This window comes from Anabas testudineus, chromosome 1, assembly GCF_900324465.2.
Source record: "Anabas testudineus chromosome 1, fAnaTes1.2, whole genome shotgun sequence".
NCBI lineage: Eukaryota > Metazoa > Chordata > Actinopteri > Anabantiformes > Anabantidae > Anabas > Anabas testudineus.
The window spans coordinates 2,628,423-2,767,855 of record NC_046610.1 but is presented as its reverse complement, the minus strand read 5'-3'; the positions used below and the strand labels follow the sequence as shown (position 1 = coordinate 2,767,855).

Sequence of the window (139,433 nt, the reverse complement as noted above, 5' to 3'; positions counted from 1 at the left end):
GTGTCAAGTGATTCTGTATTAAACTGAAATACATTCAGATCATCAGCCTGGATTCCAGAGATATCATCTATTCATAATTTATTATGAAGAGATCACATGGCACACACAGGAGGACATGTTAAACATGCATTTTTTAAATAAACCAAAACAAACATCAGTTTTTAATTACTTTACTTTTAAGATAAAGAAAATATTACATAACAAAAATGGAACTTAGTTTCTTAGTTTTAGCAGGAAGCCGATATTTTAATTGGGAATGAACTTTAATACCATGAACACACATGCACTCTGCTTTAATGCTGCAGACCCAACGATGAAGAAAACATTTCTTTCTTCTGGACAAATATCCTGCTCAGTTTTCCTCTATTGTATCAACGTTCTGATATAGTGTCCCTAAACCCCATGAGTGAGCTGATCCTTTAAAATCCCTTTTTAAAACACAAACGAACAACAGGCCGGACTCTGCAGCTCCGCTCTCAGTTCCTGAAGCTGCTGGAGAAATGTGTCCCTCCATGTGTAGATGTTGCATGACAGTGTGTAAAGGGTGTGTTGTACAATACATGTGAACCTGTATGAGTGTGTCTCAGGTGTTGTGGGGTCAAGTTTCCCCTGAACAGAACCTGATGCTGTAACCCAGTCCAGTGAATCTACTAATGAGCCCGTTGGACATGTAATTAGCTTCAGAGACGTGTAATGAGGCTGACGGTCCTCCATCTGACACTTCATTAATGTGTGTGTCTGTGTCAGATCCATTGTTGGTGTTTAACACTAGTGACACCGCAGAAAGATACTTTTCACAGTTTGTGCTGTATTTTGTTTCATAAACAAATTATTCTTAACAGAGCATTTAGTTTGACTCTTATGTATATATTTTAGAAAAACGTTGAGTTGTGTAATAAACTGCAGCTTCTTCTTTTTAATGATGACAAGACTGTTTCATATGTTCATGAACCAGATGATCAAATAGTTAGAGTGGCTGAAAGGCAGTGATGGTTTCCATATAGCTTATTTTAACATTTTTTATTAAACATTGTTCATGAAGGTTTGTTGTTTACCTCTTAGTTCTTCTCGGTTTAGATATTTTACTTTTTATCTCACTTGTAACTCACTTTGAATAAAAGCATCCAACAAATGACAAAATGTAAATGTCTGTAATTTGGAGCCACAGAAAAAGTTCTAAACACATTTTTATGGAGTTATTTAATGTGTTTTATGGGCTAAACTGGAAACGTTATCATTTGAAATGAAATCCGTACTACTATAGTACATACTGCTTTATGTGTGAGTCTGGGTGTACTTTGAAAATCTGTGATTTTTCATGTAAATCTGGAAATAATCAGTAAGTTTGAGGTTTTGGAGACACAGCTGCTGATGACTTGGTGAAAGCCACCATAGGGTCGTCTGATTGTGAGTTTCAAATGATAAAAACTCAATGAAATCTGAGCTTTTGAACAAAAAGTTCAAAAAAGATGTGCTTAGATTCTGACCAAAACAGTCCAGAATCCTGCCCTAAATATTTCTTCTTTATTTCACGTCAGCTCTTTTGTCTCTGAATCCTCAAACTTTGTGATTATTTCCAGGTTCCACAGTTTTTCAGCGTGGTCTCAGCGTTTTGAACCTCGTGGTCTGTGTCTTCACCAGGCAGCAGTCTGTGGTTGTGTGAACCTGCACTGGATGGAGCAGCTAATTTAACCGTGGATTCGTTCTGCAGGAGGTAAGGTGGCTGCTACTGCACACACACGTTCTCTGTCCACACCCTTAAATAGTATTTGGCCTAATAGAGAAAGAATGACACAAACACACACGCTGCTCAGCAATGCAGCGGTGCTCACGTCATGTACAGGCCTGTCCTCGCTGCTCTGTGTGTTCGTATGTGTGTTGGCCAACAGATCACAGAGCTGGAAACATGGCAGCGTTCTCTCTCAGTGCATCTGAGCGGTGACAGGAATGTCAGGAAGTGTCTGCCGTGTTCTGACACTCTGATGTGACGGTATGTAACGCCTGGAGTCACATTTCGTTCTGCCACGCCACCATGCAGAACCATGCTCCTGTGGTAGTTTGCCAGTCATCAATCTGCAGGATGACAACAACCGATATTTCTTTTTTCCAGGGGCAGGGATGGATCAGGGCGTCTGCTGAAGTCTTCTTGAATCACACTGCTGACAAACACCACTCTGAGCTGCAGTGTAGCCACAACAAAAACAGATTGACCTTTACTGTCTTACCAAACTCTTTTCTGTGGGTTTGAACATTTGAAATTAAAATACAGAACAAGCGCCTAGTAGATTCACTGAACCTGTCCTCATCAAGGCTGCACGTTTGGGTGAGTCACTTTTAGCATGCTCAAAAACAAAGGAACAGCTGGGACTGTGTTTTTAGGACTTTTCTGGTCAAGTTATTAAAATTGTTGTTTGTACAAATGTTTAAAATCCTAAAACATCTTAAATGAATTTATTAATATTGATGAAGCTTTTCTTTTTAATTTAATGTAATAATACAGTTTGTACTAACTTCTAATTCACGTGTTCAGTTTTCCGACCACTCAACAAAATGCAAACATGAGTTGAAATGATGATTTAATGAATTCACTGCTGAAACTTTACTCAACTCGTTTAATTAAGTTTTAAAGAAGCAAAACTAGCAGACTTCCCAGCATGCATTGTTTGAGAGTTAAACCTGTTCAGACTCGTCTTTTAGCTCAACGAAAACATTCATGGTGGAAACTTTAATAATATAATAGTATAATAGTTTCTTTCTCTTCATAACAATAAAAATGATTCAAACCATTAGAGGTTAGTGATAAATTCAGTCCCGACTCCTGAAGCAGCAGATTTGTGTAAAGTAAAAAACATAAAATGAAAGAAAGTGTTTTTAGAATGACTGTTCTTATGAATAAATAGTTGAATAAACTTAAAATCAACAACTTTATTTAATTAATTTAACTTAACTCAGTTAATTTTACATGGTGATGTTGAATCAACAGCCTAAATTCAGTTAACTTGTATTTTGATGGCTGAATAATTGTGTTTCTGTAGGTTTACTGTTCCCTAGTTTCACTGTTTACCAAACTTGATTTACAGGTAAACAGAATTGTAATTTTGAAGTATTAGTTTTTAGAGAAGCCTCAGCAGTTTTAGCATCTGTAATTCTCCGTCTGCTTTTCTGATAAAACACAGGAAGTAATGTTTATGTATTTCCAGAGTGAACTTAAAGTAACCAGCTCCTGTCACTGAAATAATGGACGTGTTATATCTGGACACTTTATTGTCTCCTGCAGGTGATTTGCTTATTTCTATGTAGGTGTAGGTTTTTAATCCATCGACCTGAGAAAATCAAAGTGTCTAAAAAGTGGAACAAACACACACAAGCTGCTAAAACTGTCCTTGATCACTCACTGAACCGTTCTCCACTTCTGCACTGCTGCTCTCTACTCGACCTTGACCTCTGATTTCCATGTGGAGAATCCCCTCGTTATAAATCCAGCAAATATCAGGCTCATTCTGAACATGCTCTCCTCCATCGTCTGAGTCACTCTTCATCCCGGATCCGTCCCGGCTCCTCCTCCATCGACTCTCTGCTGGAGGACAAGAATGTCTCCACACTTCCTGGTCCTTCCTGGACCGGGCTTCAGTCTGTCTTTGGGCACCTGGAGGCTCAGCTGTTGCAGGATGTAAGAAACCGCAGGGCTCCCAAAAGACCAAGCAGACACGCAGAGCCAGCAGGTGCAGCGCGTAGGGCTGCAGTGTTGATAGCAGTCGAGGTATTTGTGCTGCTGCTCATGAGATCAGGGAATTTCACCTCCTCCATCAGATGCTGGAGTTTGTGCATGGAGTGAATTTTATGATATGAACAAATTATTCTTCAATAATATTGTTACACTGATATAATGAATAAATTATTTAGGTAATTACATTATATTTCTATTAGAAAAACAGGAACCCCCCACACTGAGTCAGCACATGATCAATCAATGATTAAAATATACTGTGATTTATATTCTGTTTAATAAATCACTTAAAGGTTAAGACCAGTGTGTTCCTCAGAATTAGCTCAATTTAAGCTGTCGTCCCCGGATCTGTTGTGTGTTACAGTTCTGTATGTGACGTCATCTAGTTCAAATCTTTCTAGAACTGAAGTGAAGGCTGAAGAGATCTCTGTTCACCGCGGATAGGTGGATATATAGAAAGCTCAAACAGCAGCAGATTTCCACTTGTGGTTTCAGATCTGGCTTTTGATGGACAGAAAGTGCATTTATTCCTCCACAAGTTGAGTTGAGCTTTCATTTCCTAACTATTCTCCCAACAAAACGAAACTGGGGTTACTTTAATCCTTAATCCTCGATTCGTCGTTTCTGTCAGTGGGGATCTTAATGGGAAATCCATGGCGAACAGAGCACAAAGAAACAAACTCAGCTGCAAACGTTATTTATTCACTTATTGTTGTGCGATAAGCAGAAGAGCAGCTATGAAATCTGGGCCTGCTGAAGATTGTTTTGGGACATGAAAAGATAAACAGCAGTGATCCGTGGCGTGCTCCACGGCTGCTGCGTCTGCCTGAAAACATTTGATTTGTGTATTTATGTGGTAATGCCATGTTTAGCTTGACACTTGTGGAAATTTGGTACATTTAAGCTAATAGTTGATAAACACAATATTATACATGATCCCTTATAAATAAATGAAAAAGTACACAAATAAAAGTCATCCAGCAAAAATGGATTGACTCAGGTTTGTTATGAGAGATCAGCAGGTACGACTTAAAAAGTTTAAAGCTGCACTTACTCAACATTTACTATTAACAATAGATTAAATTGCTCTGAGTAACGTGAAAGGAAACGCTTGTAGGGACAAATCCAGAGAGAATTATCACTAACTCTGCAGTTTTCTTGGCTCTTAGATGTGTTTTAGCATCTGTCAGCGTATTGTTTTGATTTTCTGACGTGCAGATGCACTGTTTTGGTTCACTGTAAAGCTCTTATCAGCGTTTAATCAAGCTGCATTGGGGAGCTTTCTACACTATCTGCTCAGCACCAAACAGGAGACACGTTATGCCACTGAATGTAGACACACAAATGCAGCTTTAAAGGTGAATTTCACCAGTTTTAAACAAGTTTGGAAATGTAAAAACTTAGAGTGGAGTTATAAGACCAACTCTGTGCAGCCGTTCTCCTTGTTGTCTCATTGTGGAAAAGTGAAAAACATTTCTAACGAACAGTTTTGGGTTGTAATTGCAAATACGTAGAGACAAAAAAGCTGCTGCAAGAACATTTAGCTGCCAGCACAACAAAATACTCATTTTTAGAAAAAACTTTCCATTTCTGTATTTATTTATTTATCCTGTATAATATTACATCATTTATCCCCTTTCTGTGTATGCTGGTTACTCCAGAGATTTATTTCTTTTTCGACACATTGTAAAGACGTGCTAATGCTAATGCCACTCCTTTTCCTTTTTTCTGATTTCTTTATTCCAGATATGAATCCATCTCCTTCTTCTCGACTTGTCCAAACAGGTGGCGTCCGTTTTAAACCTCCTTAAGGTCCCGTCTTATTACTGCCTCGTTCGTATGAATGAAACCAGAATGTGGAGCGCCCCCGTGACCAGAACTGAAAGGTCAGGGAGGGGTCGCCGCTCTCACCAGCACAGAGATGGGAAACTATTATTGGAGCTATTGTGGAGTGGCTATAATTCATGTGGAAGGAAGTTGTCTTGTTGTGTATATATGTGTGTGTGACTATCTGCATGTTCTAATGATTGTAAGTTTACACAAATCTATCTATAGACTACATGTTTTTCTTGATTTATTAAGCTGCAGTGGCACTTTAAAACTCCCATGTATCCTCTCTGCTGCCGGCTGAAATACACAGAATAATGAGCTGAGACAAGAAATGATGATTGATCATTTACATTTCCTTTTTTAGGCTCGTTTACTAGATGAATTCACAGGGTTAGAAGCTTTAAATCTTTGTTATTTAATGAGAAAAACAATGATTCAACAAAAACGCGATGAATCAGCATGTAGAAAATAATAATACAGTTTTGATGTAAGTATGTTTACATGTGTGCATGGAAGTGTGTGTCCCTGTGCTCTGATGCAGCCTTGTGACCTTCCAGGCAGTAAACATTTTTCAGTGGGATGAACTCAGGCTGTTGCTCTCTCTCCCTGTGGCGTCGCCGTCAAAATGACAATCTGTTATTGGGAGAGGCTGCGTGGCTCCTCCATCACACGCCAACACTGTAAATAAAAAGCTTCCACAGCTGAGCTTCGGGCCTGAATGTTCTGGTTTTTGGACAAGAAATGCCTTTCTCTGAAATGTTTGGGGACACATAAAAAATAAATGGGCAATTTGGGGCCAACATGTCTCCAGCGAACACTCACATACGCACAGTTGCAGCCTCGTCAGTGGACGCAAGGCTGCAGGCTTCAAAGCCTCTGAGGCAAAACTAGACATTCACCTTCAACTACTGTGGTAAAAACTGACACCTAGAAAACCAGTTTGTGGTTCCCATTTACGAAGGTTTCTACCCACATATATATTGTCTGACAGTATCCCATTCATATCACCCTCATATCAGCTCATTCCAGCTCCTTGTTGAAGTGATGTGATGTTCACACTGAAGTATTTAAACCCAAGACTCACTTTTTATCTCTGCACTATTCCATCAAATGAAAATATTCCAGACTTCTTGTGCATCTCTTCACCCTTTTAGTTGGCTTAAATTCTTATATTATCACAACTGCTTCATTCATCTTTCAAAATAACATTATTCAATGACTTATTTTAATCTCTTCTGTTATTCAAAGTTTTATGCAGGTGATGCATGTCTCGACTTCTCTCTATTTGCTTCCAGCATTTGTTTAATGCGTGTTCTTCAGATAAAAACGTACTTCGTTTGAATCAACAGTACTTATTATATAATAAGAAATATGTTAAATCAATTAAATAGGATGCTGAGATCATTTGCCTTTAAGCTACCTGTGTCCTTTTGTGGCACAATAGATTTTCCAAAGCAGTTCCCTGTTGAATAGTGAGACTAATTCATTTGTTTCTGCTGTGAACTGAAGATGTTTGGATATAAGATCAAAAGGTGAATGTGAGGTGAAACTTAATTTTTGTTTCCTGGCATTTGCTCCTACATACATTAAACAACACAGAACGTAACAGCTGTTGTAGAGTTGTAAAAGTGTCTGAACAGTTTGATTTATCAAATTTTTTATTTTATACCACAAATTCAAACTGCACAGGAAAAAACTAAAGCTAAAACCAAGAGTAGTTCTAAAAAGCTAGTTATTATTTAACAATGAGTCTCACAGAACACCTACTACGTGTTGATTTGCACACTTCTTCATCTTCAATCTTCAATATGTGGTAGGAGAAAAGCATCATCTTCTGAGTTATCCACACCAAGTCAAGGGCGCACATGCACATCACCAAACACACACACACACACATATTCTTTCCAGTTCCCATCAGCTGCTGGCGAGGCCGTGTCATTTCCCTTAGGAAAGTGGCCCTGAAGACCCAAAAATAGGAGCTGACTGTTCTCAGGGTTAGGCCATCTTGGAGCTCAGTAACCTTGACAGCAGCCGCCTGGCATGGCAACAATAAGTCCATCAGTCAGACAGACAGTTCAGGGATTCTAGCGAAGCATGACTGTACGGTTACTGTTTCCATTTACTACATATTACAAGATAAGACAAGATAAACTCATGTTATCTCGTCTCATATTACATTATGGCCTGTTATACTCTTAATATATCGTCCCTCACGTCTCTTCTCAGTTTAGACTCAGATTAGTCTTATGTGTTGTAAAGTCGAACCTTTAAGGTGCTGAATGAGTTTATTGTTACAGTATTGAGAGGAAAGAAAAGGAGACGAGTCAGCGTTAGACCCTGTACCAAGCTGTCAGAACTGTAGTCCTGCAGAGTGTTGATGCTGCCCTCTGCAGAGAGACTCAGTATGGCCTGTTAGTGATAAATGAAAAGAATGAAATGTGCCTGAGGTCCTGACAGACTGATTGATTTCTTGAAGGAAATCTTTAAATTTCACTTACCAAACCGTCCGTACTGGTTAAGGGATTCCAACTGGCAACCTTTAAATGAAATTAAGTCCCTTCCACCCCGTCCACCCACCCAACGACTTCAAGCTCATTTCTTATCCACTCCTGGCCTGAGGCCTGATGACAGGGCAGACCTCTGGTTAAACAAACAGCAGACACGCTTCTGCTAAAGGCTGTCAATCAACAGTCCCCTCCCACTTTGACCCCTGACCCCTCCTGCCACCTCTTCCACCTCCACCACCTCCTCCACACAGACCCAGGTCCTGTTTGTTGATGTGTATGCAGCGACACGGATCACTTCCTGTCAGAGATCGCCCAGACTCAACACAGACAAGAAGCCAGAGAGGGAGTGTGTGTGTGCTGAGACATAAAGTACACACACACACACACACACACACACACGCACGCACGACACAACCAACATTTTCTGTAAGGTCTTGATCCCAGCTTAGCAGTGTAAATTACTGTGCTGACAAGTTGTTGTGTGCAGAGTAGGAAATGAGACCTACAGCTCGCTGACAAACCACACCCCATTAACTGTCAATGGAAGACCACATCCTCAGAGACAGAGACAGTCCAGGAGGTGATGACCAATGAGGCTTCCAGGGACACTCAGGGGCCCGGTGGAGACTGAGACGTTCCCTTCTAAAACATGTCAGGAGCTGCTCTCTGTTTTCTACTGATGTGTCATTTGGTACAATTAGTGGTTCACTTTAGGCAGAAGTCAGTGGAGCGATAAGTCATTTAAAAATTGGTCTATTGTGAGTAAGAAACACGGGTCTCATGTTTTCCCACAAACTTTGAACATGCAAACACTGTTTATTTTCATTTTCACACACTCATTGTGTGTGTGCTGAGGTTATAATCCTACATATCTCACTTCTGTAATTAGTTTTTTAGACTACGATTACCTTCTGTCAAACACGTACTGTGCGTCTTTCTGAGCAGCGTTCAACATATTGTTCCAGTCGTAGCATTACAACTAGTCTCAGCTGAAACAGATTCACTTCCTCTCCGTGCTGATCTGTTCCCTCATCTTTCCTCGTCGTGCAGAATCAGAGTATACGTGTGTTTTTTAAGCATTTCACTGTGAATTTACTCACCTGTGCTGCATGTCGACGTGTACGTTTCTTTATGTGTGTGTGTCAGAGCTTGTTAGAGTGTGTATTTCTGAAGATGAGCAGGCAGAATCTCCCACTAAGCAGCTGTCAGAACAGCACTGGCTATTGTCTTCCCTGGGGGGTGGGGGGGTCAGCCTGTCAACTCGTCCGACTGACGACTCTGCTCTCTCAGCCTCGCCTCAGCTGGCCTGGGGCTGGTTAATGTGTGTGTTTTTGTGTGTTCTGCCCTGGCAAAGCTGATAATTACTGACTTGACAATGAAACTCCATGACCTCCTCCCCTCAGACACTCACTGACACCCCTGTGCCCATACCTCTGCTAGCAGGCTCTGAGCAGCCCCCGCAGAGCAGGTTCACAGCTTAATACAGATGTGCAGAGGCTGACGCACATGAAAGAACATATTACATCCCTCCTTTATGTTTCCACAGCCACGCTGAGGGTTTTCCCATTCCTCAGATGTTTCACATGTAACATAACTAGGAATGAAAACATCTGAGGGACATGGTGTGTGTGTGTGTGTGTGTGTGTGTGTGTGTGTGTGTGTGTGTGTGTGTGTGTGTTGTGAGGTGGGAACAGTATGAAAGTCAACATGCAGGTGTTTTACCCACCATGTGCCCTTGTTACACACACACACCACCTGCTGCAGTGCACAAGTCCTTGGTGCAGGATAACGGGTGTTGACTGAAAACGTGCAGCCATCAGAGCTTTTGTGGTTCCAGCTAGTAGAAATCCGACCGGCTGTCTTTCACGAATGATTCAAGGAATTCCCTAATTTGTGTGAATTATTGGTTTTTCAACTACTTCGACGTCCACAAAGAGCAAAGTCAAGTGTTTTATATCTAATTGTTCACCTGTTCAACCACTTACAGCTGAAGGAATAAAGGATGCAGTTAATGATGTGGTGACTGGCTGTGACAACAGCAAATACGGAGCTTAGATAGTAGCACGGAAAATTTTATAGCATTAGCATGGATAATTTTTCTTTCCTACTTTTGTTTGCAGTGCAGTACTAGAGGTTTTACCAAGGATCTTTCACTTAGTTAAAAGTACCACAGTAGAACATTATTATGACACAGTAGTAGTACACAGTATAATGTAAATTACTTATTTTTATGGATGCATTAAAGTGAAGCTAATTTAAATAACTTTATGTTTCTTATTTCCCTCAGGATAACAGATGATGTCATTCTTTATTATACTTTTTATGGTTAATATGAATTACTGAATTTACTACAGCACATAACTGTACTAGAACGTAAAGTACAATATTTCCCTCTGGAATCTAAAATGGAAATGTGAGTACTTCAAAACTGTACTTTAACACAGTACATTTTACCACTGTCCCCAACATTTATCGATACTCTTGCTGCTGTGTGGAGCAGAGAAGGTTCATGCACGTTAAACCAAACTGTTTACATGGCTGTGTACTTTCAGGGCTAAGAGAAAAAATGGAATTGGGGTGAACCCGTCATTTGAATTTTTCTCATTCAAGCACATGCACAGTTTGTTTTCCAATGTTTGTGATTGTTCTCGGTGCATGTAAAGCACGGGCGACTCTACCAGCAGGTGACGTGTAAATGCACTAAGGCATTATTGAGATTCCAAATGGTCAAATCCAGGTTTGGTCCTGCGGGCCGTTCCACTCTGTCACTCACTGGCCACTAAAACATGTCTCTTTTTCAACCCTTCTAAAAAAATGTCTGAAAAGCCTGTGTCAGCCTGGTAGCCTGCAGTCAGCAGGAGAGCAGGAGCCGAGGCCACAAAACGTCCATCATGTCGACAAATTGACTCAATCAGCTTCATCCAGGAGCATTAGCCCCTCGCCCCTTTGAAATTCAACACTGTTGACGGTTCACAGGAGTGTTTCTGGAGAGGGAAAGGAAAAACGGAAAAAGTGGAGGAGAGGTGGAGGCCTCATCATCTCTGGCAATGACAGAGTGAGAGGGGAGTAGTGTGATGTGTGAAGTGTGTCTTTATGCACTCTTGTGAAAGCCACTTTCAAATCTAGACATTAACAAAATATGGGTTAGAATAAGTATCTACGTATGCCTGTGGGATTGTGAGGGGCGGGGTTACAACTTTTAAATAATAGGAAATTAATGTTATGTGTCTGTGCGCTTGTGTTAAAGTGACTAAGAGTCACACTTCACTGACACAAAAACATGCTACTTTAACTACAGGAGGGCTGGAAGTGGATGCTATACAGAAGTGAAGCTGAGGCTGTTCATCAAACACTTCAGATCAAACACAGGAGCGAGAGAGAGGCAGAAAGAAAGAAAGAGGAGGAAGAGGAGAAGAGAAAAACACACCTGGAGTTTAGTTCTTAGTTTTGTAACATTAGCGAAAAGGAGGAGAAGCACAAACCACCTACTGAGTGGACACTGTAGGTGGTTTTACATGGTTTATGGAGGGATTATCCAAAGTATTCGAGTACATTCATTCATTTAAGTCATTAATTTTTCATTTCTGTGTCTTTACGTCTTTATTCACTTACTGTTCAGCAACAGTCATCAGTTCATGAAACATGAATCAGCAACGTAGGAGCTGGTGAAATTCTCTGTATCTTGACCGGTTTTAACAATTTATCTTTATCATACAGTTTCAGCTGTAACTAACAAACATTTTTCATTGTTGATTAATCTTCAGTGGTTTGACTGTTAAAAAATCCTGACTAGTGAAAGATGTGCAGTTCTCTCAGCACTGTGCACATTCTTCATAGTCACACTGACCTCTTCTGGCTGAACACAGGTTCTGCTGTTGCACATTTGGCTCCTTTACTCTGCACTCTGATGGTTCTGATAACACACTCACCTTATCTGAACCACTCACTGCTTATCACCCAGTGTTTACATAAAACACAGACTGCATCCATAAGAGACAGACGGGTATCTGATTAATATGATGTGTGATGTGCTGTGTTTGCTCTGTGTGTAGATTTTCTTTGTAGGCACGTGTTATAAGCAGAAAATGCAACAGTGAACTACCAAAATACACACATGCAAGGACGTAAATATGCAAGAAACAGTACATGGGCTAAATTATACATTATACAAAATTATTTTTTAGTTTTTTAGTGGTTGAAATTTGAAGTACACTTGTATATTTGCTAATTTGTCAACTTATTTGTAAGAAATTGACATTTTTTTAAACTCAATTGATAAATATTTACTTGGACAGATTTTATAATATGATATCTTATTAATCCTAATCACATCTGTAAGTTACACTAATATAAATAAATGTTATATATGAAAACACAAGGGCATAATGGATGATAACTATTTTTACGTGTAATACTTTAAGTACATTGCGCTGAAAAATACTTTTGTACTTTTACTTAAAAACTTTAAATGTAGTAATTTTACATTTAAAGGAGCAATTTTAGTAATTTTAGTTTATTAAAAGATTTAATATTTCTTCCACCACTGATTATAGAATGTTATTCAAATGTGACATAGATTTATTAAAAATATTAAAAATAAAATGACTAAAAAGTAGAAAAATGATAAAACATATTAAATAAAATGAACAAATGTAAAATAAAATAAGAATAAGAAAGGTTTCCATTACTGTGCTCTCATTGGTTAGCTCCAATGGGCACGTCACAGTTACGCGTCTTCCTATTGGCTGCCGCTGAACCGGCGGGGTGAAGGTGAACCCGGCCCGGCTCTGTGTCTCTGTCCGACTCCTCCTGCACCGCACCGGGATCATCAGCGTTCCCTGAAGCCATGTCCGTATTCAGCGATGTCCCGCAGGCTCCTCCCGTAGCGGTCTTCAAACTGACCGCTGACTTTAAAGAGGACAACCACCCGAATAAAGTGAATCTGGGAGTCGGAGGTAAGAAATCGTAGTTAGCTACGATGCTAATGCTAAAACTAAGTTAGCCTAGTCGACCGTGTGTCCAACCAGCAAACTGTCCTAACGCCGGCTGTGTTTGTCGGCCTCGTTTGGACAGCTAGCCGTGTGAGCAGGGCTGCTGGTGTGTTATGCTATCAAACATTAGCAACTCCTTGACAGCTCATTGATTTGACCTTCGCTACAAGCTAGCTAGCTGTGAGGCTAACGATGTAGCGCACACATGAGCTTCCCTTCATGTTGACAGCTAGCTTACTTAAGTCAGTTTAATTAATAACATGACATTATACAAACTAACTTATATGTGATACAGGATTAAATTACATTTGGGAGGAGTTTCTTGTTTCCCCTCCGTCGCCATCCACCCATGAACGCATCACTCTGTATTTAACCAGTCATAACATAAAGGAACATAAAGACCTGGACTTTCTGGTTTAGTAACTTCATGCATGTCTTTAATTTGTCAAATCATTGTATAGTAGTATTTGATACTATTGTGGAGTTTGTGAGAAATAAGTTGCAACACCTTAGTACTTACAGGTAGAACTACAGCTCTGTACTCTTCTTGGTGTTATTGACTGTGTATGTCTCTTGTGTATCTCAAAAACACACTTTTTTCTACTGTTGGAGGTCTCTCTGTCCAGCAGCACTGTTGTTAGGATGGTACCTATTCAGATGCATCTTTATTTTGTTTGCACAAAAAATAGCTAATCTTTAAATCTAATTGTCACCCATGAAACTTTGTAGTTATGTATAATTGGTTATTTCCTCATTCTCACTATATCTAATAAACTCAAATTAGCAAACAGGCAGTCACTGACCCCAGAACATGTCTCACTACATAAATTCAGCCTTTAAGTTCAGATATAGACAACATCCGAATAACCACACTAATCAAGAGGTCAATAGTATGTTTTAAATGGTTAATCAATTGCAAAGACCTGTCTGTGTCATTTGTTTTCACCTACAAAGTGATTAAAGTTCACCTTATATCATGATCTTACTTGCACTCACACATTAGCTGCAGTTTTGCAGATCAATGCCAAAACATATCTGTGTGCACTAAACCAGTTTGGTCCGGAAATAATCAGTAGTCGAGGAAACACGTTCCAGACATATGATCGGTTGTAGTTAAGTTAAGAATTGACTTGTACATAAATGCAGTACATGGAACAGCATATATGTTAAAGTTGTGCTCATATGAGGAACTGAAACATCAGTGTAATTTTCATGGCCTGCTAAAATATTGTGAAATAGACCAAGTATATTTCCATGTGATCTACTGATCCAGAACCTACAAGCCTACTGGTTTTGACCTTTTACGTGTGTGTTTGACCCTTAGTAAACATCTACAGCTGTGGGGAAGACCTTCTATTGGATATGGCTCTGCACAGGCCTCCATGCAGTGTGAGGAGAGCATGAGTTCTTATGGAGTCAGATATGTTGAGCACATACTTAATTTAGTCTGGTTGTTGAGGGTGATCTTCACAGTGTGTGTGACATTATGGTTTTAATCCTCACACTCTTACTCGATGTCTTTAGGTTCAGTAAAGATCCTTTTCTAACTAGAAGGTAGCCGCAATCTGTGGTAGTAGTAATTTTGTTGTTGAGGTATTGTGTTACTATCTGTTCCTCCAGCCTACCGTACGGATGACTGCCAGCCCTGGGTGCTGCCAGTGGTGAAGAAGGTGGAGCGGCTGATTGTGGAGGATGACAGCCTGAACCATGAGTACCTGCCCATCCTCGGTCTCCCTGAGTTCCGCTCTGCCTCCTCCAAGGTCGCTTTGGGAGACGACAGCCTCGCCATCAAGGAGAAAAGGGTGAGAGATTAAACACTGGGTCTGGTGGACGCACTGATGTAGAGTTATGTGTTTATTGACAGAACTCTGGACAGTACTAAACTGTTGGTCTGAGGCGGTGTACAGAATAAATACTTACATTTTAAAATCCTTTAAAATCAAGGCAGTGTGCTTGTTTCTGTCAGATGAGAAAATTGTTATAGGTTTTGTCTGTGTGCTCAGTGCAGAACAGTATGGTACATTTAGAAGTTTATACTAACTTAGAAATAAAACTAAATGAACGGTCATTGATCAATCTAATTAACTCAGACTATTTAAGCTTCATATTAACTACAGATGCACATTGGAACATATTTAGTTTGCACAAAACAAGAACTGTGATTGTTGCTCCTGGTGAGAGTGTCTTTGGGAATAGATCTCTTCTTCTCTTGCCACAGTCTATAATCAGGTTGGTGATTTTCAGAGGTTTGTTTTTACATGTTCTGACCAGATTGTCATTATTTCTTTCTTTCTCCCTGCTTGCTGTTGTTTCTCTCAGGTTGGAGGGGTCCAGGCTCTAGGTGGGACCGGTGCGTTGAGGATTGGGGCAGAGTTCCTGCGGCGCTGGTACAATGGCACCAACAACAAAGCTACACCTGTCTATGTCTCTGCGCCCACCTGGGGTTAGTAGGCAGAGTGAATCACCTTACTGATGTGTTGTCGTATCTGTCAACATAGTGACTGGACAAGTTTGTCAAGTGTTGTCTGTTTTAGGAAGAAAAGGTGGGAGTAATAATGATAACATGTGTTTTATGTTCTTCTTCATCCCAGAGAACCACAATGGTGTGTTCACTGATGCTGGCTTCACAGATATCCGGCCCTACCACTACTGGGATGCTGCTAAGCGGGGCCTGGACCTCACTGGGCTCCTGGATGACCTGGAGGTGAGGAAGGGCTGAATAAAATCTCTGTTTAAAGTGCAGTTACAATACAATTAATGAGTTATTAGGGGAGCTTCACTGTTGTGCTGACTACTTGCAGACTAAATCTCCTGCAAGGGTAGGATTCAGATTTTCTCTTATACTTTATGAGACTTTAATTAAACCTTTGGGAAACAGGTGCTGCTGTTTGCACGAGTCCAACTGGCAAAAGAAGAGTTGGAAATCATGAACCAGCAAATGCAAAAAGGAAAACTAGATTGTTAATAGATTATTTTGGGATCATGCTCACGTATATTTTAATGCTAATCTGTCATCAGAAAGCTCCAGAACACTCCATCTTTGTCCTCCATGCCTGTGCACACAACCCCACCGGCACTGACCCGACACAGGAGGAGTGGAAAAAGATTGCAGAGGTCATGAAGGTAAAACAATGCATGTTGTTTGCTGAAGCTATGTTTCTCTTCTCTAATTAAATTACTTAGTTTTAGTATTTTTCTTCTATGTCACTGTGCAGTGTCAGATTCTCATTTTCATATATTATTTCCATATTTTACTATAATAATTTTAATTGTTAATGTTCTTTAATTATCTGTCTGTGTTTCTAGAGGAGGAAGCTGTTCGTGTTCTTTGACTCAGCCTATCAGGGCTTCGCCTCTGGCAGTCTGGATAAAGACGCCTGGGCCATCCGCTTCTTTGTCTCTGAGGGATTTGAGCTCTTCATAGCTCAGTCCTTCTCCAAAAACTTTGGCCTGTACAGTAAGTACACATAATACACATTTCTGCAGTCCTATGAAGCTTTAGAAACAGAACGGGAACAAAGACATCATTCACATTCATCATATAATTTAATGGAATTTCCACTTTCTGCTGCTCTTCCACTAGATGAGAGAGTGGGCAACCTGACGATCGTTGCCAAAGACAGTGAGAACCTGTCCCGCACTCTGTCTCAGATGGAGAAGATTGTCAGGACGACCTGGTCCAACCCACCATCTCAGGGAGCACGCATCGTCAGCAAGACCCTCAACAGCCCCGAGCTGTTTGCTGAATGGTATGCTCCTCAGAGCGCTTCTAACACCAGCTAGTTAGCATCAGATAACTTTGCTACTAGAGGTTTAACTGATTTGTTACTCATACACACATTAACATGCCGCATGATAAAAATTAACAGTCTTCCTGATGTTTCCTGACTTAAGAATTGTCCAGTTTTATTTTCAGTACTTGCTCATATCGCTGTTTCTGTTTTTGCTTGATCTTTCTTCTGTACCTGTCTCTCTCTTCCCCACTGTAGGAAGGGTAATGTGAAGACCATGGCGGACCGGGTTCTGTTGATGAGAGACGAGCTGAAGACAAAGTTGCAGGCCCTGGGAACCCCAGGGACCTGGGACCACATCACCCAGCAGATTGGCATGTTCAGCTTCACTGGTCTCAATCGTGAGTACAGAACACACACACGTTCACACACATCTAGCTCTAGTTATGCTGCACTGTGACAACTGGATAACTATTGTAGAACATTGACATAAGACAGGTTTGTACGTCATGAGTACACTGTTATTGTTGTATAATTTAGTTGCCAGAAATAACACAACCTGAACCTAAAAGAATCTCAAAGTTCACCTTTAGCTTCTTCCAGGGCATTAAGACTTAACAACGCTGAAACTGCAAGAGCAAATCGCGTCTTTCCTCTTGATGTTCACTGTGTAATGTGTTTTACAGCTAAACAGGTGGAGTACCTGATCAAGGAGAAGCATGTGTACCTGATGGCCAGCGGTCGCATCAACATGTGCGGTCTGACCACCAAGAACATCGACTATGTCGCTCAGTCCATCCACGACGCCGTCACCACGGTCCAGTAGAGGCGGCCTCTGTTTCCGCCCACTTTCTGCCTCCTGAAATCCACAGGAAGTATTTTCATGTCTGTGCTCCTTCACCTGCTTATCCTCTCCTCTGATTGGTTAAACTGCAGGAGGGATTTTGCAGTAGAACCAATAGGAGGATGAAACAATTCAGTTCTCGCACAAATTAAAAACCTTTGGGAGGTGCAATTATATTAGGAAAACACTTGAATGCACACAGCCAAGTATCGCTTTTAAGATAGCTCTGCGTACCAAAATATGTAGGAGACACTGAAAATATATCTACTCATAGTTAATTCATTTGTAGATTACGTGCCTTTGTGCTTTCCCAATCATTTCAGGTCACAAAGTTTAGCCTGAATGTTTGTTCAGAACACCGGCCAGAAAGATGTTAATGAAATTACTGTGCTTCCTTTCCACTTATAGCACTTACAGGGAGTTTATGGGATGTGTCTGTAATACTGAACAAATTGCAGTAAAGTAAGCTGATGTAAATAGATGAAATTGATGATAGAAATCCTAAAAGCACTGAACTCCTGCTTTACTTTAGCTCTGAATTTGTGGCAAATCGGGTAGAAAAAATCACATTTTCCCGTTACAGTACAATAATTAACTGATACTGTAACCTGTCTTACTTCAGTCTGTCACTAACCAACAACACGTAAACTGCTCATGTGTTCAGGTTTAATTTTACTGTAGATAAGTTGTTGAATAATCTAAAACACACTCCCAGGACATTGAGTTTTTATTTTACTGTAGTTGAGCTGTTGAAGGCAGCTAAAACGCACAACTCATCCCAAGACATTTCATATTTTAGCTCTGATTAAGGTTGAAAGGTCACTTAAAGGTAATGCATGTGTCTGATGTTGTAGTTGTTGCCTTGTCAGACCTGTGCAGCTACCTAGAAAACCCTCGTGCTAGTTGAAGTTCACAAAGCGACTGTGTATGCCAACAGTGAACAAAAATCGCACTCTCCTCTGTTCGCTGTTTTCTTTTACCCTGCTCTTTGCTTATTGTGTTACAGAATCTTTGAGTGAAGTTGGTTGTTGTAAAATCAGACCTCAGAGCCTGACACCTGTGAGCCACACAGACACACTCCTATTTTGCTGTATGTGGTGTTTGTAATGTTGTAAACGCAACATACTAAAATAAATGATAAACAACAAGAACCAACTTCTGCTCTGTGCTTAATTTGTTTTTACCCATGACGCCACAGTTTCTAAAGCATTTGCCAGTTTAAAGGTACGAGAGAAAACAGGTCAAGTATTTCTTTCTATGCAAAATGCAGCAAACCTGCAATAAAAAAAAACACAAGTATATTATAGATGAAAACTACGACCACTGCCACCGAGCACTGAAATGAAATAGAAATGATAAAACTGATCTCAGACTCTTTACAAAGATGTCCTGATACATAAAGATCAGTTTCCTTCGACGGATGCTGTTGATCGGCTACAGCCGGTGCATCATTGCAGCAAAGTGACTCAGCAGGTCTGATGTACTGTGTATGTTGCTCCCCCTCCTCCCTCCCTCTCTGCCTCTTACATTAGCCACTGAGCAGAGTTAGACAGCACCCCTCCCACCCCTTTATCCTCCATCGTCCACTAATTTTTATTTTATTATATACTATTTATTTATTTATATATATGTGAAGCGGCTGAGAGGCGTTGACACACTGTCAATGAAACAAATTGCACTTTAATTGAGGTTACCCACCAAAATAAAAGTTTATAAGTAATACATCCAGTCATTTTATACGTTAAGATAAATCACATTAAGGAAAACGCACAAAACTACTTTTATATTGGTCAGACTTGAAACTTTAGACCTCTGCATTTCCCTCATCCTTCCCTTCTTCCCTCCCCTTTTCCTCCTCCTGCTCCCGTGTGCTGCAATGGCACAAATTAGATCCTGCAAGCACAGTCAGTCAGAAAGAACCACGCCCATCCATCCTGTTCTCTCAGCACCACACGGACAAACACAGAACTGTGCAGGTTTAGGGAATCGCTCAGAACATCATGTACTGTACAGACTAGGGCAAAGCTGAAGGAGTCGCCTACAGGCAGACTCAAGAGATTTAAGTTCAGTGATGTGAAAGAACAATATGTTTATCAGCAAGTATCAAAAATAAGAATGCAGCATCTTTTAGCTAGTTACAAAAGATGTATTATTCAAAGTAAATAGGAACTGCAGCTGTCAGATAATACAAGGAAACATGTTTCTCAATAGAAAATTTCCAGTTTTACAAGGTCGAATCATACAGTGAGGCACAAAATCTCTAAAAGACAAGACTCAGATCCAGCCAGTAGCCAGTCCTGTATTTAAAAAGTAAGATGTCATTAATGTTAAGACTTCAAACTTTAATTTCCATGTAGGGATCTCAGTAATATGAAACTCCTATAACCCACATTTTTCCTGTTATTCTGTCTAAATATAAGAAAGTATCTCACAGAAATGAATTTCTATGAGACACTTTTGTGTTGGTTCCATTTCCACTCTGACTTTAGGTGGGTTTTAATTTGAAAAATGAGGCAGCAATGCTTTTCATCATTTTCATTTTCACCTCAATTAAAGAGAAGTCAGATTTCTTTGTTAATGAAATAGATTTAATAAAACGGCTCAGCTCAAGTGAGGATTATTTAAAGAGGTTCGCTGGTCACAGTGTGATGAATAGAACTGAATACAAATGAAAGCCTGGCCCCTGATTTCTAAAGATCCATATGCAGACAGAGCGCTCCAGCTTGTCTTTTATCTATGTCTGAGCCACTGTCTGATACTCTCCTCACATCTAAACGAACCAAAGTGGGGGAAAAGATGAAATATGTATGAAGAGCTGAAAACCAATTGGAAATGAAATAAGATGGGCTATCAGCCATAAGCTGTGATAATGCAGAGCAAATATTTGCAAACCGAAGTGCTTAGGATGCATTTAATATCTGTTGATCAAAACCACCTGCAGAGATGATGAGACATAACAAGAACATGAAAGAATAGTTGACATTGAGTCGTGAGGTAGATGACAGGATTAGCCTAACTTAGCAAAATGTCTAAAATAGCTACGTGTAAATAAAACTAATGAGAAAATAGAGATTTGTAGTTAGTTCTTTTAACCTCTTGTAAACATCTCCTAATTATTATTGTTAAACATACTTGGATCTGCTTTATCTCATTGATTGTGTTTACCACTAGGGGGCAGCGTAAAAGAAAATCTGTATTTTTATCTTTAAAGTTCAACAGTTTTGCGTTTATACATCCAGCAGATATGAATCATTTATTTGGAGCTGTGTTTCTAGTCATCTGGAATATATTAGTCCAGTAGATGCTCTCTTGAAGTTAATCACCTCATGGCTGAGTCTTATCAATTTTCTTACCTAACAATGAGCAAGAAAGAGAATAAGAGAACCTCGGAGAAAAGTCGAACTGTTCCTTTAATGCATCGGCTTTTCACATACGTCAGTGGAAATAAACTTTTTATTTTTCAAATTCAGCAAGGAAACACAAACAATCTCAGGTCAACATATCCTCATAAAGGTAAGAATCTGTTGTGTTGTGTATGCAGACACCTGGAGGGTGCATCATGGTCGCGTCATGTTTGGTTGTTGGAGTAGGAGTGAGAACAAACTCTGAAGTTGAGGTTATGGTGCACCTCATTTTGTTACAGTGCATCCTTAGCCTTTTCTAATTCTTATTGTTGGATGTCAAAGTATTTAGTATTTGTGTTGATGTGGTTCTGACGCTTCTCCTTCCTTTTCGAGCAGACAGCAGCAACGACCCTCTGGGATTAATAAACCTGTGTGAATCTTGGGGACCTGACTTTGTGGATAGAGACACAGTCATATTGTGCAGTAAAATGTCTTAATGCTACAGCCTCTCATGCTCACTGTAGTAATAAGGTTTACTTTACTGGAGCTAAGGGACCTAAACCAGCTAAAACATAGGTCGACATACTTTCGACCATATTACTTGGATGAGTGTTTGTCAATCTGCAATAATAAATAAAGAAAAAAAAAAAAAACAGGCATCCAGATACAACCCAGATATAAAAAGGTTGTTTGTAGATAAATAAATTGTTTCTATACCAACAGGTTATAATTAAGTAGCTCTGCTTAGTAAGTAACAAGCATGAAATGTTTCAAATCAAAAGCTGGAACACAAAGTTTATTTCTTTACTGTCTTGTTGAGATTTCGTCTGTGCATTTTTGGAGCAGTATGTACAAAACAGCATTGTCTTTGGTGTCTTCCATTCATCACCTGTGCACCATTATTCCTTCTTGCTCCATTGGAGAAGTGCTCACATGTGAAAAGTGTATTTATAAAAAGTTATATATTTTTCTACAAACCTTTTACATTCGCAGTCATTCCTTTATGTGCATCAGCATGAAGGACTTGTGCCGATGAGAAGCTGAAGTTTAATGCATATTGCCAAAGCTGCTTCCAGCCATACTGTGATAAAATGGTGTCTCCGTCTCCACGGACGTGTTCAGTACATTCCTGGTGATGGGCCCTCGGTGTATTCTCCTACATCGAGGGCGTGTAGAGAGTGTTCTCAGATAAAACTCTGATAGCCGTACTTCACGAACCACATCGTCTTTGCAAACAGCTTAGAGAACCATCACATGATGGAGTGTTCAGGTTCGTTTCACACGTTCTGCTAGGTTTTAACCAGCGGCTGCTCTGAAATGTCCTCTGGTGTCTTTTCTCCTTCACGAGATTTTTTCCTCTTCTTGTGGCCTGAGGAGACACGTTAATATTTGTTATTTCACCTTTCACATGGGTCTTATTCCTGTTTCTGTAAAAGAGAAGCGTCTTTGGAAAGATTTAGGTGGCTCACAATCCATGCTCCATCCAGAATGAAGCATGAACATTATAGTAAGTTAGTGCTGAAAATATAAATTTTAGATTATTACAAGGTTAATATAAATGTTTAATTCAATGTAAATTATTTTCATACCAAACTGAAGTTCTACTAAAATAGTGTTTTTTGTGTCTAGTTTTTCTCTATATAACTAACGGCTTATGTGCTTTGCTTTGCAAATTGGTCAGCAGTAATACAAAGATCTATAGAGAAAGAAAAACAATGAAATGGTCCCTTAAGAACCAACACGTGAATACAAAGTAGGAAAGTTCGAAATCCTGATGTATGTTTAAGTAGGAGGCAGATTCAGGACGGGAGGCTGTGATTGTGTAGCGTGTATGAGGTTGTGTTTGCATGTGAATCAATGCCAAGGAGGAAGAGAAGAGCATAGAAGTTGGTGAATAAGTACACTGTGTGTGTGTGTGTGTGTGTGCGTGTGTGTGTGTGTGTGTGTGTGTGTGTGCGTGTGTGCGTGTGTGTGTGAGACTGACTGAGTTTGAGCAGGAGTTTCTTGCCCAGTGTGTCCTCTGAGCTGCTTAGCGACAGGCTGCTGATGAAAGGAGACGTGTCCGTTTCTATGGGAACAGAGGCCATGTCTGAAAGAGAGAGAGACAGAGAGAGAGAGAGACAGAGAGAGAGAGAGAGACAGTCATGACACTGTTAATGATGAACAGCTTTGGTCTTTGCTGCAGGACAGATTAAAGTCCTTGACTTTCAGGTGCGTTGTTGAACTGAACGTGTTTCCAACCAACCCTCTGCTGTTTGAGGAAAATTGTTTGATGTGCAAATACAAATGACTTTATCACTCTCACTTGGAGGATTTAAGAACATCTTACATGTAGATGAGCTGTGAGGATCCTATGTGACCGATTAGATTCTAATGTTTTTAAATCTGTTATCATAGTTAGACGTCATACCTGTGTGTGCATCAGCCTCACACCTGTCCTCTCTGATGTAGGGGATCTCATCCATCCGGAGAAACACTGAGTCGCTGGGACTCTTCTGGCCGTCAGACTTACTCCCTGAAGCACAAAAAGAAATATTCAGCCCGTCATTTCTCTGTCTGTCTGTTTGTCTCTCTCTCAGTAAACAGTTTGAGGTGCTGTAACTCAGGTCATTCAGCTCTTTTCACTCTGAGCACTGTGGACTAACAGATTCAGCATGTGTGTCTGCTGCTGTGATCTGTGAACCTGCTTCATTTCCTGTCTCACTCTCTTTATCTGTCTCTGGAGTCGTGGACACTCACGGACGATGCGGTTCTTCTCGTTCAGCAGTGAGGTGCTGTGCGGCACGCTGGACTGTTGTCCTCGGGTTCTTGCTGAGCTCGGCCGGCTTGGCTCCCTGGGCGGAGGCATGAGGGTGGTGGTGGTGGTGGTGTGGTCTGGGGGCATGAGCGTGGCGCCGTGCTCCGCTGTTTGGGGCTCTGGGGTCGGGGTGTTGCCTTCTGTTAAGCGGGCGTCTGCGTCAGGTGTCTGAGGAGAGCTGTCCATCCTGGTGGCTGTCACAGCGTTCTGATAGTGGCTGCGGCTGATCTGACAAGAGCAGAGGAAGAAGAAGAAAGAACTACTCAGAACTCGTTAAAGCCTAATTAACTATATTTACATGAAGTCTAGTTGCAGTATCTTAGCTGTATACCTTGATGATCTGTAGGTGCGTGAGCTGTCTCACAGAGTAATCTGGTAAATACACGTTCCCCCCACCGTTCAGCTGGCTCATGCTCCCTCCATACAGCATGGACTCCGAGCGGTCCAAACCACTGCTGCGAGAGGGGGATCTATGGACTGCAGAGGAGAGGTGCATGTTATGCACGTTTGTAATGACAGGCAGGATTTGGTATTGTCAGTCAAATCATCAGTGCGCTCAGGAATGCTGTTTCATTTTGCCGTTCTCAGTGTGCGATCGACTCGGCAGTAGTGTCTGAAAGCTTTCATTCATTTGAGTCACTTCACCTAATGAATGCTGCATTCTTGCTGCAAGAGCTTGGCAGTTCAATGACTTAGGAGTGTGTATTCAGAGCGCTTTAAATGCAATGAAAGATTTCTGGAGAGTCTGATTTCTCCGGTTTCCACTCTTAAAGTGCAAACCAGAGAACAAACGCTGCGTTCATGGCTCCAGCAAAATTATTCACTCATAAAAAGCAACTTACTTGACAACCTGTAGACTCAAGATTTAGCTTTATATCTCATGCAACTGTACAGTAAACATCTCGGGAGTGTGTATACTGTAACTAAAAGCACATTAGAATCATCATGGTTAGTGTGTATAATAGTTTTAGTCTTTACATCAGTCCTTGAGACTCTGGGGTATGAAATTAGAACATTTTTGAGACACATACACCTTACATTTATATTTCACATAGAAATACAGGCTGTGTGTTTTGTACCTGTTGGCATGATGGCAGGTACTCCAAAGTAAGAAAAAGCTCCATTCTCAAACTTCAGCGCCTCTTTACCAAACTCCACCTCAACTCGACCCTGAAGAAACATTTCAGACAAACACAGACACCACCACGTTAGTCAACCAGCCTCAGCAAACATATTCTAATCATGTCTAATAGTTGGTCTGGTAGCAGAGAGACCTGTAGCACCAGGATGAAGTAGTCCACCGGTTTGTTGCGTTGGAACAGGAAGTGCTGTGACGCTCGCTTGTTCTTCTCGTCAAACTTGAGTTCCTGCACGACGCTGGGGTGTTTGATGAGCCTCAGCAAGATCTTCTCTGATATATGAGCTGGTTTGAAAGGCTCCACCTCTGATGCAGGAAAGGACACAATTACGGAGGGATATTTGTAGTACCTGTTTTTCCTAAAATGAGAACGAGACCTGTTCTCCTCTGAATACTCAAAAACAAAATGAGGCCTTAAAAAGGTCAAAACAGAAACCTTCAACCAAATGTTAATGATAAACAGGAAACAGAAACAGCCTGAGGGGTTGTGAGAATACTTCAGTAATAATGAATACACAAATAATCCTAAGTTAAACCCAAAACTAAAACCACATATCCTACTTTTAATTAACCCGTTTAAGCAGTAAACACATCAGTTCATGTTCCTCTCACCTCTTCCTCCCTGTGAGGATGTTCGTTCTGTCAAGGACACAGACACAACACAGACGTACAGAGCAGCGAGCTGATTGGCTGTTACCTGTGGACAGGAAGCGGTGTGTTGCCAAGAGAAGCTGAGGAGAAATCTTCACTTTCATCTCGTTTTCTGACAGTTTGAAGATGGAGAAGTCCTGCTGCTTCCGTTCGTGGTGAGAAACACGGCGCTTTGTGCGATTATCAGCTGACAGACCAGACAAAACGACAGAGTTTAGAATCTATGTCACATTAATCTTTAACGTGTGTGTTTGTGTGGAAACATACTGTAGAGGTCGGTCTCATCCAAGATCTCGGACTTTATTATTTCCTCAATGACGTCCTCCAGGGTGACGATGCCCATCACCTCATAGAACGGGTCGCCTTCGCCCTCGTTGTTCACTCGCTGCACGATGGCAAGGTGGGACTTTCCTGCATGAGAGAATCACATCAGCATCACTTTTAATCCAAAATGCATCGTTTAGATTGATTTAGCAGCAGATACAGAGCTAAAGCATGAAAACGCTGGTTAACAGAGTTTGTTGCATGTTACTTTAACTGGAAACATGATGATCTTGAGCTCTATGAGGTTTGTAGACATGTTTATATTTTAGTTTTGTGTAAATCTGTTTGTCCTCACATGCTCGTGTGCATGACTCACACTGAGTGGGAGTGAAGCTTTCCGAGCTGAGCTGAATGCAGCAAGTGTAAAAGCAGCTGGGATTCGATACAAAACACACACGGTCTCTGGATGCAAAACACAATCCATCATATAAATACACTGAGCTGACACATCCGGAGCGTGCGTTTCTTCTGCTGCTGTGTTTACCTCCAGCATGATGGGTGTGTGTTGTTGGAGGTAGAATCTGAAGGTGTTGCCAAAGGTAAATGGAATAATTAATAATCTGTGTACTGTGGAATGAGAAACTCATTCAGGAGCAGATTATACAGATTAAAATGCATCAAAGCAGACGGACAGGTCTGGAAACAAAGCAGAAGCAACAAGAAGACAACAGGTTGCATGTGTCTTACTGGCTAAGTGATGAGACGCTGCACTGCAGAGAGAAGCAGTTGTGTGTCAGTCAGAAACTGTGAACACGTGCTCACACACACACACACACACACACACACACAGAAAACAGAGTGAATCCTTGTTTGTCGCTCTTCCTTAGCGCTCTGGCTCCAAATCAACTTCCACACTGAGATTCTCTTTTTGCTTCTACATTCACTGCCTGCCAAATACTACCACACACACACACACACACACACACACACACACACACACACACACACACACACACACACACATGATTCTGGCAACATTACATTCAGCTAAGTAGGTCAGCCTTACATACAGAATGGACCAAATGAGGGAGCGTTTGCAGCCGGTGTGCTGGATGTTGTTCCTCTCACTGTTCTGTCATAATAAGTTTATTACATTATTATTTTCACATCATTAGTTTGCTGTTCAGAATCATCACCTTCAGTTTGCAAATGAAATGTCTACAGTGACAATAAACCACAGCTGAAATAAAGATGTAAATGTAAATGTAAATGTAAATGTAAATGTTGTATCTACAGTATACCACTAAACGTGGATGATACACTATCCCACTCTTGGATTACGCCGGCTGCTCGGTGTACGAACGTGGTGACTATCATGTGTCTCTATGGAGTTGTGTGCAGCCCTGAAATGACACCACCAGTGAGTGGCTGATATTAAACACATGCAGGAGCCAGGACACGGTCCAGTTTGTCCTGTTCTTCTCTAAGTATTGCTATTGATTGTTTGGGCATCCTTTTGTCCTTCACAGGACCCGACCTTTTGCCCAACCCTATGTGAACTGCTGCTGAACTACTGTAGTGCTCCAGCCACGCCTTAAACAACACGAGGGCCCAGGAACAGGCACTTATAGCTCTACTGCAGCCATGAAGTAGCCAGAAACAGCACAACAAGTGGCATAAACTGTTTAACTGTTACCAAAACGTTTATATAAAAGTTGTAGAGACATTTTAGCCCACACTGAATCTGTCCCTCTTAGACCATTCACTCCATCTTTCAGGCCAAATGAGAGATGATGTTTGAAACAATTTAAGCATTTGAAAGAAGATTTTCATGTGAGTTACGGTCATAAATATACTCGATGTACAAATGAAGAATTACAAAGGCAGTTAGACTATTTTATATGACACTTCTCTCAGAACAGTAAAACCTTTGTTCTTACTGTGACTAGTTTCAGAAACCACCTCTTTCAGGCACCAGGACCTGTGAATGTGTTGATTTTCAGACAACTAAAAGACAGTTTAAAAGTTCAAAAGTTCACTGTGTGACTCTGTCAGTACAGATCCAGCCACACACAGGCTGTAGATTTAGATAAATAATAAAGTAACTGTGACTGCTCACTGAAGATGCTTTGCATTACTTCAGGGTGGATATGCATGACAGCATATTCCACTGTACACGTTTGCAGGAAAAGAGCTGATGATCTGAAATATCTAAAAACTCACATGAGTACTGAAAGCAGATGGCAGGGAGACAAACTGTGGGAGGACTGCACAATGAATATTTTATACTCTGCCTCCTGTGAGGCCGTAGAGTAATAAGGACAGAGAGAGAGGCTGGATAGAGAGGGGGAATAGAAAATGTAGTGGGCTGGATGTATTTTGCAGTAAATGGACAGTTGTATATCATATAAACCCATGTACAGTAATGGAAGTATTGATTAAATAAAGTGCGATGTATTGAATCCAGATTTGCCCCTTTTTTTGAGTAATAACAGCTCCACATTAATAAATGACACATTAAAGTCACACTGCTTGTTATCTTTGTTCAAACCTACTGCTGATCGTGTGTGTTCTCGCTCGTTCGTCTCTCTGGACGAGGATGCAGATTCTAGTCCAGGATTTAACCGTTCAGCTTCCCATCTGTCTAAACAAGACTCTCCTGGCACCGAGCAGGTTCCCTGTAGCAGCAGGCTGCTGCCGTTGTTCACAGTGGGGAAGGTGTTACTTGGCTCATTTCAGTTGTGCCAGACACACTAGTTAGCATTCAGGCCAAAGGATCCCTCTATAGCCTCAGCGCACCAGCACTCTTCTGCACCTCTGCAGTGTCTTTAAATCTAGTGGAAGCAGGGTTTTACTAACAATTGGCGAGTAAAGATGTGTTTTTCTTCCAGTTATCGGCTTCTGTCCAACACTCCTTTTACAGTATCTTCTACTACAGCTAATGATCTCTCTCAATATGCACCAATCTGATCCATTTGTTTCCATTAATCCAACAGTTTCTGTTGAAACAATGTGGTGTTTTAAGCAGATGTAACAAGGTTTAACCATCATTTCTAAAAGTCATTTTAGCCTGCACATGAATAAAAGTTGAGGCTGTAGCTCTCAGTTCACGTTGCAGCAGATGTTCCAGTATGAACAGTGATGCTTTCTAAGAGTTGTTTCCTCTTCGTAGTTCAGTCGCCAGCTCACATCGGAAGATGTATTTACAGAACAGAGGTATAGTTACGTCTGGCTCTGACCTTATTCCTCTAGACAGCAAACACTTACTGTACGCTCAGAGACTGGGGAGTGATAACAGCAAATAAAATATCATCAAGAGACCAGTCAAACCTGCATGTATTGGTACCGTAGGTATATGTAGGTATATGGCATAGGTTGCATGTAGAATGCAGCTGACCACCTTACAGCCCCGGATGCAGAGCTCCATTGATTTTTCTGACCTATTAGTGGCTCTGTCATTCGTCAGTGTCTTTACCATGTTGCAGAACCACACAGAGTCGAACTCACACTAGGTGTGATGTGTTGTAATGTGAAGACTCAGTCTGCATTTGTAACTGGAGCCTCCTCAGTCTGTGAGGGACTCAAATAAATGAGAAACTCTTCTGCTGCAGAGCCTGAGACACTGAGAGAATGAGGGAGAGAGCTGGTTTATAATACCATGATCTGTGTAGATCATCTCAAGCAGATTTAACATCTCTGATGCATGAACTCACATTTAACAGTCAGCAACACCCGGCTGGATAATAGGTGTAGGCGAAGGAGAGCAAATCCACCTCAGCTTTGAGCACTTAAACCATCAATAGTTGTTAAATTACCTTTAAAATATGAATTACTTCCTTAATAAAATCAGCACAAATGTAAATACATGGTCAAGGTGTCCTTCTCTGTTTACCTCCGCCTCTTCCTGTTACCACAAACCCAACACAAACTGCTGACTATGCAGGAAGGCTGCATAGCAGGGAGGACTGTGATTGGCCGGTGAGCACCCACCCATTTTCAACACTACACCACTGAAAGTCTTTCACGCTTTTATCTTTTTAGGTGCAGGGAAGGATGGTGCAGCCTGTAATTAACAATATGATGCTGTGAGATGCTGCTTGTTCAGGATCAGCTCAGCTGCCTGGTTCGATCTGTTCAGTCAAACCTGCAACTTTACAGTCAGAACACCTTCTGCTCTTTATAATTATTCAAATATAAAGAGTTCAGAAATAAAAATGTGAGACAGCAGCTGAGAAAATTACACAAAGATTTAAGATTAAACAAGAACTGTCAGAACAACAAGTGATGCACAGACTGGTTGTCTGTCATCGCAGTACCAGATCCAAATACTGAGAGACTGTGAGAAGTGAGGAAATGAAGAGTAAAGCAGAGTTGTTGTCGTTCCTGTGTCTCACTTCTACTTAATAGTAGGAAACTGTTACAGCAGGTGATTTCTCTGTATGTTCTACACGTGTGGCTGCATTTACACACATGAACCTTTGACACTGAGCTTCACTGGCCCCATAAATACCTCCTGCTGAAATGTTCTCCACTATATCTGTCCCAGTGTCCTCCAGTGTCCCCCTTCCCGCGCCCTCCTCACCTTTCTTGAACTCCTCCAGCATGGCGTCCAGTTTTGTGTCGTTGAACACGCAGTGCAGAGGGTGCTTGTAGAACTGGGTGATGGTCTTCAGCGGGGTGCAGTCGTCTGGGTCCACGAACGCCAGGTCCTTGACGAACAGGATGTCCACAATGTTGGACCTCTCGTTCTCAAACACCGGTATCCTCGTGTATCCGCTCTGCATAATCTCCGACATGGTGTTGAAGTCCAGCACCACATCCGAGGCCAACATGAAGCAGTCAGTCAGCGGCGTCAGGACGTCCTCCACGGTTTTGGTGCGCAGCTCCAGAGCTCCCTGGATTATGTTGAGCTCCTCTTTGACCAGGTCGTGATACGGGTCGGTAACGCGCAGCATCTCCAAAAGTTTCTCTCTGGTGTAAAAGTTGGAGATCTCCTGGTTCAGGATGAGGTCCAGCAGTTTACTGATGGGGTACGAGATGGGGAAGGAGAGCACCATCAGCAGCCGCGTCACCCAGATGGTTTTGGAGGCGATGGCCAGACCGTGCCGCGAGGCCACCGAATGCGGAAGAATCTCCCCGATGAAAAAGATGCCGAAGGCGCAGATGACCGTGGAGAGCCAGGTCATGCCCAGGATCTGACACATCCACACGGCGAGGGAGGCGTTGATGATCGCGTTTCCCAGGAGCAAAGTGCAGAGGACGTAGTTTCCGTGCCGACGCACAGACTCGATTTTCCGCGCGTAGTTTTGCTCCTTGTCGGTGCCGCTGTTCTGGAGAACCTGCAGCTCCACCGGGTCCAGCGCCAGCAGGCTGAGGTTCAGTCCGCTGAACAGAGCAGAGAGCCCCAGCAGTAGGACTGAGACCAGGACCTGCAGCCACAGCTCCGGGACGGCAGAGCGCTCCACCACAGCCACCCAGAAATCCCGCGTCCGGTAATGTTCCCACTTGGATCCGTCGAAGGCGCACATGGAGTAGTATTTGATCTTCTCTCCCCTCCGCAGGTCCTTGGCCAGCAGCTCTACGAGCACCGAGTTCTGGCTGGAAGCAGACTTGAAAGACCCCAAAACCTCGATGTCGGACGTCCTGGCGTTCTTGTCCATGCACATGTTCCGTTTCGGGTGAACTTGTCCCTCTCGCCCGGGAGTGGGCTCCTCGATGAAGGCGATCCAGGGCGCGGCGTTGTTGGCACGAGTCCCCGCCGTGCGGTTGAGCCTCTGCGGGGATGTGGAGTAGTAAACCCGCAACATGAAACGGGTCCCCTCGGTGGCTTTCAGCACCCCGTCCTCCACGGACAGCTCCGCCCCGGTCTCCTCCGGCCGAAAGCCGAGCAAGCCGAGCGCTGGGTCGGGGAGCAAGGAGCAGAGAGACAGGGAGAGCAGCAGCAGGCGGGACGGAGACAGCGGGGCCCCGCGGGAGACCACGGCTCCGCTTCGGGACCGCGCGGCCGCATCCTCTGCAGCCATGATGCGGTGTGAGATGCTCAGTCAGTCCAGGGCCCCGGGGTCACGTGGTGCTGCGTGGTTCCGGTCCATGTGAGTAAAGGAGGGAGCGGAGAAGCGGCGGTGATTAAGATGTTGTGCTGCACAGAGAGAGATGCGCCCTCCGCTGTGGTGTGACGTAACTTTCTAATAATAGCCTCAAGCTCACTACAGGAAAACGACAGTAACGGACCTCGAGACTGAGAAAATCCAGGAGTTTAACGTTTGATGATGTGCTCAAGATTATTTGAGGAGTCTTTGTCAGTATCTGCGGCCACAGAGAACCTGTATTTAAAAACCAAGTTCCAAACCTCACCCAACACGTTCCCACTAAACCTGTGTCCAAATCAGTTCCAGAGTTTCAGTTTTGCGATTTTAATTTAATTTTATAAGTGCTTTAATTAAATTAATCATTAAATGAACTCACAGTAAACACATTTGACCACTTAGGTTCATTTACAGGTGGAGAAAAAACTTGATTAATCCCAGAGGGAAGTTGTTTTTGCCTCATTACAGTTGTTCTCAACACAGAAAGAAAGAAAAGGAACCACGACCAGGAAAGATCCACAGCAACACAAATACACAATCACATCATTACAGAGAACTCAGTATATGTACAGAATATGTAAGTCAATAATTACACTCCAGGTGGAATGAAACTGTCAGTTCCCCCTCCCCTTACAGAGGGGGGAGGAATTGTACAGATTGATGGTCACAGGTAGAAAGGATCTCCTGTGGTTCTCTGTGGAACATTTAATGTTAATAAGTCTCTGGATGAACGTGCTCCTCTGTCCAGCCGACACACTGTGCAGTGGGTGGGAGGGATTGTCCAGGACTGAGAGGAGTTTGGACAGCATCCTCCCCTCAGCCACAACATGTAGAGGGTCCAGCTCCACCCCCAGAACAGAGCCAGCCCTCCTAATCAGCTTGTTAGTGTCTGACACCTTCATGTTGCTGCCCCAGCAGACCACAGCATAGAAGATGACACTGGAACCACAGACTCTTAGAACATCCGCAGCATGGTGCTGCAGACGTTGAAGGACCTGAGTCTCCTCAGGAAGTACATCCGGCTCTGAGCCTTCCTGTACAGTACTGAGTTCTTAGTTCAGTCCAGTTTGTTGTCCATGTACACTCGGATACAACCTCCTCCTCCCCCTGTATAGAGAGAGGGATGACAGGACTCCCAGATTTCCTGACGTCCATCACCAGCTCCTTTGTTTTATTGATGTTCAGTTGATGATGGCTGACTCCACAAAACTGCCAGTTCAGTCTTCATTGTGACAAAAGCTTCAGTTAAATGACAACAATCAGCCAAACCAACATGGTCTGAACAGAAGAGGAACAGTGTGTTAGTCTGTGTGAGTCTGACCTTGAATTTCAAACAGGACCAAGTGAGTTGATCGTCCTCAGAGTCCTCTTTAAAACATTAAACAGCACTGAAGGATTTAGTGGTTTGCTCTTCTCTTTTACTCATTTTCTCGTTACTTGTTTGGTTAGTTTTTTTACTTCATATATGTTGTTTATGTAGTACAAAGAAATTTACCAAAAGTAGGCAGACGAGTGGATCCTCACATGTGACGGCTGAACATCTCATCACAGAACAATGATTCACTGATACCAGGCTCCACTCTTCTGTTATCATGACTGAATTCTAATTCATCCATCAACGTGTTCATCAGTCTAAAGCAGCATCACGTCAGATGAATGTAGTGAAGTAAATAAGTAAATATTTTGATCTGAAATTAGTAAAATATATCATAAAATGAAAGTACACAAGTAAAGTAAAAGGCCTTGTAATTTTACTTCAGTGTACCTCTACACTGTAGTCCTGCTGGTTACTATAAACAGATTTTGATAATGCTGATGTTGTAGAACTTATGTTTTAATGGAGAACAGAGAACAAACATCTGCATTTTAACTAATAATCTAATGATATCACTCATCACAGGGGGACGAGCTCCGTCTGCAGCGTCCTCTGCTGTGAGTGAAGAGGAGTGAACGGACTTACAGCACCAGTGAGTGCTGTAATCTTTCTCACCCACAGCAGAGGACGCTGTCTTTAAAAAGCAGAGTGCACAGAATCATACTAACAAACAGTAGAATTACTTCATTCTGTACTTTTATGTTTTATTTATCTGAATCTACAAAGTTACGCACGTTTCAACAAATATAAAGAAGCAAAAAGCCCATTTTAGTATGTCGATTACTAGCATTAGTAAAATAATTTATAATAATTTAAATAAGATCGTGTTGTAAAGAGTGCGGAATAATTGACAGACTGTTTTTAAGGTATCACACCAGAACTGAAGCACAGGACCAGGATCGACTCCAAACCGTCTGTGTGCGTTAAAAGCTGCACATGTTGGTTGGTGCGCTCCTGCTCCGGGGCGGAGCTCTGGATCTGTTGCAGCCCAGTTTGCTAACTTCGCACTGAGATATGTTTCTGTGCCAGTGAAACCAAAGTTTATTTTATTTTATCGTAATCGTTCGAGTTCGTGCCACGTTTAAAAAACAAAACATGCGCGTTTTTACGCACCGAGCAAAATAAAACGTGAAGAGACTGAGAAGAAAGAAATAATTCAGCGAGTCGTTATTGTCGAAGGGAAGAGTCAAAAAACAGTTGGGACACTTCCACAGGGACTCAGAACTCACAAATTTGGGTCAATATTTACAAAAGCGGGTTAATAATTCACTGTCGTTTGCAGCAGCTGCACAGACTCGCAGCACACAGGCAGCGAGCAGCTCCGGCCACGCTGTCCGCTCCACAATGCTGTCCGCCCGGCTTTGTGTGAGAGGTCTGAGTCCCCTGTGCAGAGGAGGTCGCCCCGCAGTATGGAAGCGACACCACAGCCATGCAACAGCTCCCAGCGTGGACATCAGCGGGATTTATCCGCCTATTGCTACTCCGTTCACCGCTAAAGAGGACGTGGACTACAAGAAGCTGGAAGAAAACGTGCAGAAATATGGCAAGATACCGTTTAAAGGTCAGATCCAAGATGCACAGAAGGAACATTAACGAACAAAGCAGAGATTTTGAGAGGTGTTTAACAGAGAGTGAAAGGTGCAAGGGTCATCTCCTAGAGGGAGAGCATGCAGCCAGTGGAGCCTCATCAGCAGAAATCAGGTGCATGGCTGAGGCAGGAAGGCACCTGTAAGAAAAACTGTATAATACTGTATAATATTTAAAAGTAGTTATAGTTAGGAGACAGGAAATAAACAAATTTAATGTCATTTAATGGTTGTCAGTTATGAGGAATTGCTTACAAGACAAAATTCAGCATGGAAGAAACACCTGGTTCTGCAGGTGACTGTCGCCCTCTGGTGTTTTTCTTTGACTATTAACACGAACTCACATTTCTTTGAACTGCACCACTAATACTGGTGTCAGTGCCACTGTCAGTATTAGCAGAGAAAGCAGATTTAAAGTATTAGCTGTTACACTTTTATCAGTATCAGTGCTGCTGAGACAACTATAATATCTTATAACTTGTACTACTTTGTGCACTTATACCACTTCCTTTACCTTTAGTCCTTTAATACTTAGGGATATATTCTATTCATAAATATGATCAAACACATGAGCTGAATCTTCCAGTTTGTATACACAGTATTTCATCTATTAAGACTGGGTGTCCTTGTACATAAAACTGATTTTGTTTTTTATTTTTATTGCTCTTTTCTTCCTGTGTGATTTCTGGTACTACTATTGTTACTTTTAACGCACTGACTACGACCATAACCACTTTTGCTATGTATTATTATTTGTTTTGCTTGTATTACCTCACCTGTTACCATTTTGACACTATTTCCACTACTGTTATATTTCTAGTGGTATTACTGTTTTTACAATAACTTCTTATTTTACCACTTATAACATAATTGTACTAAAAACAAACAAACATATAATTTCCACTTTTTTTGTTCATTAGCTAAATATTTACTTGATCTTTAGAAAACTCTTGCAACTACTTCAGTGTTTTAGTCCTATTGTCTTATGAAATGTCAAAATCGAGTGTGAGTTGGTGTTTTTCTTATGATTGTAAACTGTAAATGTTTGGATTTGTTTGGACTCTTGTTTGAAGCTTCTGATGATTTGAAAGGTCACAGACTTTCTACAATGATGCACATTGATTCAGTTTGAATTAGTTTTTTGAGGATGCTCAGCTGTAGACAAACATAATAAAATGGAAAAATGAGACAATAATATGTTTTATTCTGCAGGGTTGGTGGTTCAAGGCTCAAACGGCGAGTATCCGTACCTGACGGAGGAGGAGCAGGTGGAGGTGGTGAAGACTGTGAGACGATCACTGCCAGCGGACAAACTGCTGATTGCTGGATCGGGCTGTGAATGTAGGTCTCAGCATGTGTCTGTGTTTATTCTCTGTTAATAGAGACTTCAGCATCTGAAAACTTCAGCAGTCATTGATAAAGTAGTAGCTTCACAGTAAAGTAATCAGCTGGATTAAGGTGCATAGTCAATTACAATCTATGACTTTTCAATCCAACTCGTTAGTTGCTTTCACAGGATGATTCAGGTCTTTATCCAGTGTGAAGCAGGATTTCACTGAATCTGAGCAGAGAATTTATCCCTCACACTTCACAATTCATTCTTAAACTTTGATCAGCTGTCAGGTCATCAATAAACACCAATGAGTCTGTTTACAGGCCCATAGCATCACACTGCCTCCACCATGTTTTGGATCATGAGCTGTTCATTTCCTTCTCCCTATTTTTCTCTTCCCGTCATAAAGTTAATCTTGTCTAAGAAATCTTAATCCAGACCTGGTCAGACTAAGTCCAACCTGCTCCTTCTGTTGTTGAGTGTTGTGGTTTTCCAGGCCTTTTGCTGTTGCTGAGCTGCTGGTTCCAAACTGTTTTATTCTATCTCTCTGATGAATTTATTTAGTTTATTCTGACGATGGCATCCTTCACTTGCACTGGCACTTAATGTTGAGAGTGTCATTGAACAGCTGCTGTTCAGAACCTCCTCTACACTTAGACATACTGAGTGAACAGGCCCCCTGGTCATCAGTTGTTCAGTTGATTTTGAGCCTCTGAAAATGGGGGTTTGTATGAAAACTGCTTTAATTTCTAAATAGTTCAATGAATCCTTTTGTTAAACCTCCTAAATGAAAGCTGAATGTCTACATTTGAATCACATTTAATTAAATCTACTGTAGCAGGAAAACATAGACATTACATCACTGTTCCAATACTTGTGGACCTGATTTTAGTCATCCAAACATGTGTTTCCACTAAAGCACTGAACTGAGGCTCTGACCCTCGTCTTTCAGACTGGACTGTGTAAATCAGACTTTGGTGTGAGGAGAGCTGGGAGCACAAATTGACGGCACATATGTTTCCTAAATTTTAGCAACTTGGATTTGAAGCGCATTAGTAGACACTGGTGGTGTTATTAATTTTTATGGGCTGATAATTGAAGTCAAGTGGAGTCTGTAACAGTTTATGAGCTGTTCAGTTCTGCAGCTCATAATTAACATTCAGAGAGAGTAGAGGTTACATTAACTCACTCCAATTGCTCTTCCTCTATTCACCTGTTTAAAAAACATCTTACTTCATAGACATTTATTCAGCACAGATTCCAGGGCCCCTATTCATTACATTAACTGTCATCCAGGGTCATTTCTTCAAGCATTTATTTCATTTTTATTTCATTTTCACATTTCTGCCCTTTCTGTACCTGTGCTTTTAAATGTTCTGTGTATGAAAACTGAGGCCAAGGTTGTTGTGTTCAGTTTCTAAAGTAGTAGAAAGGAGACCTACTTACCAGAGATGGAGTATAAATTGAGTATTGTACGAGAGGACACACATGAATGTGTGTACATACATACACAAGGTGAATTTTAAAAATCAGATTCTGTAAAATACATCCATCAGTGCATCCAGTCCTTTATTCCTTTGTCTTGATCAATACGGTTTTGGACAAATGTGAAGTGAGGATGAAACTTCAGTGTGTGTTTGTTAGTAGAGTGTTTTTCTTGGCTCTCCCTCCTCAGCCACCAGAGACACGGTGCAGCTCACGGAGAAGATGGCGGCAGCCGGAGCCGACGCAGTCCTCGTGATAACGCCCTGCTTCTACAAGGGCAAGATGGACAGCCGTGCTCTGATCCAGCACTTCACGAAGGTCCGCTGACAGACAACTGAGGGTCCCTAATTCCATAGGAAATGGTTAAAGATCTCCTCCAGATATGTTTTAAGACAAATGCTGTGCAATAGTAGTTGATCTTACATATGATTCAGTTTAGTTTGTAATTTGTCTGCTTATTATCCTTCAAAGAAAAATCCAGAAATATCTATTTGCTAATATTGTTTTATTCTCAAGTTTTAAGGTTTAAGTTTTTTATTGTACACCTTTTAATTAAATAGTTTCAGTAAAAACAGGCAACATGTGCCGTCACTACATTTTAATCCTACAAACTAAAAAACAGAATCAATTCGTTTATTGAAAACTGTTAAATCAAGTTATACATGTAAAGGTTTAATGTAAGAAGATCGTGTTTTTCTACCTGAAACAGACTTAACACTGTTCACTTTACCTCTCACACACAGTGGAGCTGCCACATGACACTGAATAAGTAAAGTATTTATAGGACATGTAAAATTATATTTTGAAACTACAGGGAAGATTGTATAATTAAACCTGAATGTTATCGTGAATGTGGGAGCGATTAGTGGAAGGAGAAGGTTAGCTCACAGTTTTGTATTCGAGCTCTCATCTCCCTGTGTCCGGCTGCAGGTGGCCGACAGCAGCCCGGTGCCTGTGGTTTTGTACAGCGTGCCGGCCAACACGGGACTGGATCTGCCGCTGGATGCTGTCGTGCATTTGTCTCAGCATCCAAACATTGTGGGCTGTAAAGAAAGTGGAGGAGATGTAAGAAACAAGTTTTTCCTTTTCATTGTAATCAGCGAGTAAGTTTATAACGTTCGGATCCTGGATTTGATTCATGTACTGTTTGTGTTTAAAGTTGAAGTTTAATCATTCATTAAATTCAGATGCTGGTTCAGACCTCCAGTCTGGTCCAGTTGAGTCCAGTACAGTTCTCAGTCTCCTCAGGCAGGACCTTAATGTGAGAAGTGGAAACTGTGAGTTATTTTTGAGGCACATTTAAAGATCTGTTTATCTTTATCACTAAATGGAGAAAACAATGCAGACTCTGTCCTGAGGGTGGCGCCATAGGAAAGGCCATTATTAACTAACACTGTATAAAGAGGGTTGTTATAGACCCTGTCACAAAATCTGGCAGCTGAGCTGAATCTGCTTCTGGCAACAAATTGCTGCACAGCCACCGTCGCTGGTTTTAATATCAGCTAAATTATCAATAAATAATCAGTGTTAATTAAAAGAAACTGTATAATGTTTATTTACAATAAGTTTTCACTTGTTGACAAACAGAAAAGTGTGAAACTCAGTAGAGGAAACAGCTCGAACCAATATTTGTTCAATAGAAATGTATAAAATGACAAAGTAGAAGCGTTCTTACACATGACAGGAGACGCTCATAACCAACCTAGATTAGCAGAGTGTGTGTGTGTGTGTGTGTGTGTGTGTGTGTGTGTGTGTGTGTGTGTGTGTGTGTATGATCTCCATCATCATAAGTATGTTTGAATGCAGAATGTACTGTACAGTATTAGATATTAATAGATTAATATGTTACAGCACCAGTCGGGTTGCTAACATCACCATTAAACAGTGATGATGTTGGCCACATGATCAGTGAAGTTGTCCGGATTCTTCCACAGGACAGTGAAAGCAACAAGCGAGCACTGATTCCATCTATTAACGCTGCTCAGTCAGTCAAAGAAACACCGTGCTGCTGTGTTTAGTGGATTTTTACCTGCTGTAGAGAAAAGTGTGGCGACAGTTTAAGAACCTAAAATTAAAGTGTAAGAGTTTTATCCAGCAGGCTTGACTGCAGGGTTACTTGTTTGGGGGGGCGAAGAGTTTCCACTTGTCAAGCTCTTAATACCTTTTCATCTGTGTGGGAAGTGTTTGTGAGAAGTTGCAAATGGATTTCTGATTTGGGAAATAACATGTTTGTCCACTTGTTGGGAGACAGAAGCGTGGGTGTAGTTCAAGCACAGAGTGGCCCCGCTCAACCGTAGGCGTTAAGAGGCCCAATACAGAAAAACCGAGGAAGGAGGGGGGGTGGGCCGATTTGAGGAAGGCAGACAAGTTGTAGAAAAATGACTGAGGCTGTGAGAGGCAAACGCAGATCTCCCCACATTGGACAGCTCCTGCTATTTGGCAGATTGCTTTGTCAATAACACATTTTTGGCATGGAGGGAATTGAATTTGATATATGTTGAATAGATGTGTTCTCCCCACACTCACTGCACATCCAGTCTCCTGATTGATATCACGCTATCAAGTGGCCGTCATCAGTGATTATCATGCTCATAACTGCAGAAGGGGCAGGCTGCACCTACAACAGGCCACATGGTGCATATACTGTATATATAGTAGATATGATACAGATATAATGGAGCTCAGAATGGAAATGATCAAATGAGCTTCACCACAACATGTTTCCGTCACTGGTGATGTGTGATTGATCGTCCTGACAGAGGATTCAGTGGACTATCCCTTTAAAACTGAGCTTGTTAGTGACTCAAACTGCTGCAACATCCTTAGATTCTGTCAGCTGCTTTTGAAACAAACAAACAAACAAACACTACGGAGCCGATCCATTGGTGGTTGCTCGAGTTTCTATTTTGGGCGCTGCAGTTTGATTGGTTTGTTTTTGTTTTTGTTGTGTCTGTGCAGCAGGATCAGTAGAGACCGGACATTTGTGAATAAATGAGTAAAAGAAACAGAGGAAAACCAGGTTTTCAACACCCATGAGGCTCAGCTGGCACATGCAGTCACACTGCAGGCTTGACTCCTGCTTGAGACATTTGTCGTGCACCTATTTTCACTAAATGTCTCCAATATTAAGTCTCTGAAGAGAACGTGCTTGTGAAGGCCCCTCTGCTCGTCTGTAGATCCTTCAGTGTTCTTGTCATGTAGTTAAGATATCTGCTGCTTTAACAACTCTCCCCTGAACGATCATTAAAATTTCATTTCATCTCACCACATCTCCTCTAATCTAATCTATCCTCCGGCTCACGCTGTTGTGCACACATACATCAGGTGCGTGTGAGTTTGTGCATCATGTGTCAGACGTGCGAATGCAGACAGAGATCTGGTGAAGCGCCACCTTTGCACAGCGACTCAACTCAACCTGTCTGATCAATCCAAACAATTATCTCTGCCGTCTCTAATTGGAATAATTACACCTGCTTTTTTTAGTTGTGTCTTAAGAGCTCACACCTGCAAAAGTAGTCATGAACACTTTAATAAAATGTGATGCAGACACACAAACACTGCTAATTTTTTTTGTCAGTTGTTACAGAAACTCAATGTTAATTAAAATGACAAGCGTAATGAATTTAAAGAAGGTGCCTCGGTGTTCTTAGCTTGTTCTGCCGCTAATAACAATTCCGCTTTAGCATGTTTTCCTTTATAATTTACATATACAACATTTTATTAGGTACATCTGTACAATCTGATGCAGGACTGTTCAGCCCTGGTCTCATCACCGCACTTACACTTTAGGCTCTGGCTGAACCTGATCCAGGTAACATGTAGTAGATACTGAAGCACACGTAAAAACAGGATAATTGTCAGGTAAGTTTTGGAGTTGGATCTTTATTTCAATGTTTGCTGCGCAGATTTATGGATCGATGTGGATTATTGTTTATTTGTGATGTCATTAAAAATCATCACATCTGTGAATTAGATCTAAAATTACGTGTTTCATGCCTCATGTCTGTGTTTTCATAGACTTATGACTCTACACTGTTTGATCAGGCAGTACTTTCACACTCCGTCCAGTTTAAAAACCTCTGCTCTGAGTGCAGGATGCACATAAAAACACATAAAAGAGATGATCCAGGCCTCCTTTAAATGCTCCTAACTCCACAGTGGTTTGTCAAAACACTTTTTTAGTTGAACCAGGTTAAACTGGGATGAACCCTGTGCACTTGGCGCTCTGCCTCCATCACTGGACTAAATGACAAGGCTGTGTTTTCTCATTCCTGCTGTTGTTCTCAATACCTGCCTCTCTGAGACTCAAAAAATTAAAGCACATGAGTGATTTCTGTCACCTGGACAGACAGTCGCCCTGCTGCAGTGCTGTTTTTCCCCCACTGGGGAGCTCTATTTAAATAGCCAGCACTCTCAGGCTTTCAGGAGACCAGCAGGAGCTCCTCGAACCTGATTGACTGACTGATCAATTACAGTCCTGCATGTTTGAAATGACTGAAATGAGAAAACTGATTGACAACCGATGGTTAAAAATAGACCCTCCACAGTAAAGTGATGGAGGCTGAGACCAGAGGCTGCAGGTTTTCCCTGCGGATTTTTCAGCCTCGTGTGCGGAGCGTTTGTCGAGTCGTCTCATGCTCCTTTTCAACGTGTCAGGTTTATTTGGATTTGCCGCTTCGTTTCCCGATTGACAAAAGCGAGTTAAAAGAGAGACAACAAAATAGGAAGCTTATCAATTATTCATGAGCCTCTCCCATCCTCCTCCTCCTCTATTGAAGATTCCTCTTTTTGTCTCACTTGGGACTTGTCTGTTTTTCTCGCTTTGTCTTCCTCCTCCTCCTCCTGTTCGGGATGTTGAACGGTTCCCTCCCTCCAAAACGAGCCGATGCTCATCTCAATTTGAGGGACTTGTTTACCTTGTGAGCTGTTGGGTTTGTCATCGTCTCTTGTGACAGTGTCCCCTGAGATAATAAAAACTACAGCAGATATTAGACCTGACAGCAGGGAGGAGTGATGACATGAAAAGAATTCAGTTATTTTACCTTCTTCTCTCTTTCTTTGTCTCTGTTTCGCCTCTCGATCAGATCACACGGATCGGCCTGATTGTTCACAAAACCAAAACGCAGGATTTCCAGGTGTTGGCAGGCTCAGCGGGGTTTCTCATGGCCGCCTATTGTGTTGGTAAGAAGCCTAAAACAGTACTAACACTAGCGTTGTTCCTCACAGGGAGAGGTTGGTTGCCTTCATATGCCCCAGGCTGCAGTCTCCCCTACTGTTTGTTTTCTTTTTATCCAAAACCAAAGTGAAGAAATTGTCTTTTTGAACATCATTCGTTTCAGGTCCCTGCTGCACAATTATGAGTGTAAAGAAAGGTGAAGACGCTACATGAATCCAGTTTAATCTAGTGTTTTCTTTTCACTATCACACATCAACTTTCTCCTCCTTCTTCCCATAAGCCCTTGAATTCTGGGATCACTTCCTGTTGTTTCAGATTTCGTTGTCACTTTAGAAGATTCTGCAACATGTCACATTAACCCTGAGTTTGATTTGCACAGGCTAGAAGTTCGAAGCCATACATCCGCATTTAATCCCCTCTAAAGGGACGGAAAGGCAAAGCGTAGACATTTGTTTTAGGCTCCTGATACCTGACATAGAACTGTAGATGAGCTAAATGACAGAACCACACTACAGTCATAGTCTTTAATACTCAATGAAAAGACTCGAGGATTCTGCTGTTTACATAGATAGATGGTTTTAAAAGTAATAAAGTAGAGGTTCTGTGCCAAAGTAAGAAAACTTTCAGAAAACTTCGAACTGAGAACTAGTCAATAAAATGGCATCGAGGATGAGATCAATATGCTGCAGCTGCAGGTTGTTATAAGTGGATTTACAGAACAACAGTATCTCTATCTTTACAAACACGACGACAGCTTAAATAATGGCAGGAAACAAAATGTCAGTCGCTGCCATTTTAGAGCTGATTCGGTTTAATTTTGTGTTTCTGGAGAAAACGTCCTGTTGCCCTAATCTGTTTTTTTTTTTTTTTTCATGTTAAAATTAAAACTATCCTGTTTTAGCTTCACCACCGTGCACGGCTCCTTCGCTCGTCTCCTTCAATCCTTCAGATACAGTAAATCATAAAACCTCAGCGATCTGTCTCCGCGGCGTGATGAAGCGACACCCTCTCGCTGTGCTGACCACGTACGCTCTACTGTAAACTCGGATTACACATCACCACGATGCTCAGGAAGCTAATGAGTCATGTTCTCCTACTTCCAGCCTTTTTAAACCCACTGTCTCTCTCACACACTCCCACAGCTCTCTGATCTTTGCTCCCTGACATGTTCTCATCTCCATAACTGAAATATGGGAGTAATTGGCTGTGCCTGTGTGTGACTGACTGACACAGCTAATGCAGCGCAAGGTGGTGCTCAGTGATTGATATGATAATGTGTGCACGCTGTGAGTGTGTGTTCGAGTTTTGATGTCCAAATTCATGCTCTCAACGCCCCCCACATTGATGCTGAAGGGTCCACCTGTCAGTCAAACACTCATAGAGCCTCATGACAAAAAGCTTTGATGGAAAACTTGCCCACATGAGCTCCTGCACTTGGAGAAGTTTTGAATTCTGCAGACTTTAAGTGGTTTGCTGTAATTTTATTTAGTGGAAAGATCCAATTTTTTAGCATATATCTCTTCTCACATGAGTCCTATTTCTGTGACAGAAATATGGCAAAACCCGAGGTGCTAAATCAGACTTTGTCACAGTGAATTTTTTAGCATGTTTACTGTGAGCTATACTGCCAACGTGAATTTAGTTAAGGAGAGTTGCTGTAAAACCAGAATGTCTGGGTAAGAAACCATACAACACAAGCTCAATACGTCTTCTTCTAGTTCTTTCCGAGACCGTCTCTTAGATCAAAACTGGATTTTCATGAGCAAGAAAGAAACTAAAAGCTGGAAACCATAAGATGCGTTTTATGAGAAGTAAATTCAAATGACAGTAAAGATAAAATTCCAGTTGTGATAAATTTGCACAAACACTCAAATAAAAGTCTAAAAGAATAATTCAGTCGATGTAGGTGAGAAAGAATGAGGTTAAATTCTTAAATTTGATGCTCTTCATAACAAAGTCTGATCCAGATTCATTTCAATGATATAAATCATGGCACAGTTCTCCTAATTAATAAAAATAAAGGTTTCATAGAGTCTTTGTGTGGAACTAAATCAGCACAGCTGTAGTTTAACTACTTTATATTGACAGGTGATTAATCCACAACAATACACGATCATTTATTAACTGATTTATATTTAAATATAAGAATTTTCATCTACAAAAAATAAGTACTGTAGTACCGTTAGTTGAACTTTATTTATCTGACAAAAAATACAAAGAGCAGATTTTCAGTCTTTTCACTCATCTGCTTAGTTTTTAATTTATTTATTAATTTCAGCATTTTTAGTTTTAAAAACCTTTGTCAATAACCGATTAATAATTCAATGATTTTTTTTGTAATTCTTATGAATTTATTTCTTTAGACTCACAGATTTAAAGAATTTATCTATTCTAATTCATTTATTTCGTAGGAATGGTCCATTTCTATCTTTAAAACTTTCTCACTGTGCTTTTTTCCTGGACATTTGCTGCCATATTTTGCCGTCTATTCCGTCTATTTCAGTCCAACCTTTAATGTCTCTGTTCACGAGCTGTCACTCACAGTGCAGCGAGGAGACGGGGCTGCACGCCTGTCGATCAGCAGCTATAGGTAAGGTGCTGTCAGCTGTAGATCTGAGCTTTGACAGGCCACAGAAATATAAATACAACGGAAAATCTGCCCATCAGCAGCCGCCGACTCGTCTGTCCACAACAACAACTCCAAGGCCGTGGACAGAGGCTCGCTCAGCTCACTCTCCGCTTTTCTCTCCCACCAGACGCAGACAATGAGATGTCACGATGAAAGGCCGTGATATCTTGTTGCCTGGGAAAACGCATTTGTATCTCGCTCTGTAAATAAAACAATGATGTGTCGGGAAAGAAAAGAAACAGGATGGAAGGCTGGATCAGTTTTATCACTGTGTGTTGACAGAAAATCATTTACGTCTCTGTGCTGACAGCAAAATGTAAAACCAGGAAGGATGATGGATGGCTTTGTTTAAGAAGAATAAATGTTCAGCTTAAAAACAGACAGGAAACACAGCTCACTTCTTCCTGTTGTGTTTGATCTCCTGTAGTTTGAACTCTGAATTCTGTGTGTGCGTGCTGTCAGGTGAAAACTGCAGCAGAAGGAGCTGCAGGGTTACTGTAAACGGGTCTCTGTCGGTTCAGGGAATTCTCCGACCTCTTGGGTCAAGCTCAAGTGCTTCTTGTACTTTGCTGTGAGGCATGCTAATGTTTTAGTGCACTGTGAATGATGAGTGGATGGAGCATTCATACACTACATCCTGCACTGAGCGTGTGCACACGGTAAACCTGTTTCAACCTCCAATAGGAAACAATTTTAAAATGATTTATGGAATTTAATTTCTTGATTTCTTGATATTAGTATTTATGTAGTTTGTTCTGCACCTTATTGAACAATCCTGTACATGTCTCTAGGTGCGGTTGGCGGTGTGTGCGCGCTCGCTAACGTGCTGGGCAGGGAGCTGTGTGAGTTGGAGCGTCTGTGTTTGTCCGGTTCCTGGGAGGAAGCCAGAGTCCTGCAGCAGCGTCTGATCGAGCCCAACACCGCCGTGAGTACCATCTGCTGCACCGTGGACGCTTCTGTCCGTATCTCAGACTAACTCCCACAAATAGTGACAGACTGAAGGTTTGCTCACATTTCTCAGAGGCAGAACAGATGCTGGCAAAATCTCAATGGTTGCATTAAATGTCAGCAAGCAAATGAAAAACCACAATAGTTTTAGTTAATCTGCTTTTTTTGTGTTCAAGTAGGGTTTAAAAATGAAGAGCTTAAAAAATGATGAAAGCCGTTGTGGTGTAGTGAATAAGTGGGTTTACTCTGAGGAAAAATGAAGTTGTACAGCACATCGAACTAAAATCCACACCAAGAGAGATGTTGAAGTTTGTTCTTCATGACTCCACTGAACTGTGTGCTGTCTGAGTCGGAGTCTGAGCGAGTGTGTGAGGAGTCAGCTCTGAATTATCAGCTTCAGGCTACAAATATTATCTGTTAAGGTGTGTTAAATGTTACTGCCCCAGCAGCATCAATGTACCACACAACCTCCTCCACATGCTGCATCAGGAAAACTCAACTTCGCTCTTGTATCAAGTGACCGGATGAAGCTCAGCAGCAGAAATCGATCACAAATACTAAACGTGTCTGACTTGAAGTGTGTTATTGATAAAACCTTGAAGTTTTTCTCTTTCGGGGGGGCGGGAGTGTATGGAGGCTCACTGATGCTCTGCGTTGCTAGGTGACCCGGAAGCTGGGAGTGCCCGCCCTCAAGGAGGCGATGGAGTGGTTTGGTTTCCATGGCGGCGCCTGTCGATCACCTCTTCAGCCGCTCACAGAGGCTGAAATCCAGCAACTGAGGAGAGACTTTTCGTCCAATGGTTGGCTGTGAGGTGGCACAGAGAGCAGAGACAGTGTGCTAAAGGCTAATAAATCTGTTGCTGCCCATAGGAACATTAAAAACAGAATCCAATACTTTTTATTCAGTATGAACATTCACATACTATATTAAGTATGTGTAGTAAATTGAAGAGTGGCTTCTCTGTAGTGAGTCAGTTACTAATGATAAATACAGTTTTTTAGAACCTGTAAACCTGATTTTATCAACAACAGTTAAGAACTTGTGCAAAGTACTGCACAGTATTTGTTAAATGGTCACATTGGATTAATGTTGTAATAAACATTTGTGAAATGATGAATTCAGAATTAAATCTAAAACAATGTTTCTGGCTGATGCTCAATCACAAACGTACACCTCCAGCGAGGACACACACTGACGTTAGCATGAAGTCATGTTTCTGTCCACCGGATGAATTTTAGCCTGAGATTGACGCTCCTCTAAGTTGAGTCCTTCACTGAACCACAGCTGCCTGCTGCTGCAGGACATGAGGACGATGAGAGCTGCACAGGGATAAACACAGTTTGTGTAACAGTAAAATCCCAATGGGCTATGACTAACTGACTAACAAACCAACTTTCTAAACTAATAACACATGTTTCACGCAGATATTGTTCCACCTGTTTGGCTCGACACTGTGCTTAATACTGGTTATAGAACTGCAAGGCAATTCAAAAACTTTCAAAGACCCAGAGATTATGAACTTTTCCATTTGAAAGACATTTTAGCCAGCACCTTAGAGCAGACATTAACTGGCGAATATCTAGTTTATATCTTTTATAATCTTGTATATTTGTGTTTGTATTTATCTTTTGGTAGTGAAGGAAGAGTTTCATTGTGCAGGGAAACATGTTTTCCTCACATGACAATAAACGCTTTGAATCTTTTAACTTTACAAACTTTTCCAACTTTGCATTAGGTTTCTGTTCAAGGATTTCTTTCTGTTTTGTCGTTCTATCATTTGGTAAAACTCTTTCAATTTTTGCCCAAAGAACTAAAAGAAAAACATTTTTTAAATACGTCTTTCTGAATCCTTCCTGCACTGGATGTCTTGAAGGCTGCTAAACTTTTGATTCCCTTTAGAGACACAGACATAGGAGAAGAATATTTTGTGGTATCCTTGAATCAAAGTTGGAAGCTTCCTAACTTTTATTTTCACAGCCACACGCATTGTGTATTGAAGCAACATCAAAATATCAGTCGGCCCCACTGAGAATCATCATTTGAAACGTTTTGCTCCTTAAAACCTTGAATTCAAAGCTAAACACTAACGTGATTTTGAGCCTTTTTCCTTCCTCATTAAGTTGCAGTTTCTTTAAGTGGCCACATGGAGGCGACACGCCCCACCGTGCTGCTCCTGCACCACCTGCTCTGCCTCAAGGGCATCCCTTTGATCTCAATTAGCAGGATCTTGGACCCGCGGGGGCGAGTGGTGCCAACGTTCCCGGTGGGCACGCAGAAGGGGGCGGTCAGCATGTATCTCACTCCTGCTCGTGCGGTGAGTGAGTGACGAGTCAGCAGAAGCTGCCCTCAGCGCTGCAGCGTCACAGGGAGGGGGGTGAGGATGACATGGAAAGGACATCAATTTGGAAAGCTCACACACACACACACACACACACACACACACACACGTTTCCCCCCTTGCTGTCTTTACCCTCTCACTTCCTCTGCACTTCATCATCCCTCTACACCTGACACGTTGTCGTTCGTCTCCTCCTTCCACTCCTCCTCTCCTTCCTTTCCTCATCCGTCTTTGCTCTTCCTCCTTTCCTCTGGATCCTGCTCCTCCAGGCGATGCAGTGACCCCTCTGTGTACTGTAGTATCCACAGAGCACTCGCTTTTTCTCTCGCTCCCATTCTGGCACTGCCCCAGATTAAAACCAAGCTCAGAAGATTCCCACATTCCTCCCCCTTCCCCTCCTTTTTGCCTTCCCATCCCTTCCCTCCCCCCATCCTTTTCTCTTTCCTTCCCTGCGTTTAGCTGCTGCCACCCTCCTTTTCTCTGAGAGTACGTCCACACTGAGCTGGTGGAATTTGAGAATCCATCTGTTTTGAACTTGAAAACTCAGGTTTCCAATAATGTTGAACCTCCTCCGATTCAGAGCCAGATACTTCCTGGCAGTGAGAATTTATTTAGCCTCTGCGCCAGGCTGTGAAGACAAAATACAGCTGATCACATAAGAGTATGTGATTATTAGAACAGTTTGTGATTGTTGAACATATCAAGGGAACACTGTTTGTTTTGCTAAAATCCAAAACCGAGAACACGGTATCTGTGAACGCGGAGCAGGAGGGAACCGAGCAGGGGTTTAAGGGATAAGTGTGGTGATATTGTACATTACATTACTGCCAACAAATCCTGTAAACAAGATCAAAACCAACAACAAATACACTGTGAACACAACATATTCTATTTCTCTCAACTGTTGTACAAAAGCTGCTGAAAACACTGTTGCACCGTGCAGCTTGTTCTCTCCCAGGCTCCATCCTGCTGCCCCAAATACTCACTGGAGCACCAAATGTGAATTAATCCACCATTGAAAATATTCCCCAACAAATGCACTCTTCACTACTGTTTACATTTACTAAAAACCACAGCGCACATCTGTTTTAGGAAATTACTGAGCCTGAAACTGTTGTTCATGACCCACTTTCAAATACGGGAATAAATGGGCTTGGGCTGAGTGGCACAGGCAGATTAGGAAGGTTTATAGCAATATAGTCGAATTCTGATCAGATATTCTACAGTTTAAGAGTTGTAATGTGAATCTAGTAAGATCTTTAATAAAATAATGGAACAACACCCCCTCTTTTTCTCTCGGGTTCCTTCAGCCACTTCCAGTCCAGCTTACCACTGTCTCCATCGCTGAGCTGCACAGGGATGAAAGAGGGAAGTGAGGAAGTGAAGCATGAGAGGGAAGAATCATGTACAAGATGGAAAAAGATCAAAGATGGCAGGGCCTGTGTGCAGATCAAGGAGAAAGTAAAAACCATTTTCAACAAAATCCGATTGAGTAGTGATGGCGGAGGGAGGCAGATAAAGAGAGAAACCACAAACAGCACGTTTTACAAACGAACATCACCAGCTGATGGATTTGAAGTAGCATGTTTGGGCCCATTCATGAGGCCCTGAGATTTCAGTCTCGATGGATCGTGGCAGCTGGATGCTAGTCCAATCAGAGAGCGACGGGGAAGCAGTCGGTGACGAAGGTGGAGATAACCTGATTAACAACTAGTTAAAACAGGGCGTTGTAGATCTAAAATTAAGCTTAATTGAGCAGCTGCATGACCTATTTCTCGCCTCAAATGGAGACGACGCTCAGCAGAGGAACAAAAAGACAAAAAGGACTTACTAGACAAAAACAAAAAAAACTGTCCTTGTTACTGCAGAGTCAAATTATTACGATTAAAAATGTACTGAAGAAATAATAATAATATTATGTGTCGAGCATCAAAACCTCCCGGCCTGTAGATAACATCTGTAAGACGGAGAGCATCGATATGAAACATTAACAGAAATGAATCAATGAACCTGCAACAAACAGGTGCTGAACTCTAACTGCACGATCACAGCAGAGTGAGGACGGTTCAGTGTGATTGGAGGGTTTACACGTGCTTTGGCCCATTATGTTTGTTCAGACTGTGTCTCTACTTCTGTTCGATAGATGTCCATCAAACCTACTGCTACTTGTTACTACAGTATATGTAGAAATAGAAAAGCTACTTGCTGAGACCCTCTCCCAACCTCAGCTGTGCAGATCATTTCCTCTTTAAAGCTAAATAAGTTAGGTGACTCCTGAATGTACATGTGCATGTGGCTAACATCAGCAACTCAACTATGAATGGAATAAATGGAAATAAGACCACTTTGAAATTACTGAGAGATCCTAATATCCTCAGCCCCAAGTGCACCAAGCTCATAGTAACCCACCATCCTACCGAAAGAAAATATCACAATATGGAGCTTTTAAAATGTATTATTACTCAGATTCTGTAATTAATGAAATAGGTCTTATCACTGTAGCGTGCTTCTGCATGATGAGCTACTACCCAACGGGGGTTAACATACTGTAGTTAACATGTATGTTGTTTAGGTGGGGAGAATTAGGAATTAGGTTTACAGATGCCAAAACACATCGTAGTGGTTTGTAACACTCACAGATGAGATTGACGGCAGCAGTTTCATCTAATGATCCTCCAGGAACCCATACTTACATGAAAATGATTGGCCAACACAGCACTTTACTGGCTGTTATTATGTCGGAGGAAAATTTGAACCAGATCCAGATTGAAACTGATCCAACATCTTCTCTGCATCATTTAGCTGGAGCCTCCTCTGATGCCAGTGTTCAGTAAAACTATCCTACCTCTCAGTTTGTGCTACCCAGCAGTTATTGGCAGTAAGGGTTAGGTGAAGGATCCAGTCCTGACAGATTGTTAGAACACCGGTGCCCTCTGCATGAAACACACCTTTCATTTAAATGAATGGGACACAGTGTTAAACAGTGTTCACAGCTGATCAGATGTTGTGATAACGTGTACACACAGGACTTTTGTTTCTGTGTTTAGTTCCTGTATCTACTCAGTTCAGGATTCCAGGAAACCTTGCTCTGCTCGAAAAGAGTTAAAACTATAGGACTGTCATTGAAGAGGCACGTTTACCAGTTTGTGCACCGACAATCACCTCGAGTGAACAACTAGAACACATGCAGTGCAGTTCTCTCAGTTCTCCCGACTGGAGACCACTTTAAACTGCTCTCCCTGTCTCTACCTACACTGTAACCTGAGGCAGAATACTTACGTTTAAACACCTTTAAGCTACAGAACAAATACAACAAAGTCCATCCTGACGTGTATCACTAAATAGCTGCTGGAATCCGCTGAACACTACAGATGGATACGATGCATTCGAGCATCAAAGTGTGGAATTTTCCTTGATAGGACTCAAAATGTTGAATATGTAGATCATGTCTTCACATCCCCTGGTACACTCCTGTCTCTCTCCCTCCCCCTTCTCTTTTCATTTTTTCTTGTGCCTGCAGGGGGAAGGTGGGAGCATGTTGAAATGTTAAAATATAACCATAAAATTAATGTGTGCTGGACTTAAAATCAAGATGTGCTGTGATGACTAGCCTGAGGCAGAACTGCAATAAAGACTTGATTTAATCATGTCGAGACAAAATGAACATATGGATCATAGAGTTTAGGATTTGGATTATTTTTAATTATACTTTCTTTAAATCAAATAGATGCACAAGTCGCTTAATTATTCTCCAACATAACGCTGCATGTTTAACCCCAAAACCTAATGTTTTTTAAGAACTGATGTGTGTGTGTGTAAGATTAAGGCTGTTTTTCCCTCTCTGTGCATGTGTTTATCTCTCACTTAATCACTAATTGTATGCACACACACACACACATATATATATATATATATATATATAATATATCTATAGGTGACTTAAATTATTCCGTGACTTTTGTCATCAATTCAATTCAGCTTATTTATGCGACACCAGATCAAAACAAGAGTCATCTCAAGGCACTTTGCATTATACCGTTTCAAACCCTACAGAACTATGTGGAAAACATGCACAACTATATAGAATTACATAGAAACCCCAACAAACCCACAGCATAGATTATGTCTATGCTTTCTTTTATCTGCACCATAGATGCACTTCACAATTAATTAATTTGTTTTTCTTTTGGCAATGAGCCTTGAAAATGTGCAGAAAAGCGAAGGAAACAAAGGTCCAGAGCTTGAACTTAACCAGCAACATTTCAGAAAAATGACTTTCATTTGAAATATGTACTAAGTGCAGGTTCAGTTTTGACTTTGTTTCCTGTGAGAATAAATGAAAAACAACAGCTCTCAAATAGCATTTAAACTATCATCGGACACTAAAGCTCTCCAGTGAAACCAGAATCGTGTTCCTTTTAAGCTTTGGGCTGGTATCTGTCTAATCTTCTTCCTCCTCTCATGTTTCAGACGCGGTAGCTCAGAGTGGAAGACTAAGAGCTGCTGAAATTTTTATTTAGCAGATGAATACACCTATTATATACCTCCCCCAACGCACTTGTGCATGCATATTTACACTCAGACGCACACAGGCCACAGAAACTCCCAAATGTGCTGTTGTGAGCAGTGTGAACCCAGAGCAATTAAAACCAGACAAAATCCATGCTGGCTTTGTGTTTCCAATGTCCTTTTCCCCCTCTTCATACTGCCAGCTTTTATTTCTTACAGTTGCATGACAGTATGTGTCCCTACAGTGCCAGGCCTCTCTTATCAGTATGCCGTGTGCACTTCCTCTCTAAACATGGCCAAAGCGTTTGGGAGCCGTGAAGCTTCACTGATAAGATAAGAGACAAAGCCTTCTCTCTTTAAGGAAAGTGTGAAATAGAAAACAGGAGATCCATCCCCGTGGAATTAGATAGAAAGAATAGCAGGAGAAGAGCGATGGAAATCATATGCTTTGAAAATTAAATTTAAAAAGCAAGAGTCCGATATGAACCATGAGATTAGGGGACGGAGGAATTCATTTTGAGTGTAGGAACAAAAGAACACACACAAACACACATACCTGCCACTTCTAGCGTGTTAGGTGAAGAATGTCTGCAGAGCGTATTTAAATACTTTACCATGGCAACAGGCTCTATGATTAGGGGCAAACAGGCAAAACTGCTGCAGCACTTGGGATTGAGATGATACAAATTAAGGGAACTCTGGCCGGTTGCCAAGGAGATGAAATAGGCGGTGGGGTTAAAGTCCAACCTAAACATACCTTAAAGCTATTTTAGTGACAGCGGAGCAGGGAGTGGGTGGGGGGAGGGAAGGACAGAGCATGGGGGAGGCGAAGAAGGGGAGGGGGGGTTTCTGACAGCCGAGCGCCACAAATAATCGCTACACCTGCCGAGATGAGTGATCAGAGTTCAGAATCCCTCCATATGTCTGAGCGTGTTTCGCGTCTCCCAGGAAGCTCGAAAGAAAAAGCTCGTAATCCGGTTCAGTTTCATGCATTTTCTTTATTTTTTCCTCATTTAAAATACCAAATGCAGCTTCTTATATATATATATATATTTTATTTATCGTGACATCACCATTTTCCAGTAAATTCATCAGAAACGACACAAGTGACTTTATGGCTTTGTGACATCAACCAGCTTCAGGTTACAGTGTTTAAAGGTGCCAAACGGGAACAAAGCCCCAAGTGAAACATACATTTTATTAGCAAGGTCCCACATTATCTAGATAGTTTTACCAGAATATTCCAGAAGCTCTGTTCAGAAGGCTAAATGTTTGACAGGAGATCTGCACTGTTGTCCAGTGGTAGGTCGTTTATGAGCCGTGACGACTGTAAAATGTGTCTGAGAGTGTACCTTTGATCTTACAACGTCTTAAACATATTGTAAACTCACAAATGAACAAAAACACATAATGCAGACTTTGTCTTTGCAGCGTCTGTCTGCTGCAGGAGGTTGTAAATCTGGGATATGTGGTAAATCTCCAGAAACCCAAGACAGTCGACATTAAAGGGTCACATTATGCTTTTCGTGTTGTGATGTTACATAAAGACTGAAGTGGAGTTGGTTCCCTGTGTTACACAAAGTCAAAGGCCCAAAACCTGACCAGGGTTTTTGGGAAGGTTGTTCCTGAAGAACTGGCCATAGTTTGGCTCACAGGAAGACCTCCACAAGCTGGGCAATCATAACAGGGGAGGATGGGGAGGAGGGTTTTAAAGATACAGGAGCTCAAACGAGCCTTTTTAGTCTCAAGGCCAGAGGAGCTCAGTGGAGCCCCAGAATAAAATAAAGCTAAATTAAGCATCATACGGCCACTTTATGTCAGCTTTTTAGTATTTATGACCTCATTAACAACCTTTAATGCCCCCCCCCCCTCACTTTAATTTCAAGGTTAGCCTCCTGCAGGTTTATTAAATATTCCCTTTAAAAGTGCACTGCATCAATATGGTTTATATGGTTTGGAGCTTTTCAGTTGACAGATTAAAGAATAATCTTTGTGAAGCATCACAGACTGCGATATCCAGATGTTTGGTCTCCATGAACCTATGAGTTAATCTTCAGAAACACTACGTTTCCCATAATGCAATGTAATAAAGCAACATTTCCTGCAGAGACACAGTACATATGTGCCTGTCGTCCTCATCGTTTGCATTTATAGCATGTTAAAGATTTCAAAATAACACTGTGACCACTAAATGATGTGGGACCTTTACCTGGTCCTATCTCGTCCTTCTCTTCGTTCCCTTTGTTGTTTAAAACCTTAAATATTTGCATTTTATAAGATTTATTGTAAATAGATACATCTTGCATTTTCCTGTATATTTAAAATTTTCTAATTTCTGTCTAAAACTGAGGACAAAGCAGATGCGGAGGCCTGCAGTGAGTGAAGGCGGTGAGTCAGCCGTGTCATTAGTCATCAGGCTATAATCTCACCAGACTGTGATATATATTGGTCAACCACTGTCCTCCGCCCCCGCGCTGCCTCTCCGACTGTTCTTCATTAACCACAGAGAACACAAGTAGCTTTAAAAAAACAGCAACACTTAAGAAAAAGTTAGCAAAACAGTATTTAAAGTATTCAAAGCACAGTAGAAGATTTTTGTTCAGGCACTCGTTTATCCCTTTGTCGTTTTCGTTTTTTTTTTTTTTTTTTTACATTCCCGGCCTTGTTGAACAACAATTACAGGGCCGCAGAATGCTCTTTCCACATTTTCTAATTACAGTGGTGATTACGGTAATGGATTTTGGTTTTGTTAGTGTCATACATCAGGTCGGCACAGGCTCGACTGTGGGTGTTTGTGTGAATGAGTGTTAGAGATGAATACTAATTAACTAATCAAAATAATCGTCAGTCTCCACATGCGTGTGAAATAAGTGACACGTGTAAACAGCTTGTATCGATACACAATCGGGCTTCAACTAAAAACTCACATTTAGTCCTGGGGCCAGATGTATAAATGTGCACACAGAAAACGTGCAGACTCCTCCTCGTACACAGAAACTGTGTTTGTTTCTTAATATTCCTGATTGTTTGATTATTTAAACCTCTATTTAAATAAATGTTTGATTCATGCAATGTTTTTTTTTTTTTGAGGGACAAGTTTTGTTATGCAAACAGATGTTTTAGGGTGTTTCTACATCCTTTCATGGTGAATGTGGGAACAGGTATGTCCGGTTCACACAGCTTTAGTTGTGTTTTATACATCTAGCCCCTGATGTAACAGTCATAGAGCCTCAACGAGGAAGAAAATAAAAGACAACCTTTGTTAAGAAATCGTGTCTCCGCAGGTTGTTTGAAATCACCTCGAAAACAGAATTCATTTCATATCATATCGACCACTTGAATTCAAGGATGAACTGATTAGATTTGAGGTGTCAAAGGTCAAGGTCACTGTGACCTCTCATCTGTCCCATTTTGTCATCTCAATATCTCAGAAATTCCAGGTGGGAATTTTATTATATCGGACACAAATGTCTTTGAGTCGTGAATGAATTGTTTAGAATGAGTCTGGACATTGTATCCAGAGACTCACACGACCACCAGGCGATAACTCCGGTTTATACAGCCCGATATTGCAAATCACCAATGTGCCTCGAGGGGCTCAACAGTCTGTGTGATCTGACACCCACCGCCTCAGTCTGACATTTTATTGATACATTATCAAGTCAAATGAGACGATTGATGTCTGTTTTATAGATCCAGTGGATATTAAGGTAACGGTAGCTTAGCACAAAGCCTGGAACTGTTATTGTCGTGGCCTGTTGTGTCAGAATACCAGCCTTTAAGACAACATACAAGCATGATTCTGAAAAAACAGACTCTCTCTCTAAAGAAAGTGTTTGACATTTTAGAAAATATGCTCATTTACTTTCTTGTGGAGAGGAGGCAATTAGTACAGATGGTCTCATGCATCTCATGCGTCTCCACAAGAATGCAAATAAGTGTATTTCCCAAATGTTAAACTATTCCTTCAGGCTAAAATTCAATTTGCATGCATTTAATACATCTTCTGTTTATCCTCTTTCATCTTCTTTCAACGATTGTGGATTATATGGTTCACATTTGTGGACATTTCCTACTTAAAAGCGAGTCTACTGTGAATCATTAGGATCTATTTTGATCTTTAGAGTCTAAATTTAAATTAGTGTCGTCTCCTGTGGTTGGCTGATGTGTTCGATGGTCCAGTCGCTGTAATTACTGTATGAATTCAGTTTTAGGGTAGATTTCAAGCATACCCTCCACACGCTTCACAGTGAAACATGGACGTCTGACAGTGTTAAGACGACATTGCTGCTGTTTAGTGAAATCCTTACACGTTAATATCAAATGGCAACTTTTCAAGTTGAGCTTTTAAGGTGCATTTTAAAGGGTTTTGTGATCCACTCTGTTTTCTCAGACTGTGAAGGAACATGGGATCATTCAGCTAAATAACGTAAAAACAAACAAACATAGTCACAAGCTTTTTTTTCTCCTGGTAATAACACAGTGTCCAAAACTAACATCACTAAAGTACACGACACCCCCCTCTAGAAAAACCCCAACTCAGCTAAAGGCAGCAGCCATTTAACAGTGTCTCAGATCTCAGAGCCAATTAAAAGGTGTGAGATGCGACCATCAGTTTGGATGTTTTCGTGTAAACTGGATGTCGCTGACTGAGATCGACAGCCCCCCCCCTGAACCACATCCTAAATTAATCTCAGAGATAATCACATTACCGACAATTAACTCCATTTCTCATTTAAGAGCCCCCCCCCCCCCCCCCCCCCCCCCCACCCCACCCTCTAACCCACGGTACGACTACACCACCACACACGTATACTGGACGTCTACACACCACACGTCTCATTACACAGACGCTGATTCCCAACAGGCACGACGCACGTGCGAAATATGTTTTACTTAAAGCTTCTCACAAGCTTTGTTACGTTCACAACAGTTTTCACCTGTTATTTTTCTACTGAGCAAGAAATGTTTATACACAAACACTAAATATCGTGAGTGACATCATTGATCGGGGATGTGGTAAAAAAAAACAAGATGCATAAAGTGAGAGAGTGATTTTTCTCCCTGACAAGAATTGTGACATTAAGTTAAAGCACATTATGGATTCCTGATCAAAAATACAGTAAGTTTAAGACTTTTGCTGCATATGCTTGAAAAAAATGCAGAATTTCATTGAAAATTGAACGTATTTCTGGAATGAAACCCTTCAACATCAGACTTTCACCTCATCCTATGAGCCTCACTATGATCCCAAAAGCCTCTTTTGCAGAAAACATCCTGCTCCTCATTTCCGAATGTAAAACCTGTTTCGAACAGAGTCTTGCTTTCAGGCAGAAATTGCATGTTATTATCAAATTGCACCTCCAATACAGAAATTGCACTCATTACTCGAGCCTGCGATACTGCAGGCACTTCCAGTCCCCTCTGCTGCTCATCCCTACCTCCCCCCCGCCCTTCCTACTTCCTCTCCGATGATCAGCCACTGATTCTGGATCAGCTGTAGCCTCTTGGCACTGTGTGGTTGGCACTGAGGAGGATGTTCCTGCTAATCTGTGATCAGACTGAGCTGTAACGGCACTGAGTGAAAGGAAAACAAAAAATAAAAGATACTGCTTAAATATTCTCCAGCCAGCATCTACACCCCTCTGACATTTCACTAACTTATAGTAAATCATTTTTATTTTATTAGTAGAGCACCAACAGGAGGACTACAGCGTCATTCAACTAAGGCAGAAAACCCAGTACGCACTGATCTGGAAATATGAAGGTAAAGTAAGTTAAAACTGGGCTAAACTTGGTCGACACACTTAAGTCTGCTTTCCTAAACTTTAGCTGGTATATATAGTTTTTCATTAGAGAACACTTTCCTGAAAATATAATGTACAGTGGCAAGAAAAGTAAGTGAAACAGTCACAGAATCACTTCAATTTTAGAAATCCAAACCTTTAAATTCTGAAACACGTATCAGTAGATTAAATTTGATAGTGTGTGCAAAGTAAGTGAACAGCTCCTATTTTAAACACTCGACAGATTTAATCAACTTCTTCTACTTTCTGCAGCTCATCTAATTTTCAAGTTAGAGCTACAGGTTGTAAACATTAATTAGACTGTCTCTAAAAAAAACTGTATTCCATCTCTGGCAAAAAAGAAAACATAATTATAGATGTAAATTAATTCTTGGAGTTTTAGTTATTTATGACTTTAATTACTTGCAAATGTAGAAGCTGAGCCTAATTAGAAACAATAAGGAATTCAATCTGTGATTTTGATTTTGAAGTATTAAATTAAAAATGTTTAAATGCTAAAAAACAAATTTAGCCGAGTTTAAACCGAGATGCTAACAAATCAGTGTTTACTGGAAAATGTCTATATGCACTTTTAAATCCAGTTTTGTCAGATTAGCTGACCCTGAAGCAGATTTAGCACCAGTGTGTTCACTGAACTGTAAATCTGTGTTTGGCTCAGCTGATCCTGGATCAGTGGCTTCCTACGTATCAACCTACTGGACCCATCGACCTCGACTGCAAGTTGCACATTTGACAAATAAAACTTGAAAGAAAAATAAATGTAAGAAAGTAAAATGACGTGTGCTAAATTACAGCCGTCAAAGAACAAGGATGAAGACAAAAACAACAACCGGATGTTCAAAGTAAGTGTAGGATACTGGGAGGAGGATGACCTGGTACTGGGGCACTGTGGGTGATGTAGTCCTCATCACATAGCCAGAGCTCGAGCCTTGGCGGCCGCTGCCTGCGCTCTCTGCACGGCTCCTTGGCTGTTGTCCCTCCTCACCAGCTGGTTGGTCTCGAACAGGCCCTCGTGGCTCCCACCGCCACCGGGGCCTCCGTCCACAAACGTCAGCACTCCTGGAAAGTCATCAGAGTAAAAGCACACACTTAATAAAACAAAGAGGAGAAACACAGGCAGGAAAACGTCATATTCACTGGACATGTTTTTCCAGTCTCGATAAGATTGAAAAACACTCACACAAAACACTTCAGGCTTTGTGTCCAGATGCTGGTAGGTGGATTATGTTACCTTAGGTCAGAGGCTGATTGGTTGTTCCCCCCTGTCTAAATGATGCTAAGCTAACTGTTGTCTCACACATTTCTAGGGCTGAATGATTATTGATTTTAAAAGAATATTGCAGCTTGGCAGCGTAAAATCCTAATATACACTTCTGTGTCAATGTTACTTTCACACATGCACCGTCTGGATGTTCTTTTTCTTCGTCATGGAGAACCTGGCATCTGAAATGTGGACTCGTTTAAACGTGCAGAGCGTTTCTGCACAGAGTTAATGTTTGTCTTAAGAGATTCAGTTGAATTTCTGGATGCAGTGGCGGACTGGGTTAATTGATAAAGGCTTTCCAAAATATGTGTGAGCCGTGTGGCTGCATTCATCACACTAGAGAGTTTATCATGAGGACTCAAAGGTCACACATTCAACAGCGGTTTCCACAGCTCAGATTCTGCACAGAATTGATGTATGGCTGACTTGTTGCACAACAGACTTTGAGGTTGCATTTCTGGATCCAGCAGTGAACTCTGTTAAGTAACAGTTTTCCAACGTACATCTAAACCCATGTGGTTTTATTCATCATGGTAGCATGGCTGGAAGGTGACATTCATTCAACATTTGGCCTCTGTCCCAACTTTTTTAGAGTTTCTAATTGTCCTATGAGCTCAACGGAGGCTTGTGTCTCGGCACCTTATCTGTTCTCTCATCTGAACTCGTGTTTCCTTTATATATTATGGGTTAGGGTTATCTGTTCCCTGAACTCAGTTTAATGTTTAACTGAAAACTGTATAAAGAGCATTTTGGTCCTTCCTTTACAAAACACCACAGCGCTGATTTCAGGTTGTTGGATCTCGGTAAACTGAAGGAGTCTTTATGCTCCGTCTCTATTTTTACAAGCACAAAAATGAGCCAGTTGTCACAGTGACACATTGTTCCACCCTCGCCACCCAGCAGGCTTCAAATAAAACGTGTTGATTACTTCCCGAGACTCAGGGGGTTCAGCCCAGACAATTATCACGTTTTGCTATTTAATATAATTTAAAAAGTATTTAAAACATTTGGTAACAGAACAAAGAGCACAGACACATAAACAACTGAGACTGAAGATATGAAATGTTACCTCAATCCGTGTTTAATGATGGACTGAATACTACTGACACACTAACCCAAACCACCCTTCTGTTATGTCTTTTGAATTTCTAATTTTACTTGCAGTTATATGATGACCGATGCCATTATTAAATAACATAACACCACATAATCAACCCACGTTTAATCTAAATTGGACCAGAAGTGTCTGATATGCTGCATTTTTTCCCATCTCTTCAGATCAGTGATGTCTGAATTAGGACTGAAATATTTTAGTGTATTTGTACCTGAAAACGGTGGTGAAATCTTACCGTAGCCGTCCACACATCCACTTTTAAACTCGCCCTCAAATCTCATCCCGTCAAAGCGAGTGAAGACGCCGACACCTTGGAACTTCCCCTGCACAAATTCCCCTTCATATCTAAAAAAGAAATAAAAATATCCTGTAGAGTAGAAGAAACTAAGAAATGAAAAGCATATGTGAGTATAATAAGTAATAAATTACAGAATAGATTCACAGATTTCCAGGTCAGGTGCCCACATGAACCCTGAACGAGGTCCTGTTTGTTGTAATAACATTATTTTCTAAAGCCAAATTAATGGCACAAAATCCAGTCTTAGAACTGACTTCTAAATATGTTTAGAAGTCAGAGTTAATCAAATCAAATGATTATAATTAAAGTTAATGTGTTTTAGTGGAAATTTCTCTTTCTGTGTTTCCCTGTTTAAATAAGGAAGCAAATGTGAATTAAAGCAGCTGCAAGTCTGCAAGACGTTCACATGATTTAAATAAATTGTGAGGTTGCAGTCTGTTTTCTTCAGATACATTTTAATACATTTTTGACCAGAGGCAGGACTGTGGATTTCAGGGGAACCATCTCTGGTATGAATCTAATAGACGCCTGTATTAATAGGATGAATGGAGCAAAGAAAAGCTATTTCAGTATTCATAGGATCACCCGACTATTGTTTTGTGTTTGACTTTAAGGAATAGTGACGAAAAGAAAAGCCAAAGTGTGAGGAAGGACATTTTTCTGGAGGAATGCTTCCACAGCTACGTGAACAATGACGACGTCTGACCTTGAGAATTTGGAATTTTAGGTATGAAAACAGCAAAAAAACATTTCAATTTTCATATAGCAACAAAAATGCACCGAAGCATCTGAGCTTTCTTTAAACTGATGTGATATTAACCGTAGAATGGCTGCAGAAAAATTCCGACACATACAGAACATATTGTGTTTCCATGTTGGTGCCTGCAAGTAAAAGGTTTGAATAGTTTTTGTGACTCCAGACGGAGTCCTGCAAAGAGAAGCTGACTCCAGCAGCGGTCCTTTGTGAAGCAGCTACAAACTTTCTACAGTCCAGAGTCTAAAGATGTGTAGTGAATATTCACTGAACACGTAAAAACACAATGCATGGCCTTCAACAGGTTCCTCTTTAGTCTTCAATGTCCTCCGCTGCACTTGAACTTTTCATTTCTCTCTAAAAGCAGATGAAACAACTGCAACGTAGCATAATCTGAATTAGGGATGAAATATTTTCTGTGACTATTAGAGTCACTAAACCACATTCTTTAATGAAACTGCAGATGTTTCCCCCAGCTGTGGAACATTAGAGCCAATATCACAATAAGAAAGAAGCGCTTTATTATGATGTTTAACATGTTGAGTTGAAATGAAAAGAAACTCAAAGGCACACAAGTTGAAGAAGGATTTATTTTAACCGCACACTATCTGCTCATCTATACGTGTTATTTTAAACAAACTGTGTGATGAAAGGTGACAGATTTAATTTTGTGCTACAATCTGCTGTGTTTCTTTTCCGTCTCTGTTTATTTCTCGCTTTTCAGAGGCTGATGAACTACATGTTCGCATCCTGCACTGACATATTTCATTATGTACAAGGGAATAAAATAGACTGGATCGGTGTTTGGGACCTCATTAATATAATACTCTCTCTGTTAGGAATAAAACTAATTAATTAACAATGAGTTAATCACTCTGGTGACAGTTTAATCATCATTTATCAAACAAAAACACCAAACATGGTCTGGTTCCAGGTTCTTTAATGTGCTGATTTGTTGCTTTCCTCTGTTTGATATTATTGTCCAGCGTGTGTTCAGGGTTTTGGGACATTTTTTTGCCATCTTCACTTTTATAGACTGAATTATTAGTTGGTTAATCATGAAGATATTCATAAATTAAATAATTTTAACTTGGCACTGAAGGGCATAAAGATGGAGCAAAACCCTTGGTGGATTAAAATTATTTGTAGTATTTTAAAGTAATCGAAATAAAAAAATAATTTAAATTAAAATAATTAAAGTTATTTTTCCAACTAAAATAATGTAAAAATTCCAAAGAACTCCCGGTTGAAGTTTATTTGCTTCTTTCCTTTCTAATATATAATTTTAAATTTATCACTTTTGAACTTTTGGACATTTTAAGACATAACCTTGAGTATTTTCCTTTGTTCTTGGATATTTCACAGACTAAATGATTACTGATTGTAACATTAACAATATTAAAATAACCAATATAAATGATTCAAAGATTAGTGAGTAAATAGAAGAAGCACCAGATGCTTTAATTTGGCTGTAAGTTTAAAAACAGGAAGTGAGAGACAGACCTGGAGCCATCAGGAAACACCAGCATCCCACAGCCGTTGAAGAGGCCGTTCTCAAACTGCCCGGTGTAGCACGTCCCGTCACCGAAGGTCAGCTGACCCAGGCCGTGACGCAGACCTGCAGCCACAAACACACGGAGCGGAGTTTGATACTTTTTAGATCCAGTTTGTTTAAGTAAATGTAAACTCTGTTGGTGAGATATGGAAATGACAAGAGAAGAACAACAGAGTGCAACAGAAACTAAAGCACAACATTAAATAGTAAATAAAAATATAAAAAATAAAAAAACAAAAATCAGATGATGATGTTCATCACTAAATCATCAAGGGATTAGGTTTGATAGCATCATAAACTAAAACTTTTAATTAGTGAGAAACCACGTTGGTGTTGAAGTCCACTGAAACCTTAATAATAAATAAATAAATAAAATAACAAATAAAGTCTATTTGTTGTTTCACATGATTGGATGATACAGAAAATATCCTCTGTTACACAGAGAGCACTTGAATACTTGATAAAATTGGACAAATGAGTCGGCTGCTTTTTGTTTGTGTCTCACACTTCAACCGTATCAGACTGTTGCATTGCTCTGACTCCTGTCCGACTGGCTTCGGTCGAAGTTCAACTAAACTGAGGCCGTTCGTCCTCTCAGGTCATCAGGTTGAGGTTTGATAAATGTTCTCAGAGCGCCAACCAAGCATGGAGCAGCAGCATCTGACAACACTTTGGCATGGATCCCTGTAGAAAAGGTCAAACTGGAAGCATGACAGGCATCCTGTAGCCAAAACATGACCCTCGACGTTCGGCATTTACTCCAAAACAAAATGATACAGTTCTGATTGTTATAGGATGCTGGGTGTAAAAAGACTCAAAGGACACTGGTGCATATAAACTAATTAAGAGCTTCAGATCATTCATGTTTCTCTCTTTAAAACCTTTGCTGCTGACAACAACATTTACAAGTGGTCAGGATTTTGCTGATGATTTTGATTCTGCTTTGGCACAAGACCAAGAAAATAACCTGTGATTGGATTAACTTTCGATGATGGAGGACGGTGTGAAGCAAATCACTATTTTTGGTTCACACCAATAACATGTTGAGCTGCTAAATACTCGACCTTCATGCCTGATATCTGCAAACATACAACCTAAACCGAGAGGTCAAAAATATACCGTAGAGCAGGAGTCCTAAAAATAACATTTTAAAATAAATTCTAAAACGTATTTTAAGGAGTTACGTGACAGTTTAAGGAAGTGCAGAAGGGATGTGGTCACGCTCTGGTTAGATGTTCTCTACAGTCTGTGGTTGATCAAAATATTTTTGGTTAAGACAAGTGAAGAAGCTGGAGCAGTAAAGAAGGCACAGTGCCAAATAATCTCTGTGCCTGATTTTAAATCCTAAATGACTATTTAAAAAATGAATAAAGCGTTGATGCTAATAAAAAGGTAAATTAAGAAGAGTTTCAGCTTGACTGACAGGTGTTAGCTGTGGTGGTTTACGCTCACAAATCTGCATTTTCTCCCTCACGTTCTTGACAAGATGGTCCCAAAAACACAGGTTTCAAAACATCTTTTCAGAGGTACTGTGTGTAGGTAATGTCACAGATGCTGCAGCCTTGTTTTTGTGTTTTATTTTCTGCAGCTCGTGTTTGTTAAACATCTAATAAGGTTAAGACAAACACAGCATGAATGCCACATGAAATATTTTAATAACTTTATAGAAATGGGAAATGCAAATGTCAATTACAAAAACAAAAAGAGTGAGGCTGATGATGAAGGTAAATGAGCTCACACTTTTCAGAGATTCGTAATTGGTGCTAACAGAGAAAAGGTCACCTGCTTTCTTTCATTTTTCGCCTCTTAAAATTCCCCCACAAAGGCGAGACCCGATTTCCCTTGAATTCTGTGACTAATTTCCAGAAGCAGGAGGCAGGCAGTGGAAGAAGACGGGGAGGGAGGGAAGTGAGCATTTCTCCTTCCCCACCTTGATTAGCTCACCCGGTGGGAATCAGGAGAATAACTGGGTGTGATGCACAGTTGGACACAGGCTGAGGAGGTCCAGGGTTTCTCATAGCAGCTGTAAGCGCGGAATAGGATTTAGAGCGCGCTCGCCAAGTGGCATGAAACCAGTGGAGAGGAGCGAAGAAGCTCTGGAGGGGGGAAACCCTAACAGCGGATTGGGATTTACAAGTGGGGGAAGCAGGCGGCTTGGCAGGGGTTGAGGCAGGGGTGAGGCTAATGAGTGTTGTCCTTGCTTCCAGCTAATGGCAAAGTAAATTAGGCAGTCCATCTGTCAGGGCTGCTTTAAGTGCTGCTCTCTGCCCAATCTCAGCAGGGTTTTCATGGGAGATTTGGAAAAGAGATTTGGCTGAAACTAAACCTGCAGCTCTGCAGCTCTCCATTTTCAGTCGCTGCTTCTCTGAAATATCCTGCACCCATATCTGTTAATGTGTGTGTGCAAGAGCTGGACTCGATTAAGTGTATATGGGTGAAGAGGAGGGCCAGCAGAGGCTTAAATCCAACTCTGACAAACAAGAGAGAATTAGGGCCACAAATTTCACTAAATGTGCAAATATAAAAATCTGTGGAGTGTTAAAGAGGCCACAGTCGTCCCACCACATACACCAAGAGCAGTGACAAAGCATGAAAAGAAATTACTGAATATAATGAAAGTGCAAGCATTTTATAAACCACAATGAATCTGTGACAGATTATCAGCGGACTGCTGCAGCAAGGGACAGTAATTTACTCTGTCTCCTCAGATTTGATCCCTTCAGACTGACTCTAATCTGTTGTTCAGCTCCTTTGGAACGCCTCTCTCCAATCTCGTGTCGGGTCACGGCCTCCGGCTAATTACGGTTTAGCTGAATTTGTCCGGCTTTTATGTCAATCAATAGCGGTAATGCATAGATGTTAAATGACCGCATGGGCAAAGTACAGTAGTAAATGGCTTATGGCTGTGCCTGCTGTGGATGCAGCCAACCTGCTTCCTGTAACCTGATAGCCTCGGGGCCTGTCTTCAACCAGCGCCCTGCTGAATTATTCATGTGACACTGTGGACCTCTGTTCGACACACACCTTCGTGTTTGTGTGCAAACAGTAAAGGGGGAGATGCACGGACGCAGAGACACAGTGACACCTCCCAGCGCACAAATACAAATCACAGAGCAAAGTCAGCAGTGTTATGTCAACTAATAGTGTTAATATCAACACAAGTGTTTAATCACACATATTTTGAAATGCCAGAAAATAATTGCGCCTTAGGAAAAGGTACGTGAAGGAACACAAAGTATATTCTCGGAAGTGCTTTAGCAGTATTTACACACTAAAAAGTTATTAAAAGCAGCAAAACATTTGGACCTTGGTGGATGGGTAACCTAAAAAAAGAAGCATTATCTAAATATGGTTACACGTACAGTAAATGTAGATCCAGAACAATTTAAAATGTTAAAAAAGCTGTGTAGGGAGTGAACTTCGAGTTAATTACATTTTACCACCATGTTGTGTTTGCAGCTCATGTTCAAGTTCAGCACACAGCAGCTGTTCTGGAGCTTTCAATCATATCACACGATCTTAATCAGAACCACCATGAGACAAAAGACAGAAAGCTCCAGAAATAAGTCTGTTTTATTTATATTTCATTCTAGATCAGATCTCCCAGTAGAAGATACGAGAAAGACTGAGCACAAAGCAACATGCAGAAAAACAAACAAGCCTCTAATGGAAGTTTGAACAGATTTAAGATCTTAAGTCCAGACTTTAGGAGCCAAAAACTGCAACCACACGCTCTTAGTTCTAAATCTGCTGCAAGGAACAACAACAAGCCCTGGTCCTGACCTGCAGTAGATCTCTAACACTGAGAGGAGCCTGATGAAAAGGAAATCTGCTGTTGAACAGCCACCAGTTGGATCTGTGGTGAGATATTTGCCTTAATGACCTTTGAACTTTAGCTTTTAATCTTAATGAATAAGAATTTTTTAAAACACCATTATAACTAAATAAATTCCATCTGCTAAAGGAAACTGTTCATCATGATCATTTCATTTAATGTTTCTATTTTTTCCACTGATACAAATGCAAATGAATCAGTGCACATACATGTTTTTATAATGTCTCTTTATACAGCTCCTCAGTCCCACTCTGTCCTGATTGGACACTTTGTGGAAGACTTCCTGTGGGCTGAACTGTGCCCAGTTTCAGGTTGTCTCTGCTGTCCTGTAACTGTATCTATTATTGTTATGTGTTTTTGCCTTCGGGGAAAAGTAAACAAACTTATTTTTCCTTCACACCCAAAAAACTAAACGTCTGTTAGACATCTTGACCTCTGCACGAACACTCGAACGCTGGTTATGAGCGAGGTGGTGGACCTAATACCCTGAAGCTCTGACTGTGTGTAACTACACTCAGGGTATTTATGTAGCATCAGAACACGAAAAGCCAAATATAACCCCTTTAATATTTATGTTTGATATAGGTACACTCTTCTATATATGTGTTATTTTAAAGATGGTAAAAATAAATGTGACAAAAATTCTTGGCACCTCCAAACAGCCGACACCAGAGCTACATCAGCTCCGTTAGAAGACTACTGTCCCCAGTCGGCGCTTGGAGATGCCTGTGCTAAAAAAAAAAGAAGAGCGAAAACATGCCGTGTACTAAAACCTGCATCACAGCCAAACCAGTTTAACAGTTTTTTGCTAACCGTGCAGAGACCATATGTTTCTCCCCGCAGCCTCATGCGCGCTCGGGTGCCAAACTTTTGTTCTTTGTTTAACCTTGCCCTAAAGGTTGTCTAAGTTTTTGTCAAACTGCAAATACTGGTTTAGGTAGTGTGATTTCCTGTTTTAGCGGGCTTGTTGGCAGCAGATGGTCTGTGTGAAGATGTGCCTGTAGTTACTGATTTCAGTTTGACACCTTTTTACAGTTTTTTTTTAATCTTAGAAACAATCTGTCTGTGTGAGAGTCCAGGTTCATAGAAAACCTGCTAGTTTTGCTGTTGTGACTCATCTAAAGAACACCCACCTGTCCCGACCCTCGACTCTCACCCTGCATTCCTTAAATCTGCTGTGGGCAACTTTATTTTTTTAACCCAAATTTAATATATAACAGTTTCATCCAGAAATATATTAATAAATGATGTGTAAATACTTGTAGCTGTATTCTAATAACACTGGGATCATGTGGAAGCAGCTGATCAGTGTTAGGAGCATCTGCATGGACAAATGGTTTTACAATCTGCACAGCATATGAAACCCTCTATCCTAAGACCCTCAGTTCAAATAAAGAAAAACTCCCACCTAAACACGAGAAAACTAAAATTATATTTATAAAAATCTAGACCTGTAGGAGTTCCAGAGACGTACCAGACAAACTTTAACAGCGCACACCTCACCTGCTTTTGCAGGGACCGAATTATTCATTGTGTGGCACACAGTCTCATGTCAGTATTCATATATAATGTGACAGGTGTGTGTGTCTGTCATATATTGTAGATCATTTATAATAGAGTATAGATGGAAAATAAAACAGCTTCATACAACACAGAATTCTAATAAAATATATTAGTCTGCACTAATGTATCCGACTACTCTGGCTGCTTGTATAAACACAAGTATTCCAACTTAAATAGTTTTACTAAAACTTATAAAAAACCAAAACCTGCCTTAACCTGCTCTACATGAATTATCTCAGTTGGATCCATGATTTAGAAGCATTATGAAGGTTTACTGGAAAAGGTTTAACTTTAAAAACATAATGACTGCATTTTGTATTTGAGAATCAACTGTTCCTCCAGTCCTGAAAAGATGGATTTGTACCCCTCTAATATCCACCTCACTGTGGTGGAGGAATGGCTCCTGTTAGTGTTTCTCATGGCAAAACAGCCCTAATTGAGGACTTAGACTATGAGAAGCCCTCTGTGGGAACTAGACTGTCATATCTGTCAGTTACTAGTTTCTAGTTTTCCTTTTGAATTTCTAAAATCTCTTCTGTTTTATTCTTTGTTCTACTCTCAAAAGCTGAAACCATAAAATAGTTGTCAATGAATTCTCTGTTGATCTAATTGTTGCAGCTCCAAAAGCGACTCTGACTCTGACACTCGCTCAGTTTTCAAAGGCACAGAGGGAGCAGCACTTGGGGAAAGACCTGCTCATATCTATCGCAGACATCAGTGAGATTGTCAGAAAGCTCCACAGCAGCAGGGTCCCAGGGGCTGGGAGTTACACTGAGATGCTGAGGGCTCTGGATGTTGTCGGCGGTTTTGATTTGACTCGATTCTTCAATGTTGTAGTTGTTTATAGTTTTAAACGGTGAAACAGGTTTTCTCCAAGTATCAGAACAATCTGGATTTTCAACATGTTTCTTTATAAAATTCATTCTTTTTACATCTAGTTTTTTTATTTGACTTTTGCAGACTCTCCTACATTGTAATTGTTCTTATTGTACCAGCATAACAAACCCACATCAGCAGAATTCCCTGAACATTAAAAATGTACGGACTCTGATAACTGATATAATTCTCAGAAACTGTAGTTGACTGCCTCGGAGTATAAAGAACAATCAGGTACCAGAGCAGATTGACATCCAAACACTGGGGGAGAGCCACAGGTAAGTCATTTACTAATTTCACAACAATCCACTAAACCCATTTGTTTTCCATAAGTAAAGTATTCACTTTAATTATCCAGTGAACACATTGTAAAATCCAAAAATGTCATGCTCTAAAAACCTGCATCCTGCAGCACTGGTCTCTTTGACTCTCGACCCTCCTGATCTTGATAACAGTATCAGTCCAGTACCGACTCCCTTTTTACTCTCCACACAGTGAAGCTGGCAAATACTCAGTGTGACCTCGGATCACGAACTGCAGCTAAACTCTGAAGCTGTCTACATGTCCGAACCGGTGTCTCTTAATGCAAATAAAGTAGTAATCCACATATGCTACTGTGATTATGCTAAGAGCATTATTACATGAATCAAATACGAGTGTGGTGTTCACTGCTTGTCTTAATCACATTACAACATCAGTTGTGCTGCGCGTGCAAATGCAGCCGATGATGGAGGACGGGTGAGTGATTGAGGAGGTTGGTCTTGCCTTCTTTCCATTCGCCGTGGTACTCCTCGCCATTGGAGTAGGTGAAGGATCCTCGTGTCAGGGTCATGGGTCCTGCTGGCACAAACAACAGCACCACACAAAAACAAGTGTCAGCATGTTGAGATTTTCACTTGTCACTCACTTGACAATCTGACCCACGCAGAGAGTTCATTAAAGACTGTGAGCGTCTGAAAGCATGTGATGGCTGAACATCGCTTTCCACCAGGTTTTGGCACCTGGCTGCAGGTATTTGGTCCCATTCAGCCACATGAGCACGTTTTCCATTAAAAGAAAAATAATCTGCAGATATTGAAGTAATTCATTATTAATTTATTATTTTTAAGCATTTTCTCATCACAGACGCTCAAAGGTTTCCTGCTTCTCTTTTTTGTATGATCGCAGCTTATTAGAAGTAGTGATGGACGTTTTTGGACATTTTGACTTTCACAGTTAAAAAAAACACAGTTTTCGACCGAAGCTGCCGTCAAACCTCGGCCTCCACTGGGTCATTTGGCTGGTTGCCTGCTGGCTGGCATTACTGGCCGAATGTCTGAGGGCAAACGGCACCAGGAAATCACATGGGTCAAAGCCGTGTTTATCAGGAAAGACGTGATGCCCCATGATGCAACACAGAGAACAAGAAGTAGTGCAGCACTGCTCTCACACACAAACCTTATCCAACACCAGAGCGTGTCTGGACAAACAAAGGAAAACATTTACTTAAAGATAATTTCCTACTAATTAACTGCTCTTAAAAACTGCATTTTATTTTCCTGCCTCTTTATTACCTTTGAGACACTTTGGTGCAGTTGCTTTTTTTTCCTGTGCTGTCAAAATATTAATTTTCGTTAATTATTCACAGAAAAATATTTTGTTTCTGTGTTTTTCCATTTGCGGTGATAGAAAGTAAAAACTGAAGACGCAGAACATTTATTCAAAGTGACTTAGAAGAGAGGTGCGAAGCAACAAGTCAAAGTCAGGGAGAAAACACTTGAAGCAAAGAGCCATGGATAACTTTTTTTATGTAAGACACAAGCGCCAGATACGGAAAGTTATTTATTAGTTATTAAAGTTATTTAAGTGCATGAAGAAATGTTGTCTTCAACGTTATTGGATACTGAACTTTTACGGTGTAATGTTTGGGTGAGAGGGCTAATGCACCTGGATTAGGGAGCTCAGGTAGAAAGGTGAGGTCTGACGCTGCAGGTGAGTGTTACTGTGCAGTAATGTCCACTGACATCAATCAGAAAACAAGAAACCAGAACACCAGAGCTCCAGGTGCTATGTGGCTGAGCTCACCTGAATTCACAAATAAAGATGGTGCCAGTGTTGTAGCCCTTAAATATTCTAAATACGAGTCCACACACTTGTGATACAGACAATAGGCTCCAACACCCAAACAGCTCTTCATCCATTTCTCTTATTCATAGTGAATGGTGCCCTTTTTTCCTCCCGGCTGTGCGATGGTTTAAATTCCCAGTTTTACTCAAACGCATTCTGATTCGTGGAGCAGCAGCTGTGTCTCTCAGGTGTCTCTCAGGTGTCTCTCAGGTGTCTCTCAGGTGTCTCAGCCAGGTTACAGACACTGTGCTCCACATCAAAGAAACGTTTAGGCAGAAAACATCTAAGACTCGTTTATTAGGCTGCTTCATCGCTCAGATGCCATCAGGCTGTCGGATGAAGGAGGAGGCGTGTGTGTCCCTCCATCTAATGTTGCCACAGTAACGGCGCCCTGACCGCTTTCATCCCGCCGGCATGACGCTGCCAGCCTCCCAAACACACGCACACACACGCGCACACGCACCGTGGGCGGGCCTGGAGAAATAAAATAAACGCGTTACCTGTTTGATTAAAGCTCAACTCGGTCCTTTTCTCTACATCACTGAAAACAAAGCGGCAGTTGGAGGATTTCTGCGCCTCTTTCTGGAGCTGCTCGTTTCCCGGCAGAGCTGCCTCAGCGTCTCTCCAAAGTGCGGCGCGCTGATTGGCTGGCGCTCCTCCACCTGGACTCAAGACGCGCTCTGATTGGCTGCTCCCCGCCGCTGCCCAGCCTTCCGGAGGAGACATCTTTGTGGAGGGCAGCGGGTTCACGGACCTCATCAGCCGGAGTGCTCCTGCGTTAAAACGTTCGCCCTCACCTCTTTTATGCGCTGCCCATCGTCTCTGTAGGATTATAAAACGGCAGCGAGGCTCCCTTTAATGATCCGGTGTCATTTCATGTTTCAATTTGGTGATTAGGAATTGGTTTATGGAACTTGATTTATTGTTCTGTCTGGTGCAGGTTTGTTAAATGAGCAGATAGAGATGAAAGAAAAAGACTGGAGGTGACCTAAATGAAGCCAAACTCTGCTGTCCTGGTTTGGTTTCTCAGGGATTTACCTTCTATAAAACAAATGATGATGCTGATTAATGGCCACTTATAAATTAAAGGTCTAAAATATTCAAGTCTTTGAAGACAGTGCTGAAACAAAAAAACCAAACTGTCCCCATCCCCCAGGAAACATGAATAACTTAATAAGCATGTGTAGCCCCATGCAGCTGTGGTGGGTCCTGGGCTTATCAATAATAAAACACATTTTAGGAAGTCGGCACAAGCTGAAATCTAAGCACATGCAGCGTTAACCCTCTTCTGTCAGATACTGAAGCCACATTTTAATATTATAATACTATATTTAATATTATTTTTATTCATCAAACTCTGAGCATCAAACAAATACAGCAGAAATAAAAAAAAAAATCTTTTTAAACGCTGTTGAGTGAATCTAATCAGAAGTCATTTCCTGAGAAACACAAGTGTCTTAACATTTGATTATATCTATATTATAATATCTATTGCTGCACTTTTAGTGTCCACTTTCTTAACCAAAGATGGAGACGATGGACCTGCATCTGTGGCTGCTTCTCAGAAACTCTGATCCTGTTTTAGATACAAGAACCAGTCAGTTAATCTGTTTGTTTACTCAATATTTTAATAGTGAGGGCCTGTTGGGGCTGTGGTAACCTAACTCCACTATTCTCCTTACTATAAATGTGCAATTAAAGGAATAATATTTACAGTGTGAGGCCAACATGACCCCACCGCTGCCATTATACAGTGTTTGTTTGGTTTTTAGAAGTACTCTATTAATTATGAATTGCTGAGCGTACATGGAAAGGAAGGTAGTCGTGATAAACACTGTGGTTTTCAGTCGCACACACCCCAACATATATGTTCCATTTTAAGGATTATAGATACCATTAAGGTGTTATTGTAGCTTAGGCATCATTCTTCAGTGACACTATATGTTAAGTTATTAAACGTGCTCCGTTTCTTTGCATGTGTTTCCTATCAGGCTGTGTGTATTGGATCTATGGATCGGCATTGCCACCTTAAATCATAAAGTATATGGTGTGTGTGTGTGTGTGTGTGTGTATTTCTATTAGCAGTAATAATTAACTTAATTGTATTGACCAATTTTTGCCCCTTTGGACCCTGGGGTCAAACAGTAGCTTTCACTAAAGGGAATCATGTGTTGTTTTTTGTTGCAATAAATGTAATTATGACCACTGAGTAACAAAGGGCATCATAATGGCTCAGCAGAGAAACCGTGGTAACCTTTTAATTGGTTACTGCTTGAATTTACTGTTTTCAGAAGCACTTCCAGGAACATCCTTTGGATTTTTGGAGACAGGAACTGGAGGCTCTGAATCGGCTCCAGCCTGTTTGATAATACTGTTTTTTACAGCGAGGCCACATGACCTCCATAATTAGGCTCCAGTTTCTCTGCATCTGTTAATTTAAACAATGCAGCGTCTTTAAGCGCATTTTATATTCCAGGCACACCCGCGGCCTTTGACACCCACCACAGCCGCCATGTGCTGTACCCTACACAGCGTTAAAACAGACAAACATCCCATTAAACGACCAATGACAGCGCAACCTCGCGCAGAGATGCTGGGAGGGATGGAGTGGAGGAGGGGAGCGCTTGGTGGGTGGGACAAACGAGCGCTATAGAAAGGGGGATGCTGCAGCCCCGTCCCCTTCATATCTCACTCCACCCAGCCCTAGAATAAAAACCACCGGTGACGTGCGCGCAGGGAAGCACCAGCAGTATGTGCGCGCCCACGGGAGGGGCCGATAGAAAATGGCGAGTCTGTGCAAAAGGCAGCAATGCACGATAGAGAGGCGCGGCTTTCGGCAGGAACTTGACTCTTGGAGGCACAAACTCATTCACTGTGTAGGTAAGCTCGCTTGGTATTGTGTGTGTGCGTGTGTGCGGCTTGGTCCGGGCGGCCGGTGGCTGCCGGTAACTCTGTGTTTGGGTTTGGTTTATTTAGTGTGAGAGCCGGAGCGGGGCTGTAATGTCCACAGGAAAACCTATAGAGTCTCCACGAAGCTGTCATTTTCTGTTACGCACGGCTGCTGCCTGGCGCTGCTCGCCTCCCACCGGACATACCCCAAAAAATCCAGCTTTAAGTTTTTGAGCAGACAGCAGCCATGTTGTCAGGTGTTCCACCTGCACACGTTGTGTTTGTCACCTGTTGAGTGTTGTTTCGTTACAGAAGTCGTGGGTTCGGAGCCGCCGGGTTGTTTTTTCCACCTTATTCTATAGCTGTTTATTTATTGTAAGCCGGACACATCACGTGTGCAGTTGGAGCTGCGCCTCAGCCAATCAGCTTCCCCCGTGATTGGCCTGACCGTGCCCGCGTGCGCGTCACCGACCTGAGTTTTTGGTGGAGGGGTGGGGGGGCAGTGCGCGCTCTCAGTGTCCAAACATGACGTCCCCCTCCTGCTCTCCTCCCCTCCCTGCGCTGCCCTGGAAATCGGCTTTTGGGAGCGCGCATTGCTGCATTGGGGGAAATAATTTGGTATTTTAGGGAGAAGCTGTGAACTGGGGGGTGAGGGGGGGCGACAGGGAGCGGATGTGTTGCGCTCGCTTGTGAACCGAGCTCGGTACTTGTTGAAACGCTGCCGGTGTGAACTCTGCAGTTTGGCACAGTTTGATTTAAGATGTTTGATTTAGAAAAATGTCTCTGACAGGACAGAGCGTCGCTGTCGGAGCAGCGGCCATGACGCGCGTCAGCCTTTGTGTGCGCGCTGGAGAGCTGATAAAGTCACTTCACATTCCCATTAGTTGATGTCTGCTTTTATTTGGGATTTTCTCATCTATACATCTCCCCCCCCCCCCCCCACCCCCCCCCCCCCCACACACACACACCACCCCCTCACCTCCCCCCTCCATTTCTAGTGTATTTCATTAGCTCAGTTTAATCCGGTTACATCGACCTGTCTCCATGGTATGGCAAGATTATCATCCACTCTTCCCCTCTGATCTCCTGAACTCTCGGGGTTTCCTCGGCTCTTTGCCCGACTCCTAATCTGGCTTTTACCGGCCGTAAAGCAGCAGCAGAGTCCGGGTGTTGCTCCTCTTGGTTTTTTGGATGCGTTTCTGTGCGCGTTGACCTGTCACCTACTTATGTTTCCCATCCGACCGCTGTCTAATAACCCACATGGGCTTCTAAGCCTGCTGATGAGGGATGTAGTGGTAAATTAAAAAGCAGATGGACAGTCTGTGTCCTCCAGGAATCATAGTAGATATTATATCAGTGTAAACAAAAAGCACCAATAGACTTTTTCATCATTCTTCCTTAATTTGTCTTTCCTGAGTTGGATTATTTGATTTGACGTCTTTGCCTCCATAACAGTGAGTTTTAATCAGTGTCCTCTAGCTCCACATATCACTGATGAGCCCGGTGCCTGCTCTGTAGCCTGCCCTACGTGCTCATTTACTGGGTCACTGGGTTTGAGTTGAAGGCAGCAGAGGATGATGTGGTTCCCTCCCTTAAAGTGTAACCCAGTTTGGAGAGTTGCAGTCATCTCTAATGAAAGAGAGCTGAAAGTAAACGTATAAAAACCACTTGAAGGATGTTGTTCTGATATCTCCGAGTCCCTATAGGAATACTATAATGATCCTAAAGTCAATAGAGATACCATAAGCATGATAAATGCACTGTAAGCTCACTATTGTGCACACTGAGTCCATGTAATTGTGTCACGATTTTACCACAGGGGATACAAACACCACAAACCACGATAATGAACTCACAGGTGGATGTTAGAGGCTGCAGCAGCAGTTAGCACCACTCACGCTGAAGCCTGATGTGTTTGTTTGTCTGAGGGTTAATCAGCTCTGAAACTGTGAGAAATGAGAACATCATACGTTTGTCGTCTGACCAGAGTGAGCGTGTCCCAGAGAAAAACACAGCATCCAGCAGCGTGGAGGTGCTGCAGCTGTTGCAGGTTCGCCGTTAACTTAACGACTTTGTGCCGTTACTCATCTGGTGTGAGTCATCTCTAGGACTGAAACGGAAAACATCACCAAGTCTGCAGCTAATGGTCGTTTCCCCAATTTGTCTCGTTAATGAATTGGCCAATAGAATTCCACAAAGGAGCCAAAAAATGTGCATTACACGTGCAGGATGATGTTTGACGAATGCATCAACTGCCCCAACACCCCAAAGAGATTCATGTAGTTTAATAATAACAGTTACTGGAACTCTGAAAAATAAGACGGCCTTTAATTAAATGTAAAACGTATTCCTATGCAGAAATGCCTGCAGGTGTGGAATGTAATTCAACACTGTGACCTGAGTTGTACCTTTTGTTCAGTGTCTTTGTTACCAAGGAGATGATTGTCGTTGTGTTTAGATATATTTTTCCTAACCAAAGGTGGACGTCTTGCAGTTTATTACAGTTCATAGTGATGTGCACCGATGCAGCTTGTTGACGTAGTCCCCCTCATCTTCTTGCCCTCTGCTGTACTGATAATAAAGTGGAGCCTATATACACCACAGAAAAGGTTAATGTTATTAATTGGTAGCAATTATAGCCCAACTGCTGATTTCTTTGACACGTATTCTGGTAAGAGAGTGCAACTAATTTGATTGTTGAAAGGTTGTGGCAGCGCTGCAGAGAGACAGACTGTGAGGGAGAGTGATAGAGAAGGGTGAGAGGCTGAGTGGCAGATTGCTTTTTTACTTCCAACACTTCAGCTGCTTCGAACACTGTAGTGCTGCCATTGGTTGAGTTGAGTTTTGAGTCTGCATCACTGTGCACTGGGTTTTCAGTGAGTAATGTTCTCAATACAGCGCTTTTCCACGGTCTTCTCCCCAGAAGACTGAAGACAGAATATCGTGCCCTGGTGACCAACACAGAATAATATGTATCGTACAGAGATGTTAGTGGATCACTGCCTGTGCTGTCAAACAGCTTTAATATCTGTATTTAATTCTCTGTATTATGAGAAAACTCTATTTGTTTATTTACTTTGAATATCGACAGAATTTTAGTGGCACCTACACAGAATTTTCTGATGTAGAGGTTTATAGAACTTCATATTACTATAACGATGCCTCTTTCCATAAGTGTGTCTTGAATAAAAACTGTATTTAGTTTTCTACATGTTTTGGCTTCTAAACTCTCCCACTCTGTATTTACGCTCTGCAGTCAGCCTAACCTTCAGCTACTTCACATAAATGTGACTTAAACTGACGTCAAGCTGAACTTTTAACTCCAGCAGTTTGTTGACCGGCTGCACAGCTGATCGAGAGAAAATCAAATGTAACATCAAATGTTTTATTTTGTCTGAAACATGAAAATATTCAGTTCATCACTGTGGAAAATGAAGGAACCTGTGCAGCAAACGATGACACAGTTTTATCTGCACGTTTCCAACTTGTTTCCTTCGTTTATTGCTGATTAACAAATGAGTTTGAATCGTGCTGATTTTGCAACTCGACAGCGTGTGCATGGGCTATAAAGTCAGCAAATGTCTTTTCCAATTGGTTAAACCACCACGTGTAAGATCATCCATTTTGGTTTGGAGTGTCATTAAGTGAGCACACTGCCTGATTTCTTTCTTTCTATCTCTCTATTCCCTTGATTATACTCAAAGTCAAATCCTCATCTTATCAAGTCAACAAAATCCCTCCATCCCTGCACCACGCCTTCCTCTCAGAGCGCTCGGCTTTTATTTCAGTAATGGGCAGATGGACGCCCCGAGAGAGCTGCCTGCTACTTTCTCATCTTGCTAATTCTTTTCATGGGCTTTTTGAAAAGGGAAAACAAAACATGACACATTTATGAGGAGCTGGTGAGCAGAGTGGCAGCGATCCACCCATTTGACCAGATCCGGTGCCAGTGCTGTAAATCTCCACGTACCCTCTTCATTACACATGCACGCACACACACCTTCTGCTCAGCAGTAGAGTGTGTGTGTGTGTGTGTGTGTTTGTGTGTGAGTGAAGCTATCCTGGGGGCTGATCCTTGCCAACCTGGAACCCTGTGGGAGGAGGGCTGCTCTCTTTGGGGTGCGGGGGGTTTGACTGCAGTCTGTGGAGAAGCAAAATACACCAGTGTCACTGGCGCGAATGTCGACAGAAGGTGTGTGTCTGTCTCTCTCTCTGTGTGTGTGTGTGTGTGTGTGTGTGTGTGTGTGAACTGTTCTTTTTCCAGAAAGTATCCACTGAGCCCTGTGCTCTTTTCCAGCTCCGTCCTTCCCCATGTTCAAACACACTAACACACATTTATCTAAAGTGCCAGAAGAATTCAACCCATTGTTGTTCTGGTTACGCGCCTGCTTCTTTTATCCTCCACGCCTGAATTTGTTTCTGAAGAGGAAACTATTTCATCTTGTTTTTGCAGCAGCTGTTGAGAAACTGAGAAATATTCCAGAACATAATATGTTTTTTATTCAGGCTGTTAACGGAGCCGAATGTGACAGCTTTAAAATAACAAACTATTTTAGAGTCTCAGGAGAGGAAGAAGACGACAGATTCCCTAAAAAAGCCTTTTGTGTCAGTTTGTTGTTCTTCTTTTTCATTTTTCAGACAAAGTCGCTTCTTTGTTGTAATTTCATTTAGTGTTTTCAGTGTCTTCTTTTTTAGTTTTTCATCCTCCGGGATTGTTCAGATCAATCTGAAAACAATAATAGGAGACGTTTGAAGATTATTTTTTTAGGGCTGCAGCATCTTCAAGTCTTAAACTGCACAAGAGGCTTGTTGTTAAATCAGCGAGAGAGGTTGGCTGTTCTTTGAGGAATTAGACAAAACTGCTCCAACTATCAGATTAACTCTATTTTGTTCTTTGGTTGTTTCCCCAGAACATGAATTTTACTTAATCTTCTTTTGCTTCGATTCATCTCGAGTTGGTTTCACATGGAGGTGAAGCTGTTAAGTTGCAGATCAAGAGAAAATTAATGTGCAGCTTTTTAAATAACCAGATAAAGTGGTTAAATAAGCATAAGAGCCAAAAGTTCGCCTGTTCAGATATCAGCGTGGCCTGGGTCGTTGTTTTAATTGGAGATTTCATCTTAGAAACTTGGAGCTCATTTTCTGATTGATCGATTAATGACCAACATAACCAGTAGATGAATCGATAGAATTAAAAAGCCCCATGTCCTGCACTGTCAGATGGTTCACCAAATCATTTAGGACGCCTTTAATCTATTTAGCTGGTTTGTTTATATTGTGGAAATCTGTTTGTTGTCATAAGAAACTAAATGATTTACCTTTGTCTAATGTTAAATCAGAACTGGAGCGATTAAACAGAAGTGCTGAGAGGCCAATATTCACTTGACAAATAAATAAAACCTTGATACAGCTGCTGTATATGGACTTTTATCAGCTCGCTGATATTGATAGGTTAATGTTGTATTTGCTTTCCACCAGGAAAAAAATTGTATCAAGGATTTACCTGCTGATTGCAGCAAAGAGGTATTTCAGTGGCTCACGGACATGCAGGTGTGCTTTTATCTGTCTGTTTGGTTAATGTCATACGTTTCCATAAGCACGTCTTCACAGTATTTGTTTGAGGCATCAGATTTCATACTTTAGTTGTCAGAAATTTGCAGTGGTCAGCTCTGAAGTGAAGTGTTTCCTTTATAGTTTTGGAAATTAAAATTCTAGTCGTGCAAATTCAGGTTCATTAAGACAGAGTTGTATTTATGCACATGAATGTGTGCAGCTCTTAAATCTAGAATCACCCAGATCTTTTACTAGCAACAGTGTTCCTCTCTGTCTTTTGTTCCCGTCGCTTCAGTCCTAACAATAACCTCCATTTCCTTAAACTAATCTTTGCACAGCGCCCTTGACTCAACCCAAAATGTATTGTAAGCATTCCTGTGTGTGTGTGTGTGTGTGTGTGTGTGTGTGTGTGTGTGTGTTTCTGTGGATACGTGAACCACCTGACCTCCTTGGTACAGTTCTTTGGACATTGTGAGTTCATTGTTTGTGTTTGGAGTGCACGCACCACTTAAACATATTCATATTCACTTCTGTAGTTTGTTGATCCTCTTCTTGATGAAATCCATTCTCTTGCCTTTTGCCCTGACGTTTACCACCACAGCTGAACGCCTAAAAAACTAATCACGGCCTCAAACAGCCATTTGAAGCCATGGCGACTGACCAAAATGTCTTCACAATGATGGTATTGAACTAAAATATGTCCACATGCCTACATAAAGACATTTGCACACACTCTAATGCACACACAAAGGCCTGGTGAGAGCTGTTAAGGCTTTAGAGCAGCAGGAATGTTTACTTGGACCCGCCTTTAATGGCTGCTTTTGTGCTGAAGGTCGCTGTTGGACTTAGATCATTGTAGGCGTTATAGACATTTTAGGAAAGCAAGGACAGTGTTTTAAAGAGCTGTGAACAGTTAAGACTTGGGGGGTCAGTCACGTGATGTTTAAGCTGAGAGAATGCCTGATTATTTTAATGAGGGACGCCTCGAATCGCTGCTTCTCCGCGCGAATTCAATATTCATGAAATTAAAGTAAAAGTGTGTCATTCAGACTGCCATTAACAATTAATTAAAACTAAGTAGCACCTCAGTATTCCTGAACAAGAGGGACCAGCTAATGAGATAATAATGAGGCTGAACACTCGGTTAAGCAGTGTTAAGCTGTCGTGGTGCACAGTTAAAGGTACAGTCCGCTGGCAACTCGCTGTTCTGAATCATTAAAGGAATAATCAGCAACTCTGTCATATGAATAAACGTCTGTCATCTTGGTTACTGGCTGATATAAAACTGCATATCAAGCTCCTCCACTGCAGAAAACAGGAATGTTAATAGATACAACAACACGACAGAACCGACCTCAGATGAATAGAAACTATGTAAAACTGAAACGTTCTGTCATTTGAAAAGAACTGAATTTGTTCATGTGGTTCAGTTGATGTCAAATAGGGTTAAAAGAAATAAAAAGGTTTGTTTTTTAAGCACTGAATCTGATCAAAGTGAACTTTACTGCTAAATGCTGCAATCGGCATCTGTGTGTTACACGTCACTGTCACTGTGCAGCGCGATGCACGTTCTGTCACTTCTAATATGATAAAGAGTTAGTTTTTTTTAACAATACACAGATAACAGCTTGACAATATTACTCCCTGTATTAAAAGCAGATTATGAAACATGCCAATAATGCTAATTCTATAGCCACTGTGCTATAAAGTGCTGAATTAATTTGTGAGCAGCGGTGGAGACGAGTCATGAAGTCAGTGACTCAGTAATGTGCACTACACTGAAATATTTGCGTCAAGTTTGCTAAAGACTTGCTCGTATGTTAAGATGGCGTGGACACGCTTCTGGAGATAAGACAATGGGGGTTGTGCACACAGAGGCACGTTCCACACAGGCACGCTTGAAAAGACGATGACCATCTCCTGAAGAAGGCCTCCTTTGTTTGTTGTGTTGGGCTTTTATACGACCAACAATGTGCAGTACAGATATATGATGCACAAAACAAGGGCACCGTTTGCTTTTCTAGTACATGTAGTGGAAGCTGTTTGTGCTGCATGTGCACAGAGACAGAAACTTACATCACTTTGACCCTCGGGACCACGTGAACAAGCATTTTACTGCTTAGCATTTACGTTTTTAACAATAAGAATAAAAACAGACTTAAAAATACAAACATGTGGTGACAGTGAGCCGACTGTGGTTTGTTATGATTGAGCCGTACTTTAAGTCGGGCACAGTGTGTTTAAGAGGGATTTGATATTTGTTTAAAGACTCTGTACCTACTGGGCATGGCAGCCTGCCAGGTCACTGCTGCCTACAGTATAGGTGCACCCTGGGAAATGTAGTTCCTCCAAGAGGGAAAACAGGTGATTTGAGACAATAAAGAGAGGTGAGGAGGGAGTGTGGGGTAAAGTATGTTGGTTTAATACAACAAACCCTGAGACGACACATGATGGATGAGGTTTGCTCAACAAATGACACGGAAACAATGGGCGATTATTTGCAATTCAAAGACTGAGTGGGACGTCGTTAAAATTTGGCCTTGGACATGAGTTTGCACATGTCCAAGGCCGGCAGGTAAACCTACTGTCGTCTCACACGCAGAAAAACAGTTTATAAAGACATTGTTATTTATTTAATACAGTTAAAAAGCTGTTCATTTAATCTCTTTTTATAAATGTAACAAAAAAGATTTTATAATTTCCAAACACACGCATTAATATAAGAACTTTACCAAAATAAGATACAGTTAGGCACAAATAAGCATTAAAGTTTGATTATCAACTCTGCAGAATCTTGTACTTTTAAATCATAATTCATAATATTATGTAACATGTTTAAAATTTAACAGATTTTGTGTATTGTGGTTAAGTGGTTATTTGTTTTTATCGTTATTTTTAACTGGAGTTGTTAATATGACGTAATCTCACTTCTCATTTAACAATAAAATATGTTGGGGCCGGATCTAGAGACTATTTTCATAATTGATGAGCCCATTTACTTACTTATTTGATTATATAGTTATTTGTATAATCTACCAAATATCCTGGAACATCACAAATATCCAAAGTCCAAAGTGAAGTTTCCAAATTTGAATTTGAAAATCATCAACATTAAGAAAACCAGCAAACATTTTGAATCTTTTCTTATAAAAACAACTTTAATGATGAATTGATCGTGCAAATAGTTGTTAATGAGAATGATGCATCCATAGTTGAGATTCAGTGAAATGAAGAATTAGGGAGATGATGACTGTGAATCACGGTGACCATGGGGACACCTGTAACGCCGAGGTCACCTGTTCGAGCCCGGTCACCTCCTGTGAAGTTGTGTTTGAGTGAGACTCAGAGCACCTTCCATGAAGTTTGCTGGGAGGAAAAGAGCATCGGCTAAATGTCTCGGTGTGTTTTGTTTAAAAATCAAAACAAATGTGACACGACTGGAAGAGGAAAGCAGGATCTGAGCCTGTATATTCACTTCACCTGCTTTACTTAGCTCTTATCACTGCAAACCTTTTGTTCCAGCGTGTGTTAGTCTTCCTCTGCCTGACAGCCTGTCAAGACGAACACACGGAGTAAATTCTAGAGAGAAAAGAGACTGAAGAGAAAGCACCAGTCTTCCCACTCAATGCCACTCTCTCACACTCGGATTCATTTCATTGTCTGCATAGTTCACTCTCTTTATTCTGTTCTCTCTGTGGTTAATTATATTTGCAGTTAAACTTAACCTAGCTGTGAGTGAGCAACGATGCAAAGCCCGCGTCCCCTCTGTGTCAGAACGAGCTGGTTTCCAGAGCCGTCTCCAACCACATTCAACAGCACAGCAACCGCAGAGGGAGTCTCGATGTCAGCATTGTTAAAAACACAGAGGTCTTTGTGTGCAGAGTAGAACAGAGGATCGTCCACTCTGTTTTTCTGTAGCTGCACGAGTGTTGGAGCTTCACTTGCTCTGCACGAGGACGACGGAGCTCCTCGTCAGGCTTCAACACACAAAAACAGTCAAAGCTGTTGGAGATCAAGATGTTAATTTTAATAATGACGTGATCTAAGATTAGCAATCGCTGACCCAACTGCAATGAAATGTAATGCAGGTGTTTGTGTCTGTGGAAACTTTTCTACAGTGTCAACACGATGACAAAAGGTCCAAAACATCTGCTGCGAACGTTTGTGATCTCCAGAGGATGAATCCTAAACTTGAGCCAAGATGAAAACAAATCATAAAGAACGTGGCGATTGGAGTAAAGTTTGCAGAGCATGCTCCGAAGTAGATGAACCATTTAGATTTAATTCAGCTCTGTCCTTAAGAGAAACTACGAGGTGTGATGTGGTGCAGGTGCAGCTCTAACAAGCAGCCGGCGAATGCTCCGAGTTTGTTTATCCTAATAACAGAGACAATGCATGGCTCAAAAAGCAGTCACATCAAATGAGTGTTAGAGTTTGAAGCTGACAGTTTGGAGACCCGGGGTCAGACATTAATGGAAGCTTGGGGCAAACAAAGAAAACAAAACATTTTTACATTCATAAAACAACAATGTCATTAAAAATAAATGGACAAAAATGCCCTGAAAGTTAAAAGAAGCCTTTTTGTCCTTCCACCTCGCTCATATTTTATTAGGTATGCTGACACACTTCAATGCAGCAGTTGTCCCTCATGGGCAACTGCAGGTGATTCATAGCCTTCTTGTGTGATTTAGGTAAAATTAATGTAACAGTTTTTAATTAGAAAAGCGACGCGTTCACAGCCTGAAGGAAAAGAAAATGACACTACGCCAAGTGAAGAACATACAAAAATAAGTTGACTGGTGTCAAAATAAGGTTAAAATGGAAGCAGCCATTCCAGCAGTGACATGGAGGTGGAAGCATCAGGGCCCTGATGGAGGACGGTGTTTGCTAATACACAAAACGAGCAAACCTGCTTCCAAAACTCGATCGAGTTGCTGCCCACATGGACGTTGTTTCCTGCTTAAAGCTGTAGAGGACGTCGACCTGTGTCAGTGCATCTGTCACGTTTTGCATTTTCAGAATGTGACAAACATGCAGTTGATGTTTCAGTACAGGTTTTTGGAAGTCATCCCTGAGAACTGAGTGTTGTTGGTCTCATAACTACATCAACCAATGCATTTGTTTATTATATTATTTGTCATTCCTCAAAGGCCAAAACAAACCCTGCAGCCAAATGAACTGTGGGTGACGTGAAGACATCTTTCTAGTGAATAATAAATTCAAATCAAAGGTCAAGTCAGATTATCAAGCTGCAACTTGTGAAAAGGAGAAAAATGCATCTAAAAATCAGAAGTTTGTGACCTGCTCTTCCTGCTATCATCTTATTTAGTTCTTGCCTCCATAAAACTAAAAGAACAAGTAGATGTCAAAGCTTTTCTCTCCCAGACTTGAGCCATTTCTTCAGCGCCGCCCACAGTCCACCTTAACTCCCACCTAACCAACCATTTCTGTTTCTTTGTCTACAAATCCTCACTCTGTCATTGTGCTTGTTGTGTTTTTTCCCTTCAGACTGCCTGCTGCTCCCATAGTTGCTCACATGTGTAGGTGTGTGCAGCCACATACATTAGTCGCATGTTTTTTCAGAGTTTGTGATGCATTTCCTACATGTTGGTGCTTGGATGTTTTATTGTCTGCTGCGAATACAAACAGTGCTGTAAAATCAGCTGGTAAATGAACTGGGTTTGGTGAAGACACAGAAAGCATTTGGCTGATGAGAAGCCTGAATTTCCTTCCCCACCATCTTTTGTGCTCTCAGGAGACTTCACCTAGAGGTAATGGGGAGACCACAGCGCACATAATGGCCCCCTGCCTCATTTTCAGGGATCGATTTGTGCATAAAATGAGAAGTGCAACCTTTGTAGAAAGCTGCTGTTTGCCTGCGTGTGTTGCCACTGTTCCTCCGTTAACTCAGTAGTGAACAGAGTGAACTGTGGTGTTGAAGATGCAGTAGAATGATTAGTATAATTACTGTAATGACCCAAGAATATTAGGCGGATCTACAGGCCTTTAGCCCGACCGGTAGGATCTGCAATATGTGCACAGTCTGCTTTCTTTTATGATGCACAACAGGTAGCAGCTGCTGTTCTTCTATTTGTTGTGATGCTACTTTCAACCTCATGTTGCTGGATTTGTCTCTAGCAGAGACTAATGGTTGTGTTGGGTGGATGTAAGAGTCTGTTAATGGCCTGGAAGTGGGAAATGTATTATTGTTGTGTTAGCGCTTGAGCCAGCACTGTCTGAAAAGCACTGATGCCCATAATATATGTTTAAAGCTGTTTATAAATACACAACATACAAACTGAGCAACATAAAGTAAACCCGTCTCCGTAAAATATGGTTTCTATACAACTCAACTGCAGTGACGGACACGTTACTGTGGGGACTGTGACTACATAACATCTAACATTATCTCGACAGGGGACAAAAAAAAAAATCCTGCAGTAACATTTAGTTTCTATTAAAGGTTTTTTTTATGGTTGTGACTGGAAAATCACAACCATAAAAAAAAAAAAAAAACAGTCACTTCACACGCCTTTGCCTAACCCTAACCACACACTGGACTCTGGACTCTACTGTACTCTCCCCATCCTCCTCAACCAGCTTCATTCATTCTAAAAATATGTTTAACCAAAATATAACATTTTGATTATTTTCTCTACAAAAACATTTTCAGTTAATTACATAGAAACACAGTTTCAGAGTGTTGAGAGCTACGTCGATGAATTCAGGTGGTCATTTAGCTGTGGGTTGATCACAGGGTGTCATATTTTAGTTTTACAGTTGTTCTCCTGTTCTTATTTATTGAACTATGACTATGTGTCACCTGAAATGGTTAAAAGCTAAACCATTAGATTGAATAACAGATTTTAAACACACTGGATTTCCACTAAACAAAGAAGTAATTTCATTATTGGTCAGTCAGACATTTTCTTGATTAAACTTTGAATAATGCCAGTTATCATTCACTAAATGCCAGAGAAAGTAATGGGTTTACTAAATAAATCTCATTTAGAAAGAAATAAACCAAACCTGCATATTTAGGAAGTTTGAACCAGGGTTTTAGTAGTTTAGCTTGAAAATGAAAATAGTTCCTGGTTTAATATGCAATTGATAAGTCAGGTGATTAATTGCACTGGCTGCAGCTGTGATTCAGATTTATATAGGTTATTATTGAACTGAACCCAGGTGCACGTACCCAGCGCTCCGGTCCTGATGCTCGGCACTGTATTAAATGTACGAGTCGGCCAGGAGCTGAACCTGGCAACCTTCGCTGATAATTTATGGTTACACAGTGCAGTGGGACAGTAAAAATTTAATTTAATGCACCTTTATGTTCACAGGAGTTTGCATCTGGCTTTTACCCAGCACTGAAGCCACACACACACACACACACACACACACACACACACACACACACACACACAATTAATGTACATGCAGTCTTGGAGGCAGCCAGGATAAGTGGAGCTGACAGGACCAGCTGTGCTGTGTGAGGTCGGCCTGGCTGGCAGAGCCGGGGCTTCGCAGCCTCCTCTGTGTGTGACCGTGTCACCCTCGGTTAGGTGTTGGTTCCACCATGCTGCCACACACACACACACACACACACACACTCCAATCAAACTGAAGGTCAAGCAACAAACGCCGTCACTCCCATCACCATCAGGAGAAATGTCACTTGTATTTTTATCTCCTCCCTCCTCTCCCTGCTGCATCCTTCCTTCCTTCCTCTCCTGTCTTTCATCCTCTCTTTCCTTAATCTCCTTTTCCTCTTTATTCACCCCCTTTTTTAACGTCCTCTTTTCTTTTCTTCCTTGATTTTTGGTCTTTCAGCCCTGTTGCTCTCTCTCCTCTCCTCTTGTAGACTTTCATCTTCCTCTTTGTTGTGTTTTTCCTCCTCCTCATCGCTTCTCTTCACCTCTTCACTTCTCTGCCCTGAGCTCTCTTCCCGCTCACTCCACATTTGTTCTGAATATTGTCATGCTTTTTATTTCATGTCTAGACAGATTTTTTTTTAAATCCTGTCTTCAGTATTTGGACATTTTATGATGATTATGTCGCCCAGTGTCAGAACAAATTCCACTATTTCGGAGGCAGCAATAAAGAAATCAATCAGTCGCTGTAGGTCTGCAGCTCGCTGAAGGATCTCTTGAATTTTTTTTTACTTCATTTCTGCTAAGAGGCACTTATATTCAGCAACTTTTTATTCTGTTAGATTTTCTAACACCCACCCTCAAATGTGTGTGTGTGTCAGACATACACTCATATAGGGAGTGTGTTGCAGTGGCAGCTGCAGACATTTTCGTCTCAGACTTAATTGATGCGTAGGCAGGTTGGTTTTTTTTTCTTCACATTTCCTCTCTGTTAGTGTTTCTTCGAATGTGTCAGTGTTGATTTTGATGATATACATACTTTTCTTCTACTAATATTATTACTTCTTACACTTTATAGTCTTTACTTTTTGCACTCTTTTTTAAAATTAATTAAAAGTGGAACTTTCTAATTTAGACCCTTCGCTGTGGCACTACAGGTGTGTCCTCTTTGCTTTCATTTTTCTTGATGAGTCTTGGTTGGACTGGACATAGCTTAGAAAACCACACATCTGTTTATTTAAAGTCGCACAGTTTACTCTGCTTGATGCATAGACCACAAACTCTTAAAACTCTTTCTAAAGCTCTGATTGTTCCCAGGAGCACAGTGGCCTCCATAATTGGGGAAAATGGAACTGTGAAGCTTCTTTATGTTGAAACTGAGCAACTGTGGTGTGACTTCAGGACAAGTGTGTGAATGTCCTCCTTCCAGCTTTATGTAAATCATCAATTCTTGATTGTAGATCCTCTGAAAGCTCTTTTTGGTGAGGCATGGCTCACATAAGCACGTTCTTCTAGTGCTGAGCAAACTCTAAATGTTTTTGTCAGTCAAAGCAGCTCCAGTCCACACCTCCAAACTCATTTTCTTAACTTATCCTAACACCTGACTCCAGTTAGCTTTAAGAGGTCATTATTAATAGTTGTTCTCAAAAACATGAAAGATCACCATCATATTTATTAATACTCTTGACTTGGATAAAGATCAGATCACATTTTAGATTGTGTAGATTGATGAGCAAAAATCCTGTTTTTCCATTTCAAAGTAGATTTACAGTGTGCAGAATGTGCAGAAGGTGAAGGGAGCTGAATACTTTTGGAAGCAGCTGTTATGCTGCTTCTGTCGTGTATTTACACAATATGACCCCAGTGGCCTATAACAGCTGCTTATGTGTAAAAAATAATAAACACATGCACATTGTGCAAACATGATTTTATTATTTATTTGAGTGCAACTGCACAGTAGAAACAAAAATATGTTCTCTGTGCACTCACTATTCTAATTGAGGGAGAAATTGTGATGCAAAGCTTTCTCAACACTTAACAAGCACTTGACTTGACTCTAATTTGTTGTTATTTTCTTTCCTCGGAAAGTGGCATGAAACACATTTCTCTCCAGTTAATTTACGTGACAGGATCATGCAACTGGGAGATTTCTGTTTCCAGTGCAACAGTTTTGACACAACAATGAGAGCACTGTGTCGCATACTGAGGAGCTGGAACCTGCTGTAATTAAGGGTCAAAGCAGGACAAATTCCTCTGGAATATAATCTAAGAGAGAAGCGGTAGTAAAAGTGGAGGAAGAGGAGATCCAACAGAGAAGCAGAGCAGGTGGAGCTGGATGTCTGGCCTGTCAGCACAGTCGCATTAAGAAACCACATTGGAAATGTGGAACATTTGGCTGGTTTGACTGTGTTGTATGGAGACGATTGTGTTTTTGTGTTGATTAGTAGTGAAAGTGTTTTATTAAATTAATTAAAAGTGCAACATACTCATAGGAAACAGTTGTAATAACTGAAAATAAATCATTAACTGCCATATACGACAGAAAATCAGCAGCTGTAACAAACATTATCATTTTTGCATTTACAAAACAGTTCTTAAAATTCTTTTGCTCGACTAATCGATTCATTGACGTGTTGCAGGCGTGGATATCTGTGCAAACGCGACTGCTCCCAGTCAGCAACAAGAGCTGTGGTAAAGTCAGAACTGATGCTGGATGCTCAGGCTCTGGCTCTCAGTGTACACAACTGTCTAATGCATCATCCTCTGCAGTATTAATATGTGTGTCAATACACTTTTGGACTTATAATGTACTTCAACGAGCAGCAGCTCAGCTCAGTTTAAAATATTCCAACTCACGTAGAAATTGTAGCTCGTGTGGAGCAAGTGGTTTCCTTACTTTAAAAGCTGCATGGAACACGTTTGTCTCTGAAAGAGAGCAATTATCACTGCAGGCTTTTGCAGTTTGCAGTTTATCTGCCAGTCTTGCAGTTTTACAGCCACAGAGAGAAAACACAGTGTTGCACACTGAGGAGCTGAAGCCCGCGCAAATCAGCGCATGAAATCAGAGCAAACTCATGTGACTCGTGGAAAAATAAGTTGACTTTAAAGCAGCTATATGGTCAAATCAGTGTCTGTGCAAACCTATAAGTAAATGTGTGTGTGTGTGTGTGTGTGTGTGTGTGTGTGTGCGCGCGTGTGTGTGTGTGTGTGTGTGTGTGCTGCTGGCTCTTGTTTGTCTGTTGTTTTTCTGTCTGGAGAAGTTTCACCACTTCAGAGTCTTAACAACTAAAACTAACTCCGAACTCTGGTGGAAAGATCAGCTGCTGAGACGATTAGAAATATAAAAGCTGGAGTCTGTGGAGTGTAATTAAAAAAGTAATTAAAATATATACATTTCTGCATCAAGTGCCAAATTAGAATTGAATAAATTCAGTTCAGCTTAATAACCTGGAACCCTTGAATTTACATTTTTACATTTACATCTGCTCCATTTCAGCTTCAGCTTCCATTTGTGGAGACTCACATGCATGATGCATGATAAAAATATGATCTGTTCCCTGCTGCATTCATTCCACAGCTAAGAACCATAGAAATAAGTGCATCCACACACGTTTGGCCCATATAGTCGCTCATCCCAGTTTGTTACCGTTTTCCTTTTGTTCTTTGCTATGTTGCAACTCCCACATAAATTATGATTCACATGGAGCGAGTGGTTTCAAAGTAAATGCAAAAACATTAGGCAGCTGTTTTGGATTTGGAGCGTGTGAATGAAAGGATTTTTTTTCCTGCTATGACTCTAATTTGTGTTAATTTGCTTCCTTTCTTTAAAAGCTGCATGAAACACATTTCTCTACGGTTAATTATCATCGCAGCCTTTTGCAATTTGGACATTTTATCTGCCAGTTGTGCAGGTTTAGCAGAATGAAAACACTGTGGAGATGAAGCCTGCACGTATCAGTGCACGAGATCAGAACCACACGATGAAACTCAAGAAAAAAAAAGAATCATGTAAAAAAGAAAATTGCGTTATTAGAGCGGTAAGCAGCCAGTTATATTTGTCACCATAACTTGTCTAACAGAACTGCAGAGATGTGATTATATACCACAGCCACAGAACACACTGGCTTCTGATTGGCTAGCAGGGTAAATCATATAGGAGGTTAAATCACACCTCAATCAGTGCCGGGGCCTATATAAAGCCGCAAGTAACCATAGCAACAATACTTTATGCTTTATGCTATATATTAATGGGTAAAATCTGAGCTGCAATAAAAAGAAATGTTTAACAAACTGCTACTTAAAAAAATACAAAGGAAAAACAATCTATTGTATCATGAAGCTCAGTTTCTGTATTTGTTTAATTTAGTGGGCAATAACCGATTTCATAAATGGATACGACGTACAGCATCGGATGATTAGTGCTGCAATTATATTCCCCGCAGTCACCTTGTTTATATTCTGTCACTGACTTGGTGATTTGAGAGACAGTGGGGAGGTCTGTCCTGATTATTCACCTTCATCAGTGAAGATGTGTGACTGGTATTTATGTTGCTTCAGTCACTGGTAGATCGGTGGGGAGAAGAAAACGGAGCGCGTCTTCCGTCTCCAGCCTCACGTTGTCTTCACCATCAGAAATCTGATGTAAGAGTGGGGGTGCAGCTCTGTGTGCACTAGTAGAAGCTGTTGAGTGGATGATTAATCTTACTGAATTGAGTTTCTTCAGTAACTTGATGGAATCTGATCAAGTCCTGTGAAGAACTTTGATGATTCCACTCAAACTAATTAAAAACATATACTGAACCGTGTTCACGTACAGTTCACATGAACTCAGGTGAACTTTCATGTTGTCTCACCGTGTGCACGTTTTGTTTGTGGTTAAAGACTCGTGAACGTTTTGTGAACTAAGGTGTGTCGCTGCATATCAGCGACCCTTTGGACTGTGAGGATGAATTGGGCATGAGGCTGCTGAGGGAACAGTTCAAGGATAGGTACGGCTATAAACTCAGTGAGAGCACCACTTCCTGTGTGTGTGTGTGTGTGTGTGTGTGTGTGTGTGTGTGCGCGCAGCAGTGTAGGTGGAGCTAACTAAGAACATTCCTCCATATTAGTGATGATAACATCTAATATTAATGTAGGGAGGCTCCTCTGCTGCTGTGTCAATATTGAACTGCTATATAGAGCTGCTCTCTCTCTCTCTCTCTCTCTCTCTCCCCCCCCCCCTCTCCCCTTCCCCCTCCCTCGCTCATGCTTCTCCTTCGTCCTCCCCCCATCTCACTCACACTATATCTTTCTCACACACACACACACTGGCAAACTAAGAGAGAACACCAGACCTTTGATTTGCAAAAAGGGAAATATTTATGACCAGTTGTTAGAGGCTCTCCTGGGTACTGTGAGTGTGTGTGAGTGTGTGTGTGTGTGTGTGGATGGATGACTAAAAGCAGCCATATGGTCATATCTGTGCATGTGTGTGTCTGTGCATACATAATCTAAAGTATATACGTGTGTGTGTGTGTGTGTGTGTGTGTGTGTGTTGGCAGTGCAGGTGCATGAGGAATTTTCCTCCTCTCTCAGTGGTTTTCAAGGAAATAAACCTTCTGCTCAGCTCTTTTTTATTTTTCTCTACATCTACTGGACACGTTTTTTCTGCTTCAGAACCTCGAATCGAGGAAATTAGAAAAATGTCCCGACTGTTTTAAGTTGGTACAACAAACCAGTCATTGAATCTGTGGTGAACTCACAGCTTCAGTGCTGGAAAAGACAAACACAATGGTTAAAACTCAAACCTAAGGGGATCTAAACTAAATATAAATAAATCCTAAAGCGATGATTTAGGTTTTTACAGCCTGATGTGTGTTTACGGCTCCATGATCCATCACAAATACACTGTTCAGACAGGTTTTAACCAAACCAGTTCAGCTTAATGGGCTCAAACACACAATTAATCAAACCATTTCTAGTCGCCAGTCAGAGCTCGGGCACACACACACACACACACACACACACACAGACACGTAAATGATTTGCAAATTTATGAAAACAGCATCCGTGTTTTTAAAAAACCAAATATTTTTTGAAAGAACTTCCTCAGTCTGGTTTTTGTCCTCGTTTGCCGACTGTTCATGCTGATTTACATCAACTTACACACTTTGAACAGACTTCTTGTTTAAACACTGGGGAACGATCTCATGAGCAGCACAACTTGTAATAAACGTGTAATAAAAATCGCACCAAACAGTTTAATCGTGTCGTATTTAAAGCTGCAGCAGCTCTGTGAAAGGTGTTTAAAGATATTTTGATTATTGTTCCTTCGTGCTGTCATGTGAAGACCAAAATAAGGAAATGAGCAGCTAATGGCTTTACAGCTTTAATTGTTCATCAGTTAATAAAACACATAGAAGCCGTCTCGCGAAAGCAGACTGATGGCAGACCAACTGTTTTCACATCATGTGACGTGCCATGAAACAATAATGCGATCTCGTGTCCCAGGTTTAGCCACTGCCAAAGACACACGTCAAACACACGAGCGGTTTTCAGCTCAGTCGGAGATCATTTCTTCCTGCAGCTGTTTTAGTAAAAACAATATTAAAGCCAGCGTGGACGGACAGCAAGAGGGTTTCATCTGGAAATAGCTCCTGTTCATTTACCTTTTCCAAATTTAACTGTCATTACACTAAGACACCACGGTGCTCCCATGATACATCATGAATTGAAGGTTTATCCACTAACATTAACACTTATTTTTGCTGTAAACAGCGTAAAACTCTCACAACAATACGACAAACTAAGCAGTTCAGTTGGGATTTGGCACCGAAACATCAGGGTTTGGTTCAGGCACTAAACAAACCTGGTAAGGCCTCGAAAAGGACGGCTTCCCTAACTTCATGATTTTCTGACCGCGTTTTTTAGTCTTTGCAAATTGATGATCTGATTTTCAGTGTTTTTTTGGAAGAAGCTGCATCAGGAAGTTCTAAACACCTCTCTGTTTTAAACAGAAGCTCAGTCCTTTAGCTCATAGTCCAGAAAATATCCTGCAAATGAAGTCGTCACGAGTTGGTTCCTGTGGATGACGTCTCTACAAAATGGTCCTTTAACATGTTTTTGTTGGAAGGTCCAGAGGAAATTTTCCTTAACAAGAACAATAAAGATCAGTGAACGGTGTGTCAGCAGATCAGGTGGAGGAAGCTGTGACGCTGACATGTGAAGAAAGAAGGAAAGTGACGACTGGTGCTGCAGCTCGGTGTTCAGTGGATATTTTTGTGGTTAAGAGACGTTTTCTAAAAACGTTAAGTAAAAAAATGAACTGTTTTCTGAAGCGAGTTTGAAGAAAGACGGATCAGTCGGGTCAGCTCAACAGACATCGGCTGTGTTTTCAGGGGAATTTCAGCTGGTAACATCCGTCCTTAGATCCTTCTGTCTGTGAATCACTGACTTTGTCTGTCAAACTATAAGCAGCACGGCTTCATGTGAACATCATATGATAACAACACTCACACACACACACACACAAGTACAAAAATATGTCTTTGTACCATCGGCTCTGGGCCCCTGACCTCGTTAACTCACCCACATTTCAACCAGTCGTCACATCTGGCTGATGTTGAGGCTAAAAGACGTTCAGTGGTGTGTGTGTGTGTGTGTGTGTGTGTGTGTGTGTGCAGGTAAATGTATTTAGATGAGCGAATGACTGTTAACTGCAGTTGCTTTGGATTTTCTTGCTCAACGTGAAAAGTTTCTGTCTGATTCTTTTTTGGACGCCTGAACGTAACGCCTGTTGTAAATGTAAATCCTAAACCGTAGTTTTCCTCTTCTTCCCTTTAGGATCTTGACAGGTTCTGATACTTTGTGATATCTTCTATTGAGGCAAATGACATTTACATGGAGAGAATTACGCAATTAACATTCTCCAAAGTTCAGCCCGACATATGGCATTTTGGCTTTACTTTAATTTACATTTTCATTCTGCAGGTTGGAGGTTTGGGAGTTTTTAGGCTGTTGGACTCTCAGATTTGCCAAAATTTGAGGGTGGGGGGGGGGGTCTGATGAATTTCCTGCCTCCTGCTTCTTTATTGCAGCATTTACACGTCGCTTTGCTTCCGCTCTTCTGTCCACTTGTCCTGTCTGCTCGTAGCGTCAGTGATGTAGAAATTACCGTCGTCTGCTTTTCTGCAGTGGGAAAATTCCGATGAAAGCTCGTGTTATTAAAATGCTTTTATTTTGTTCAGTGTTGTGATTTCTCCTCTCGGGGCAGACGGCGGGTCAGACTGGTGTAAGGAGTTTAGCTTCTAACCTCAGAGCTGCACAAACGTCAAGGTTGACACATATTTTCCTGAGCTTGTTGAGGTGCAGGTGCAACAGCTTGGTGTTATTCCCTCTTTGTGTTACCGTGCACATGCATGAGTGTGTGTTTGGCTTTTATAACGTGCACAATAATATGTTGGTGAACCTGAACCTTCACTGCTACATGTTGGACCAACAAACAACAACCGCAGTGCAAACGAAGCATCGATGATATGTGGGGTGAAAATAAGTGTTATATTTAGTATAAAGCTTCTAATGAGCTCATTAGATGATGATTCAAGAGAATTCTGTATTTTTCTGTTATAAATAAAGTCGCAGACTGGGATCCAGCTTTAATCTAAAACCGTATTCAAGATCCAAAACTAGAAATAAAACGATAACAAATACACAAATAAGGTAATAAATAAGATTTAAAGCTGTGTCTGTGCATAAACATACAGTAGAGATCTAATTCTGTTTGTTAGTGAACGTAGCCTGAGGTCTGTAATACCTGAGTAACAAACTAGTGTTTCATATGTAATCGCATCAAACTGCAGTCGAGGAGTCTGATCCGCTCAGTTGATTTCAAATGAAATTATCCAGTGAGACCTTACTGTGCCAAAAAAACATTAGCACGGATAAACACTCACTCACACATGAACTGACACCGGGAACGTTTCCGGTGCTCGTTTCTTTTCTGTGGGAGACACAGAGCTTTTCAAGGAACCGGCAACGGGAGCGGAACTCGGCTGCTCTCGCTGCCAAAACCTTTTAACTGCATCTGTGTTTATCGTCTTTTAGTTGGATTCAAATTAAACATTGCAAAGTTAATGTTGGCTCAGAATAGTTGTTCCGGATACCAAATCCTTCTTTAAGTTAAAGCGTAATATGTTTACCTGGATAATAAACAGTTTGCTGGCAGCTCGATGAGGTGAAGCAGACATTTTGAGAGGTCTGTGCTCCAGAAAGAGAAGTGCTGCGGCCCTTCATTATGTTGTATCATCTGTTGAGGCTCAGTTGGTGTCGATGAACCACAGGTCGGTGGTTCGATTGAAAAACACACGTGTGCAGGCAGCTTCAGTTTGAAGTTAAAATAAAATAAATAAAATGACTTTAAACTGTTTCCCACTGGGATTAATAACGCGTTTTGAATCTTGAATCTATTTGTGGTCGATGAAATGTTCATGTTGTAGTTGTTGGATGCAGTGAGAGTCGCTGTGAACGCTATTCTCTGTTTCCCCTTTGTCTAGTGTATCTTGCCTGTTTATGTTACCTATGATATTTATGCTAATGTTATGCTGCCAAGATCTCAGTCAGGGTTATTTTGAAAAACAGATGTTATTGTCAGTAAGACTTTGGTCACAGAAGGAAAAAACAGCAAGCTGCAGGCTATCTTCGTCTTCGTCTTCGTCTCCGTCCTCTGTAGCAGCCGGTGACGGTGATCCCGTGGTCTGAGATCGAGCTACAAAGTCCACAGACACAGACGACTGTTTGCATGAATCCTCCTCTGTGTATGTTGAGCGTTTTTTTTATTTTTTTATTTAACATCATAATGGCTTCTGTGGTTCATCCATCGAGGCACGTCGCTCGCTCGCACTCATTTAGTGCATATATACTGCACAACACACACACACACACACACACACACACACACACACACACACACACACACACACAGCAAAATGTAGTCAATCAGTCAGTCAGCATGAGGCCTCAGTAAAAGCCTCCACCGTGTGTTTATGGAGGGAGGGGGAGGAGACGGATGGAGCTTAACAGCGGGGCAGTTTCTCTCCCGTCTCACGGAGAATTGCTTCTCCATCAGATCCATTGTGTCTTATTAAAGAAAGAAGACGCCCTCTTCCTTTTCCAAATCTGATATAAGTTCGCTCTGCCTTAACTCTGCAGACTGTCGGAGTGAATCGTGCATCGACACCCAGATGGTGATAATGACTGTAAATGGCTCCACTGTTCATCACAATCGGATTTCAGCTGTCGATAATCATACATGTCTCCTTCTCCTCCTTTTTTTAATCTTCTCTCTGCTTTAATAACATTTCACTGGCTTCACTATAATTAACAGCTAAAAAAGTTGTAAACTCTCCTACAAACAACATCCAGAGCCTCTGTCGGATTCAGTTGGCTGAACAAAACAAACTGAATATGGCAGCACAATTAATCACTAAAGTAACCATTAATACTAATAATACCACCTTTTTTGCATGAGGTTTGGTTGGCGACTAAACATTTGAACTTCGTGATGCTGGGTTTGACTTGATTTGAGCACAATGTGATGTTGAAACCTCGAGCTATGACTCAAATCTGAGTCATATGATAATTCTTAATCTTTTGAGGAAGCATAAAAATCTGTAAGTCCGAGAGAAACAGACACAGTAGAACAGTTCAATAGTAATCAATGTTTCTTCATGAGAGGACTGAGCTCACAGCGGAATCAGTCTGAATCCACAACAAGTTACTCAACTATTGATTTTTGCCTGATGTGAGAAGAACATTGTTTATAAGTGTTTGGGAATCAATTAATCATCTCTGCAAAATGTAAAACTATCAGTTCCAGCTTCTTCATACTGAGACTTCTTCACCTAATCTTGGGAATTAGGAATCATTATTTTCAGACATTTCATATCGTTGACAGCTGTGATATATCTCCGCTCGCGTGTCGGAGCGTGGCCTGAGCGAGCCGAGCAGGAGGGGAGTAATTAAAGCCAATGAATGTAGATAAAGTGGGAGTAAAAAGGGTATGAGAGGGGGAGGGGGGAGAATAAAAGGAGAAAGAAATGGAAAGAGAGAGGGAACACAAACAGAGTGTGGGAAAAATAAGTCTAGTAGAAGTAAAAAACACGAAGCTGGAGCGACGGTCAGTGAAGAGTAAAGAAATGTGAGGATGTTGGTTTGTGTTCAGAGGCCGCGGTGTGTCTCCTGCTGAAGGTCGCGTTTAATCCTCTGCCTTTGTATGTTTCCCTCTCTGTAACCCTCACACACACTCAGCAAAGAGAAAACCACAATGATCGCCCTTTGTGTGTGTGTGTGTGTGTGTGTGTGTGTGGAGCCCTCTTGTTTTCTTTCTGTCTCATTCAACATTTAAATCTCATAAGGAATTTGCCCACGTGGCCCCGGCGGGTCAAGAGGAGAGCAGAGAGGGGGACTGCTAAAGAGGTTTAGTCTGTGATCGCTTTTAAAGCAACAGAAAGTCGGACGAGAAACAACAAAAAGACGAGAAGTGAAAATGAAATCACTGCAGCTCTGGACGTGTGGACAATAACAGAGAAACCAATGAGGTTTTTCATGCTTTCCACGTTTGTTTCCGTGCAGTTTGTGTTATTGTGTTAAAAATGATGCTGCATAGTTAGAAACAGTGTCCACAGTGAATCCAGAGCAGGGGGGGGGGCACTGTGGCTCCACTGTATGTACAGTGATGCATGAGTGGAACAAACTGCGGCCAAGTCCAGGTCCACCTGCAGCTTTTGTTTCATCTGTTTTTTCCCCTCACTTCACGGTGAAAAGTAGCAAAGCTTAAATGTCAAATAAAGCTTCTCTAAAATGTTTAGGACCGCTGGAATAAGATGCCCCCGGTGGAGCTTAGATACGGTCACAGTGGACGCCTCACGTCGAGCACTCGGCTCCACTCTGCCGTTCAAAGAAAACGCGTTTGGAGCTTAACGGAGAACCTCGAACTTCACCTCGAGCTTTAATCACTGGCATTAAACGCTTAGAAAAGCCCGGCCCACACCTCCACTGTGTTTGGACACGGGGTGGAGGTGGAGGAGGGGCTGGAGGTGGAGGTGAAGGATTGAGGCTGTTACAGCTGAAAAGCCCCCCACGGTGCGTTAGGTGGCCGAGGTCCTGCCTGCACAAATTGGATTTTCTGCCCGTGTGTGTTTCTGTCAGTGACAACGGGGTTGTGTGCTGCAGCGGTGCATCTTTACTCTGTGTGTGTGTGTGTGTGTGTGTGTGTGTGTGTGTGCGCGATGCTACAGTGACTCACTGAATCTCATTAGATACCCGAGTGTGTGTCTGTTACAGTTCCAGCTCAGTGTTCGGCTCCTTCAGGCTCTTCACTTATCAAATCTACTGATTTACATGTTGTTGTTTGATCTTTTTTTTTACTCTTAAATCCAGAACAGGGTCAGTAGTTTAATCTCTGCTCTTGTCAGCATCTGCCTTAAAGCATCAATTCAACATTTTTCTTCTGCTCGAAGCCTAAATGAGATTTTTGTTTTACATTCCTGTTGACTGTTTTCTGGAGATGATTCTTTTTCCTGTTTTCTATTATGTTGTAAATGTACTGGAACTCCGTAAGAATCAGTGTTTTCTGTTATTAGAGGTTTGATCTGAGCGGATTTTAAGTCCATGTAAACTACGCTGACATGTTTCCTCCACCAGGAAACATGATGCATGAGAGAGTTTTAATAAAACGTGTATTAAAAACGATGCACGATTCCGATTCTGGCACATTGAACAGATCTTTAAGTTTTTCTTTGACACGTTTCTTCGTTGCTTTGCTGACGGTGTTTGTTCCTTCTGACTTTTGCTGCACTTTAGAACAGTGTTGTTGTAAAACCTGCTTCGTGCTTCATCCTGTGGGGTCAAAACGTTTCTCAGCGGATTTCACTTCAACCTGTTCTCTAGATTTCGTTTTCATTTGAAGGCACCTCACGCTTCCACAAACTGTGATTGTCAATTGTTTGTTGATCATTAACACACAGGTTAGTGGTTGAGCTCCTGTCTCAGGTCCTGCTGTGGTAGTAAAACTGTTAGGGGGATCAAACCCGTGACCTTGCAGGTGTAGGATAATCTACGACCTGCACCACCGTGTTGTCTGTTGTGCTGCTTCCTGATCCCTGTAATACAGTTTCATCCTTTTAGAGAACAAACAGCTGATTGGCCACATCATGAAGTTGTGAATGCTGCAGGACACAGTGGCACACACCACGACAATCAGCTCAGCTAACGACATTAGATGTTAGTCTTGTTAGCTTTCCATCGGAGCCCGGATGTTTCTCATTTGGCTGAAGAACGCCTCATTTGTGCTGTGGCTTTTCTTTTCTTTTTTTACACTGTGGGGCCATTATGTCTCTCTCTGTTGAGAAAATGTTAATTTCCATCATCAAATCCCCTCCTCCCTTTGCAAAGAACTTGATCGTAATTACCAGCTGAATCCTGGGCTCAGAGTCTCCGTGTTACGAGATAATGAAGCGGACAAAAGCTTCGGTTTCACAGCTCTTTGTTGCTAACGAGAAGATTCGGCGTGTGATTGTTGACTCTTTTGCCACAGAACTTTCCCACAGTGCTGCTTTCAGCGCTGAAACTTTGCCACGTGCCCAAACTACTCTGCCTCACACGAAGCATTGGGGTCCTGCAGCGATGAACTGGGATCAACGGCCCGAAACAATCAGCTCAGAGAGTCTGTGGAAGCACGCTGCTGTGAAACTGATGCACACTCGACGTGCTTTCTCACAGATGGTGGAGGTGTAGTTATAGCACCCATGCTACAAAAACAGAAGCATATTTTCTCACATCTGATTATCTGTCTGGCAGTGCAGATAGGTTTGGTTTTATTGGGCCAGGTTTGGAGATTTGTGATTTAAGGTTTTCAGATTCAAAATGGAGCCAGTCTACCTGCACCAGCTGTCGCTCTGACACGACTTTCCCTACGGGGGGGGGGCAATAAAAGAGAGAAGGAACCCCAGATCAGTCAGACTCAACCTGAATATACCTGGAGACAGCGCTGCTCGATCCAGATTGTTGTTCACCTATGAACATCCTCGCTCAGTTAAAGAGCCGCTGCAGCGTAAAACGGAGCCAAATAATATTACTCACTTATATCGAGTACGTGAGAAGATTAGACAGAAACTTTCTGTGCAGCCTGTAGCAGAGTCAGTTCTGCAGGTCAGTGACGTTCACTCTGTCTGTGCAGTAAACTACCAATCGCTGCTCCACCTGCCGATTGGGGGAGTTAACAGGTGCTGCGTGCACTACACCGGCGGTGGGCAAACCTGGTCCTCATAGGTTATGAATAGTTGTAAAACAAGCGGTGCAGTGGCCCCCGAGCGCTGGAGCTGGCCACACATTTAAGATGGCTGCAACTTTACTTATTAGACATGAAGTGATTTCAACTTGAAGCAGCTGGGAGTGGTTGAAAGACGAATGGAAGCTTTCGAACTGTGCTACACGTCCTCTTGGATGCTATTTCTCGTTAATCAATACAAATTAGACAAGATATGATATCCATTGAGTTTTAAGAAGCCAGTTGAGCCTAAACTTCCTGTGCCAACTATTGGTGGTAGCCCGTAGGTGAGGCGACAAAACAAGACTCAAGGCCAGAAGAATGATTGCAGATCACTGACCTTTATTAAAAACCTCTTTTCTCTCCTCTCCTGCAAAATAGTATTTTCTATTCTTTTTTTCAAACTGTGAATAATTTGTCTAAAAAGAATTTAAAGAGGTCAATAAGCACAAAAACTAGTTACCCACTTCTCAAAGAATCACAAACTGTCATCATTTCATTTATTTGTTCTCTTGTTGACTGTGTGACATTAATTTTCCGTAATTATTCGCGTTTACGACCTTGTAGTGGAATGAAAACCTCTCACAGTCACAGGGAGAGGAACAATTATTGACCATAGAAGTGAAGCAGGAAAGGAGGCAAGTTTAAAAGAGTCCCATTAAAGGTCTGAACGTGCTTGAATAATGTAGAAATAATAAAAAAGAAGGAAGGATAAAAGATCAAGTCGAGTGTAGTTCAGGCTTTCATGGCTGTTTTGTGCTCTGACATACGGTGCAGTGACAGGAAGTCACAGTAAACAGAACCGGGAGACTGACCCATTCACATCCATTAATACATGTTAGATATAAAAGATGCTCCAGTTAAAACCTGGTTCTGATCTTCCACCTACTAACTAACGTTTATTTGTTCAAACTCTTCTCTCCTCTAGATATGAAACAATGCACCAACTACTGCTCTTCTCTGTAAAACCCTGGTAACTCACCAGCTTTACCAAACACTCCACCAATAGACACCTGCAAATGCACTCGTTCCCTGGCGCAGACGCACACATCTCTCCTTTAATTGTTTCAATTTGCTTCTTGTTAGCACCTTCATGCATCTGCACATCCTTCCCTTCTCGCTTTGTTCTCCAGCTGAGAGAGAGAACATGCAAAAAAACAGTATGGGGGGAAACAGGACGTGTGTGTGTGTGTGTGTGTGTGTGTGTGTGTGTGTGTGTGTGTGTGTGTGTTGCAGATCAAATAGCAGTAAAATCTGAGCAGGAAGCCCAGAATCCATAGCAGAGAGCCTGCGCAGAAAGGTAATACTTTGAAATATGTCCAGGTGCCGTCAACAGGAGCGAAGCACAGAGGGCGAAAGGAAGCGCAGAGGCCATTTTCGTCCTCCTTCCTGCTCTCCACCACATAATGAAATAATTAGATAATTAGACGAGTAATTGGGATGATTTTTTCCTCCCGCTGTGACGTCTGCTTGGCTGCAGAAATGAGCAAAGTGAGCAGAAAAGGGAGCTCAGATTTAGAGCAGCGCCACACCCGTCACCCCGGTGCATTATGGGGGAACGGGAGCCCGAATTTGCCTTGACCAGTTGTTGCATCTTCAGCATTGGAAAAGGATTCGTTGCACAGGCGCAGTCGTCCGTCCGCCGAGCCCCCTTCTCTTACCTAAGCCGTGACAGAACTGGGAACAGCTCCACGCTTTGGGAACATAATGTAAAACCTCCAAATCCACATTTTGTGACGGTGTCTATTGTTGATTGACTTTCTCATGAGGCACCATCCAATTTTGATTGCTTTTACTGTTTGTGCTGCGTTCACAAGCGTGCGTGCGTGTGTGTGTGTGTGATACTGGTGTGTTAGTCACAGAAAATAGCTGCCAGTGCACATCAGCATCCTTTGAGCTCATCACCGGATACTTCAGAGAGAGATGAGATAAGATTAGGGACTTGCTTTCCAGAGAAGCTGTCTGATTGAATCGACACACCACATTTAGGTCGTGTGTGTTGTTGTTTTTTATGTACGTGTGTTTTGTTTGAGTCTTTGTGTTTGTACCACGCCTTTGGTCAATCATGCACATTTTTACTATATTTATTTACCTCCTCTCTCCACACACACACACACACACACACACACACACACACACACAGCGTGTCCTAGAGAACAAAGAGAGCGAGCAGTGATTCACAAACACCACAGCAGAGAAAGATCAACACAATCTTTTTTGTCTCTGCAGGAAACAAATTTCACTCGTTTCTGAGCAATTTCTCTTTTAGTCTGTGTGAGAATAAATACAAATATGGAAACCTGTTTACCAAGAGTCACGTCCACCTCTGGTATCATGTGTGCTCTGCACTGGGTTGATACAGGATGTAAGAGTGTGTGTGTGTGTGTGTGTGTGTGTGTGTGTGTGTGTGTGTGTGTGTGTGTGTCAGCACTCAAACATTCTTGCTTTCCAAGAATTTGAACTTGAACAAATCCACAAATGATTTCGATGTGAGCATTGCTTTTCTAATCTTACTGCTTGTTGCAGCCCTGAACTCTGGTTTCAGGAAGATAAATTCAAATTGGGATTCATTACTGTTTCCAGGCAGGAGAGAAAAGTTGTTGTTGTTGGTATTTTGACTTTACAGAAGCTTTTAGTGCAACTCATAGAAAATAGATTGAAATCATTTTTTGCTCAATCAGATTCGGTTCAGTGATGTGTAGTAGTTCCGTAGAGGAGAGAGTTCGAATAAATCCCTGCAGCAAATGACTTCCTCGTTCTCGGTTCACAATTCAAGTTTGGACATTTGCTGTTTGTAATTGGATTAAGATGGATTATTAAGATACGCTGCTAAGGAACCAACACAACAGAACACGCACAGCTCCATCGATGGCTGTGATAACTGAGGGTTTCATCAAGTTTGCATGTTGCACTTCATTATTCCATCTGTTTTTTTTCTGGCTTGCTGATAAAGAAAAGCGTCAGACTTTCCACTGTAATACAGTTTAATACAAAGGAGAGTTCCTCTGATCCAGATTCACCCTGACCTTTGGAGATAACCCTGATAAGAAACTGGTCTCGTCCAGACGTCTGTGTCCGGTCTGAGGTGCTACGTTTACTCGGCTTGTTGATCTCACCCGTCTCTCCTTTACATGTTGTCTCACTTCCTCTTCTCCTAAACCCACGCCTCTGTTAGGGTTAATTAGGTATCGATTGTTCCTGTTCAAGGGCTTTGGTCATACTAAATTATTAATGCTCATGCAGCACTATTTATAGCTCAGGTCCAACGGTCGCAGCTGAGCTAAAGGTTGGTCCCCGGCTCCCGTGCAGCTTCCTCACCCTCTCGTTTTCCTTCTCCCTCACACTAATTCCTCTGCTCCCCTCAGTTCCTTTTCCACGGCTGCTCGGGATGTTGCAGAGATGCTGTGTCTTCACTCGCTTGTGTGCGTCTGTGCTTTGATTTGACAAGCGTACCCTGAGTGGGTATGTGTTTCGTTGTAGTACTCGCTGGATTTCCCTGTTGGCATGTCTGCACTGAGGCGTGTAGATCTCTTCTTCCCATTGATCTCTGCAAGTGCCCGACTGATAAACGCGTCAGACCAATTCCTGCTCATAGTAGTGATGTAGTACTGACGGTAGCGAGTCCCACCCCTCACACGGCCGGCGTTTCTGTGTTTCATACAGTCACACAACACTAATAATCAACATAAATCTTGTTTCAACATCTTCACCGCCCCGGTTTCTCTCACATGACTTGCAACGTGTTTTTTTACAGACCAGTATTGAGTTACTATATTTTCTCAGAGAGAAGAAAATAACTCTTGTTGTAATTAAGACTATAAAATGAGACCAGGGTCTATTGATGGTGTAATAAACTCAGTGTGTGTGTGTATATATATACACACTTACTCAGAAAGGCAGATTCCTTCTTTACATGTTCTTTATGAAGGCAGACAGAATGAGTGGGGGGGGCTCTATGTTCTTATGCATTTTCCTGGATGCCTGTGTGTGTGTGTGTGTGTGTGTGTGTGTGTGTGTGTGTGACCATGTCATGTGTGAACGCTCTCGGGCTCAGCCTGTTGACTAACTGACCTACATTTCTGAGCTTTTTGCTTCTCCTCCCTCAGGAGACTTTGTCGCCATCATCTCATCTGAACCCGTCACATCCTCGGTCTCGTCCGTCCAGCCGTGGGTTCGTCCTCGTGTCCTCCACTGCGCGCTGGCTGTAGCTGGAGATGCACTCGTGACCGACTGTCCCTTTAAAAAATGAAGCCACTCTCAGCGTCCGTGTAACTTTGACTCTCAGCAGTGATTTCTCATTGTGCAGCGCTAATAATCCCCCTCCCTTCCCCTCCCCTATTCTCACTTGAAAGCCGAGCTGAGTTTCTGCATATTAGCGGCTGGGAAGGAGGGAAAAATTGAAGCTTTTGAAAATTCTTTGAAGCTTCTGTTTTTGGTTATCAAAGCTGCCTTTGTTGGCCACATGAATTTTGCATGCGCAGGTTTACGGGAACTTTATGTATAGAGTGCTGCCACAGACATACGCTGTATTAATTTGAGTGAGGAGAGAGTGGGGACGAATAGGTTTAGGTGTTTTAGGTGTTTTTCGGTCTTTTAGGTCTATTTGTCAGTTTTTAATCACCAAAATTAAAATTTAAGCTTATTTAACATTGAAAGTTTGATTTCCGCTTCTGTTTTGAATCTGGATGTAGATTTTCTCACTGAACTGAACCAGAACAAGCGACTTTTAAAAAGTGGCAGCAGTGAAAGGTTTGGATGCTTCGTAGAAACTGGAACTGCGTTTGGTGATTGGCACTGATGTTATGAGTCATTTCAGTTCTTGTCTCTGTTTAATCAGAGAAGCAGGGAACTAGATGACTTGTGTGTTGTTCTGTAAAAGCAGAATCATCCCAGACTGTGTTGACGGCTGAAGCAACAATGTGTGTTTTCTTCATCTTCAGTGTTTATTTCAGTATCGTGCTGACTCAAATGTCACTACTGTGCAGTTCTATGGCTGCAGTTTGCACGTTCCTGCACAAACCCCGGAAAGTCTGAGCTAAAGTCTATGAAATCCTTCATGCTTCATGTTTCTCCAGTTTTCTAATGTGGCTTTGTCGTGGACAGCAGCTAATACTTCATCTCTTTGGAATATAATCCAACACACTGAATTAGGAGATGGACAGTTCGATGAAAAGTTAATGGTTAAGGTCGGATCACCTCAGTCCTCTGTTTTAATGTGATGACAAAACATCCCATAATATATATGATAAGTTTCTGTTCATTGAAGTTGGGGGACTGTTTATAAAAATGTCAGCACTTTAACCAAATAGTCACAAGTTCAAACTCAAAATGTGCCGTCCTACCACTGAAATCGTCTCACGCCCTGCAGCCATTACAGCAGCATAAACTGTCACATAAAAAACATATTCATAACCAACCAGACTTCTTCCATTACCAGTTACTGGACTGAAACCTATAAAAACAAAGCCGCAGTCCTTGCATCTTTGACCTCGTTGCTGAGCTGAAGTGGTGTCGTTGCCGTCACGAGGTCGACCGTAATGATTTTATAACAGAGGAACACATTTCCATGCAGGCTCTGGATCATCAAACTGGTTTATTCCTGCAATGTGAAGTATTTGGCCACAGACCTTCATCCTCAACAATGAAACAAGTGAACAACACTTGAACTTCGTGTGTGTGTGTGTGTGTGTGCGCGCTCCGTTAACCTTTTCCTTCATGGCTAAAAATGCACTCGCACACATTAACACACACACACACACGTGTCTTTGTCTCCGTTTCTCTCCGTCTGCCTCCGTTTCCATTTAATGGAGGATAAGGTGGGGGTGGGAGATGGGGGGAGGTGGGTCAGGTTGAAAATTGCAATATGTATTTATGTTTCTCTGTATGCAGTTGCCAAGCAACAGGAGAACGAGGTATTTACAGTCAATATAAAGTGAGTGACATTAGCTGGGTTGTATTAGAGGTAAAGCGCTTATTTGCTTTAAGAGCTGAGAAGAAAGACGAGGGTGTGTGTGTGTGTGTGTGTGTGTGTGTCTTTTGTGCGTATTGCCTTCCGCACCCAGTCTGTACAGGCATGTGTGCCTCTATTATGTGTATATGCATAATAATCACTCACCCGGCTTTATCTTTATAGATATGTTGGGATCTGTTTGTGTGTGGCCCTGTGCAATTGTAATAATAAGAGTAAGTGTGTGTGTGTGTGTGTGTGTGGACAAAATGTAATTTATTAGTTTTTGCAAATATAAAATCATGTTTATTTAAACACGGTTTTTGCAGCTCTTTTATTATTTTTCATGTTTGTCTCTCATCGCTGCTGCTGCTGCTGTGTGCATCAGCAAAATGCGCCCTGTGGGAAAACCACTTTGTCACTTATGTTTCTCGCCCTTCCAAGGACAAAGTAACTGTTCAAAAACCCTTTATGATATTTGGGTTGTATAAATATTTTATTCTGTGCGCTTCACAGTTTTTTGTTTGTTTCAGCGGCCGTCACGTGTTGGTTTGATGGTAAACATGTCAGCCATCATTAACGTTACATCTCGTCTCTTTTTCTCTGTCACAGGGTTTGAAAGCATCTTGGAGGGTTTGTTTGGGCCGGGACTATTCAAAGATATCACTCTGTTCCAAGGTAAACATGCACAAACACACAAACCCACAGCTTCATACAAAAAAAGTCACTTTTATGATGAAACTTTTCTCTTTCAAAACAAAATTACAAAGTGATTTAGTTCAACGAGAAGCTCTAAAGATGAGCTGAAATAAATCGATAAACAAATCAATAAGAGAGAGATTTGTTTTTTGCAACAGTGGTTTTTACAAGGACCGGACTGATTTAGATTTTCTGTCAATTGCCTTTTATATTTCACCTGTGAGACGGAGCCTGTAGGCAGGATTTTATTTGTTGCAGCATCTGATTTATTGCTTACTGTTTGAGAGATAGTGTGGATGTCATAAATAAACAAGACTGACAATAAGCAAAAGAGCATCTCCCCAGCCACTGATCTATCTTCAAGACATTTTATTGCCACGCATACATCCAGAATTTAGCATACTGCCAAACCTGCTTAGGCAACATAACACGATTAACTGTCTTTGTACAACAGCCAGTTTAATTTATGCCAAAGTCAGGCAGAAAAACAGAGACAGATGTCACTAAACAGAGGGAAAACTACCCACAGTCTGGACCTGGAAGTTTATGAAGGCGGTTTCTTACTGGTTTCAACCAGGCAGAGATGGTCACTTAATGTAGACCTGCAGTACGCGGCGCATACGCTGCTTCCTGCCAACAGTCTCTCGATGCAGTGCTTCTGTAAGTGTTTTTATGACGGAATTACCACGAGCATCTCTGCAGCTGTCGCTGATTATGCAAAGTGATGACAATTATTGTTCGTACGTCTTATAAGAAGCAGTGAAAGGGATTTTTTTTGTCTCTGCCTCTGAGAAATGAGGTCAATGTGCCGTCCTGGAGTCATGTGACCTCCCTCCCCCACCAACTTATGGCATTTTTAGAATACTTCTGGCTCGTCGCCACCATTTTCACTCATGCATTATACTTTGTCTCACACACACACACACACACACACACACACACACACACACACTCAAAGTAAAGCAGGGACATTCTTCTTTATGTGAAAGCTCTGTATAAAATTATACACACAGTTTTCTGAAATGTGCACAGACAGTGACGTTACATCTTGTAAAAAAATCTATTTATGACCGTCCTTCATCTACTTGTACGTCAGTTATTAGTGGATTTCCTGGATTTCATAATCCTGCGTTGCCGCTCCATGTGTGTGAACGGGCACATGCATGTTGCCTCTGCAGTTTTTACCCTTGATCCCACTGACTCTGCTGTTGACCAAACTTTTTCATAAAATCACTGATGCTGACCACTTAGTGAGTCTGGTTCAGAATCCCTTTGACAAATACAGAAATTTCCAACTTTACCAAATAGTCTCGACCATTAAAACTCTACTTAAAGCAAAGGGCGAAGTGTGACATACTTCTGTTTCTGTTTCTGTGGATGCAGCGAAGACTTTGACACTAATACAGAAAATCACTTATTGAAGTATAAGTATCGATACCACAGTGTAAAAAGACTTTGTTGCAAGTAAGATCCTTGTATTCATTATGTTAAATTAACTTAACAAATACTTCATATACCAGAAGTAAAAGTACTCTTTATTGGATTCTAATTATCGATGCATGAATGTATTTATTTATTTTTTTATTTTGCAGAATTTATTTTAAACCTGTAAATGTAAAACGTAGTGACGTTAAAGTACGTTTCCCTCTGAACTGTAGTTTACTTCTCTTCTCACACTCAGTCGTCATACAAATGGTGCAGCACCCCCCCCCCCCCCCCCCCCCCCAACCAGTCGTTCCATGTTGCTTAAGTCTGATTCGTGCAGCTGAAATCTTTACACAGATATTTAGGAAGCCAGAATGCTGTACAAACAGTTTTCTTATTAATTAAGACTCATGAGCAGAAACTCAAATGCTTAAGGATTGATTGAAACAGAGTCTGTGTCTGACTGAGAGGGTGGGGGGCACTTCAGCAGGGGGACTGGAACTGTAAGTGGCAGAACCACAGCTCACCTGTTATCTGCTGTACGTCTCACAGGAAGGTGAAACATCAGTCATCTGTAAAACACTTCATATAAATCAAGTGATGTGAAGATGTATTTTAACTGATGTTATGAAATTATATAGAAGATAATCATTTAGTTGTTGTCGTAGTTTTTAGTGGTGTCGACCTGCTGCAGTGATGGAGACATGCACGGAGGATGTAGTCACAGGTGCATTACAGTAAAACACTTCATTCAGCCATTGTGACGGTTATTCTTCCTATACAGGAGCCGTAGGCGAGACAATCTGGGTATAGACGGAGGCACCTGGAGCTGATGCTGCGCTGCTGTAAATCCCTGCCCTTCCTCTCTTCTCCTTCGTGCTTCTTTGTTCACTTTATTATTTCTTACATTCCGTATCTCACCCACGCCGTCAGGACCGATTATACCACATTATTTTAAGTTTTCCTGTTGTCGCTTTCCACCCGGGATACAACAGTCATTGTGGATCATGTTGAGTGCAGCCTGATGTGTAAAAATGTTAATATCATCTAGTTGAGATTAAAAGCTTCGGCACAATAAAGTGTGTAAAAAGTGAAGTTCGATCTAAAGACAGATTTTCATAGTTAAATGTCAAGTGAAGTCATGAAAATGTTCCACCATCCTCAGGCCTGATGAAACACTTTCAAGTCGGCTTCAGCTTCTTTTCTTAGCAGCTGAAAAGGTGACATTTTGGAGATTCTGATCTGACATATACTGTATGTTCACAGAATATTCGGACCATATTGATTTTGCTCTTGTGTTTCTCTGTTCGCTCTCTGTGGAGCTGACTCGGCTGTCTTTTTTTTTTTTTTTTTCTCGTCCTGTCTGTAACACACTCCTCGTTTCCTCCAGTGCTCCCTCTTTCACTGCGTCTCTCTCTCTTTCTGTATACGTTTCTGTCACTCTGTGGTTTCAAACTGAGCTGAAGGTTTTTAAAGGAAGTGTAGCGCCATGGCAACAGCTCAGCTGTAACCAAGTCGGCAGCAGTCTCCTCTCTCACTTTTGCTCTGTCAGATCAGAAGGTAGAATACATTTACATTTTGAAGGATGAAGACTCGTGTGTGTGTGTGTGTAACCGGCAAAACTACACGATACTGAACCTGAACTGACAGTTGGCATCTTCAGAATCATGTATATGATGCAGATATAAGCATCTAATCAGATATAAGTAAGAAATGCTGAGGCTGCTGATTGTTTTGAATCTATTTTACACTTAAACACTGTCTTTTTCTTATAATACTGTAAGAATAGTTTTTGTACGTTGGCTTTGGATTCAGCCTTCAACAGCATGTGACAGTTCACCAGTTACAGAGCAGATGTACCATCTTTTTATTTTCAGTAATTATAGATGTATGAAAAAGTTTGGGCACACCTATAAAGTGCTCCTGCAGTAAACAGACATTAAATATTAGCCTTTTTTCAAATTGTAATGCATAATTCTAATTTAAGTCATAGACTTTCAGACCACAAATGATAATACTGCAGCTTTAGGTTAATGAAAGAAACTGCATGATACTTCTCTGTACTGTAGTTACTACTATACTATACACTGTATAGGAGAATTAAGATTATTTGGGCTCTTCATGATGACACTCCTTTAATATATCTGAGTTCACTCAGATTTCATATTTGCCTACAGTAAAAGTTCAGTGATTTAACTACAGCATCGCTCCATTTGTAGGAGGCCGAGCGGCTTTATTACAGCGTGGAGTGTCTCTTCTCACAAACAATCACTGGCCTTAGATGTGTATGCTCATTAGTGACAGCTGAAACAAGCTGCCACTTGGTTCGTTTGTGGTTTTAACCACCAAATGCAGCCTCAGCAGCGCCTGTAAAAAAGAAGTTGTTGCTGAATACACTGCCCATTTTGCCAACTTCAGCATCTAAACTCTTAATCCCGGCTCATGTCCGAACTAGGCTTTATTTTAGCCAATTCTGTCCCTTTTAAATATGCCTGGACTCTTTAAAACAGTTTGATATCTGTAGCTCTTTATTTCTTTTTATATTGTACGTGTCTAACTTGTTTTGTTTTTTAGCACCTTTAAAACCAAATTAACAGTAAATTAAATGACTTACCTGGGGCTCTGATTGGGAGAAACGACACAGCTGTAGTAGCAGAGACAACAGCAGTGTGGCATATTCGGTTTTATGAGCTGCAGCTAACGGAACTACCAGGAGACAGCCGTGAATTTCTTCATCTCATTGAACATAGAAGAAAATAACAGTCTTGGAAAGTGGTAATTAGTTCCTCACAAATGGGGCTTTAGGGCAAGAATACTTAAACAGATGTTTACATGAACTCGTGCACAAGCAGAAGCACTTTAAATAATTCAATTCAACTTTATTTATAAAGCACTTAAAAAAAAACAGTGGACCAAAGGGCTGAAAAATAAAATAAAATAAAAAGCAGGCGTGGTTGGTTTTTATCCAGCATATTTGACATGTTTAAAATGAGTGTTCACTGTAATCATTAATCTAAGTTAAAAGTGAATAACTGTACCTGTAACCTGAAAATCTGAGAAATCTGATTATGCTGCCAGAATTCTTTATCCACATTTTTTTTTTTACTTAATCCTAAAGTAAAACCCACATATGTGTCTAAAAGGTCGACTGAGACAATACGTTGGATGGTTTGTAATAAAAGTATGAATTGCAATTAGCCAGAATTTAACCCTTTGCTCTTTGTCTCCCTCTTTAATCCAGACTGCGAGCCCGAGCAAGTGTCTGACTGGTCCTTTGACGAAAACTGTCTTTTCTGCTGCTTAAGGCGTGAGAAAGTCAAGGTAAGGCACACTGCTAAGTTGTGTTCTCTCCCTGTCAGAGAAAGTAGCGTATAACTAAGCGACTTAAATGCCATAACTGTAAGAAACATGTGGGTGTTTCTGTTTTCATTTCACAGCTTGAAGGTCCTCGGTTCAAACTGACTGGGCTCTTCTGAGTTGAAATGGGTTCTTTCCTGCCCAAATACTGTAAATGCATGTTACGTACAGTATTAGCAGAACTACTGCTGAGAAGATGAGGGATACAAAAATAAAACAAGGATGCAATTTTAAATTACTTGATTGTTTTACATAATAAGAATAATTGAATAACAAATAACTAGAAACCAGTGTATTGTAACTCTACTTCATTTATACATTTACAATACTTTATTGTATTTAATTTTACTACAAAGTAAATTATATATATTATATTTTTTGACAACTGTTCAGTTCTAACATCTCTGCAGGACAATATTAACAATAATTACTTTTAAACTTGACAATATATTTTGACTAAATAATAATAATAGATTCATTTCAGGCTCACCAACTTTCAGCAGCAAGGAAGGGCGCCCATATGTAGCCTGAAAGGCAAGACCCAGGGCAACAAACAGTTAGTAAAGCATACAGCATGCTGGTTGTTATAGGTCATTAAGCTTGTTCCTTTGAGCACATGGTAATAATTGTCAGCAACTCAGATTAGTGCATCAACATTTTTTACACCTCAAATCTTCTCTCGTCTGCGTTATGGCGACTGGACAGTTCGAACAGTGGGTCTCATTTACTCATTTATTCCTAAAAGAAGAAGAATTGTGAATTGTGACATTCACAAGTGTTTTGTTCTGAAGTTCTGAACATCATGCTTACGCATTCTTCATGGTTGTGCAAAATAAATGGTTACTGCAGTTCTGTTGATTCGGCTGTTGACAGTAGACCAAAAACAAAAATAGTATGTAAAATAAATGTATGATAAACCTGAAGCTTAGCTTTATTTAACAAATATGGATTCATTTGATAGTAACTACAATTTTAAAATTAAAGCTGCAGGTCGACAGTCTGGTTGTGAATAATCATATAAATTTCAAACCACAGCCATGAACTGTGCAGCATTTGATACCTAAAATAAAATTGAAAACTGCTGAATTAAATATAACAATTTGGACTATGTACAAAATAACAAAGCCCAAAAACATAGAGAAACACTTTCACTACCGTTGTGTGTATGATAAATTGAGAGATCAGAATATTTCATTCCGATGTTGCAAAAATACTGCAAAAATGTGAATCGTTGTGCATTTCCATAGCACTTATCTGTGTATGCTCTGAAGAATAGCAGCGTAGGATGCTTCCTATCTTCTGTAGCACCTATGCTACTTTTGTGAAGTAATTCCTTTCACACATTTGGTGATTTTGTCTGCTGCCATTTTTGAGCTCTGTGTTGAAAGCTCATCTTTGTCTCTGCCTCCTCCTCCTCCATACTTGTTATTGGTGTTGTTCAACCATCATGGTCTTGACCTCAATTTAGCTTGTGAAAGGGACACGACATAATGATTTGAAGGTGTGTGTGCGTGTATGCGGAAGGAGGAGGAGGGTGGTGATCGGAGCAGAATAATAATGAGTTTATTGAACCAACTACTACTTAATACACACATACAGTATATTCTGCATATCCACATACATACCGTCGCCTGATTATTCTGCAGCAGAAAAAGCATTCATGTGATGCAGGCACTCGCTTGTACAGGTCTCGAATGCACTGAAAAACAAAGAACAAAAAGAGCAGTGTTTGTTTTCAGACATGGGTTTTGTTGTACTCACTCTAGTAGCAATTATAATCAACACTGAATACAAACTAATTCACTAAAAACTAGAGAAAACACACATGCTATGTTTGATAGGAAGCAGTAACTGCAATAATGTCTTAAAACTTGTGACACAGTTTAATGAAAACAAAACTTCTACTGTATTTGTTGAATTTTGCTTTTTCTCTTATGTCAGTCTCAGGAATGTAAAATTGAGCAGTGAATCATAGCACTATGATGCTGACGAGAAACAGAACCTTACTGTACTTAAAAAATAGCTCTTTCATGTTGTATTTGACCATAAATTTCAGACCAAAGCTTCATTTTACAAAACAGTGACGTGTCTCATTGTGAAGTCTGTTTTTTTATTTTTTTGCTCAAGTGTCATAAAACTTTAGATGTTCAAGCTTTTCATTTTTGTTTTTATGAGTTGCAGCAGTTCTTGTTCTCTTCCTTCTTTAGTTAATTTGTATTTCACTGGACAGGTAGAGTGGTTTAGAGGATGTTTGCCATCAGCGTCTTTATTTTTGCCGTGTGATGAAACAAGGGAATAAGGCAGCAAAGGAGGAAGGGAAGGAAGTTAGGAGGGGGTGTTACTTCCTGTGGCAGTCACTTGTTTTTCAACTTGACTCTCATCCAACCTCTGAGGTCGGCCATCTGTCTCCTAAAAACATCCCTGCTTCACCACCTCCCCCTTTCATCGACCCCCATCTGTCTTTCTCTGTCTGCCTTCCTGCTTATACTAAAATCATACATCATGCTAACAGCGCACAGTTACTAAAGATGCAGCTTGAACGGAACAAAAAAAATCAATTACCACTGCAAAATCAATTAAACAAAGCCAAGCAGGAGGTTATAGGTTGCAGGTTACAGGAGCTCGTTTTACCAGTACGGTTGGGCTGGTCAATAATTATGTTTGCCACTCACAGTGTGCAAATCATGACACAAATAAGACAATTTGCAGCAGCCTTAATTGTATTCCTCTTATCACTCAATACAATTTTCATCTTTTATTCATCTGTTAGGACTTGAAAGCTCTCTCTGTTTCACTGTTATTACCCTCAGCTTGTTTGTGAAATACCAAAGGAGCTTCAGTAGGCGGAACCATTGATTCATTGATCTGAAGCCATGCAAACTGCCAGCAAAAAGAGAGAGCTGAGGGGGTTAAATTAAAGAGGGGGAGGAAGAGTGAAGGCCTTAAAAACACACTTTCATCTCAGTTTGTTTCTTTGTGTCTTGCCCTTGACGCACGAAGCACACACGCAATAATAATAATGATCTTTTTTTGTGGAGCACTTCTCAAAACTCAATTTAAAAAGTGCTTCACACAGAGCAGCAAATTAAAAACAAAATTGCATTTCAGTTTTCAGCCAGGCCTGTAGTACAGATAAAAGATGCCTGTCTACGTACTGGCTCATATGATATTAAAAGGTCATACGTGTAACTGGAAGAAAGGCCATGAAGAGCCTTAAAGTAATAAGTAAGACCTTAAAATCAATCCTAAAACATACTGGGAGCGGGTGATGTGGTCATGCCTCTTGTTTCTGGCTAAAAGCCTGGCAGCTAAATTCTGAACAGTCAGGAGCTGATGAATGGATTTTTTAGTGCTGAAACGATGCTGACACATTCATTACAGCTGACAATAACACGTTTGTTTTAATCCTTCACATTCACCTTCATACTAATCTTTTGTTGTCGGACACGACTCTGGCTATCCGGAGGTAGCCAACTGATTGAAAAGCTTGAAAAGGCCTGACACCAGTACTGGCACCTGAGCAAAGAAATGAGCTGACATGATGCTAGTACGTCTCTCTGCAGCATCATTTTATCTGTTATTGGTCTACTCGTACTTAACACATTTATACTGCAATTGAGTTGACTAACATCACCTTCATCATATTTTTCTGCCTAGTTATCCTTTCCCTTCCTCCAGATCTGACTCTGCAACAGTTTGTAAGAGGAGGTAAAGCTCGAGTTTTATGGACTGTCATAGCAGACTGAACATTTTTAATAGAAAAACTAACAAATCATAATTTTCAAATCAAAGGGTTTGCTGCTTTTCTTTTCTGACATAACTGTACCTTGTATATTCTAAGATTTTAGACTGTCGAACAACATGACGTGAAGATGTCGCCCCAAGGCTCACGGAAATACCATTTACACTAAACAATTAAGTAATCAAATAACATTAACAGGAAAAGTATTACTAATAATTATCTCTAGGTTCTGGTCATATCTCGGCTTGACTACTGCAATGTCTTACTAAAGGTGTTACCAGCATGTGTTAAGTTCCACATACTAGAAAAAGAGAAATGGCGATGAAAATTCTGGTAGGTGATTTGAATGCAGACTAGAATGACTACTTTACTAACAAAGCCTGATGATTTGTTTCTTCAAGAAGAAAGAAACAAATAATCTTCAAACTTGTGAGGGTTATTCTAGCTTTGACCGAATTACGAAGGACAGCAGTGTACTCTTGACAGACAATATCATTGATTTCGAACAGGGGGACTCAAGGATGCACAGTAGTATAAGATGGATCTACCCGATGCAGTATTAGCTTTTAAACTGCTAGATGCTGCATGTTTGGAGGTGAATGACCGACAGGTATGACGGGTATGGTCGCAGGTCAAAATGTGCAGTATGCCAGAGTACTACAAAGTACACACCTCGGCTTTACATGCATCAAGAAAGGCCTTTACAGAGTATTCTCAGAGAGTGCTCAGAAAGGCTAAGAAGAGCATTGCAGAAGCAACTACAGCTTAGCATGAGGCATCAAAGATGCAACTGCGCGGACTATCTATGAAGCCAACAGAATAGTGTGCAAACTTAAGTCAAAGACAGTTGTAACTTAACTTCCACCACTTCAGCAGAGACGGTGATCTCAAGATGATTGTATTCAGTGATGCCTTATTTGGAAATCTTCTGGACAGTGGCACTCGAGGGCACGTTATTGTTCTAAAGGGAGATAATGAAAGGTTTTCTCCTCTATCCTGGCAATCAGAAAGAGTCAAGAAGACCGCGGAGCATCCTTCTAGTAAAATACTGGCAATATCTGATGGAATTGATAATGAAGTATTTCTCGCCACACTGTTCTTGAACTAACTACAGTTGATGCAGAACATGCTACACCAATAACACGTGTCACAGACAATCATTCACTTTTTAATTCACTTGAGTCAGTTGCCGAGACGAGACTTTATCTGGAAATAAGAACTGATTCAAACACAAAAGGTTGAGCGAGTGTTGTGGTATAACACAAAAAAGCAACTTACAAAAAAGGGGGCATTTGGTGAAGGATATTGGGCACTTTATTAAAATACATGAGTCACATGCAGAACGACTTAATGTGATAAGTTGGTTGAAGCATGTTACATTATATTTTCATAATTACAAAGGAGAGCTACCAGGGTGTATTGTAGTACAGGAAAGTACCAGTATTTTTCTTTTTTAAGAAGAGATGGAGTTTAAGTTCCACATACTAATATGTATTCCTATTATGTTTCTGTTGTGTTATGTTTATGTTGATGAGATGATCCAAAATCCCTTGTAGACAAAGTGGTCAACTCAAAAGCACCGGCCTACCTGAAGTTCAAGCTCTACCTAGAGCACTTTACTTTAAAGTTTGTCTCCTTGGCTTAGGTTTTTTTTTTTTTTGCTTTGTACCTCACTTGTAAGTCGCTTTGGAAAAAAAGCATCTACAAAATAACTAAATGTAAATGTAAATGTGGGACATATTGGATGTATAGGACTTGCAGCCCTACTGTTGAATGCAGTTATTAACCTTACCATTTCCTACTTGTCACTTAAATTGAGCTCCAATTCTTAACAACAGAAATACTGTAGTGCAGCTACAAACACTTGTGTTTCTCATATGGACATTGAGTATAATCTGCCTTTTGCAGGCTGAAGAATGAAGAACTCAATGCATGTACCTATAGCCGCATCACTCAGAACTGAGCAGAAGAACAACAATTGGCCTCTACAGCTGGACGTTGTAGAGCTCACTAGTGGTGTGATGGTCTATTATTTTTGACAGAACAGGCCTTAACTCACCATTTGTCTCTGTGTGTGTTTGTCTGTATAGGAGCACAGCGCAGAGAACAGTGGAGGCAGCCAGGTGCTGTCGGAGTGTGAAGCTTTCAAACAGGAGCGGTCTCGGATCAGCCAGCTGGAGAGACAGGCCCAAGACTTCCTCAATGCTGTGTTCCACAGAAAAGGTAAGAGCACATACACACTCGTCATCAGTCATTACTATATTCCCACTGGAGTATTTGGTTAGGATGAAAATCGACGCAATTTCCTTAATTCGGACCCTTTTTTAAATATGAGTCATGGGCGATCAGATAACAAGTGGCCAGCTGAGACACATTACTGTTGAAACTTCTCCATATACTTGCGTCTCCAAAGTATTCACCTTGCCCGTCATTGGACCGGGGTGTAGGAAGGTTGCGATGGCTGTAAGACCAACGGGTTGCACAATCACAGTTCTTATAATAAAATCCATCATGTCCTGCATTTATACTGTATTTTGCTGTAATGTCCTTAAATGTATTAGTATTTACACTTGATAAATAATTTAATGAAATGTTTAAATTAACAACAGATATTTAAACTCTCAATTGAATAAAACAAAATAATGTCTTGATTTTAAATCCCATTTTATATAGCTTTTCACTATCTATTCAACAATTGGCTAGACATAAATATTAAATATAGCAAAAAGTGCTACAGAACTTAAGGGCTTCACTGGAGAACTTAAGCAGAATGCTGTAAGAATTTATATGTCTTAGTATGACAATTTAGTAGAATTAGGTAGATTAAAGGATCGATCGATCCCTGAGGGACACCAGATTGAACTTTTTTCCAACTAGAACAAAGACTTTTCTGCCTTCTAGGTAGACCCTAAATTGGTTAAAATCTGGGCCAGAGAGGCCGACCCATTTTTCCGACCTGTACTAACAGTGCCATGATTATTGTGAGAGGCCATGAGGGAAACTCTGTAGAAGGTTATTTTACACAATAGTGAAAGAATGAAAATCTAGGGCTGAATTTGGAAGTGTGTAGACTTAGACAGAGAAATCATCAGCTTTGCCATTTCTTCACAGTACAACATGGAAACCTAAAGGGAAAATGCTTAAAAACATGAGCCATGACAAAATGTATGAACACAGTTAAACTAGTAAAGACAGGTCCACAGTGCTAATCATGGTCTCTTTGGGGGGGCTTAATAAGAAATTGATGAGGTCTTACAGCACATATAGGCTGACTGGAGACAGAAGATCAAACCAAGAGAGATGTCCTTTCACTATAGGACTTTTGTTTAATTAGTCACATGAGGATTGCAGCCCAAACGTGTCAAATATACAACTGCAGCTTGATGAATGCAAACTTTCAGCAATCTGGAGAAGTGTTGGTACTGATTATCCTTCATGACTATTTAGGAGACATTTACATAAACTGAGATACTGTTTTTTTTAAGAGGGAAGAAGTTTGCATTTGGTTTTCTATAAATATGATTTTAAATACTTGAGTTATTTTCATTGCCCTCTTTCTAATGTGAGGGATTTTTTTAAATTCTCTTCAGATGTAGAACATTTAACTGAAGGTGCAGGCACTCATGCCATTGTAAATGATTTCCATCCCACTTTCAAGAACCGGTCGTGACTGCTGACTTTGCTGAAAATGTTAGTCAGTTTAATGTCCTTGCGCTTGAGGCAGACATAGTGGAAGGGGTCCAAAATGTGTAGGCGCCAATGAAAAGAGAGAAATCTATTATCAGGAGTTTCAGAGTTATCCTTTGAAAAATGGATAACTTCTCCTAAAATGAGTCATACCAAAAAATCAATTGTACAAAGAGCACAGCCATATGGACAGTAAATGTAATAAACACATGCTTCTATGACTGTTCCAAATTATTTATTATTTATTTTCCAAATGGAGCTCTCACCTGGAACAAGACAGCAATATCCATGTGAAAATCAATAGCACCAGCAATCACAATCATCAAAGCTGACAAATGACACTTTCCAATACACAAGCATGCCTCAGAGTAAGATAGTAAAAATGTAAAATGTAATTTCATGCAGACTTGTATAAATATTACATATTTTTCATATGTAATTCTAAAATTTTGATCCCTGTTTTTACTGCAATATTAACATAATCTGGTGGCTGCTGAAATCACAATAACGTCAAATGTATCATATCAAAAATGGCTTCTGTTCTCCTTTATCTCGCAAATGTTAGACTCCAGCCCTCTCTGCCATTTCCTGTGAAGACCACACTTGACAAACTACCTGTTTCCTCCATGTACACTTTGAATTACTTTTAGTCACCCAAGGCAATATGCTCTACCGTTCCCCAGAAACAACATTGGACCAGCTGTGCAATATGCTGTCCTGCAAATCTAACATGAACTATGTCATGACACTGTGAACAAGTCTTGGATTTATATCACATGCAGGTTTAATGTCAAGAACAAAATAAGATTTAGAAAATGACATTCATAGTAGGGCTGCTTCCATTAAATTAACGATGCGACCAAGGTTCTCTGAAATGAATCAGCTCATTTCCCAAGGTGGCAGCATGAAACCTGCACCTGTCAAAATGGAGCTATATAATTAGGGCATATTTTCAGCAAACTAACCCGCTTCCTGGGTTTTGATTGCATTTAAAAACTGGTTGATCACGGCGGAATGGGCAAAAGGTCACACAGTCTATCTATCCTAGAATAAATTACTGAATCTGTAAATTGCTTGAACTCATATAGTTTTCAACAGAGTACAACAGATACTTTAGTATAAAGATTTATGAGTGCATCAACTGTGTCATTTCAGTAACTAGCACAATGTTGTTATGTGGACTGAAATACAAAAGATAATTAGTAAATTAAGGAATGTATCACAAACAACATCTATTGAGCAAGGTTTAAATGTACAGATGATACAATAGAAATTGATGTATAGCTAGATGGTGGTTTGACAGTTGTCACACATTTACTTTGTAGCCCTGATTGTTACTTAAGTTAGAGCACACACTGTGATGAAACAGGAATCAAGCCCCCAGAAAGGGTACAAATTAGTTGAGAAAACAGTGTTAATTTGAAATAACTGAAAATAACTTCAGGAGGAAAGAGCATGCAAAGGAAAAAACAGGAAACATGTTGGGAAAGCAGATGTTTGAGACATGGTTGGAAAATAGCAGCGTGTGCCTGCTTTCATTGTGCCTTTGCACTCATCAATAGACAGGAATAAGTCTTGTATATTTGCACAATATGGGATTTTTATATCATCTCATGACATGGTTTTTGCACTAATGTACTATTTGGAGGATTTAAGGTTTTGAAATACGGGTTTTAATTTAAAAGTGTCCAAATTATTTAGCCATTGTCTATAAAGACGTGAGTACATTTGACTTATCTGGGACAATGTGAGATTATGCCTTAATAACAAATGAGCGTCGTCATTGTCACCCTTTTGCTCAACCTATAATGACCAGTGAGACCAACAACTGGTGTATGATGTGGGTTTGTTTTGCCCAGGAGGGATAATGGAAGGGATAATGGAAAGTTTGGTTTTGACATCTGTCTTTGAGGCTAAACACTCTTTGGCCTGGCAAAGTATCAGTGGACCAATAACATATACATACATTCCACACTAAATCTCTGCTAAATGACAAAACACAGATAATCTCAGTTAATTTGATTTTAATTAAATTAATCAATTTACTTTTATTTGAATTGCTATTGTGTATGAAAATGGCTATAAATGAACCCGATTTGACTGCAGGTCTGCAGCTCATAACTTTTCTATTAATTAATTTGTTGATTTTTGCACCGCAAATAAACATGGTGACTGGTGACAAATTTCTTGACTGAGTAATCCATCAATAAAAATGTATTGTACTAGTATATTGTTGCTTACATATTCAGGTAAATAGAATGACAGCAATGAATGAATTAAAAGCAAGAAACATTAAAAAGAAAAAAAAAAAGTTATTGAAGCTCCAGTTGCAGTGTTATTATGGTGCTTTCATCATGTTCAATAGGCAGGATTAAGAGATGCCTCTGAGTGATTTTTGGATTATTTCAGCTAAGCATCAGGATTACATTTCCAGGATGAAATAGGATAGATACTGTACACAGTCACATGGCAATAACTGAACAGATTTCTTCAAGACATGACTGACATGTTTGCATCTCTGTTTTTGTTTCTCTCCAGACCTCCCAAGTTTCTCAGACCCTCACATTCCTCTAGTGGCTCGTGAGATCATGCAGCGAATGATCCGCCAATTCGCTGCTGAATATACCTCAAAAACTACTCAGGACGACCCACCCCTGCCCAACGGCACCATGAAGGACCAAAGCCTGCCGAGAGTGGTGTCTCTGGCCCAGGCCCCTTGCTCTCCGCCCAGAACCCTACCTGCGCCAAGCTCCCCTCCATCGTCTGCCTCCTCCTCTCCATCCCTGACTCCAGGGCCTGGCCTCAGCCCCACCTCTGCCACTGCCGCAGCTGCTGCCTCAGCACCCGCCTGCACCAACAGCAGCAATGGTACAGGAACCACTAATGGTGGAGGAGGAGGTACAGCTGCTGCCTCTGCACAGAATCCTGTCCTCAGCAAGCTTCTCATGGCCGACCAGGACAGCCCGCTGGACCTCACAGTCAAAAAGAACCAGGTTGACCCAGAGCCCAGCCAGCAGGGTGAGCACTGGACAAATGTTTTTGTTACACAGGATGGCATTGTGTTAATTTCAATAATTCCCTGGAGGCTTAGACTAACTGAATTTTAAAAATTCCTCTTCTGCCAAGCTTTTTAAGACAGGGAGTCGTCTCTTCACTCAGGGTCTGGTTTTGCAAAACTAATACATTTCAACCAATTTTATTTATGAAGTAAATCTCAAGGCAATTTACAATGTTATGGTTAAGACCTTATAGAGTATAACAAAACTGTTTTATAGATTTGTATAGATATTCTATAGAAAACCCAACAAATCCCACTTAAGCAAGCACTAGAAAACAGTGGAGAGAAAAGAAACTCAAAAAAAAAAAAAAAAAAAGCAGCAGACAAACTCTGAATAGGTTGGTAGGGCCGGTAACTGCACGCTGGAAATATACAGCTGTGAGAAGACACAAAGACCTACAGGCATAGTAGCATCTTGCATTTATATTGTTTGTTTAAAACCCTATTTATTTAGCCTTAATTAGGAGCTGCTGGTGCACTTTTATTGCAGTAATGATAGGTGTACTCACTTCTGTTGCATTCAGGTTGTACTTTGAAGTAGATGTTTCTAATCAAGTCTATTTAACAATGTGGTTTGTTTTTATTTACAAAAATATAGAGGGGGGTGCATTTCTTTCAATGTTTTTTTCTTGAAAACGTTCAATACCGTTGATCAATGACCTGGGATTTGGCATATGAAAAACAAAACAGGCAAACAAACAAACAAAAGAATATAAACACTTCCAACTTCCTCAATTCTAAAGCAACTGTGGAGTCAAATGTCTAATTAAAGCTGGTTTTAACTTCAGAATGAGAAAGGACAATTACCAGAACTGGAAACTGCCAAGCCAATTACCTGCATAGATCCATACACATCTGTTTGCAAGGTTACCGTTTTATTTTGATTATATGACTACAGTCATAGTACTGAACACCACAGCATTGAGCTGATCACGTTTCACGTCTGAATCTAAAGAAATTCACACAATATGGATTTTTTGATTCATTCTTTGATTCAAAATATGTTGCCTTATTACCCTGCATTTTTCCTTTTAATTCACATTTTTATTCTTTTATAGCAACTTATAGCTTGTCGTTGAACGGCAGATAATAGAACTCAAAGAATCACAACCTTCACAAAAACTTAATCACCTTGAGAATGCTAACAGACAGCAAACTGATTTGGCTCATGAACAGATCATTTAAAAGACATAATCATTTTGCAGCACTACACTGAGCTCTGAAATGTAGATCAGGGTTCAATCTCCGGTTAATCAAACTAAACCAGCAGGGGGGTTGGCGTTTCAATCAGCCAACATGCTGCAGGGTTGCAGCCACGGCTTGTTGCTTCTGCTCTCTTTTTTTTCTTTCAAAAAATATATCCACACCAAGTAGCATATTTTCATTAATATTATCACATTAAATATACTTTGAAGCCTATTTTAAAAATAGTGATATATTTTGGTCCATAAGCCTGTCCAAAGATTGAGAAACTTGCAGTCTTTGGTGTCAGTATACATGCAATTTAGAGAACTAAATAACTTAACATGACTGAGCTGTATTAGTTGCAGTTTTGATATGATCAGAATTGGGAACATCTTTTTGCATAAATCTGCATGTTGATGAAGAAACTGTTTAATACTGTAGCATAGGGAGTTATTACTACCAGCAGTGTGTTATGGGAAAACAAGCATGTTAACATAGATGTTCATTAGCTGAGAGAAGGGCCTCATTAGTGTGACTGCTTATGTATAATTTATTATGGTTGTTTTCACTGGACATTTTATGCATTGTGATTAAGATTGATTTTTTTTAGGCAAAGTTTTGTGTGCACATATTAGTTTAGTTATAACCGCTTCATTTGTGCACATATGAACAAATTCAATATTTTTGTGTGTCCTGAGCTTGTATGTGGGCTCTAATGTGGCTCTGTTATTCATAGAATTATTAGCTAATGTTTTCATTTTATGGGGTTAAACCAAAACAAAACAAAACAAAAAACAGTGCTCCTAAAGATTAATGAAGCAGAAATGAGTCCTTTGCCTACTGGGTTGTTAAGTTTAGAGTAGTCAGAAAACCAGCTGGACGTTTTAATATATATTATGAAAGATATATATGTTAAAGAGTGGATCAGTTTAAACACATTTTTTTTCCTAACTGTATGTCCCCAAACAAGATGAACATAAATCACTAAGTATGTGTGGTGACCCGATTTCCTGTACAAACATATTCACAAATAAACTGAGATTTCACACACAGCATGTTGCCATATTTAACAGACTTCTTTTCTAAAGTGTCACTGAGAGTCCACCTGTTCTGAAGCACAGAGAATATCTCAAGTCTTTTTTTTTCTGTCATCTAATCACAGAAGTAATTTTCACATGAAGACACAAACAGTTGCAGAGCTGTTAACATGTTTTAAATGCGAAATGATTTTATTAATTAACAGTATCAACAGACTGACAGTCACCTCTCAATGAGGAAGTCAATTTTACAAATGTTTAATGTTATAAACACACTGCATCGTCCATTTGCAAATCTGAATGATATGGAGTGTGAACTGCCTCATAAATAACACATAATATAGAAAATTAGATGATATACTTTCATGGGAATATGGTATGGTTGCCATGGCAGCTATGTTTCTGCTCAGGTTAATCAAATTTGGATTGCAATCCAAAACAATGCTGCTGTATAGTCAAATGTTAAAGATGTCAGCTAAAATCAGGATAGTCAATTCTCACATTGCCACTGAAAGACATAAGAAAAACAAATGTACTATATAAATCATATATATATTTATATTTATATTTCCTGACATGACAATGTTATTATGCAGAGTAAGTGTAACTTAATTTTTCAGTTAATTGGCAGTGTTAATGCTAATGTTAGTGTTTGTGAACAAATTTTCTGTGTGTGCTGTTTGATTTGCTTTGCAAATTCTTCTTTTTGCTTTGAACATCAATGAAAAAATTTAACTGCCAAATGAGAGAAGTTTTTTCTGAAATGTTGTGTACTGCATATTGCTTTAATGCTAATATATAATATAATATTTAGAACTACTGTCAATACGATTTAAGGTTTTTACCCTTTGCTTGGTATCCTTAGATGGTGTCCTAGACCTCTCCACCAAGAAGAACCACAGTACAGGCAACCTCAAAACCTTCCCTGGCATCTCCCCTGAGTCTGAGGTTGAAGGGTAAGACAACAGGATTACTCAAACTTGCCTCTGTTAGTAGAGCAGCATTATGTGGTTGAAACTACACTGGGAGGTTTAAGCTGTGCACGCTGTTTTTGCTCCACACTTTCCGGAGAGTACTTGACAGTCTAACACTTAGGCTATGTTCACACTACAGTCCTTGAAACTCATCTCAGATTTTATAATCATTAAATATTTTTGTGTTGATGGATCACACTCAAGTTTATAAGTGTATGTATCTGGCTCTGGTGTGAACACTGCTGTGAATGAAAAGTGGCACACGTGTAGATTTAACTGAAATGTGAGCCAGATGTGAAACTGCAGTAAGCCTTTACATTTTAAGGCATAAACATAGAATTCATTGAACATTTCTGTTCGTTAATCATAAATTGTGGCACTTAATCAAATTCACAAGCATGTGCTATCCAAAAAAGAAAAAAGATACACAAAATGTCTAGTGAAGAAATGCTCTGCATGTCTATACATACACTAGCTTGTTTTATCATATTTTCAATATGGAAAATACAGGCACAGTTTATTTACAAAGAGCTCCATTATCAGTAACTAACCGTAAGACCCAGTACGTTAATTTATAAAAACATCATAAACAGTTTTTTTTTTTGTTGTTGTGTTAAACCTATATAAAATAAACATTAGAAAAGAAGGTTGCAAAGCTAAAGTCTGTGGATCTTGACCATGCTCTCCCTGAGTTTATATATTGTCCATCCATGGATACCCTGAAGCAAGTCCTACCAAGGCCTCCCAGCTTTCATCTCATTCTTATTGGTGTTGCTCAGTTGATCAATACGTGAAACACCGTCAATCCTTTAGCTGTTTTTCTTTCTTTGTCTCTTTCAGTGCTGTTATTGACAGATCTTGGTGTTGTAGTCCTATTGTTTACTGATGAATGTGTACTCTGCCTTGAAGTCGTGTTTGAATCAGTAGCCATTATAGTCTCTTCTTGCATCGAAAGGAAATAATCAGTTTTAACTGTGGCTGCCATTTTTATGAATACTTGTGATCTGCAGGTGAAAGATGAATTGAAAGAGCTTTGATACAGAATAGCCTCAAGCGCAGTAGTGAAGTAAGGCTGTAGCAGTGGAGGATGTGGGCATAGAAAACATGCACCCAGCCGTGAACACACCTGAAACTGTTTTCTGAACTGTGATGTGAAAGGTGTTACATTGACACTACAATTAACAAGAGTCCTAAAGGACCACGAGTGTTTTCTCCTGGTGAAGGTAAATACTGATACAAAGCTACCAATCAAAGTCAGGGTTTACCAACGATAAAAGACAACAGATATCCCAAATACCAGGTCCAAAACTCAACATATAAATGGGGTCTTTAAGTCCTTATTTTGATTTGACGCTACATTTCAAAAAATACTATTAGTCTTCATTTGAAATTTCAAACTGTAAAAATCCTCATACTGTATAACTTTTTTTTTAATAACTTTAATCTGGTAAGATATTTCTGACAGTCGTTAAGCAAGAACTCAGTCGTAAACCTTGATGTGGATTAAGTATGTCTACAACAAAACTAAAACCAAAATTGGAAACACTATCTAAAGCTGGCAGGACAAGACTCATTCTCCCACGTAAGAATCCTGAGGCCCTGAGCCTCACTGATGGTCTATTGTGACTAAGTAATGTAAAATTTATTACAGGAGGAAGTAGTCTGTGGTTTCGCCTACATTAAAATTAATCTATCTTAGTCAATACCCAAAGTCTGCAGTAGGTTAATGTATGCATAGCATATTACTTGTAATTTTAATGTACTTCATGTGCAAATGTGCATAAAATCCTCTGAAAGACCTTTTTTAGTTTGTACATTAATTCACATTTTATTTGTTTTGTGAGCACAGATCTTATGTATTGTACATCCAGGACAAAAAACACTCATCTCATTAGGGATCCCCTCCTCATCTGTTTCTTTTTACAGATTAAAATACTGTAATTTTCATTGTTACTGTATGATCACATTGAATCCTCAGGTGTACCTTTACAGTTTGGCGGAGGCTCCCTGATAACTGTATCCTCAGTGTAACAGAACACTCTATTAGAGTGTAGACAACAAAGCCTCTTGTTAACCCTGTATTATATTCAATGGGCACGAGACTGCCCACTGTGATAATCTGTCTAAAGCGCCAGCTGAGGACTCCTTACATTGGTCAGTCACTCTTAAGCTCAACAGAGCTCTTACAGGAGAGACAGTGTTTTCCTTAAGTTTCTTCTCCCCAATGCCATCTTCTGATTTGACAAGCTATTTCCTGTCATTATGAACTTAAAGGAGCATTTTTTTAAAAGAGCCTTTGCACTGTTGCTATAGTTACTTAGCAGTAGGTATACTGGCTACAGGAATTGAATTGTGGACACTTCACATGTATATGTTTAAGCAGCAGGGATGGTTTTCAGAAAGCAGATCAGTGCTGGTTTTCATGAAGACATACTACTGTATAGGCTATAATGTAAGCTCAATAACTTTACTCACATTATGGGGCAATTAAAAAAACTCACTAACTATAAAATCCTAACAAGAATAAAAAACAAAATACAGGAAACACGTGGTAAGTTTTTGGCTTGTAACTCTATAAAGTGAAAAAAATGTCTACTAGCAACACCCATTTAGATCATACAAACTCCTGTGGGGCAGATTAACAGCTGGTTTTAAAAAATGTTAATTTCTTAACGTGGTAACAGCTTTTTGTGGAAGCAGAGCTCAATGGTCATTTACCACACATTACTACCACTTACTGTCCAGATTTTACCATTTTAGTTGATTGATTGATTTTGGTAACGTTATTTCTCCTTCACTTCTTTACATTTCTTATGATTTATAATTTAGCAGCAAGAGTCAAGAATTAATTGACACTGATCCTTTTTTTCCCCTCTATACAGACCTTCCCTCAAAGAGGAGCTTATGCCACCAGAGGTGGATGAAGAAGATGGCCTGTTGCAGAGAAGCTTGCAAGATGGACTGAGGGAGAACTATGTCAGCTCCAACTCTTTCAAACCCCCACTGGCCCGCTCACTGCGTATCAAGGAAGAGCTCCTAAACCAGAAGCATCTCCTTAGCCAGCCTGCTGCTCTTTCATTGGCTAATCTAGAGTCAGCCGGCTTGCTTAATCATGGGCAGTCCCACTCTTTATTTAGCCAAAAGGGCTCTTCCTCATTCTGGGGTAGCAAGGCACACCTTGACAGCCTTTTGAAGCTAAAACAGGCTAGTGGAGTTCTAAGTGGAGCCCTTAGCGACCTCAAGGACCTGCCTACATTCCTGGAGAATCACCACCATGGAGCCTACTCCTTCAAGAGTTCCCTCCATCATCACCACCAAAATCAGGGCTCCAAGGCCCAACACCACCACAATGAAGGCAAGAGAGACCCAGGCCATTCACCTCCTGTTGATCTGAAGATACCCCAAGTTCGGGGAATGGACCTTACCTGGGACTCCCATGCCTCTGAGCTGTACAGCTATGGCACGGTAAGGGCTGGGAGTGGTGGCCATGGGGACAACAGCCTGAGCCGGAAGCTGAGAGCTATACTGCCCAAGCAGAATCGCCGGGGAGGAAGTCTTGGGAGCCTGCTGGATGGGGCAGCTGACTACTGGAGCTCTGACTTGGACCACTCCAGTACTGGGCCAGCATACTCCACCTCAGATGTAGAAGGAGATCCAAGCTCCAAGCAGCCAAGGAAGAAGAGGGGTCGTTATCGTCAGTATAACAGTGAGATCCTGGAGGAGGCCATAGCAGTAGTGATGAGTGGAAAGATGAGTGTATCTAAGGCTCAGAACATGTATGGGATCCCACACAGCACCCTGGAGTACAAGGTCAAGGAGCGCATGGGAACCCTAAAGAATCCCCCAAAGAAGAAGCTCAAGCTGATGATGAAGATGGAAGCAGGAGGCCAGGAGTTTCCTACAGAGTCGGAAAATACACCCATTGCAACCCCACGAGACGACAGCCAGCCACTGGCAGCTGCTGAGCTCAAAGACGATGTAAAAGAAGAGTTTGATGACAATTTCAAACCACTCGACTAACAACTTACACATGTAAACCTCAGTCAAATGACTTAAGTAATTTGAAAATGGATGGGGCTTTATTTGTGCCAATTTACTTTGCAGTATCTGGGTGAGCACAAATGCAGGGATAAAATAAGGAGGATTCTTAAATCTGGAGAGAAACAACTAATCAGATGGTTTTTAAGAGCGTTAATTGAGAAACGCTGTATAAGCATTTGTTTAGCTTTTATATCCAGGAGCTTAACAAATGCACATAAAGACATTATTTAAACATTATTTGACAATTAATGAAATTCCCCTAAGCATGCTGATAATCCCCAGCCCAAAAACACAACCGCCCTCCTTTCTGAACTTGACACGCTGAACAGCACCTGCTTATGAATGCAGTTCGGACTTTGGACCATTCCAATTTGTGGGGGAAAATGAGGGGGAGGTTGAATATTAACTCCTTTAAAAACTGACAGATTAGTCCCTTTACCACTCCCCTCTCTCGTGGAGTACTAGCTGGAAATTGGTAAGTGAGCTGTCTATTACATTTGAAGCCAACTCTAAGATTTAATCATACCATGGTATTCCTCACCAGGGTTCTGAATCAAAACTATTGCCAGGTAGCCATAACACTTTAACTGCAAACCATTTCTTTCCTACTTATAATATTCTGCTAATCTCTGTGCGGATGAAAGCAACATTAATCCGTCCTTTTTAAACGAGAAAAGACACACAAAAGTCATTCAGGGATGCATGTTTGTGAGTTTTGTGGACACTACTGACTTCTATAATCAAATTCTTTTCCTCTATCTTTTCATTTGATTTGTTTTGCTTTCTTTTGCACTACACTTTTGGTCTGGCACTTAACAGACCAGGTTACCTCGGCATTGTTGCCCTTGCATCATGCACTTATTATGGTCTGTCTCTGAAGCCCAGTCGCAACCTCATAATGGGTCAGAGATGCACACGCCTCCATACACTGATGCATTATCAGATCCTGGAAGCTCTTCAACCCTCTTTTTTGCCAAGGGACAAGCTGAGAGGTAATCTGAGAATGGGTCAGCTGTTCTTAAGGCGAAATGCTATTTCATCAGTGTCTCACTGCTGATCCTGGAATGCTGAAGCCACCTTCAGGTTGCCACCATTGGTGACCAAAGTGAGCTCATCCCCACATGCAGATGTTATCGGATAAAGGCGTTTTAGGATCAGAATGTGAAACTCTGGTGCTATCCAGTTGATTATCTAGTTCCTATACAAGGCTTTATCTAGCCTAGGCTAATACAGTTTAGCTGGTCTTAGTTCACAACAACATATTTCTGTTTTATTCCGTATCTAATCAAACTAAGCAAACGTGACTTAGCTAATGAGTTTTAAAATAAATTATTCCCTCAAACCTTATTAACAGTTTTAAAGGCAGTTTACTACAACAATGTGCATTTATAGAGGGGTGTTCATTTTGGGGTGGTGGGTGGGCAATATGCAGTGGGCATGGGTAGATGATAGAGGCAAGGGAAAGGCAAATTTAATATATTATAAATTATTATGACTGATTATATGAAAGCCAATCCATGTTTTTTTTTTTTCCTCCTCATTTTTAACTCAGGGTAACTGAGACGGATGATGTGAGTTTTAAAAATGGTAATTTCCTGTTGGACCTATAATAGACAGACAGGAGGACAAACATGCCTTTGTCTGCAAGAAAGGCCATGTGAGTAAAATGGCAGCGCCATAGCAGACAGACCTGCTAATGAATCATGAGAAAGAACAGAATACACTGACGTTGGGTTTGGGTGTCTAACTTATGGCGCTAAACTTCTGAAATAGCACTTTTCTAAAATAAGACAGAAAGCAAACTGTTTGAGGTTATGCATGTAGTGTAGTTCTTCTCTGGGGAATATGAAGCAACAAGCAATGAGGAGGGCAGAGAGATGGAAAGAAAAAACTCTCGTGTATGAACAATTTCAGAAAGCTGCAGCTTCAACCCAAACTACTCTTCCCCCCCCCACTTGATTACCTCCATAATTGGGAAAAAAAGGCAAAAAAAAAAAAAAAAAAAAAAAGAGTTGACAGTTTGAATAAGTTGAGTTTTGTGTAGTGTTGTCTCGTTGTTTCCCTCCCCTTGTGGCTGAGGCACCAGGGATAGAAAAATGATCATCACGTTTTACCAGGCAGAGAAGAATATCCCTCAAAGGACACAGGTGTTTTCCACCAGGAAAAAAAATGAAGAAGATGACAAAAGCTTTTTAATGTCAAAGGAAATGTATTGTCATGTATTTTTTGATCTGTGGTAAACACTAACTCTGCTTGGTGCTCACCCAGTCTGTGAGATTTGAAATGAGAATTCTACATCTCTGTTCAGATGAAATGATTATGATGATTCACTTCTTTTGAATTGTACTATATATTTTATTTATTTTATTTTTTCTTTGATATCTTAATAATGGCATGCACCACTTATTTTAAATTTAATTAGCTGTTTTGGGGTCTGGCCAAACAAATATACTATGTTGAGAGCAGTTTGACGCAATTAATCCTCAGTTATGAATTTTGAATTTGTTGTTATCCACCTTAAGCTCTAGCTCTCTTGGCCTGAAAGGTATGCATAGCCAATAGGAAAAGCTCTATAAAAGACCCCTAAAACAACAATATTGCCAGGGGCCATCATGCATCAAATGCGTCCAACACTTTGACAATGCTGAGCATTTGAAGTGTCTAATACGTCGCGCAAGTTTAGTTGGATCCAGCGACGGTCAATGCACTAATCTCATTGAAAAACAGTTAAAAACACTTCTTATGAACTCATCTTTGACAATAGGCATCGTAGCTGCTGGCTTAGTCAGCTGTTAATCACACTTGCCCATCTTAAGTAATGTATATAAATTATGAAACTGTGCTGATAAAAAAGAAAATTGTGGGTAACTGGCACTTAATGCACAGGCTTGCATGGATAAACTCCAACAGCACTTAAGATTGAATTCCCCTGAGAGGGGCAATTCCTCAATGGCCAAATGACCTCTGTATAATTTAAACTAATCTCTGAATTATTTACAAAATGTTCCCTCTCTATCTCGACCCTTAACTGTACATTTGGCTTTTGCTATAAATCTGTCAATACTACAAGTAATTTAGGTCTCATTTTCAGCCCAACCTTATCTGCTGAGGTGCATGCCATTTAAGGTATACTTATTTCATTTAATTTAATTTTACTAGCATTCTCTTGTTTGTTTCTATCATGTGGTTAACGCCTCCCCCTGTCCAAAAAAGTCCTCCTTCTTACAACTGAGTCTCATTGCAGTTTTTAAATAAACCTCATATTATATACACATGTATATATTCAGAAATATTCTCAAAATGAATGTAGTGACCTGACATTAATATCTCAAATCTGAACAGTGAGCTGCACAAAAGATGGCACTGTTAGTTTTTAACAGACTGTTGATTTTATTCTTTTACTTTTAGTTTTACTTTACGCTGCTTGCATTGACAACGCACTTGTTCTCTTAAGCGGGCATGCAACAGTAGCCTTCAGTACTGTAAATGTCTCAGGATCAATCAAATGGAATGGGCAGCAATATTCGTCAGTCGGAAAATGGCGCGCACACAACTACCTGTACTAATAATTTGTAATTATATACAAATCTGTATTAACACTAACTTAACTGTTAGCTTGGTCAGCAGAGACCAAGTGCTATACCTCAACTTTTTTTCTGTGCCTCATACTTTTATGTATCCCTTATGTGGGAGCCTTTGTGAAAGGATAGCAGACACTCTGGGAAATATAGTATCCTCCGCTGTTTCTTTTTTCTTTTTGTTTAATTTTTTTCTTCTACCATCCTCTTGCAAAGAGAGGAGGGAGACGCTGCAAATGTCTGACTGACCAATATTTGCCACCCTAGGTCTTTTCAGGTTTGTTTGTTTTGTTTTCTTTTTTTTGCTACAGTAAAACCTTACAGAAGTATATAGTGAGCACCAGGTTCACAAAAAGAAAGTATCACAGGGATCATGTGGCTATTCTGGTTCTTAGCACTGGTTAGGGTCGGTATGGGAGAGCTGCAAACCTCTCATTTGTTCCTCTTAAAGTCAAAACATTTTGAGATTCAGTCATTTAGTTTCACCCTGGAGGCGGTATCTAAGATCGGCCCCACCCTGGTCTGAGAAAGAGCAAGGTGTTATTGTTCGTTGATTTTTTTCTTTTTTAGTTTTTTTGTGTTTTTTGTGTAACATAACTCCGACTTGAAACTTGACAGTTTTTTTATACTCACACTCAGAGAAATTGGAGACCCAGTAAGGAGATTGGGGACAGGTGGACAAGTTAACCTTTCTTTATCTGCTCTGTTGTAGAACAAATATTTCAAATATTGAAAAACCTACTACACTGCATTCCAAAACACTAACCACATACAAGAAAATGTACATTTTCTATCATGAAAATGAGAAGATATATATACCCAATATATGTATTTATTTTACAGTTCTTGCATCTTAAGGTAAGCCAATTGATTTCTCTTTAGTTTTTCATGTTTGTTTTATTATTATTATTTTTTATTTCCTGAGAGAAAGACTGTCAAAACGCATAAAAAGAAGAAAAAAAAAAATCAAACAGCAACTACTGTAACCTCATTTCGTAGACGCCACATGATGTGCCATTTTGTTTCAGGGTGGTGCATGATGCTGCGGGCTACCAGGAAAGAAAGAACCATAATGTATGTGATTGCCATGCTCCTCTCTGCGAAGAGGTTTCTTCTGTTTCTTTTTCTGTCACGCTGCATATCTGGTTGTCATTTATACCTCAGGTCCGACCACTTCAAAGCAGCTGATTGTATATTAGAAACATACACACAAAGAAGAGTCAGGATTTTTTAGTACAGCTTGTTTCCAGATTTTTAGATGTAACTGACAGAAGCAGTTTTTTGAATAATAGTCGTTTCTTGTTGTCATCATTCGTATTGTTGTTATTCTATATCTTCTATGTTTTCTTTTTTTGTTTTCATAAAAAAAGAAAAGACATTGTTTAAAAGCCAAAAGCCAGGTTTCTGTGAATACAATGCTGTATTCTCTCTAGCACATACAGCCATGGAAGAGCAGAAAATGCACGCACACAGACATTTAGAGACATGATGGACCCACAACAACACACTCTCTCAATGCTCATCAGGTAGCCACACTTTGTGTGGGTGGGTTATATGTATAATTATGAAGCTGGGAGTCTGCCATGTCTCTTTTAGAAGCAGGTGGGTGTGTTTTGTCCACAGCCTGCAGAACATCAGCACTGCTAGCTGATTTTGATCTGGCACACTGCAGGCACTGCCTCTGTGAAAATTACTTTAACCCCCCCCCCCCCCCCCCCCCCCCCTTTTTTTTTTTTTTGTTCGAACTACTTTGTTAATGGAAGAAAATCCTCCTTTAAGTAGACACAAAATCTGTCTCTGATGTTCCACGCATTCCTGTAGTCATTTTCTTCAAACATTACTGCAGCTTTCAGCGCCAACAAGCCCAAAAATATGGCCATCAACCTGTTGTGTGCAAGTATATACAAGTGCAAGCTGCATTTGTTTTTTTCGGCTGTAGAAAACCAAAAGTTATATACACATTACACGCCTGTGTGTATTTGAGCTAGCAAGATGGTCAAAACTTTGACGCCTGTGTTAAAGCACAAACTTCTGACTTTATTACACTGTAACTTGCATTTTAACAATGTCTAGAATCACATGTAGTTGTTTGACAAAATTGTAGTTGTTTGAGTTTTTAATATATAACTTAGTTTACCTGGATAGCCACTTTTCTTTTGACAGTAACTTGTTTGCTGTCCAAACAACATACTGTCAAAGGAAGACTTATTAAAGGACCTGAAAAGCCAATTTCTAACCTGTGATCAAACACATGATAAGAACAACAGTAAAAGAGTTTCCAGTTAAGAAAAAGTACACATTGCTCCCATCTTGTGTCTTGTGGCTGCACTGCATATTGGGCCCAACATTACAAACTAAAGTAAAAAACACAGAGGAATGCAAAGAACATCAGAGAACAGAATTAATCTTACAGTTAGACTATTTTCAGTGGGTAATTCAAGGTTTGGTTTAGTCTCTGTCTGAGAAAGGTTCTTTGGATTTTTTTTCCAAACTACAGACAAAAGAACTTTTTCTGTAGTAAAAGTTTTTTCTTTGCAACAAGATGTATACCACTTTAAGAGCAGTTTAAAAAAATAGTCATTTCATGCTGTTTGTTTCCCCCCTCCCCCCAAGACTCCTGTTAAATCAGTGCTAACAGAGGTGTAAAATGTGTACCTCTATCATGGGGAGCGATGCCAGGTGTTGTAAATGTCAAGGCATTTGTGAAGATAGAGCAAGTAATCGCTCAGTAGCTCAGTATGGCTTTGAAAAGCTGAGTACAATTCTTAAAGGATCTAGAATGATTCTGATCTGCAGCAGTCAACAAGATTCTCTTACAATTTAGCAGAGGTCTGGTGGTTTGGAAGACATTAAGGGGAAATGCTAACTCTCAACCTAGAGTGTGAACGATATACTTCAAATATAAACAAAAATCATTACAATGGCACCTGTCAAGGGTGTGGCATATTAGGCCGCAAGAAAACAGTCAGTCCCATGCTAGTTTTAATGTTGTGGTTGGTCATGGTAAGTCGCCTATTTAAAAGTGGACAGCTTGATGTCTTTATTTATGTTTAGACAAACTACAACTTGACTTTGCCCTTTAATACATTAAACCATCTTCCATAAAATACCATTTAAAGCCAGATTGTGAATATTTTTATGGGGCTGAATGTACTATTCAAATGGCACTCTTGGATAGCATATTGGCTTTGAAGCTGCTGATTTCCAAATTCCCATTCTGCCTCTATCTATTACATGAACTGCATTTAACTCCTTACACAAATTAAATGTGAATAAGTTATTAAACATTTGTTGTTTTTCCATTCAGTGGGATCAAGAGTGCCTTTTGAATACTCTTATCACAATCTCAAATCTAATCTTTAGGGGTTGGTTTCTTAATCACATGTAATCTAGCTGCCCAAGTGCAATCACAGAGCAGTTGCTTCAAGAACAACATTCTTCTGTCCAAGCAAAATGTCATGTGAGATTCGGGTCAAATTTGTTGGCTTAAATTCCCAGCCCCCCTGTGATTATGTTGCACTGCAAAAGGCTTTCAGGCAGACATTTTCTCACACTGGCTGTTCTCGCCTTCAACAAGCCTGCGGTGCTGGCATGCATCTCACCCCTCCGCCTCGTCAGAAAGCCTTCTTACAGATGGCAACTAGAAAGACCATCAGATAGACACGGCGGTCTGAGGAGGTGGATGGGAGTGCGAGGATGAAATCTAAGTGAAGTGGAGAAGAATAAAGGCCGCTGAAGGTCGCAATCCCCACCCCCACGCCACAGTTAAACAACAGGCTTTTAATGGAACAATGCTAAAATTCATTTCGCAATTGAACATTTCTTTGGTACGCAGTATCCACAATTAAGAAGATGCTATGGTTAAGCTGAAATGCCACTTAAAGAAAGAGGAGGATTGTTAGGGACAAAAATATCAATCAAGGGTTATACAGATTGAGAAGACATTTAAAAAATAAATATGGTCAAAATACTCAAAGCGCACTTTATAAGGTGCCCTTGTGAGTTACCATGACAATCTTGCAGCATTGTTTCCACATGGAGGTGTGTCTGGCGCTTTAGAGCCACCTACATGTACAGGACCATCTGGTCTCTGTTGCTTTGAACTCATATCCAGCTCTGCTCACACT

General features: G+C 40.8%; 5 protein-coding genes across 8 annotated transcripts; 3 read left to right on the top strand and 2 right to left on the bottom strand.

Annotated features, from left to right (window-relative positions):
• The first annotated feature begins 12,821 nt into the window (after positions 1 to 12,821).
• On the top strand, positions 12,822 to 18,785 carry LOC113162389 (aspartate aminotransferase, cytoplasmic-like). Its single transcript, XM_026360480.1, has 9 exons — positions 12,822 to 13,019; positions 14,676 to 14,857; positions 15,375 to 15,498; positions 15,647 to 15,759; positions 16,074 to 16,178; positions 16,362 to 16,512; positions 16,639 to 16,804; positions 17,045 to 17,187; positions 17,473 to 18,785. The coding sequence occupies exons 1-9, from the start codon at positions 12,911 to 12,913 to the stop codon at positions 17,610 to 17,612; spliced, it is 1,233 nt and encodes a 410-aa protein (XP_026216265.1). The 5' UTR covers positions 12,822 to 12,910; the 3' UTR covers positions 17,613 to 18,785.
• A 3,245-nt stretch (positions 18,786 to 22,030) lies between these two features.
• On the bottom strand, positions 22,031 to 31,847 carry LOC113162131 (metal transporter CNNM1-like). The gene is made up of 10 exons (XM_026360147.1): positions 30,407 to 31,847; positions 25,828 to 25,971; positions 25,607 to 25,747; positions 25,046 to 25,215; positions 24,851 to 24,941; positions 24,103 to 24,248; positions 23,714 to 23,999; positions 23,385 to 23,489; positions 22,959 to 23,063; positions 22,031 to 22,343 (listed from the first exon to the last, which is right to left on the bottom strand). The coding sequence occupies exons 1-10, from the start codon at positions 31,845 to 31,847 to the stop codon at positions 22,264 to 22,266; spliced, it is 2,709 nt and encodes a 902-aa protein (XP_026215932.1). The 3' UTR covers positions 22,031 to 22,263.
• Positions 31,848 to 34,260: 2,413 nt separating this feature from the next.
• On the top strand, positions 34,261 to 47,556 carry hoga1 (4-hydroxy-2-oxoglutarate aldolase 1). The gene is made up of 7 exons (XM_026358853.1): positions 34,261 to 34,846; positions 36,084 to 36,212; positions 37,880 to 38,007; positions 38,620 to 38,754; positions 42,774 to 42,870; positions 46,286 to 46,419; positions 47,104 to 47,556. The coding sequence occupies exons 1-7, from the start codon at positions 34,630 to 34,632 to the stop codon at positions 47,251 to 47,253; spliced, it is 990 nt and encodes a 329-aa protein (XP_026214638.1). The 5' UTR covers positions 34,261 to 34,629; the 3' UTR covers positions 47,254 to 47,556.
• A 10,521-nt stretch (positions 47,557 to 58,077) lies between these two features.
• Positions 58,078 to 73,077, bottom strand: LOC113161301 (MORN repeat-containing protein 4-like). 2 transcript variants are annotated; one of them, XM_026358807.1, is made up of 5 exons: positions 72,963 to 73,077; positions 71,122 to 71,196; positions 64,031 to 64,145; positions 61,711 to 61,820; positions 58,078 to 60,156 (listed from the first exon to the last, which is right to left on the bottom strand). In XM_026358807.1, the coding sequence occupies exons 2-5, from the start codon at positions 71,186 to 71,188 to the stop codon at positions 60,005 to 60,007; spliced, it is 444 nt and encodes a 147-aa protein (XP_026214592.1). In that variant the 5' UTR covers positions 71,189 to 71,196; positions 72,963 to 73,077; the 3' UTR covers positions 58,078 to 60,004. The 2 variants fall into 2 exon arrangements, with proteins under 2 accessions (XP_026214592.1, XP_026214591.1); XM_026358806.1 differs by having other exon boundaries at positions 71,122 to 71,193.
• Positions 73,078 to 75,171: 2,094 nt separating this feature from the next.
• lcor (ligand dependent nuclear receptor corepressor) lies at positions 75,172 to 137,024 on the top strand. Of its 3 annotated transcripts, XR_003298785.1 has the most exons (8): positions 75,172 to 75,342; positions 109,136 to 109,201; positions 113,889 to 113,968; positions 119,837 to 119,969; positions 123,972 to 124,451; positions 127,579 to 127,669; positions 130,570 to 136,164; positions 136,335 to 137,024. XR_003298785.1 is itself a non-coding variant. In XM_026359844.1 (7 exons), exons 1-7 carry the CDS (start codon positions 75,246 to 75,248, stop codon positions 131,705 to 131,707), a joined length of 2,085 nt encoding a protein of 694 aa, XP_026215629.1. In that variant the 5' UTR covers positions 75,172 to 75,245; the 3' UTR covers positions 131,708 to 137,024. The 3 variants fall into 3 exon arrangements, 2 of the variants coding, with proteins under 2 accessions (XP_026215629.1, XP_026215630.1); XM_026359844.1 differs by having other exon boundaries at positions 130,570 to 137,024; XM_026359845.1 differs by having other exon boundaries at positions 75,318 to 75,338; positions 130,570 to 137,024.
• Positions 137,025 to 139,433: the final 2,409 nt, after the last annotated feature.

Excerpts from the sequence above, each read along its gene's own strand:
- LOC113162389 (XM_026360480.1), top strand. The coding sequence starts at position 12,911 with ATGTCCGTATTCAGCGATGTCCCGCAGGCTCCTCCCGTAGCGGTCTTC. Across the intron at positions 13,020-14,675 it reads AGTGAATCTGGGAGTCGGAG|CCTACCGTACGGATGACTGC; the intron begins GTAAGAAATCGT and ends CTGTTCCTCCAG. Across the intron at positions 16,179-16,361 it reads AGATTGCAGAGGTCATGAAG|AGGAGGAAGCTGTTCGTGTT; the intron begins GTAAAACAATGC and ends CTGTGTTTCTAG.
- LOC113162131 (XM_026360147.1), bottom strand. The coding sequence starts at position 31,847 with ATGGCTGCAGAGGATGCGGCCGCGCGGTCCCGAAGCGGAGCCGTGGTC. Across the intron at positions 24,000-24,102 it reads CGCACCTACAGATCATCAAG|ATCAGCCGCAGCCACTATCA; the intron begins GTATACAGCTAA and ends TGCTCTTGTCAG. Across the intron at positions 22,344-22,958 it reads GAAACTCCTGCTCAAACTCA|GCCACAAGAAGAGGAAAAAA; the intron begins GTCAGTCTCACA and ends GTGTCTCCTCAG.
- hoga1 (XM_026358853.1), top strand. The coding sequence starts at position 34,630 with ATGCTGTCCGCCCGGCTTTGTGTGAGAGGTCTGAGTCCCCTGTGCAGA. Across the intron at positions 38,755-42,773 it reads GTAAAGAAAGTGGAGGAGAT|ATCACACGGATCGGCCTGAT; the intron begins GTAAGAAACAAG and ends CCTCTCGATCAG. Across the intron at positions 42,871-46,285 it reads CATGGCCGCCTATTGTGTTG|GTGCGGTTGGCGGTGTGTGC; the intron begins GTAAGAAGCCTA and ends ACATGTCTCTAG.
- LOC113161301 (XM_026358807.1), bottom strand. The coding sequence starts at position 71,188 with ATGACCCTGACACGAGGATCCTTCACCTACTCCAATGGCGAGGAGTAC. Across the intron at positions 61,821-64,030 it reads GTGTTTCCTGATGGCTCCAG|ATATGAAGGGGAATTTGTGC; the intron begins GTCTGTCTCTCA and ends TTTCTTTTTTAG. Across the intron at positions 60,157-61,710 it reads TGGATGTGTGGACGGCTACG|GAGTGCTGACGTTTGTGGAC; the intron begins GTAAGATTTCAC and ends ATGACTTTCCAG.
- lcor (XM_026359844.1), top strand. The coding sequence starts at position 75,246 with ATGGCGAGTCTGTGCAAAAGGCAGCAATGCACGATAGAGAGGCGCGGC. Across the intron at positions 75,343-109,135 it reads CAAACTCATTCACTGTGTAG|GGTTTGAAAGCATCTTGGAG; the intron begins GTAAGCTCGCTT and ends TCTCTGTCACAG. Across the intron at positions 119,970-123,971 it reads TGCTGTGTTCCACAGAAAAG|ACCTCCCAAGTTTCTCAGAC; the intron begins GTAAGAGCACAT and ends GTTTCTCTCCAG.